Source organism: Aegilops tauschii, chromosome 5 (assembly GCF_002575655.3).
Source record: "Aegilops tauschii subsp. strangulata cultivar AL8/78 chromosome 5, Aet v6.0, whole genome shotgun sequence".
In the NCBI taxonomy this organism is placed as follows: domain Eukaryota; kingdom Viridiplantae; phylum Streptophyta; class Magnoliopsida; order Poales; family Poaceae; genus Aegilops; species Aegilops tauschii.
In genome coordinates, this window is record NC_053039.3 from 396,686,766 (window position 1) to 396,806,536 (window position 119,771).

General features: G+C 46.0%; 4 protein-coding genes and 2 long non-coding RNA genes across 7 annotated transcripts; 4 read left to right on the plus strand and 2 right to left on the minus strand.

Moving 5' to 3' along the window:
- Positions 1–34,314: 34,314 nt before the first annotated feature.
- On the plus strand, positions 34,315–39,580 carry LOC109772269 (uncharacterized). Of its 2 annotated transcripts, none has more exons than XR_005757626.3 (3): positions 34,315–34,523; positions 36,964–39,048; positions 39,144–39,580. It is a non-coding gene; the product is annotated as an uncharacterized lncRNA (long non-coding RNA). The 2 variants fall into 2 exon arrangements; XR_006664331.2 differs by having other exon boundaries at positions 38,766–39,048.
- A 5,557-nt stretch (positions 39,581–45,137) lies between these two features.
- Positions 45,138–45,869, minus strand: LOC141022410 (uncharacterized). Its single transcript, XR_012183708.1, has 3 exons — positions 45,740–45,869; positions 45,437–45,657; positions 45,138–45,364 (listed from the first exon to the last, which is right to left on the minus strand). It is a non-coding gene; the product is annotated as an uncharacterized lncRNA (long non-coding RNA).
- Positions 45,870–81,008: 35,139 nt separating this feature from the next.
- Positions 81,009–83,767, plus strand: LOC109772268 (small ribosomal subunit protein bS16m/bS16c). Its single transcript, XM_020330955.3, has 3 exons — positions 81,009–81,255; positions 81,439–81,484; positions 83,239–83,767. Exons 1-3 carry the CDS (start codon positions 81,123–81,125, stop codon positions 83,477–83,479), a joined length of 420 nt encoding a protein of 139 aa, XP_020186544.1. The 5' UTR covers positions 81,009–81,122; the 3' UTR covers positions 83,480–83,767.
- A 991-nt stretch (positions 83,768–84,758) lies between these two features.
- On the plus strand, positions 84,759–86,368 carry LOC109772267 (pathogenesis-related thaumatin-like protein 3.5). Its single transcript, XM_020330954.4, has 3 exons — positions 84,759–85,441; positions 85,532–85,787; positions 85,890–86,368. The coding sequence occupies exons 1-3, from the start codon at positions 84,940–84,942 to the stop codon at positions 86,191–86,193; spliced, it is 1,062 nt and encodes a 353-aa protein (XP_020186543.1). The 5' UTR covers positions 84,759–84,939; the 3' UTR covers positions 86,194–86,368.
- Positions 86,369–86,808: 440 nt separating this feature from the next.
- LOC109772266 (uncharacterized) lies at positions 86,809–90,347 on the plus strand. Its single transcript, XM_020330952.4, has 3 exons — positions 86,809–87,208; positions 89,265–89,375; positions 89,763–90,347. The coding sequence occupies exons 1-3, from the start codon at positions 87,092–87,094 to the stop codon at positions 90,000–90,002; spliced, it is 468 nt and encodes a 155-aa protein (XP_020186541.1). The 5' UTR covers positions 86,809–87,091; the 3' UTR covers positions 90,003–90,347.
- Positions 90,348–91,865: 1,518 nt separating this feature from the next.
- LOC109772265 (probable sarcosine oxidase) lies at positions 91,866–94,232 on the minus strand. The gene is made up of 2 exons (XM_020330951.4): positions 93,566–94,232; positions 91,866–92,774 (listed from the first exon to the last, which is right to left on the minus strand). The coding sequence occupies exons 1-2, from the start codon at positions 94,110–94,112 to the stop codon at positions 92,080–92,082; spliced, it is 1,242 nt and encodes a 413-aa protein (XP_020186540.1). The 5' UTR covers positions 94,113–94,232; the 3' UTR covers positions 91,866–92,079.
- Between the last annotated feature and the right edge of the window lie 25,539 nt (positions 94,233–119,771).

Sequence of the window (119,771 nt, forward strand, 5' to 3'; positions counted from 1 at the left end):
ACCAGGTCAACGGTCAACGTTGACTGCTGACGTCATGCATCGTCATGCTTATGTTTGCATTGTATTTACTGTTTCTTCCCCCTCTTCTCTCCGGTAGACTACGAGACCGACGCTGCTGCTGCCCAGTTCGACTACAGAGTTGACGACCCCTCCTTCTTGCCAGAGCAACCAGGCAAACCCCCCCTTGATCACCAGATATCGCCTATTCTTCTCTATACTGCTTGCATTAGAGTAGTGTAGCATGTTACTGATTTTCGTTAATCCTATCCTGATGCATAACCTGTCATTGTTGCTACAGTTGTTACCCTTACCTGCTATCCTACTGCTTAGTATAGGATGCTAGTGTTCCATCAGAGGCCCTACACTCTTGTCCGTCTGCCATGCTATACTACTGGGCCGTGATCACTTCGGGAGGTGATCACGGGTATATACTTATATACTCTATACATGACACATGTGGTGACTAAAGTCGGGTCGGCTCGTTGAGTACCCGCAAGTGATTCTGACGAGGGGGCTGAAAGGATAGGTGGCTCCATCCCGGTAGAGGTGGGCCTGGGTTCCTGACGGCCCCCGACTGTTACTTTATGGCGGAGCGACAGGGCAGGTTGAGACCACCTAGGAGAGAGGTGGGCCTGGCCCTGGTCGGCGTTCGCGGATACTTAACACGCTTAACGAGATCTTGGTATTTGATCCGAGTCTGGACATTTGGTCTATACGCACTAACCAACTACGCGGGAACAGTTATGGGCACTCGACGTCGTGGTATCAGCCGAAGCTCTTCTTGACGTCAGCGACGGAGCGGCGCGCGCCGGATTGGACTGGAACGCCTGCTAGGCTAGGTCTGCTTCCGGCCGCATACGCAACATGCAGGTGTGCAATGGGCGATGGGCCCAGACCCCTGCGCGCATAGGATTTAGACCGGCGTGTTGACCTCTCCGTTGAGCCTAGGTGGGGCTGCGACATGTTGATCTTCCGCGGCCGGGCATGACCCAGAAAAGTGTGTCTGGCCAAATGGGATCGAGCGTGTTGGGTTATGTGGTGCACCCCTGCAGGGAAGTTTATCTATTCGAATAGCCGTGTCCCTCGGTAAAAGGACGACCCGGAGTTGTACCTTGACATTATGACAACTAGAACTGGATACTTAATAAAACACACCCTTCCAAGTGCCAGATACAACCCGGTGATCACTCTCTAACAGGGCGACGAGGAGGGGATCGCTGGGTAGGATTATGCTATGCGATGCTACTTGGTGAACTTACCATTTACTCTCTTCTACATGCTGCAAGATGGAGGTGGCCAGAAGCTTAGTCTTCGACAGGACTAGCTATCCCCCCTTATTCTGGCATTCTGCAGTTCAGTCCACCGATATGGTCCTTTACACATATACCCATGCATATGTAGTGTAGCTCCTTGCTTGCGAGTACTTTGGATGAGTACTCACGGTTGCTTTTCTCCCTCTTTTCCCCTTTCTATACCTGGTTGTCGCAACCAGATGCTGGAGTCTAGGAGCTAGAGATCCCGAGGATGATTCTACATGGAGTTCGGCTTCGAGGAGTAGTTAGGAGGTCCCAGGCAGGAGGCCTTGCCTTTTCGATCGTTGCTACTTTTGTGCTAGCCTTCTTAAGGCAAACTTGTTTAACTTATGTCTGTACTCAGATATTTTTGCTTCCGCTGACTCGTCTATGATCGAGCACTTGTATTCGAGCCCTCGAGGCCCCTGGCTTGTATTATGATGCTTGTATGACTTATTTATGTTGTAGAGTTGTGTTGTGATATCTTCCCGTGAGTCCCTGATCTTGATCGTACACATTTGCGTGCATGATTAGTGTACGGTCAACACGGGGGCGTTACAACTTATCCGGCATGAAGCTGATATATCACGGCGACTTCTGACGACCCTCTCTCAGGGGCCCGTCCGCCGATCACTATTACCTCTAATATATTACACTGCGTTTCTATTCCTATGTATGCTGCCGAGCTAGGAGTTGAACCTCAGGCCGATTTCACGACCTGGGTCTCAGGAGCTACCAGGATCAGCAGTTTTATGCTTTCCTTCAGGTGCATCTCGGATTTTAGGCCGATAGACACCTTGAGGGCTACTGGCAATACATCTCGTCAGCGAATAAATTTATACGCATCGGAAATAAAATCCGTAAACAATCAGCCCAAGCCCGAGGTGGTGCACCACCTTGGAGGTAGTCCGGCATAAAGCTCGGATTTGAATGGCTGGCTCCATAGAGGGCATTTCCGGCATTAAGCTCGGCTAAACTCCTTCGACTTTTTTGAACCAAGGTGATCTATGACACCTCGGATATAGTCCGGCGTTGGAGCTCGGATACAGTCCGGCGTTGGAGCTTGGACACAGCCCGGCGTTGGTGCTTGGCTGCAAAGGATACCTCGAATGCAGTCCAGTGTTGGGGCTCGGATGCAAGAGGACACCGTCGCACGGGAACAACTTCAAACCCGAGGCGTGGCATAAAAATAACAAGGCATTGATAAAGGCCAACGACTTAAAGGGCTCCTCGGATACCCGACGTATAAACTCGCCAGATTTAGCTCGGCAGTCCTCAAGACAGATGATGGGAAAATTTGTTGAACCAGTTTTCAAGACCGACGACCGAAGATGAAGAACAGTTCGGAAGAATCGAGGAGCTACTGACGGTGTCCTGGACTAGGGGGTACTCACCACGTCATCTCCCGATCTGTTAGATTGGGCCGAGGACCCCCATGGCCGTATACTCATGGGCCAGTTCGGACAGCTGCCGCATACAAGGGAGATTCCACAAGACTTGGTGATCAAGACAAGGACTCCTCCCCACCGGCGTATTCGGCTAGGACTCTTGTTATCCTAGGCCTCGGGTGCATTATATAAACCGAGGCCAGGCTACTCGATAGATATATACAAAAATCATAATCATAGGCTAGCTTCTAGGGTTTAGCCTCTACGATCTTATGGTAGATCAACTCTTGTAATACTCATATCATCAAGATCAATCAAGCAGGAAGTAGGGTATTACCTCCATCGAGAGGGCCCGAACCTGGGTAAACATAGTGTCCACCGTCTCCTGTTACCATCGATCCTTGACACATAGTTCGGGACCCCCTACCCGAGATCCGCCGGTTTTGACACCGATAGGAGGCACCCCCTAGAGATACAACAATTGATCCCTTGGATCTCTTAGCCGTGTGCGGTGCCCCCCTCCACCATAATCCACCTCGGTCATATCGTAGCGGTGCTTAGGCGAAGCCCTGCGTCGGTAGAACATCATCATCGTCACCACGCCGTCGTGCTGACGGAACTCTCCCTCAAAGCTCGGCTGGATCGGAGTTCGAGGGACGTCATCGAGTTGAACGTGTGCTGAACTCAGAGGTGCCGTGCGTTCGGTACTTGATCAGTCGGATCGTGAAGACGTACGACTACATCAACCGCGTTGTGCTAACGCTTCCGCTTTCAGTCTACAAGGGTACGTGGACACACTCTCCCCTCTCGTTGCTATGCATCACCATGATCTTGCGTGTGCGTAGGAAATTTTTTGAAATTACTACGTTCCCCAACAGTGGCATCCGAGCCTGGTTTTATGCGTTGATGTTATATGCACGATTAGAACACACGTGAGTTGTGGGCGATACAAGTCATACTGCTTACCAGCATGTCACACTTTGGTTCGGCGGTATTGTTGGATGAAGCGGCCCAGACCGACATTACGCGTACGCTTACGCGAGACTGGTTCTACCGACGTGCTTTGCACATAGGTGGCTGGCGGGTGTCAGTTTCTCCAACTTTAGTTGAACCGAGTGTGGCTACGCCCGGTCCTTCAGAAGGTTAAAACAGCACTAACTTGACGAACTATCGTTGTGGTTTTGATGCGTAGGTAAGAAGGGTTCTTGCTCAGCCCGTAGCAGCCACGCAAAACTTGCAACAACAAAGTAGAGGACGTCTAACTTATTTTTGCAGGGCATGTTGTTATGTGATATGGTCAAGGCATGATGCTATATTTTATTGTATGAGATGATCATGTTTTTGTAACCGAGTTATCGGCAACTGGCAGGAGCCATATGGTTGTCGCTTTATTGTATGCAATGCAATCGCCCTGTAATTGCTTTACTTTATCACTAAGCGGTAGCGATAGTCGCAGAAGCAATAGTTGGCGAGACAACAACGATGCTACGATGGAGATCAAGGTGTCGCGCCGGTGACGATGGTGATCATGACGGTGCTTCGGAGATGGAGATCATAAGCACAAGATGATGATGGCCATATCATATCACTTATATTGATTGCATGTGATGTTTATCTTTTATGCATCTTATCTTGCTTTGATTGACGGTAGCATTATAAGATGATCTCTCACTAAATTTCAAGATAAAAGTGTTCTCCCTGAGTATGCACGGTTGCCAAAGTTCGTCGTGCCCAGACACCACGTGATCATTGGGTGTGATAAGCTCTACGTCCATCTACAACGGGTGCAAGCCAGTTTTGCACACGCAGAATACTCAGGTTAAACTTGACGAGCCTAGCATATGCAGATATGGCCTCGGAAAACTAAGACCCAAAGGTCGAGCGTGAATCATATAGTAGATATGATCAACATAGTGATGTTCACCATTGAAAACTACTCCATTTCACGTGATGATCGGTTATGGTTTAGTTGATTTGGATCACGTGATCACTTAGATGATTAGAGGGATGTCTATCTAAGTGAGAGTTCTTAAGTAATATGATTAATTGAACTTAAATTTATCATGAACTTACTACCTGATAGTATTTTTCATGTCTATGTTTGTTGTAGATAGATGGCTCGTGCTGTTGTTCCGTTGAATTTTTAATGCGTTCCTTGAGAAAGCAAAGTTGAAAGATGATTGTAGCAATTACACGGACTGGGTCCGTAACTTGAGGATTATCCTCATTGCTGCACAGAAGAATTACGTCCTGGAAGCACCGCTAGGTGCCAAACCTGCTGCAGGAGCAACACCAGATGTTATGAACGTCTGGCAGAGCAAAGCTGATGACTACTCCATAGTTCAGTGTGCCATGCTTTACGGCTTAGAACCGGGACTTCAACGATGTTTTAAACGTCATGGAGCATATGAGATGTTCCAGGAGTTGAAGTTAATATTTCAAGCAAATGCCCGGATTGAGAGATATGAAGTCTCCAATAAGTTCTACAGCTGCAAGATGGACGAGAATAGTTCTGTCAGTGAGCATATACTCAGAATGTCTGGGTATAACAATCACTTGATTCAACTGGGAGTTAATCTTCCGGATGATAGCGTCATTGACAAAATTCTTCAATCACTGCCACCAAGCTACAAGAGGTTCGTGATGAACTATAACATGCAAGGGATGGATAAGACGATTCCCGAGCTCTTCGCAATGCTAAAGGTTGCGGAGGTAGAAATCAAGAAGGAGCATCAAGTGCTGATGGTCAATAAGACCACCAGTTTCAAGAAAAAGGGTAAAGGGAAGAAGAAGGGGAACTTCAAGAAGAATAGCAAACGAGTTGCTGCTCAAGAGAAGAAACCCAAGTCTGGACCTAAGCCTGAGACTGAGTGCTTCTATTGCAAGCAGACTGTTCACTGGAAGCGGAACTGCCCCAAGTATTTGGCGGATAAGAAGGATGGCAAGGTGAACAAAGGTATATGTGATATACATGTTATTGATGTGTACCTTACCAGAGCTCGCAGTACACCTGGGTATTTGATACTGTTTATGTTGCTAATATTTGCAACTCAAAACAGGGACTACGGATTAAGTGAACACTGGCTAAGGACGAGGTGACGATGCGCGTGGGAAATGGTTCCAAAGTCGATGTGATCGTCGTCGGCACGCTACCTCTACATCTACCTTCGGGATTAGTTTTAGACCTAAATAATTGTTATTTGGTGCCAGCGTTGAGCATGAACATTATATCTGGATCTTGTTTGATGCGAGACGGTTATTCATTTAAATCTGAGAATAATGGTTGTTCTATTTATATGAGTAATATCTTTTATGGTCATGCACCCTTGAAGAGTGGTCTATTTTTGATGAATCTCGATAGTAGTGATACACATATTCATAATGTTGAAGCCAAAAGATGCAGAGTTGATAATGATAGTGCAACTTATTTGTGGCACTGCCGTTTGGGTCATATTTGTGTAAAGCGCATGAAGAAACTCCATACTGATGGACTTTTGGAATCACTTGATTATGAATCACTTGGTACTTGCGAACCATGCCTCATGGGCAAGATGACTAAAACGCCATTCTCCGAAACTATGGAGCGAGCAACTGATTTGTTGGAGATCATACATACTAATGTATGTGGTCGAATGAATGTTGAGCCTCGCGGCGGGTATCGTTATTTTCTCACCTTCACAGATGATTTAAGCAGATATGGGTATATCTACTTAATGAAACATAAGTCTGAAACATTTGAAAAGTTCAAAGAATTTCATAGTGAAGTGGAAAATCATTGTAACAAGAAAAATAAAGTTTCTGCGATCTGATCGTCGAGGAGAATATTTGAGTTACGAGTTTGGTCTACATATGAAACAATGCGGAATAGTTTCGCAACTCACGCCACCCGGAACACCACAGCGTAATGGTGTGTCTGAACGTTGTAATCGTACTTTACTAGATATGGTGCGATCTATGATGTCTCTTACTGATTTACCGCTATCGTTTTGGGGTTATGCTTTAGAGACGGCTGCATTCACGTTAAATAGGGCACCATCAAAATCCATTGAGACGACGCCTTATGAACTGTGGTTTGGCAAGAAACCAAAGTTGTAGTTTCTTAAAGTTTGGGGCTGCGATGCTTATGTGAAAAAGCTTCAACCTGATAAGCTCGAACCCACATCGGAGAAATGTGTCTTCATAGGATACCCAAAGGAAACTATTGGGTACACCTTCTATCACAGATCCGAAGGCAAGACATTCGTTGCTAAGAATGGATCCTTTCTAGAGAAGGAGTTTCTCTCGAAAGAAGTGAGTGGGAGGAAAGTAGAACTTGATGAGGTAACAGTACCTGCTCCCTTATTGGAAAATAGTTCATCACAGAAACTGGTTCCTGTGACGTCTACACCAATTAGTGAGGAAGTTAATGATGATGATCATGAAACTTCACATCAAGTTGTTACTGAACCTCGTAGGTCAACCAGAGTAAGATCCGCACCAGAGTGGTACGGTAATCCTGTTCTGGAGGTTATGTTAGTAGACCATGAAGAACCTACGAACTATGAAGAAGCGATGGTGAGCCCAGATTCCGCAAAATGGCTTGAGGCCATGAAATCTGAGATGGGATCCATGTATGAGAACAAAGTATGGACTTTAGTTAACTTGCCCGATGATCGGCAAGCCATCGAGAATAAATGGATCTTCAAGAAGAAGACTGACGCTGACGGTAATGTTACTGTCTATAAAGCTCGACTTGTTGCAAAAGGTTTTCGACAAGTTCTAGGGATTGACTACGATGAGACCTTCTCACCCGAGCGATGCTTAAGTTTGTCCGAATCATGTTTGCAATAGCCGCATTTTATGATTATGAAATTTGGAAAATGGATGTCAAAACTGCATTCCTGAATGGATTTATGGAAGAAGAGTTGTATATGATGCAACCGGAAGGTTTTGTCGATCCAAAGGGAACTAACAAAGTGTGCAAGCTCCAGCGATCCATTTATGGACTGGTGCAAGCCTCTCGGAGTTGGAATAAACATTTTGATAGTGTGATAAAAGCATATGGTTTTATACAGACTTTTGGAGAAGCCTGTATTTACAAGAAAGTGAGTGGGAGCTCTGTAGCATTTCTGATATTATATGTGGATGACATATTGTTGATTGGAAATGGTATAGAATTTCTGGATAGCATAAAAGGATATTTGAATAGGAGTTTTTCAATGAAGGACCTCGGTGAAGTTGCTTATATATTGGGCATCAAGATCTATAGAGATAGATCGAGACGCTTAATTGGACTTTCACAAAACACATACCTTGACAAAGTTTTGAAGAAGTTCAAAATGGATCAAGCAAAGAAAGGGTTCTTGCCTGTGTTACAAGGTGTGAAGTTGAGTAAGACTCAATGCCCGACCACTGCAGAAGATAGAGAGAAAATGAAAGATGTTCCCTATGCTTCATCCATAGGCTCTATCATGTATGTAATGCTGTGTACGAGACCTGATGTGTGCCTTGCTATTAGTTTAGCAGGGAGGTACCAAAGTAATCCAGGAGTGGATCACTGGACAGCGGTCAAGAACATCCTGAAATACCTGAAAAGGACTAAGGATATGTTTCTCATTTATGGAGGTGACAAAGAGCTCGTCGTAAATGGTTATGTCGATGCAAGCTTTGACACTGATCCGGACGATTCTAAATCACAAACCAGATACGTGTTTTTATTGAACGGTGGAGCTGTCAGTTGGTGCAGTTCTAAACAAAGCGTTGTAGCGGGATCTACATGTGAAGCGGAGTACATAGCTGCTTCGGAAGCAGCAAATGAAGGACTCTGGATGAAGGAGTTCATATCCGATCTAGGTGTCATGCCTAGTGCATCGGGTCCAATGAAAATCTTTTGTGATAATACTAGTGCAATTGCTTTGGCAAAGGAACCCAGATTCACAAGAGAACCAAGCACATCAAGAGACGCTTCAACTCCATCCGGGATCAAGTCCAGGTGGGAGACATAGAGATTTGCAAGATACATACGGATCTGAATGTTGCAGACCCGTTGACTAAGCCTCTTCCACGAGCAAAACATGACCAGCACCAAGGCTCCATGGGTGTTAGAATCATTACTGTGTAATCTAGATTATTGACTCTAGTGCAAGTGGGATACTGAAGGAAGTATGCCCTAGAGGCAATAATAAAGTTATTATTTATTTCCTTATATCATGATAAATGTTTATTATTCATGCTAGAATTGTATTAACCGGAAACATGATACATGTGTGAATACATAGACAAACAGAGTGTCACTAGTATGCCTCTATTTGACTAGCTCGTTAATCAAAGATGGTTATGTTTTCTAGCCATAGACAAAGAGTTGTCATTTGATTAACAGGATCACATCATTAGGAGAATGATGTGATTGACTTCACCCATTCCGTTAGCTTAGCATTTGATCGTTTAGTATGTTGCTATTGCTTTCTTCATGACTTATACATGTTCCTATGACTATGAGATTATGCAACTCCCGTTTACCGGAGGAACACTTTGTGTGCTACCAAACGTCACAACGTAACTGGGTGATTATAAAGGTGCTCTACAGGTGTCTTCGAAGGTACTTGTTGGGTTGGCGTATTTCGAGATTAGGATTTGTCACTCCGATTGTCGGAGAGGTATCTCTGGGCCCACTCGGTAATGCACATCACTTAAACCTTGCAAGCATTGCAACTAATGAGTTAGTTGCGGGATGATGTATTACGGAACAAGTAAAGAGACTTGTCGGTAACGAGATTGAACTAGGTATTGAGATACCGACGATCGAATCTCGGGCAAGTAACATACCGATGACAAAGGGAACAACGTATGTTGTTATGCGGTTTGACCGATAAAGATCTTCGTAGAATATGTGGGAGCCAATACGAGCATCCAGGTTCCGCTATTGGTTATTGACCGGAGACGTGTCTCGGTCATGTCTACATAGTTCTCGAACCCGTAGGGTCCGCACGCTTATAGTTCGATGATGATTATATTATGAGTTTATGTGTTTTGATGTACCGAAGGTAGTTCGGAGTCCCGGATGTGATCACGGACATGACGAGGAGTCTGGAAATGGTCGAGACATGAAGATTGATATATTGGACGACTATATTCGGACACCGGAATGGTTCCGGGGGTTATCGGATATATACCGGAGTACCGGGGGGTTACCGGAACCCCCCCCCCCCGGAGGTTATTGGGCCTCATGGGACCAAGTGGTGGAAGAGGAGAGGTGGCCAAGGGGCAGCCGTGCGCCCCTTCCCCCCAAGTCTGAATTGGACAAGGAGGGGGGGCGGCGCCCCCCCTTTCCTTTCCCCCTCTCTCTCCTTCCCTCTCCTCTCCTACTCCAACATGGAAGGGGGGGAGTCCTACTCCCGGTGGGAGTAGGACTCCTCATGGGGCGCGCCAAGGGTGGCCGGCCCCCTCCCCTCCTCCACTCCTTTATATACGGGGAGGGAGGCACCCCTAGAGATACAACAATTGATCCCTTGGATCTCTTAGTCGTGTGCGGTGCCCCCTCCACCATAATCTACCTCGGTCATATCGTAGCGGTGCTTAGGCGAAGCCCTGCATCGGTAGAACATCATCATCGTCACCACGCCATCGTGCTGACGGAACTCTCCCTCGAAGCTCGGCTGGATCGGAGTTCGAGGGACGTCATCGAGTTGAACGTGTGCTGAACTCGGAGGTGCCGTGCGTTCGGTACTTGATATGTCGGATCGTGAAGACGTACGACTACATCAACCGCATTGTGCTAACGCTTCCTCTTTCGGTCTACGAGGGTACGTGGACACACTCTCCCCTCTCATTGCTATGCATCACCATGATCTTGCGTGTGCCTGGAATTTTTTTGAAATTACTACGTTCCCCAACAGTGGCATCCGAGCCTGGTTTTATGCGTTGATGTTATATGCGCGAGTAGAACACAAGTGAGTTGTGGGCGATACAAGTCATATTGCTTACCAACATGTCACACTTTGGTTCAGCGGTATTGTTGGATGAAGCGGCCCGGACCGACATTACGCGTACGCTTACGCGAGACTGGTTCTACCGACGTGCTTTGCACACAGGTGGCTGGCGGGTGTCAGTTTCTCCAACTTTAATTGAACCGAGTGTGGCTACGCCCGGTCCTTGAGAAGGTTAAAACAACACTAACTTGATGAACTATCATTGTGGTTTTGATGCGTAGGTAAGAACGGTTCTTGCTCAGCCCATAGCAGCCACGTGAAACTTGCAACAACAAAGTAGAGGACGTCTAACTTGTTTTTGCAGGGCATGTTGTGATGTGATATGGTCAAGGCATGATGCTATATTTTATTGTATGAGATGATCATGTTTTTGTAACCGAGTTATCGGCAACTGGCAGGAGCCATATGGTTGTCGCTTTATTGTATGCAATGCAATCGCCCTGTAATTGCTTTACTTTATCACTAAGCGGTAGCGATAGTCGCAGAAGCAATAGTTGGCGAGACGACAACCATGCTACGATGGAGATCAAGGTGTCGCGCCGGTGACGATGGTGATCATGACGGTGCTTCGGAGATGGAGATCACAGGCACAAGATGATGATGGCCATATCATATCACTTATATTGATTGCATGTGATGTTTATCTTTTATGCATCTTATCTTGCTTTGATTGATGGTAGCGTTATAAGATGATCTCTCACTAAATTTCAAGATAAAAGTGTTCTCCCTGAGTATGCACGGTTGCCAAAGTTCGTCGTGCCCAGACACCACGTGATGATCAGGTGTGATAAGCTCTACGTCCATCTACAACGGGTGCAAGCCAGTTTTGCACACGCAGAATACTCAGGTTAAACTTGACGAGCCTAGCATATGCAGATATGGCCTCGGAACACTGAGACCAAAAGGTCGAGCATGAATCATATAGTAGATATGATCAACATAGTGATGTTCACCATTGAAAACTACTCCATTTCACGTGATGATCGGTTATGGTTTAGTTGATTTGGATCACGCGATCACTTAGATGATTAGAGGGATGTCTATCTAAGTGGGAGTTCTTAAGTAATATGATTAATTGAACTTAAATTTATTATGAACTTAGTACCTGATAGTATTTTGCATGTCTATGTTTGTTGTAGATAGATGGCTCGTGCTGTTGTTCCATTGAATTTTTAATGCGTTCCTTGAGAAAGCAAAGTTGAAAGATGATGGTAGCAATTACACGGACTGGGTCCATAACTTGAGGATTATCCTCATTGCTGCATAGAAGAATTACGTCCTGGAAGCACCGCTAGGTGCCAAACCTGCTGCAGGAGCAACACCAGATGTTATGAACGTCTGGCAGAGCAAAGCTGATGACTACTCGATAGTTCGGTGTGCCATGCTTTACGACATAGAACCGGGACTTCAACGACGTTTTGAACATCATGGAGCATATGAGATGTTCCAGGAGTTGAAGTTAAAATTTCAAGCAAATGCCCGGATTGAGAGATATGAAGTCTCCAATAAGTTCTACAGCTGCAAGATGGAGGAGAATAGTTCTGTCAGTGAGCATATACTCAGAATGTCTGGGTATAACAATCACTTGATTCAACTGGGAGTTAATCTTGCGGATGATAGCGTCATTGACAGAATTCTTCAATCACTACCACCAAGCTACAAGAGCTTCGTGATGAACTATAACATGCAAGGGATGGATAAGACGATTCCCGAGCTCTTCGCAATGCTAAAGGCTACAGAGGTAGAAATCAAGAAGGAGCATCAAGTGTTGATGGTCAATAAGACCACCAGTTCCAAGAAAAAGGGCAAAGGGAAGAAGAAGGGGAGCTTCAAGAAGAATAGCAAACAAGTTGCTGCTCAAGAGAAGAAACCCAAGTCTGGACCTAAGCCTGAGACTGAGTGAAGGTAGTTCGGAGTCCCGGATGTGATCACGGACATGACGAGGAGTCTCGAAATGGTCGAGACATGAAGATTGATATATTGGACGACTATATTCGTGACACCGGAATGGTTCCGGGGGTTATCGGATATATTCCGGAGTACCGGGGGGTTACCGGAACCCCCCCGGAGGTTATTGGGCCTCATGGGCCCAAGTGGTGGAAGAGGAGAGGCGGCCAAGGGGCAGCCGCGCGCCCCTTCCCCCCAAGTCTGAATTGGACAAGGAGGGGGGGCAGCGCCCCCCCCCCTTTCCTTTCCCCCCTCTCTCCTTACCTCTCCTCTCCTACTCCAACATGGAAGGGGGGGTCCTACTCCCGGTGGGAGTAGGACTCCTCATGGGGCGCGCCAAGGGTGGCCGCCCCCTCCCCCTCCTCCAGTCCGTTATATACGGGGAGGGAGGCACCCCCTAGAGATACAACAATTGATCCCTTGGATCTCTTAGCCGTGTGCGGTGCCCCCCTCCACCATAATCCACCTCGGTCATATCGTAGCGGTGCTTAGGCGAAGCCCTGCGTCGGTAGAACATCATCATCGTCACCACGCCGTCGTGCTGACGGAACTCTCCCTCAAAGCTCGGCTGGATCGGAGTTCTAGGGATGTCATCAAGTTGAACGTGTGCTGAACTCGGAGGTGTCGTGCGTTCGGTACTTGATTGGTCGGATCGTGAAGACGTACGACTACATCAACCGCGTTGTGCTAACGCTTCCGCTTTCGGTCTATGAGGGTACGTGGACACACTCTCCCCTCTCGTTGCTATGCATCACCATGATCTTGCATGTGCGTAGGAATTTTTTTGAAATTACTACGTTCCCCAACACCCACACCCTGTCCACGAGGGTGGGGGGCGCGCCTACCCCCTGGGCGCGCCCCCTACCTCGTGGGCCCCCTGGTGCTCCACCGACCTCAACTCCAACTCTATATATTCACGTTCGGGGAGAAAAAAATTAGAGAGAAGGATTCATCATGTTTTACGATACGGAGCCGCTGCCAAGCCCTAATCTCTCTCGGGAGGGCTGATCTGGAGTCCTTTCGGGGCTCCGGAGAGGGGAATCCGTCGCCATCGTCATCATCAACCTTCCTCCATCACCAATTTCATGATGCTCACCGGCGTGCGTGAGTAATTCCATCGTAGGCTTGCTGGACGGTGATGGGTTGGATGAGATTTACCATGTAATCGAGTTAGTTTTGTTAGGGTTTGATCCCTAGTATCCACTATGTTTTGAGATTGATGTTGCTATGATTTTGCTATGCTTAATGCTTGTCACTAGGGCCCGAGTGCCATGATTTCAGATCTGAACCTATTATGTTTCCATGAATATATGTGAGTTCTTGATCCTATCTTGCAAGTCTATAGTCACCTATTATGTGTTATGATCTGTTAACCCCGAAGTGACAATAATTGGGACCATTACCAGTGATGACCGTAGTTTGAGGAGTTCATGTATTCAATAAGTGTTAATGCTTTGGTCCGGTACTCTATTAAAAGGAGGCATTAATATCCCTTAGTTTCCAATAGGACCCCGCTGCCACAGGAGGGTAGGACAAAAGATGTCATGCAAGTTCTTTTCCATAAGCATGTATGACTATATTCGGAATACATGCCTACATTACATTGATGAATTGGAGCTAGTTCTGTGTCACCCTATGTTATAACTATTGCATCAGGAATCACATCCGGCATAATTCTCCATCACCGATCCAATGCCTACGAGCTTTTCACATATTGTTCTTTGCTTAGTTACTTTACCGTTGTCACTGTTGCAATCACTACAAAACTATCACGGTTACTTTTGCCACCGTTACCGTTACTTCCATACTACTTTGCTACTAAATACTTTGCTGCAGATATTAAGTTATCCAGGTGTGGTTGAATTGACAACTCAACTGCTAATACTTGAGAATATTCTTTGGCTCCCCTTGTGTCGAATCAATAAATTTGGGTTGAATACTCTACCCTCGAAAACTGTTGTGATCCCCTATACTTGTGGGTTATCAAGACTATTTTCTGGCGCCGTTGCCGGGGAACATAGCTCTATTCTTTGAGTCACTTGGGATTTATATCTGCTGGTCACTATGAGGAACTTGAAAGATGAAAGAACTAAGATTTTTCCCTCAACTACGAGGGGAGGTAGGGAACTGCCATCTAGCTCTGCACTTGATTCACCTTCTGTTTTGAGTAAGCTTGCGACACCTAAACCTGCTTCTGCTATTAATTCTGATATGTCGCATGTTATTGATGATGCCACTTCTGCTTTGCATGATACTTATGATGAAACTACTTCTATGCTTGATACTATTGTGCCAATTGGTGAATTTCTTGATGAACAACTTGCTAGGGCTAGAGAGAATGAAATTATTGAAACTGATAATATTGATGAAAGTGATGATGAAGATTCTCCCCCTAGATATGAATTGCCTGTTGTGCCTGAGGGTTATGTTATGAATGAAGAAATGATAACCCACAAGTATAGGGGATCAATTGTAGCCTCTTTCGATAAGTAAGAGTGTCGAACCCAACGAGGAGCTAAAGGTAGAACAAATATTCCCTCAAGTTCTTCGACCACCGATACAACTCTACGCACGCTTGACGTTCACTTTACCTAGAACAAGTATAAAACTAGAAGTACTATGTAGGTGTTGTTGGACAGGTTTGCAAGAAAGTAAAGAGCGCGTAAATAAAAGCTAGGGGCTATTTAGATAAAGACACAACTAAATTAGTTTTAGTAAAGAGCTTTTTGTTACGAGAAATTTATTTGTCCCTAGGCAATCGATAACTAGACCGGTAATCACCATTGCAATTTTATTTGAGGGAGAGGCATAAGCTAACATACTTTCTCTACTTGGATCGTATGCACTTATGATTGGAACTCTAGCAAGCATCCGCAACTACTAAAGATCATTAAGGTAAAACCCAACCATAGCATTAAAGTATCAAGTCCTCTTTATCCCATAGGCAACAACCCCCTTACTCGGGTTTGTGTTTCAGTCACTCACGCAACCCACTATAAGCGAATCATGAACGTATTGCAACACCCTACAGCGGGGATCCCTCACGCTTGCGCGACACGGAGAGCACCATAGGACGGCACCAATAATAAAACATGCAACTCAAACCAATCTTGATCATCAAATAGCCCATAGGACAAAACAGATCTACTCAAACATCATAGGATAGCCATACATCATTGGGAAATAATATATAGCGTTGAGCACCATGTTTAAGTAGAGATTACAGCGGGTAAGAGAGAGGTTACACCGCTGCATAGAGGGGGAAGATTTGGTGATGATGGCGGTGAAGTTGTTGGTGAAGATTGCGGTGATGATGATGGCCCCCGGTGGCACTCCGGCGCCACCGGAAGTGAGGGGGAGAGAGCCCCCCTCCTTCTTCTTCTTCCTTGACCTTCTCCCTAGATGGGAGAAGGGTTTCCCCTCTGGTGCTTGGCCTCCATGGCGTGGGAGGGGCGAGAGCCCCTCCGAGATTGGATCTGTCTCTCTGTCTCTCTCTGTTTCTGCGTTCTGTTTTGTTGCCCTTTCACCGTTTCTTTTATATCCGGAGATCCGTAACTCCGATTGGGGTGAATCTTTCGCCCAGATCTTTCTCATAAAATTAGCTTTCTTGCGACAAAAGAAGAGCATCAACCTCCTTACGGGGTGCCCACGAGGGTCCAGGGCGCGCCCCCTGCCTCGTGGCCCCCTCGGGCACCGTCTCGCGTTGATTTTACTTCCCAAAAATCATAAATATTCCAAAATAATTCTCCGTCCGTTTTTACCCCGTTTGGACTCCGTTTGATATGTGGTTTCTGCGAAACATAAAACATGCAACAAACAGGAACTGGCACTGGGCACTGGATCAATATGTTAGTCCCAAAAATAATATAAAAAGTTGCCAAAAGTATATGAAAGTTGAATAATATTGGCATGGAACAATCAAAAATTATAGATACGACGGAGACGTATCAGCATCCCCAAGCTTAATTCCTGCTCGTCCTCGAGTAGGTAAATGATAAAAAAGATAATTTTTGATGTGGAATGCTACCTAGCATAATCTTGATCATATGTCTAATCATGGCATGAATATTAAGACACGAGTGATTCAAAGCAATAGTCTATCATTTGACATAAAAGAAATAATACTTCAAGCCTACTAATAAAGCAATCATGTCTTTTCAAAATAACAAGGCCAAAGAAAGTTATCCCTACAAAATCATATAGTCTGGCTATGCTCCATCTTCACCACACAAAATATTCAAATCATGCACAACCCTGATGACAAGCCAAGCAATTGTTTCATACTTTTGATGTTCTCAAACCTTTTCAACTTTCACGCAATACATGAGCGTGAGCCATGGACATAGCACTATAGGTGGAATAGAAGATGATGGTGGGGTTATGTGGAGAAGACAAAAAGGAGAAAGTCTCACATCAACTAGGCGTATCAACGGGCTATGGAGATGCCCATTAATAGATATCAATGTGAGTGAGTAGGGATTGCCATGCAACGGATGCACTAAGAGCTATAAGTGTATGAAAGCTCAAACTGGAAACTAAGTGGGTGTGCATCCAACTTGCTTGCTCATGAAGACCTCAGGCATTTGAGGAAGCCCATCATCGGAATATACAAGCCAAGTTCTATAATGAAATTTCCCACTAGTATATGAAAGTGAAAGCATAGGATACTCTCTCTATGAAGAACATGGTGCTACTCTGAAGCACAAGTGTGGTAAAAGGATAGTAACATTGCCCCTTCTCTCTTTTTCTCTCTCTTTTCTTGTTTTTCTTTCTTTTTCTTTTGGGCCTTCTCTTTTTTTGGCCTTTCTCTTTTTTCGTCCGGAGTCTCATCCCGATTTGTGGGGAATCATAGTCTCCATCATCCTTTCCTCACTGGGGCATTGCTCTAATAATGATGATCATCACACTTTTATTTACTTACAACTCGATATCTAGAACAAAGATATGACTCTATATGAATGCCTCCGGCGGTGTACCGGGATGTGCAATGATCAAGCGTAGCAATGACATCAAAAAATGGACAAGCCATGAAAACATCATGCTAGCTATCTTACGATCATGCAAAGCAATATGACAATGATGCTCAAGTCATGTATATGATGATGATGGAAGTTGCATGGCAATATATCTCGGAATGGCTATGGAAATGCCATGATAGGTAGGTATGGTGGCTGTTTTGAGGAAGATATAATGAGGCTTATGTGTGATAGAGCATATCGTATCACGGGGTTTGGATGCACCGGCGAAGTTTGCACCAACTCTCAAGGTGAGAAAGGGCAATGCACAGTACCGAAGAGGCTAGCAATGATGGAAGGGTGAGAGTGCGTATAATCCATGGACTCAACATTAGTCATAAAGAACTCACATACTTATTGCAAAAATCTATTAGTCATCGAAACAAAGTACTACGCGCATGCTCCTAGGGGGATAGATTGGTAGGAAAAGACCATCGCTCGTCCCCGACCGCCACTCATAAGGAAGACAATCAATAAATAAATCATGCTCCGACTTCGTTACATAACGGTTCACCATACGTGCATGCTACGGGAATCACAAACCTCAACACAAGTATTTCTACTAATCCACAACTAACCACTAGCATGACTCTAATATCACCATCTTTATATCGCAAAACTATTGCAAGGAATCAAACATATCATATTCAGTGATCTACAAGTCCTATGTAGGATTTTATGACTAACCATGTGAATGACCAATTCCTGTCAACTCTCTAAATAGATATAAGTGAAGCAAGAGAGTTTAATTCTTTCTACAAAAGATATGCCCACGCTCTAACAAATATAAGTGAAGCAAAAGAGCATTCTACAAATGGCGGTTGTCTAAGTAAAGAGAAACAGGCAATCCAAACTTCAAATGATATAAGTGAAGCACATGAAGCATTCTATAAAGCCATACTCAAAAGATATAAGTGAAGTGCAAAGAGCATTCTATAAATCAACCAAGGACCATCTCATACCAGCATGGTGCATAAAAGAAAAGAGAAAACTAAATGCAAAAGACGCTCCAAGATTTGCACATATCGCATGAATGAAACGAATCCGAAAACATATTGATATTTGTTGAAGAAAGAGGGGATGCCTTCCGAGGCATCCCCAAGCTTAGACGCTTGAGTCTCCTTGAATATTTACTTGGGGTGCCTCGGGCATCCCCAAGCTTGAGCTCTTGCCTCTCTTCCTTCTTCTCACATCGAAACCTTCTCGATCATCGAACACTTCATCCACACAAAACTTCAACAGAAAACTCGGTAAGATTCGTTAGTATAATAAAGCAAATCACTACTCTAAGTACTGTTGCAAACCAATTCATATTTTGTTTTTGCATTGTGTCTACTGTAATATACTTTTTCATGGCTTAATCCACTGATATAAATTGATAGTTTCATCAAAAACAAGCAAACTATGCATCAAAAACAGAATCTGTCTAAAACAGAACAGTCTGTAATAATCTGAACATTCACCATACTTCTGGTACTTGAACAATTCTGCCAAAATTAGGAAAAATAAACAATTGTATATAAAGACAGTGCAAAAAGAATCAGAACCATTTGACGTTCCAGTAAAAAATTAAAAATCGCGCACTACAGCCAAAGTTTCTGTCCTGCACCGTACAAACCAACAAGTATTGTAAACATCCTAAAGGCAAACCTTGGCACATTATTTTTATAATACAATGGAATTGTACAAGGGGATAATTATTTTTGTTGAAAAGTTTCTGTAATCAAGATTCACAAAGTTGCTGTGAGCATGAACAAAGTTCAAGGAGCTCTCCCACTTCAACAATGCTTGTCTTTCTCACTTCCACTTTCCTTTTTTGAAAAAGTTTTGGGTTCCCCTCTTTATTTTTGTTGTTTTTAAACTATATGAAAGCACTCAACAGAAATAAATGACTCTCTAAAACTTCCGGGTTGTCTCCCTGGTAGCGCTTTCTTTAAAGCCATTAAGCTAGGCATATAGTGCTCAAGTAGTGAATCCACCCGGATCCCAAGGTATATCAAAGCCAATTTTAATTAGCAATGATTTGGCATTTAGTAGTGAGCACAAAGTAACATATATCATGTAATGACGAAGTTTAACTCTCTTCCTATGCATCGGCATGTCATAAAAGAACAATTCATGCACACATAGTAAAGGCCAATGCATAGTATAAACAGTTTCTTGCAATTTTATCGTGTTGGACACATAGAGAGGTGGAGATATAGTTCCTCTCTCATAATAATTGCAAGTAGGAGCAGCAAGCACATGCATATTATATTCATCATAATCATCATGTGCAACGGTAAAAGACAACCCATCAATATAATCCTTAATAAGTGCAAACTTCTCCGATATAGTGTAGTCGAGAGAATTCAAAAAGATAATAGGACTATCATGTGTGGGTGCAATAGCGACAATTTCATTCATAACATAAGGAACTATAGCAAGTTCATCTCCATAAGCATAATTCATATTGGCATCTTGGCCACAAGCATAGCAAGCATCATCAAAAAGGGATATTTCAAGAGAATCAATGGGATCATAATAGTCATCATAGCAATCCTCCTTCGGTAAGCACGAAGGGAAATTAAACAATGTATGAGTTGAAGAGTTACTCTCATTAGAAGGTGGGCACGAGTAGCTAATCCGCTCTTCCTCCTTTTTGTTCTTCGCTCTCCTCCTCATCTTTTTCATCCAATGAGCTCACAGTTTCATCAACTTCTTCTTCCATAGATTCCTGCAAAATATTAGTCTCTTCTTGGACAGCGGAGACTTTCTCAATAAGCGAATTAATATAGGAATTATATTCATAATTATCATAGCAATATTTTAGGATAGCTAAATTTTCAGGCCTATAAACATCATCATCAATAGCTTCATACTTTTCAAACAAAGATTCAATTTCATAAGCACCCTTAAAAGCAACAAATTCTTCTATTTGTTCCACATCATAGTAATCATATATACCATTAGCATAAGAAGCTAAGGTTTTATTATCATTAAATTTGCATGAAAAGGGAAGGTGTGGAGCCTTCACCTAGAGCAACAAGTATAATCATAACTCAAGCATACTTGCCGAGCATACCACTTCAATATATAAATTTGATCCCATAATAGTTTTCCTTTTTGTGTCAAGGATAATCCCTAAAGTATTCACGTTGATCCAACGTTACTCCCATTACCAAATTGAACGAGGTTTTCTCAGGATTATCAAAGTGGTACATAATATTTTTCACATATTGAGCATCGAGGGTTTTAGGAGGTTCCTCATCTCCATGAGCAGCAAGTACACCTAATTTTTTTGGTATTTCGTGTTCCGTATCCATGACCAAAGATAAAGAACAACTAAGAACAGCAAATAAAAAATTACTTAGTGATAAAGCAAACAAGCACACACGATAATATTCACCCCACGCTATGACTCCCCGGCAACGGCGCCAGAAAAAGGTCTTGATAACCCACAAGTATAGGGGGTCAATTGTAGCCTCTTTCGATAAGTAAGAGTGTCGAACCCAACGAGGAGCTAAAGGTAGAACAAATATTCCCTCAAGTTCTATCGACCACCGATACAACTCTACGCACGCTTGACGTTCACTTTACCTAGAACAAGTATAAAACTAGAAGTACTATGTAGGTGTTGTTGGACAGGTTTGCAAGAAAGTAAAGAGCGCGTAAATAAAAGCTAGGGGCTATTTAGATAAAGACACAACTAAATTAGTTTTAGTAAAGAGCTTCTTGTTACGAGAAAGTTATTTGTCCCTAGGCAATCGATAACTAGACCGGTAATCACTATTGTAATTTTATTTGAGGGAGAGGCATAAGCTAACATACTTTCTCTACTTGGATCATATGCACTTATGATTGGAACTCTAGCAAGCATCCGCAACTATTAAAGATCATTAAGGTAAAACCCAACCATAGCATTAAAGTATCAAGTCCTCTTTATCCCATACGCAACAACCCCCTTACTCGGGTTTGTGTTTCAGCACTCACGCAACCCACTATAAGCGAATCATGAACGTATTGCAACACCCTACAGCGGGGATCCCTCACGCTTGCGCGACACAGAGAGCACCATAGGACAGCACCAATAATAAAACATGCAACTCAAACCAATCTTGATCATCAAATAGCCCATAGGACAAAACAGATCTACTCAAACATCATAGGATAGCCATACATCATTGGGAAATAATATATAGCGTTGAGCACCATGTTTAAGTAGAGATTACAGCGGGTAAGAGAGAGGTTACACCACTGCATAGAGGGGGGAAGAGTTGGTGATGATGGCGGTGAAGTTGTTGGTGAAGATTGCGGTGATGATGATGGCCCCCGGTGGCACTCCGGCGCCACCGAAAGCGAGGGGGAGAGAGGCCCCCTCCTCCTTCTTCTTCCTTGACCTTCTCCCTAGATGGGAGAAGGGTTTCCCCTCTGGTCCTTGGCCTCCATGGCGTGGGAGGGGCGAGAGCCCCTCCGAGATTGGATCTGTCTCTCTGTCTCTCTCTGTTTCTGCGTTCTGTTCTGCTGCCCTTTCACCGTTTCTTTTATATCCGGAGATCCGTAATCCGATTGGGGTGAATCTTTCGCCCAGATCTTTCTCATAAAATTAGCTTTCTTGCGGCAAAAGAAGAGCGTCAACCGCCTTACGGGGTGCCCACGAGGGTCCAGGGCGCGCCCCCCTGCCTCGTGTCCCCCTCGGGCACCGTCTCGCGTTGATTTTACTTCCCAAAAATCATAAATATTCCAAAATAATTCTCCATCCGTTTTTATCCCGTTTGGACTCCGTTTGATATGGGGTTTCTGCGAAACATAAAACATGCAACAAACAGGAACTGGCACTGGGCACTGGATCAATATGTTAGTCCCAAAAATAATATAAAAAGTTGCCAAAAGTATATGAAAGTTGAATAATATTGGCATGGAACAATAAAAAATTATAGATACGACGGAGACATATCAAGAAACTGCTAGAGACTTTCTTGCTTGCAATGATAGGAATGATCTTAAGAAATTATTAGCTAAGCTGAAAGAAAAATCTCTGAATGCTAGAATTAAATATGACCCTCCTTTTGCTACTTTACCTATCTTTGTAACTGATAAGGATTATGATTTCTCTGTTGATACTGAGATAATTACTTTGGTTGAATCTGATCCTTTTTATGGCTATGAATCTGAAATTGTTGTGGCACATCTTACTAAATTAAATGATATAGCCACCCTGTTCACTAATGATGAGAAAACTCGCTATTACTATATCCTTAAATTATTCCCGTTCTCATTAAAGGGTGGTGCTAAAATATGGTTTAATTCTCTTGATCCTGGTTGTGTGCGTAGTCCCCAGGATATGATTTATTACTTCTCTACTAAATATTTCCCTGCTCATAAGAAACAAGCTGCTTTAAGGGAAATATATAATTTTGTGCAAATTGAAGAAGAGAGTCTCCCACAAGCTTGGGGGAGGCTTCTCCAATTACTTAATGCTTTGCCTGATCATCCTCTCAAGAAAAATGAAATACTTGATATCTTTAATAATGGACTAACCGATGCTTCCAGAGACCACCTGGATAGTTGTGCTGGTTGTGTTTTCAGGGAAAGAACAGTTGATCAAGCTGAATTGCTATTGAATAATATGTTGACTAATGAAAATAATTGGACACTTCCTGAACCAACTCCTATTCCTGAGCCTATTCCCAAGCCAACTCCGAAGAAAAGGGGTATTCTATTTCTCAGTCCTGAAGATATGCAAGAGGCAAAGAAATCTATGAAAGAAAAAGGTATTAAAACTGAAGATGTTAAGAATTTACCTCCTATTGAAGAAATACATGGTCTTAATTTGCCGCCTGTTGAAGAAATACATGGTCTTGATAACCCGACACAGGTAGTAAAGGTAAATTCTCTCTATAGATTTGATGAAGGTGGTATTCCTCGTTATAAGTCTACTAGCCAATGCTTAGATGAGTTTGATAATTTTATTGTCAAACAAGAAAACTTCAATGCTTATGTTGGTAGACAATTGAAACACAATGCTGATATGCTTGAACACTTGAGTGATTATATGTCTAGAGTTAAAGGTGAACTTAAAATCATTAGTGAACATGCTTCTATGGTTACCACTCAAGTAGAACAAGTGCTTAAAGCTCAAAATGATTTGCTCAATGAATTAAATAATAAGAAAAATGATAATGCTATTAGAGTTATGACTAGAGGGGGTAAAATGACTCAGGAACCTTTGTATCCTGAAGGTCACCCTAAGAGAATTGAGCAGGATTCTCAGAGAACTAATGTTGATGCACCTAGTCCTTCTAAAAAGAAGAATGATAGGACTTTGCATGCTCCTAGTGAACCTGTTGTAGACACACCTGAGAATCCCAATGATATTTCTATCTCTAATGCTGAAACACAATCTGGTGATGAACATGAACCTAGTGATAATGTTAATGATGATGTTCATGTTGATGCTCAACCTAGCAATGATAATGATGTAGAAATTGAACCTGTTGTTGATCTTGATAACCCACAATCAAAGAATCAACGTTATGATAAGAGAGACTTCGTTGCTAGGAAGCACGCTAAAGAAAGAGAACCATGGGTTCAGAAACCCATGCCTTTTCCTCCCAAACCATCCAAGAAAAAGGATGATGAGGATTTTGAGCGCTTTGCTGAAATTATTAGACCTATCTTCTTGCGTATGCGTTTTACTGATATGCTTAAAATGAATCCTTATGCTATGTACATGAAAGATATTGTCACAAATAAGAGAAAGATACCGGAAGCTGAAATTTCCACCATGCTTGCTAATTATACTTTTAAGGGTGGAATACCTAAGAAACTAGGAGATCCAGGAGTACCAACTATACCATGCTCCATTAAAAGAAACTATGTTAGAACTGCTTTATGTGATCTTGGAGCCGGTGTTAGTGTTATGCCTCTCTCTTTATCGTAGACTTGATTTGAATAAGTTGACACCTACTGAAATATCTTTGCAAATAGTCGATAAATCAACTGCTATACCTGTCGGTATTTGTGAGGATGTGCCTGTTGTGGTTGCAAACGTTACTATTTTAACAGACTTTGTTATTCTTGATATTCCCGAGGACGATAGTATGTCTATTATTCTTGGAAGACCCTTTTTGAATACTGCAGGGGCTGTGATTGATTGCAACAAAGGCAATGTCACTTTTCATGTTAATGGAAATGAGCATACGGTACACTTTCCGAGGAAACAACCTCAAGTCCACAGTATCAATTCTATTGGAAGAATTCCATCGATTACTATTGGAGGTTTTGTATTTCCTCTTCCTACTGCCAAAAAGAGATATGATATTCTTACTATTGGGGATGTGCATATCCCCGTTGAGGTAACATAGTGTTATTCGAAATTTCTCCGGTTCCATGTTATTCGGAATGAGTTTGTTAACAAGACTTGATCAACCTTGTTAGTGGATTCCTTTTGATGAGCATGAGAAGGATGAAGTTAGAAAGCACAACCTTCTGTACCCTCCTTTTACTTTCTGTTATTTAGATTAAATAAAGCAAAAATAGTATTTTCTGTTTGTTTTCTGATTTATCCGTGTAATAAAAAAATAACCCAAAAATAAAAGTTCTCCAAATGCCCTGAAAATGAAATATGTTTTTTCTGGAATATTTGAGAAATATCTGGCACCGAGAACACATCAGGGGGAGCAAGCACCTGGCCACGAGGGTCCAGGGCGCGCCCCCTACCTCGTGGGCCCATGGTGGCTCCCCTCCACTTATTCCAGCCACCACACACTCCTTCCTCCCAAAAAAATCACCAACCAGCTCAAGCATGTGTTCTAGCTCATTTTGCTGCGATTTTTGATCTCCTAGCTCAAAGCTCTACTCACAAAACTGCTTTGGGGGATTGTTCTTCGGTATGTGACTCCTCCAATGGTCCAATTAGTTTTTGTTCTAGTGCTTTATTCATTGCAAATTTTTGCTGCCTAGGTGACCCTGTTCTTGAGCTTGCATGTCAAATTTATATGGTACCAAGTAGTTCTAATGCATGATATAGTCTCTAGGCACTTGTGGGAGAGTTGGTATCAATTTTGTTGAGTTTGGTTCACTTTTATTTTAAGTTACTAATTTTTTCAGAAATTTTTCAGAGGAAGAAATATGTTTAGGAAAATGTACCAAGGTGTTTCTTCAAGGAATCAAGGACCCAGGCCTGCAATACGTGAGCCGGACCATGAACCACCAAGAGAAGCTCAAGTGCGGCCTTGTGAATGGCCGTCAGACGATTTCATGGTCCGAGAAGGAATCAAGGAAGAATTTGACGCGTATGTGCGTAATGATGATCTTGAGGGCTTCGTGTCAGATAAGTGCCTTCAATACCACTACCCAACTAATTCCTTTGTGAGAAGGTTTAAATTTACATCCTCGCAATTCTCACAATGTTTTATTTGGTCTATATGATAAATCATATACCATGGACCTAGAAGATTTTACTGCTGCTTGTAAACTCCCGCAATGGGGTAATGTTAGTGAACCTCGCAAATCTGAATATAAAGATTTTCTTGCTAGTATCACTGTGGGGGAATCTAGGGAAATCACACAAGCTACCATAGGGAGCATTCATTTTCCTTCCATACATTATTTTGCTCTCTTCATAGGTAGATGCATTAACGGTAAAGATGAGGCTTGTCACATGTGTGTTCCAGATCTTTGTGTCCTCAAGAGTGCGGTATTAGGTGATAAACAATATAACTTGGGAGCTATTGTTGCACGAAGGTTGCATCTTAACGGTTTAAGTGGAGATTTGTTTGGTGGAATTTATGCAACTCGTGTAGCTAATTATCTCAAGGTACCTATACATGAAAATGATATTAGGTTGCCTCCTACTTATCTAGATTATAATGCTATGGTTCACCATCAGTTTGTTGAGAGGAATGAACAGTCCCTCCAGTACCGACTAATCTTTGACAGACGTTGCACTGTCCATATTGCTCTCCCTGCTCCTACTTTCTTTGACTTTCAGGCAAAAAGGAGATATGTTATAACCAGGGAGGAGGCGAACGAGTATGAGAGGAGGACGGAGGCAGCTCCCCTCCAAGCTGCAGCTCTTGAGGCAATAGCTGCTGCATCTCAGTACGACCCCAGCTACAACTTTGGATATCCGCCAGGCCAGCCGTGACCATAGACCAACTTAGGCCAAAAGCCTAAGCTTGGGGGAGTACGTATTTCTCAAAGACATTACATTCATGTTCACACACTCATTCTAGTTGTCGGTGCTCATACTTTTTCATTATAATATCCATGCTAGTTTATTTTATTTTTCTTGCTTTCTTCTTGTGTGTTTGAAAAACCTTAAGAAAACAAAAAAAAATTAGTTGTAGCTTTTAGCTAGTTTACTTTCCATGCTAGTAGTAGTAATAACTAAAAGAAAACCCAAAAAGATTTCCTGTTCTTCTTTTGTTTGTCGGGAGCTTTCCCGTGTAAATAGTTTTATTTCTTTTCTTTTTTTGGGGGGTCGAGAGGAGAAGACCATAATTAAAATGTTGAAGTGGCTCTTATATGCATTATTGTTGATTTAACAAAGAGCCCATATTATCTTCTCTTCTCCTGTGTGTCAGATGCCTGCAGATTCCAGCTTAGTCCAATGCACGTGCACTATTATTATTATCCACATCGTTCGGTCGTGCAAGTGAAAGACAATAATGACGATATATGATGGACTGATTGAGATGAGAGAAGCTGCTATGAACTCGACCTCTCTTGTTTTTGTAAATATGATTAGTTCATCGTTCCTGATTCAGCCTATTATGAATAAACATGTTTGCAATGACAATTAGAGATTATAGTTGCTTATGCCATGCTTAATTAGTTAGGAGTTTATAATGGTTTACCTTGCGTGCCAACATGCTATTAAAATGGTTGTGATGTGGTATGATAGGGTGGTATCCTCCTTTGAATGATTCAAGTGACTTGACTTGGCACATGTTCACGCATGTAGTTGAAACAAACTCAACATAGCCTCCATGATATTTATGTTCATGGTGGATTATATCCTACTCATGCTTGCACTCAGTGTTTATTACTCCCTCCGTCCCATAATATAAGAGCTTTTTTGACACTACACTAGTGTTAAAAACGCTCTTATATTATGGGACGGAGGAAGTAATTTTAATCCATGTTCATGACTGTTGTTGCTCTCTAGTTGGTCGCTTCCCAGTCTTTTTCTAGCCTTCACTTGTACTAAGCGGGAATACTGCTTGTGCATCCACTTCCATAAACCCCAAAGTTATTCCATATGAGTCCATCATACCTTCCTATATGCGGTATCTGCCTGCCGTTCCAAGTAAATTTGTATGTGCCAAACTCTAAACCTTCAAATAAAATTCTGTTTTGCATACTCGAATAGCTCATGTATCAACTAGGGCTGTCTGTATCTTCCATGCTAGGCAGGTTATTCTCAAGAGGAGTGGACTCCGCTCCTCACTCACGAGAAAATGGCTGGTCACCGGGATGCCCAGTCCCATGCTCTAAGCAACTCAAATCGAAATAATTGCAAAAAAAAACTCCCCCGGGACTCTTGTTAGTTGGAGGCACTTGTTGTTTCGAGCCAGCCATGGATTGATGCTTGTTGGTGGAGGGGGAGTATAAACTTTACCATTCTGTTTGGGAACCGCCTATAATGTGTGTAGCATGGAAGATATCGAGATCTCTCGGTTGTTATGTTGACAATGAAAGTATGCCGCTCAAAATATTATTTATGTCTATTTCAAAAATCGAGCTCTGGCACCTCTACAAATCCCTGCTTCCCTCTGGGAAGGGCCTATCTATTTACTTTTATGTTGAGTCATCACCCTCTTATTAAAAAAGCACCAGCTGGAGAGCACCGCTGTCATTTGCATCCATTACTATTAATTTATATTGGGTATGACTATGACTGGATCTCTTTTACCATGAATTACAATGTTTAGTCAGTCCTTGATCTTTAAAGGTGCTCTACATTTATGTTTTGCGGTCTCAGAAAGGGCTAGCGAGATACCATCTTGTTATATCATATTATGGTTGTTTTGAGAAAGTGTTGTCATCCGAGATTTATTATTATTGCTCGCTAGTCGATTATGCCATTGATATGAGTAAACATGAGACCTAAGTGTTATTGTGAATATGGTTAGTTCATAATCTTTGCTGAAAACTTGAATGCTGGCTTTACATATTTACAACAACAAGAGCAAACAGAGTTTGTAAAAGTTTTTCTTTATCACTTTCAGTTTATCAACTGAATTGCTTGAGGACAAGCAAAGGTTTAAGCTTGGCGGAGTTGATACGTCTCCATCATATCTACTTTTCCAAACACTTTTGCCCTTGTTTTGGACTCTAACTTGCATCATTTGAATGGAACTAACCCGGACTGACGCTGTTTTCAGCAGAATTGCTTTGGTGTTATTTTTGTGCAGAAATAAAAGTTCTCGAAATGACCTGAAAATCAACGGAGATTATTTTTGGAATTAATAAAAAATACTGGCGAAAGAATCAAGGCCAGGGGGCCCACACCCTGTCCACGAGGGTGGGGGCGCGCCCCCCTGCCTCGTGGGCCCCCTGGTGCTCCACCGACCTCAACTCCAACTCTATATATTCACGTTCGGGGAAAAAAAATCAGAGAGAAGGATTCATCGCGTTTTATGATACGGAGCCGCCGCCAAGCCCTAATCTCTCTCGGGAGGGCTGATATGGAGTCCGTTCGGGGCTCCGGAGAGGGGAATCCGTCGCCATCATCATCATCAACCTTCCTCCATCACCAATTTCATGATGCTCACCGCCGTGCATGAGTAATTCCATCGTAGGCTTGCTGGACGGTGATGGGTTGGATGAGATTTACCATGTAATCGAGTTAGTTTTGTTAGGGTTTGATCCCTAGTATCCACTATGTTTTGAGATTGATGTTGCTATGATTTTGCTATGCTTAATGCTTGTCACTAGGGCCTGAGTGCCATGATTTTAGATCTGAACCTATTATGTTTCCATGAATATATGTGAGTTCTTGATCCTATCTTGCAAGTCTATAGTCACCTATTATGTGTTATGATCCGTTAACCCCGAAGTGACAATAATCGGGACCATTACCGGTGATGACCGTAGATTAAGGAGTTCATGTATTCAGTAAGTGTTAATGCTTTGGTCCGGTACTCTATTAAAAGGAGGCCTTAATATCCCTTAGTTTCCAATAGGATCCCGCTGCCACGGGAGGGTAGGACAAAAGATGTCATGCAAGTTCTTTTCCATAAGCACGTATGACTATATTCGGAATACATGCCTACATTACATTGATGAATTGGAGCTAGTTCTGTGTCACCCTATGTTATAACTATTGCATGAGGAATCGCATCCGACATAATTCTCCATCACCGATACAATGCCTACGAGATTTTCACATATTGTTCTTTGCTTATTGACTTTACCGTTGTCACTGTTACAATCACTACAAAACTATCACTGTTACTTTTGCCACCGTTACCGTTACTTTCATACTACTTTGCTGCTAAATACTTTGCTGCAGATATTAAGTTATCCAGGTGTGGTTGAATTGACAACTCAACTGCTAATACTTGATAATATTCTTTGGCTCCCCTTGTGTCGAATCAATAAATTTGGGTTGAATACTCTACCCTCGAAAACTGTTGTGATCCCCTATACTTGTGGGTTATCACTGACCCATTCGGAACTTATACGGCTAAATCCACCTATATTCGGCTTTGCCAGGGCGCCGAGAGGGGCCCCTACGCTGCTTGCATTTGGAGAAGCTGGGGTATCCTTAAGTGTAAAATCTTCGTGTGGTTGGCAGTGCAACACCGGATCTGGACATCGGACAGAAGAGCTAGGCATGGTCTTCAGAATGCTTCGTCCCCTTGTTTCACGTGCCTTCAAGACGAAGACAATGTCGAGCATATTCTCATTCAGTGTGTCTATACCAGGGAAGTGTGGCACTACATGTTCGAGGCGTTGAGCTTGAGGGGCACCACCCCAAGACCGGTAGACACTTTACTTGAGTGGTGGCTGACCACGAGGACTAACTTCAGGAAAGGTCACAAGCGCGGTTTTGAAACGGTGATCATAGAGACCACTTGGGCTCTCTGGAAGCAGCGGAACACTAGAGTCTTTTACCGGATAAGCCAACAGAGGACTGCGTCTGAGTTGGCGCTTGCCATTATTGCGGAGCTCAAACATTGGAGATTGGCGGGCTTGGGTGGAGGAGGATACAGATCATTTTGTGAGAGTGTAGGCATAGGCTAGTTAGTTGGGTGTGCTAGGGTGTGCGTCTTTCCTTGGAAGTTTTGCTTCCATTCTTGTACTTCTTGTGTGACCATTGCTCTCTTCTTCTATAAAGTTAAGGTACGCTATTGGCGTACTCTCAAAAAAAATGTCTGCCTGGTTTCGCCGGCAAGCGGTGCAATTTTTTCTCCTCGTGTAATGGCTGTAGTCGCGAAAGAGAGGATTCCACCGGGAAATGATACTTTAAGCATTGGCCTACGTGATCCCGTTTTCAGAATTTTGCAAAAGTCAAACCTTTTAAGTTTTATTAGGAAAAATACTAAATATTTATGAATATTATAAACAAAGAGAATGGATAATGCAAATTTTGGTACGCAGGATGATCATTTGCTAACTATTAAAATAGTAACAAACAATTTTCTTTAGGATGTTACATGACTTATATTAATGCAGTAACTCGTTTTGTGATATTTTTGCGCAACTCAGAAATTAGTTCGAGGAATGGGTTTATTTTGGCAACATTTACTATCATTTGATGGTTTAAACCACTAGACCAGATTTAAGAGGTGTGGTTTTGACGAGGATATGACATCCGAATGTGCCAACTATGCGAGGAGCCGGCCATATCGGCCCTTAACATGCCGAGTCAGCCACTTGGGCCTAGGTACCAGTCAAGCATTGCACTGACTTGGGAGACAAGGAGGCAAGCGACCAAATAGCGCCTCACATGGTCCGGTTCAACCCAGTGGAGCGAGCTCGTCTGTTGTCTAGTTCGAGCCATGTAACCCTAACTCAGCCAAGTATATAAGGCGGGCTAGGGCCCTTCTGAGAATGATCCGAGTTCCAACACATTCTAGATTCGTTAGCTTAGGGTTTCACCTACCCCTTTTCTGGCTCCTTGGCCGCTACCACGAATAGGAGCCCATAATCCAAGAAACATATCTCTCTGAAAGTATTCTCCATCGTCGGTGGGCACTAGAGCAATACAACAATTGTAGGACAGTAGTAGGGTGCTACCTCTCTAGGGATGGCACAAACCTGGGTAAACCCTCATGTGCTACCATGTCGATCGCCACTCGCATCCCCTCTGAATAAATATGTCGCCTCTTAACAATAGAGCCGATCCCAGAAACCTACATGTTTATTGGCACCTTTGCAAAGTGACTGGTTGCATGAATGCTAAGTTTGGAACTGATAAGTGAAAGGCAAGCAGAGGAAACGATAGTTCAAAAGGCCATGGGGTTATGGTGATGCTTGAAATATGATTGGCAAGAGTTGGCTATTTTCTTATTCCATGTTTTGTGTGTGTGTGTGTATGTGTGCTATAATATATATATATATATATATCATCCTATTCCTCTCCCAGAGTTGTCATATGCAAGCTTCTAAATGTATGTTGATGCGACTGACATATCGGTTTTCAGTTGCATACTGATATCAATCGAGCATATCACAACGTAGTTTTTTTCGTGCCTATGGGCCAATATAGAGCAATATGTTAACCAACAGGGGCAATATTCGAATCAATGTAAACCTTCACGACGACATATCTTGTGCATTTTTATATTTTGGTAGCATGTTACTGTTTACTCACATGGAAAATGATTATGTTTAACTGATGGCCCATCGATTGGGTCTGCCTTGTGCAAAGCGTTGTACACAGCTGCTCCCCGTTGCTTCCTTTTCTCGCACAACTCTTTTTTTTTTGCAGCGACAACACTCTTCCGCATATTTTTCTTCTTTCCCAGGCGGCACCCAAGCTCTACTCCTATGAGTATCTCCTCTCGCGAGGGCCACAGGTGACGCTAGGCATCCATTCCTCCTCCTTTAAGCTTCTTCAAATCTGTCATGCTTAGACATGGTCCAACATGGAGGTCGAGTTGGAGCTCAGACCAGAAGTTTTTCGCCAACAACTTAGGGGTGATGGAGGAAAACTCCTCCTTCACCCCTAAGCTGTTGGTGCAGGTAGCATACTATCCTTTTTGGGCGGCACTAGATACCGGTCGTTTTAGAAAGAATGGTGTACCCTATGAGTCCTACAACTTAAGACATATTTTGACTTGCTATGACACAATTTTGAGTAAGGATTACTACATTAAAATGTAGTATATGTAACAAAAAATAGTTTACTAAGATTCATATTAAAAAAATTAATCACTTACAGTTACAAGTTTGTATCATATATAGCGAGCATGTTTTTATGATGTAATCATTTATCGAAGCATCATCTTTTCCTTCTTGGCTTGGAGATTGAGCCTCAGCGGCGGAGCTTAGTGCGTTGCTGGGGTTGTGGCCCCCCTAAGATTGGCACATGCAGGCTTAAATAATTTGAAGAAAATGATTAGATTATGAAGGTTTGTCTATTTAGCCCCCTCACTAGTCCATATATTCTGTTTGCCCCCCCCCACCCCCCCCCCCCACCCCCAAAGGAACTTGGTCAAGCTCCGCCACTGTTGAGCCTCATCTTAACAAAATAAGCCTTACATTCAACATGAAAGTGACACTAGTTTCTTTTTTGGTGTGGTACGTTTTTTATATTATTATTTTCAAAATTGAAAATTGACATGCAGTATCAAGGACATCCATGGTTTGCTTTTTCAAAATATTTGCAAAATGAGAAAAGTGTATTTTTGTCCCTCAAGTCTACAACAAGTAGACATTTGGCCCGTCATCTTTTCTCGGCTACATTTCGTCCTTCATGTTTTGATACCGGGAATGTTTCATCCAAAACCAGAGATAAATGATAAACTGCTAACGTGGCGTCAGTTTTCTGGTAAACCGCAAGACCATTCCACAAATAATAGATAAACTAAGGACTAAGGTGCCTCTCCCATGTGATTTATGTGAAAAACTGTAATCACTACCGCTGCAGACCTTGCTGCATTCGCACCGTTGCCTCAGGCAGCCGTGCCAATGGAACCACGCCGTGCCTCGGGCACGAGATTGGCCGATGGTTGTTGTGGCATACCAGAGAGTGCCTCCACCACCACACCCGGGATGAGGGCCATGGCTTTGCCATTGCAGGCAGAGCTCCGCGTGTAGTTGCCGCCAAGGTCGGGCCATTGCGCCCAAATCTTTGATAGACCCTCGCCATGTTGCGTGAGCTTGGAGGACTATTGGGGTAGTGAGCTTGTCGTCGCATCCCCCTATGCAACCGACACCCTTCTCGCTGTTTTCGCCATGTTCGTGACATCTCCTCTAAAGAACATTAACGTGGTGCTTGACGTCGTCTCCTAGCTCTGGCTCTCGGAGTGGTGCCACCTGCACGTCATCAACATAGATGGTGTGCCCCATTCCTTTTTCCGGGATCGGCGGCGGGTCAAAGACCGGCCTGGCCCTTTTATTCACGTGAGGTGCCTGGCCCGTGCCCGGCCGAAAATCCATGCCCACGGGCTGGCCCGTGAGGGATGGCCCATATGGCCAGGTCCGCTCCATTCCTTTGTCGCTCGTGCAGGCAGCTTTCGCGCTTTTCCTCTTTCTGCTCCGTCTCACCCGAACTCGGTCTGGTTGGACCAACTCGCGCTCCATCTCGAATAGCCCGTACATCGACACCGCGGCGGCGGAGCCATGGCTCTCGCCGGGCTCGCGGCGGCGGCGAGCGGAGCAGCTCGACGGCGAGCGCGCCCCCGCACCACCCGCAGGAGGGGGAGGCTACACGACGTCGGGATCCGCCGCGCCGCCGAGAGAGACTGCTGAAAGGTGCGTGGTTGTTACTGCTGCTGTCGTTCCTACTTCCTAGCGGTCAGATTGCGCACAGTAGCTTTTAATTTTCTCGGAACGAGGGGCGGGGGGAGGGTTGCGCCTTCGACACGACTGATGATTTGCTGCCCGGCGTGTCACATGAAGATTCGTAGAACAGCGATAGGGAAAAAGTATGTGCAGTGACCCTGTCTGCATTGCAGGATTCAGGGAAATTGACAGTTGTATGCAAAGGTTAATTTGTTAACAAATTGGAGTGTGAGTCTGGTTAAGAAATCCTTTTTGAAACAACATCCCGTGACCGCGATGCTATTTCTAACGCGGTTGTCGTTAGCGAAAGTTCGTATGTGTCAAACCAACCATTTGACATTAGCAGCATTGGCTTCAGGTGAGGTGAATCGTCCATTAACTTGTGAAGCACTTCGCCTTGCTGGACGAAAGCACGCGGAAGCTTTCTACCGGCCTCGATGGCTCGTTCTTCCCGCTGCCAAGATCTGCATCATTCAGTGTATGGATGGGATAACATTCTTTTAAGCCGCCGCTTACCTAAAAGGGTGCCGGGACGTAAGGTTTTAGTTGACTGCTTTGCATTACAGGAATGCTTGCGAAGCTCGCTCAAACTTGAACATATCAACAGCTTGGTAGTATTAAATGACTGACTAATGAATTTCTCAGCGTTTCATTTGGATTTAAGATTATCTCAATCTCGTTTAGCATCGTGTGCATGTGTGTGTTGTCACCAAGCTATTTAAAACTTCTAGAATGCTGGAGGTTATTGTACTGTACCTTCTCGTTTGCCCGATCATGGGAAGTTAGTGATGGTTGTGTACAAGAAAAGAAGTTTAACTAACATAGCGAAGATGCAGTGGTATCAATATGGAACCATTATTTGTTGCTAGTGATGAGACATACTAATGACCGGTGAAAGGTAGCTTCTACCTTCCGCATCTTGTTTATATTTATCCGAAGACTGCTAGCAGGTTGCATACTTAGAAGATATGTTCACATTGCCGTATCCATACTGATCCGCGCTGTGTTTCTGGAGTTACCTGACGAACAACGACACTTACATATATTATAGCTGGAAGCTTCATATATAATACTTTTACTTAATCCAACGTGATGCTGTCACGAAGAAGGACATTTTCATTTGTGGAGGGCAAAAATGGAATATCATGATAGGCAAGTGAACAAGTGATCATAATGTTTCTTATTTTGGTCTTATCTACAACAGATTATCCAGCAGTTGGTGTTGTAAAGGTGTACATCGTATGTACCAACGCATATCACTGCTATATAGCATAATCTCCAATGCTTCCAGCCTCCTACAGCATTTGCAAATTATCCTGCAGATCACAATTTTCTGTTACATCATACAGCAAAGATAATAGAATAATAGTTTTTATTTTTTAACAAGTCTGGGCATGTCGAGCTAAGTCCTGCAAATCGATGGATGTATTCTTTGTGTAAACAAGAAAAAAGTCCTCCCTCAACTGATAAAGAACAAAATTTAAGGTTTTGCATGCTAATTAGTATTACAATCCCTGAACGATCATAGTCTCTATGAACACACATATGCATAACCTCATATTTACTGCCACTGTGTCTGGGAGAGGCTGCTGTATTGACATGTTGAATATTGTTGAAATCTTTAGAGACTTTTCCAGTAATTTGTTTGTTGTGCGTTGGCGCTCATGATTTTTTTTTTTCTTGAAATATCTGTGGTAGATCCTCAATAGTGTGCAGTTTGCTGATTTCGAACAAGGAAAAAACATATCGTACCAAAGCAGCCTCTCCTCTTGAGGGTGATACTTGCCTTGCCCTTGGTACTAGTGGTTGTCGTACCCCTTTTGAGTTTGTTCACGTTGGTGGCCTAATAATTGATTGGCCAACTAAATCACTATTATATCTTCAGCTTCATGGTTACTGTCCACTAACACGTTATGAACGTTTGGTTTTCCGAAGGAGTAGTCTGGTTTGTCTAGAGAGTGAGGCACAGGCTTACAACAGCATTCACATTCATTTCCTAATGAGGTAAGCCTGTCAATGTTCTCTGTTGGTTGGATTCGTTTGCTTTATGCACCATTGATCAATTCGAATGTCAAAGAAGCAAGAACAGTGTTCTTTCCCTGACAAATTAATGCTCATCTTAGTTTAACTGTGTACTACAAGAAAGCAGTAAGGTTAACAAGGGTTGGTGGATTGAAATTTTAACTACAAACTGATAAGGTCCTATGAACCTTGGTGGAGAGCAGAGGTTCTTCATCTAGGTTCTACATGGCAGTATTTAGTTGGTCACGTTTTTTATCATGTACAATTTTTATGTGATTCTAGCACCAAGATATAAAATTGTGTTGTTGGATTATGCTCCAAAATCCCAGTTTCAGATAAGAAATGCTCATCATGTGATAATTCACCTACATTCTTGGATTTTTGTCAGATTCATTCTAGCTAGGCTCAGCAAGATGATGTTGGTTTGACGGGATACAACAGCCTACAAAACTTCTCCTCAAAAAGCAATGTGATTAATGCTTTTTGTGTCATGTGCGCATTTGTTGATTGTTGTATTGCAAATGAAGTCAAGCCTTCCTTTGCGCTGTACTTCTCCCAAGGTTCACATCATTAACCAACTTTGTACTCCTAGTAAAGGTTTGCCTTTTGTTATGCTCGCCGGTTTGCTGCAATAATGCATGGGATTAGTTATGTTTATTGTGAAATGGCTTTATCTGATGGAAATGAAGTCTAATTGTGAAACACTTAATGTTTGAAATTACATGTCAGTCATGTTTTTAACTACATCATTATGAATCCGATTGTGTGAGAAACTCATACAGTGAAAATAGATAGGAAAGTTCTTTTGTTGTCAGTGACTTGCCTGTACCAAAATGTGGATTGATTCATAAGTAGAAAATAATGATACTAAGCTCTGCCCCTGTTGATGTGCTCTTTGAAGTTGAAGAGATCAATCCTACGTCATGGATGCGTGAGAGAGATTGACCCGCAACTACTCTCTGTGACCAATTGATAGAATCACGTCAATGCCAAACGGAGTCTTACTGATAAAGTTATCAAATTATTCAACGTCATCACCCAAACAACGACCAAATTAAAGTAGCCGTTTACATCAAAGTTGTTTGTAAGAAACTTGGGCACGCAATCGCTTGTTGTCGGCATCCTTACCCCACTGCCAAGATTTGTTAGCTAAGCATTCATCTACTCACAGTAGACCTAACAGAGATATATAATTGCATAATTCCTGTTGGCTGCACACTGGGAGGTTTGAAATACAAGTACCTGGATTTCTTGTAGATAAGAGCATTCCACAGGAGTAGCTTTCATGGTCATAGAAAATAGATACTGAACTTCCATCCTACCCGTATGCACTGTGCATGGTTTATGTCCTTTCACTTTCATTTTAATCATTCAAGGAAAACATGAAATCTTTTTTTTTCGACATCTGCAAGGCTGATATTGCTTACTCAATATGGGTATTTGTAGCAGCATAACTGGATAAGTGATGTATACGCCTTGTGTAGCACTCGTAGCAATGATGCAGTCCAGTAATGCTGGGGGGCATAAATCAATTTATTTTTTGTTATTCAATGGTACATCAACCTACGGACATCAATGGATATTTTGTGGCATACATAAACCTATGGACAATAATTGATGTGTTTGTGGAATTATAGGTGGTAGATATCTTTGTTGACTTGGAGATTAGACGGGGAGGAAGAGAAGACTAAAGAAAATACTTAGAATTATGCCTTGGCATATCTCTCATTTAAAGCTGTAGACAGAAACGGAATGTTATGTCTTCAGAACCTAAATGTTTGGATCTTATCTGCTGCTATTAAGTGTCTTTTTCAGCTCATGTGTTATCTAATAAGCATGGAGCCTTTTTATTTCATGCTTATGGATAAACAGATCCTCAGGCATAGTCATGAATCAAATGGATAAACAATAATATTTTTTATTTCACTTAGAATATGCTATCTTTTTCTATGTTCATTTGATCAAAAGCATCATCTTGTACAATTCAACTTTTATCCCAAAAGCATGATGCAACATTTCTTTTGTCAGCGGTGGAGAAAAGTTGGGCATCCGTCAGCATTTTCTTGATTCTCGCGAACATTTGCTCTTATTCACTACATGAGTTATGAGATTGAAAGTTGATTGGCTCACTGTTTTGTTTGAAATGTGTAATTGACTGCATTTTTGGATGACTTGTTATTTTTCCAACAGGGAACAGTTCGACCAGAAAGTTTTGACAGATGCAAATTCCTTGATGCCTTAGACATCAGCATTCTATCTTTCACAGTCTTGACATAGATTCTGCAGTTGTAGCAAAGAAATCTCTGTTTCGCTTGCTGGTTGGTCCACTTTTTAGGTGTTCTTAGGTAGGAAAAACATGCCAGTATGGAATTGTGATATTTGTTAGAGAACAGGTCAACAGCAACAATAACGTCGTCTCTGTCTGTTAAGGAACAATGCCAAGAGGCACACTGCAAACAAGGATACAGTTCAGGTCTGTTGTTCTTTCTTTTCCCCCACTCCATCCCCACTGCATTCATTCTTGGACAAAGCTTAACCCTTCATGTGTTTCTTTCATCTTTTGGGCAGGAAAAACATCTCTGCACCAACCAGGAGACTATCAGTGGGAGCAGTGTCCAGAAAGGCGGCCGCTTATGGCCCCGCGGCATATAGGCTCCAGACGACACACTCTCGTCTCGCTCCCTGGTCGCTGGTCGATTTATCCCGCATAATCGGTGATTTTGGTGCTGGTCTGTGGTGTCACAAATGTCTGGCGCCTTACTGAACACTGCGTGCAGTGAGGGAGAAGTTATGTTCTCAAACGTCCGGTGCAGAGACCTGAGTGTTTCCATCTACAAGCTTGCTTTTCTTCGAGATTCCTTCTGTACTGCACATTTTTGTTAGTGTTCTAGCGTGTGTGTGTGTGTTTGAAAATTCATGTACATTTTACCTGTATTTTTACTGACAAGGTCTGTCACCTGTGGCAAAAATCACATATTTGACCTGAGAGCGAAATCAAATCATAAACTGACCTGCTCTCGAAAAAATTTCACAATGGTGACCCTTTCATGTGGCGCCTGACAGCTAGGCGTCGCACACTACTGTGCAGCGCCTCGGCCTTAGGCGTCGCACCTCCTGCCAGCGTGACAGCCCTGGTCCAGTTGCGGCCCCACAGACAGCAGTGCAGCGTCTAAGGCCTAGGCGCTACACTTGTAATGTGCAGCGCCCGTCTCTTAGGCGCTGCACAGTCTGTGTTCCACTTAGGCTGGCCCCACCCTCTCTCCCCTCCCACCCCCACCCCACCCAAACCCTTAGACTTGCGCCCCTCCTCTCTTCCCCTCTCCCCCCTCTCAAATCCTTCTCAAATCTTGCAAATCCGGAGTATTTGACCGTGGATTTCGAAGCCAACCCCTCCCTTAAGGTAATCTCCTCCGATCCCCTCGTTTTCATCCATAGGAATTGTCACATTTGCTCAAATCTTGCTACTTTGGGGAAACCCTAGTTTTGGCTTGGATTTGCAAATTTGTGTTGAATCATGTTATGTTTCTTTGCTAATTTGGTATGGTTAGGCTTTCATAGTATGCTAGGGTTAGGGTTATGTGTGTTTGATGTTGGTGTTAGGGTTATGCTATGGTTAGGGTTGTGGTAATTGTTATGTGGGGTTATGGTTATTAATTCATACATATGTTATGGCATATGTATTTTGTGCAAATATTTTTGTTAAGTACTTACTTGATATATGTGTGTTTTTGATTATTATAGGGATGGGGAGAACATTTGTTTATGTTCATCATGTGGATAAAGAGGCCTTTTTGAAAGGCAATGTTGAGCCGGACCCGGATGAGCTTGACATGATGTTTGAGAGTAGTCCTAGCTATGCGGAGCTCTTGGACCAAGTGAGGAAGGATTTGAATTGGATGGACCCAAGTGACGTTGTTGAGTTCGAGGGAAGGCATAATGTTGGTTTTGGAATGCACATCCGTTGGAAGACAATGTGTGTGAACTCCGAGCAATGTTGGGTTGCATACAAGGGGACGGTTGCCGAATCTCTAGACAAGGCTCTTGAGTTATTTGCCTCCAAGAAGGTTGAGTCTACTTTGAATTTGGACTTGAACCGGAACCCTTCCCCGTTGGTTGCTAGCACTCCCCCACCCATTAACCAAGATCAAATGAGTGAACCTCATTTCACGCAACAAGATTGGCCAACATTGAGCCCGACTCCAAACAACCAAAATGAAGCTTTCGAAGAGGAGAATGATGAGTACGAGGAGGATGACAACGAAGTTGATCTCCATGACAACAATGTGGGTGATCTCGACCAATATCATGTGCAAGAGACAATGGACCAATCCATCCCTTTTTCCCGTGCATATGCATCGGACTCGGATGACGATGGTCCCGGTGAAGAAGTTGATGAGGAGGGGTTCATGCCGAAGGAGGCCCAAGCATTCAAGAAGGTATTCGGCCGGATCACAAGACACCATTGTTCAAGGATCTTAGTCTCGCGGATGAAGCCGTTGTGGATGGTGGCAAATGCATATCTCTTGGAGCTAGGCCAAGTTCTCACTGTGATTTGGAAGACGGCAAGAACGGGATATATCCCGGTTGCGAGTTTCAATCCTTCTTGGAATTGAAGATGTGGCTCGGTAACTACTCGGTTACACATTATCGTCCACATAAAGTGGCCAACTCGAACGTCAATGTGCGTTACACGGTCAAATGTGAAGTGCCAAGATGTCCATGGATTGTGCGTGCAAGGCCATGGAAAGGAGGTCCCACTTGGCGCATAGTGAGTTGTCTACCAACTCACATGTGCCGGCACAAGAATGCGGATGGCGAGCTTGTGTACCAACAACACAGACAACTCACGTCCGAGTTCATTGCTTACAGGTTATCCAACCAAATATCCACACTTCCAATAATGACCATCAAGAGTGTCATTGACCTTGTGAAAGCCATTTTTCATTACAAGGTAAAGTACGGCAAGGCATGGAAGGCGAAGCAAGCCGCATTCAAGATGTTGTATGGCAATTGGGAGGAAGCATACAACCGACTCCCTAGGTTGTTGTTAGCTATGGCCGCCACAAACCCAGGCATGGTTCACGTGGTTGAGCCTCATGGGCACCAAACATTGATCCATAACGGGAGGACCGTCCGAGTATTTGGCCGTGCATTTTGGGCCTTTGAGCAATGCGTGAGGGCTTTTGAGCATTGTCGGCCCGTCATCGCCATTGATGGCACGTTCTTGACCGGACAATACAAGGGCACTTTATTGGTTGCAATAGCAAGTGATGCCAATAACCGGGTGTTGCCTTTGGCTTTCGCTTTGGTTGAGGTGGAGAACAATGATAACTGGGAGTGGTTCTTGCATCAATTGAGAACAAGGGTATTACCGGCTGAAAGGGAAATTTGTGTCATATCGGATCGCCATCCAGGAATTCTAAACGCGGTGGTGGTTGACATTCCCGGACATACAAAGTTGCACCATCGATGGTGCATGAGGCACTTTTGTGCAAACTTCTATAGGGCATGTGGTATCAAGGAGTTGGCCGATGATCTTCAAGATTGTTGTCTCGCTTTCACCAACAAGCGGTTTGCCACATTGTTCAATGCATTGCTCAGACACAAGAAACTTGACCCCGGTGGTCTTGAATTTCTCAATAGGAACATTGTCGAAAGGAATATGTGGGCACGTGCTTTCGATGAAGATGGCCGGAGGTACGGTCAAATGACAAGCAATATGGCAGAATGCTTCAATAAGGTGCTCAAGGGTGTACGTGCATTACCCGTGACGGCAATAGTTCAATACACATTTGATAAGATGAATGGATACTTTTTAAAGTACTCAATGGAGACGGATAAGCAGATTGCTGGTGAGAACAAGGATAAGCACAAGTACTATTTCCCACCAAAGGTTGAAGAATGGTTGGACTTTCAATCACGAAAGGCAGACTCCCAAGAAGCTGTACTATATGACGACAACAAGTGGAAGTATGAGGTGAAAGAGCCTGGAGGAACCACAAATGATGGCCACCAACATGGAGGCCTCGCTTTCAAGGTCTTGGATTTGCAAATTTGTGTTGAATCATGTTATGTTTCTTTGCTAATTTGGTATGGTTAGGCTTTCATAGTATGCTAGGGTTAGGGTTATGTGTGTTTGATGTTGGTGTTAGGGTTATGCTATGGTTAGGGTTGTGGTTATTGTTAAGTGGGGGTTAGGGTTAACCAAGAATTCTCGGTTTTGTAGGCATGGCTTCATCCGGTTCCATGACGAGGCCACCGTGTGCTAACCAAGAAGACATGCCGAACAAGTGGGAGGACGCATCTTTGGACAAGGTGAAGGAGAAAGATGTCAACATCCCGCCATGTTGGTGTGGAGATGTTTGCAAGGTGAAGGTGTCCACCGACCGAAAGAAATCATGGACGGAAGGGCGGAGATATTTTGTATGCCCGAACTATGCTTATGATCGTGCACTTCCAACTAACGCCTATGACCAACCACCGGTAAGCTCGAGAAGTAAAATGTTACTCTCAAATGTGTGTCAACACTAACAAAAATTTTGTATGCAGTCACCGCCTCCTCTATGCAAGTTTCACGTGGATAGATCTTGGAGTGCCAGAAGATGTCAAAAAGGACCAATACCAAGATTGTCTTAGGCGGCAACGGCGGTTCGAAGAATCGTTTCGAAGAGGCTTGGAGGAAGAGCGTCGTCAGAAGGAGAGGATGGAGCGGAAGAAACAAGAGGAGGAGAGGGCACGCCAAGCGAAACTTGCTTGTGAGGAGGAGAGGGCAAGAAAGCTTGCAAAGGCTCGCGAGGCGCAAGAGGAGGACTCGGCACGTGACAAGAAGGGGAAATGGCCTCGCTCTACTCAGTAGGGACTTCGCTTCGGTGCATTCGTCGTCAGCTATCTTCTAATGAATGTGTTGTGAACTTGTGAGGGCATGTGAGATGTTGGTGAACTATCTTCTAGGGCAAGCTGCCATTTGTCATTTGTAATGAATGTGTCGTGAACCATGTCGTAGTAATGTTTGAATTGTCTTAAGTTATGAACTCATCGGCATAAAATTTATGTTTGTTCAAATTGCTGTGATGCTGCAGTCATTGTAAGTATTATGATGTTCCGGTGAAATGAACGTGCTGTAAACTCCGTTTTTCCAGTAAACAGCCGTGCAGCGCCCAGAAGACAGGCGCTGCACTATACTGTGCAGCGCCCAAGGGATAGGCGTCACACAGTATAGTGCAGCGCCTGGGCGCTGCACTCTGACTTAGTAATTTTCGTGGATGGTCAGTGCTGCAAGCCTTCTGTGGCTCTCTGGATAGCCATGGCCAGTTGCGCAGCACCTATGACACGGGCGCTGCACTGTATGGTGCAGCGCCTAAGTGTTGGGCGCTGCACAGTACAGTGCAGCGCCTGGCTGTTGGGCGCTGCAGTGCTGTTAACTGCAAAACTGCAGAAACAGATGCCATTTTGGCCTCATGCAGCACTCACATAACTTGCTTGAACATCACTAAAATTACTATAAACTGCACATACTGAACAAAGACAACTAATAACTTGAACATCACATCATTTAGGACAATTCAACATTACTACTAGTTCGCAAACACAAATACCACACTACTAAGAGTTCACCAACATATAACATAACCTCACAAGTTCATCGACATAATGAAACGGCTACAAGAGCACTAACAAACACAAGCACTAATGCCTTCCGCGCGTGTTCCTGGTGCCACGCCTGCACACAATCTTCTTCTTCCTGGGTGGACGAGCCTCCTCTTCCTGCACTTCCTCCTCCGCCTCCGCCTCCGCCTCATCATCCAACCTAGCCATCCGCGAGGTCCCTACGACCACCTTTGGGTTGCCTCTGTTGTCAAAGTCGGTGGGCGTGTACCGGCGTATGGGCTGCCTAGGCTTCAACATATATGCGGACCGAACTTGAGAGTCCGCCAAAGTCATGTCATCATCAAGCCCATGGCCCTATCACACAATCAAACAATATGGTGAAGACCGGCGTCGTAATCAAGTGAGGTGAGGGACTAAAGGATTAGTCATACCTCTTGGGTGACCGCACCCTCATCATCCAGATAAGCATATGAGGAACTCACATCGTCCCCCTGATGGTGAGATGAGGGGTCTGATGGTGTACCAGACCTAGAGGCAGATGGTTCATCAAATTCGGGATCACGGCAACCGAGAAGATTCGATAACCGCCTTAACTTCTTGGCCTGACGTTGTAACATGAACAAGTGTGGAAGATATCAAACTCCGCAACATAGACTGGCTCTCATAGTGAATGCGATATGTACCTTGAGGAATGCTCGTAGTGAACCATCATCATTGTCTTTTCCAACCGGTGTTTTCTCCAGAATAGACTGGCTCTCATCAGCTGCTTTCTTGATCTCGGTGCGCTGCGGATGAGAAAGAATGAACACGTTAGCCATTCAAACATGTGTAATACGGCCAACGGGAAAGTAAAGAAGGAACACTTTACCACATAGTTAATCACCGGAACATCAGGGACTCCTTGCCCTACCCTGACATCTCTGTTGTACTTCCCCTTTGATAGATCCTCAAAGTTTACGGGTTCTTCAAGAATATCCTCATTATATGCCGACGGGCATATCTCAACTCGAGTATTTCCAAGAAGCCATCGTATGTAGTTATCAAAAGCAAGTGGGTTATGCTCACGAAGCTGGGCGCGTGCACTGCTACGAGCTTGCTCCACGCAAAGCTGGAAGCGGGTAACATACGAAGCATGATGCTTGTCCCAGTCCTTTATCTTCCGCTGCCTTCTCCTGTCCAACCTGCATGGTACAATACCAAACATTAGCAAAATCAAGAAGGACTGACGATGCTTAGTCAATACGCTCTCTTACCTATGAAGTGCTTTGTCCGTATCCACCCATTCCGGTGGGTGAGGCTGGAACAGACCAAACTGACGAAACACGCGATGTGGCAAATGAAACTCAACAGCCCAGTTGCATATCAGTGGGCACCGCATAAGCCAGAGATCCCTATCCCGCAAGCACATCGGGTTGATGGAAAACTCCGGGGTGTACCCAAGTCTGTCATCGGCGCCATATGGCTGCCATTCCACCTATGAAATAGGGCAACAATGCAAAATTGGTGACTTTTTTTCAGGCGAGCATGAGAAATGACTGAAGTAATGACCTTGTTACCTGCTCAGGCGTAATCGTGTCCAACTCGGCAATGTACTTTTGGTACATGAGATTGACATCGTTCGTCGTCTCGGAAACCACATCCCACTTGTAAGCCCAAGTGGGGCGCCGTAATTCGTCATCTTCATCTTCATACCAAGGATTAAACCTGACGCTCTTCGGGCGTCCAACAGGCAGACGCTCCCAGCTTCATACAGAAAGTAGAAGCATATTACCACCAATGACCGCACTATCTGTGATCCTGCAACACGCATCATCCAGCTGCATATGAAAGAAACAATGTTAAGTTGACAGCAAGCTTGCATTGGTAATGAAGAAATGAGTTGATAACAAAACAAACCAACTACCTGTCGGTACAAGTACGCAAGAGTCACTGAACCCCAGCTCCATTTGCTATCGAAGACGGTCAACGCCTTCAGCCACATCCATGGAGCATTCTTGCCTGTGGAGTCAGGAAACAAAGTCCTCGAGACAACGTACCACATATAGACACGAGCATGTGTCTGGATCACATCATCAGTGGCATCCGCAGGACACGTCGCAAAGTTATTTTGAATCCACGTGAAAGCAGATCCGGCTGCTTTCCTTTCCCTCTTCTTCTTCTTCTCTTCTCCCTCCTCTACATCAGCCTCAGCCTCGGTAGGAGCCATACCGATAAGAGCAATCATCTGCTCGCGCCACCCATCAGAATCGGTGCTCATACAGAGAGGCCTCCCGTCGATAGCAAGACCTGAAGGAAATATGCCCTAGAGGCAATAATAAAGTATTATATATTTCCTTATATCATGATAAATGTTTATTATTCATGCTAGAATTGTATTTAACCGGAAACATAATACAGTGTGAATACATAGACAAACAGAATGTCACTAGTATGCCTCTACTTGACTAGCTCGTTAATCAAACATGGTTATGTTTCCTAGCCATAGACATGAGTTGTCATTTGATTAATGAGATCACCTCATTAGAGAATGACGTGATTGACTTGACCCATTCCGTTAGCTTAGCACCCGATCGTTTAGTATGTTGCTACTGCTTTCTTCATGACTTATACATGTTCCTATGACTATGAGATTATGCAACTCCCGTTTACCGGAGGAACACTTTGTGTGCTACCAAACGTCACAACTAAATGGGTGATTATAAAGGTGCTCTACAGGTGTCTCCAAAGGTACTTGTTGGGTTGGCGTATTTCAAGATTAGGATTTGTCACTCCAATTGTCGGAGAGGTATCTCTGGGCCCACTCGGTAATGCATATCACTATAAGCCTTGCAAGCATTGTGACTAATGAGTTAGTTGCGGGATGATGTGTTACGGAACGAGTAAAGAGACTTGCCGGTAACGAGATTGAACTAGGTATCGAGATACCGACGATCAAATCTCGGGCAAGTAACATACCGGTGACAAAGGGAACAACGTATGTTGTTATGCGGTCTGACCGATAAAGATCTTCGTAGAATATGTGGGAGCCAATATGGGCATCCAGGTCCCGCTATTGGTTATTGACCGGAGACGTGTCTCGGTCATGTCTACATAGTTCTCGAACCCGAAGGGTCGGCACGCTTAACGTTACGATGACAGTTTTATTGAGTTTTGATGTACCGAAGGAGTTCAGAGTCCCGGATGAGATCGGGGATATGACGAGGAGTCTCGAAATGGTCGAGACGTAAAAATCGATATATTGGACGACTATATTCGGACTTCGGAAAGGTTCCGAGTGATTCGGGTATTTTTTCGGAGTACCGGAGAGTTACGGGAATTCGTATTGGGCCTTAATGGGCCATACGGGAAAGGAGGGAAAGACCTCAAAGGGTGGCCGCACCCCTCCCCATGGGCTAGTCCGAATTGGACTAGGGAGGGGGGGCGCCCCCTTCCTTCTTTCTCCTTCCCCCTTCCCTTCTCCTACTCCCACAGGGAAAGGAGGAGTCCTACTCCCGGTGGGAGTAGGACTCCCCCCTTTGGCGCGCCTCTCCCCTTGGCCGGCTGCCTTCCCCTTGCTCCTTTATATACGGGGGCAGGGGGGCACCCCAGAGACACAACAATTGATCTATTGATCTCTTAGCCGTGTGCGGTGCCCCCCTCCACCATATTACACCTCGATAATATCGTTGCGGAGCTTAGGCGAAGCCCTGCGTCGGTAGAACATCATAATCGTCACCACGCCGTCGTGCTAACGAAACTCTCCCTCAACACTCGGCTGGATCGGAGTTCGAGGGACGTCATCGAGCTGAACGTGTGTAGAACTCGGAGGTGCCGTACGTTCGGTACTTGATCGGTCGGATCGTGAAGACGTACGACTACATCAACCGCGTTGTGATAACGCTTCCGCTGTCGGTCTACGAGGGTACGTGGACAACACTCTCCCCTCTCGTTGCCATGCATCACCATGATCTTGCGTGTGCGTAGGAATTTTTTTGAAATTACTACGTTCCCCAACAGTGGCATCCGAGCCTGGTTTTATGCGTTGATGATATGCACGAGTATAACACAAGTGAGTTGTGGGCGATATAAGTCATACTGCTTACCAGCATGTCATACTTTGGTTCAGCGGTATTGTGAGATGAAGCGGCCCGGACCGACATTACGCGTACGCTTACGCGAGACTGGTTTCACCGTTCGGAGCAGTCGTTGCTTAAAGGTGACTGGCGGGTGTCTGTCTCTCTCACTTTAGTTGAACCGAGTGTGGCTACGCCCGGTCCTTGCGAAGGTTAAAACAGCACCAACTTGACAAACTATCGTTGTGGTTTTGATGCGTAGGTAAGAACGGTTCTTGCTAAGCCCGTAGCAGCCACGTAAAACATGCAACAACAAAGTAGAGGACGTCTAACTTGTTTTTGCAGGGCATGTTGTGATGTGATATGGTCAAGACATGATGTGATATAATGTGTTGTATGAGATGATCATGTTTTGTAACCGAGTTATCGGCAACTGGCAGGAGCCATATAGTTGTCGCTTTATTGTATGAGATGCAATCGCCATGTAATAGTTTTACTTTATCACTAAGCGGTAGCGATAGTCGTAAAAGCAATAAGTTGGCGAGACGACAACGATACTACGATGGAGATCAAGGTGTCGTGCCGGTGACGATGGTGATCATGACGGTGCTTCGGAGATGGAGATCACGAGCACGGTGCTTCGGGGATGGAGATCACAAGCACAAGATAATTATGGCCATATCATATCACTTATATTGATTGCATGTGATGTTAATCCTTTATGCATCTTATCTTGCTTTGATTGACGGTAGCATTATAAGATGATCCCTCACTAAAATTTCAAGATAAAAGTGTTCTCCCTGAGTATGCACCGTTGCGAAAGTTCTTCGTGCTGAGACACCACGTGATGATCGGGTGTGATAAGCTCTACGTTCAAATACAACGGGTGCAAAACAGTTGCACACGCGGAATACTCAGGTTAAACTTGACGAGCCTAGCATAGTACAGATATGGCCTCGGAACACAAAGACCGATAGGTCGAGCGTGAATCATATAGTAGATATGATCAACATAGTGATGTTCACCATTGAAACTACTCCATCTCACGTAATGATCGGACATGGTTTAGTTGATTTGGATCACGTAATCACTTAGATGATTAGAGGGATATCTATCTAAGTGGGAGTTCTTAAGTAATATGATTAATTGAACTTAAATTTATCATGAACTTAGTCCTGATAGTATTTTTGCAAATTATGTTTTAGATCAATAGCTCGCGTTGTTGCTTCCCTGTATTTATTTTTGATATGTTCCTAGAGAAAATTATGTTGAAAGATGTTAGTAGCAAAGATGCGGATTGGATCCGTGATCTGAGGATTATCCTCATTGCTGCACAGAAGAATTATGTCCTTGATGCACCGCTAGGTGACAGACCTATTGCAGGAGCAGATGCAGACGTTATGAACGTTTGGCTAGCTCAATATGATGACTACTTGATAGTTTAGTGCACCATGCTTAACGGCTTAGAATCGGGACTTCAAAGACGTTTTGAACGTCATGGACCATATGAGATGTTCCAGGAGTTGAAGTTAATATTTCAAGCAAATACCCGAGTTAAGAGATATGAAGTCTCCAACAAGTTCTATAGCTAAAAGATGGAGGAGAATCGCTCAACTAGTGAGCATGTGCTCAGATTTCTGGGTACTACAATCGCTTGAATCAAGTGGGAGTTTATCTTCCAGATAAAATAGTGATTGACAGAATTCTCTAGTCACCATCACCAAGTTAGTAGAACTTCGTGATGAACTATAGAATGCAAGGGATGATGAAAGTAATTCCCGAGCTCTTCGTGATGCTGAAATCGACGAAGGTAGAAATCAAGAAAAACATCAAGTGTTGATGGTTGACGAGACCACTAGTTTCAAGAAAAGGGCAAAGGGAAGAAGGGGAACTTCAAGAAGAACGGCAAGCAAGTTGCTGCTCAAGTGAAGAAGCCTAAGTCTGGTCCTAAGCCTGAGACTAAGTGCTTCTACTGCAAAGGGACTGGTCACTGGAAGCGGAACTACCCCAACTATTTGGTGGATAAGAAGGATGGCAAAGTGAACAAAGGTATATTAGATATACAGATTATTGATGTGTACTTTACTAGTGTTTATAGTGTTGGGAATCGTAGCATAATTTAAAATTTTTTTACGCTCACCAAGATGCATCTATGGAGTCTACTAGCAACGAGGGGAAAGGAGTGCATCTACATACCCTTGTAGATCGCGAGCGGAAGCGTTCCAATGAACGTGGATGACGGAGTCGTACTCGCCGTGATCCAAATCACCGATGACCGAGTGCCGAACGGACGGCACCTCCGCGTTCAACACACGTACGGTGCAGTGACGTCTCCTCCTTCTTGATCCAGCAAGGGGGAAGGAGAGGTTGATGGAGATCCAGCAGCACGACGGCGTGGTGGTGGATGTAGCGGGTCTCGGCAGGGCTTTGCCAAGCTTCTGCGAGAGAGAGAGAGAGAGAGGTGTTGCAGGGGAGGAGGGAGGCGCCCAAGGCTGTGTGTTGCTGCCCTCCCTCCCCCCTTTATATAGGCCCCCTGGGGGGGCGCCGGCCCAGGGAGATGGGATCTCCAAGGGGGGGCGGCGGCCAAAGGGGGCGAAGGGGTGCCTTGCCCCCCAAGGCAAGGGGGAAGCTCCCCCCCTAGGGTTCCCAACCCTAGGCGCATGGGGGGAGGCCCAAGGGGGGCGCCCCAGCCCACTAAGGGCTGGTTCCCTTCCACTTTCAGCCCACGGGGCCCTCCGGGATAGGTGGCCCCACCCGGTGGACCCCCGGGACCCTTCCGGTGGTCCCGGTACAATACCGGTAACCCCCGAAACTTTCCCGGTGGCCGAAACTTGACTTCCTATATATAATTCTTCACCTCCGGACCATTCCGGAACCTCTCGTGACGTCCGGGATCTCATCCGGGACTCCGAACAACTTTCGGGTTTCCGCATACATATATCTCTACAACCCTAGCGTCACCGAACCTTAAGTGTGTAGACCCTACGGGTTCGGGAGACATGCAGACATGACCGAGACGCCTCTCCGGTCAATAACCAACAGCGGGATCTGGATACCCATGTTGGCTCCCACATGTTCCACGATGATCTCATCGGATGAACCACGGTGTCGAGGATTCAATCAATCCGTATGCAATTCCCTTTGTCAATCGGTATGTTACTTGCCCGAGATTCGATCGTCGGTATCCCAATACCTTGTTCAATCTCGTTACCGGCAAGTCTCTTTACTCGTACCGCAATGCATGATCCCGTGACTAACGCCTTAGTCACATTGAGCTCATTATGATGATGCATTACCGAGTGGGCCCAGAGATACCTCTCCGTCACACGGAGTGACAAATCCCAGTCTCGATCCGTGCCAACCCAACAGACACTTTCGGAGATACCCGTAGTGCACCTTTTATAGTCACCCAGTTACGTTGTGACATTTGGCACACCCAAAGCACTCCTACGGTATCCGGGAGTTGCACGATCTCATGGTCTAAGGAAAAGATACTTGACATTGGAAAAGCTCTAGCAAACGAAACTACACGATCTTTTATGCTATGCTTAGGATTGGGTCTTGTCCATCACATCATTCTCCTAATGATGTGATCCCGTTATCAATGATATCCAATGTCCATAGTGAGGAAACCATGACTATCAGTTGATCAACGAGCTAGTCAACTAGAGGCTTACTAGGGACACGTTGTGGTCTATGTATTCACACATGTATCACGATTTCCGGACAATACAATTATAGCATGAATAATAGACAATTACCATGAACAAAGAAATATAATAATAACCATTTATTATTGCCTCTAGGGCATATTTCCAACATATAGCAACCCCTCGGTAATTGATACTGGTTCAGTTGCTAATAGTAGTAACTCGAAACAGGAGTTGCAGAATAAACAGAGACTAGTAAAAGTGAACAAAGGTATATTTGATATACAGATTATTGATGTGTACTTTACTAGCGTTTATAGCAACCCCTCGGTAATTGATACTGGTTCAGTTGCTAAAGAGTAGTAACTCGAAAACGGGAGTTGCAGAATAAACAGAGACTAGTAAAAAGGCGAGGTGACGATGTGTGTTGGAAGTAGTTCCAAGATTGATATGATCATCATCGCACACTCCCTGTACTTTCGGGATTAGTGTTGAAACTAAATAAGTGTTATTTGGTGTTTGCGTTGAGCATGAATATGATTTGATCATGTTTATTGCAATACGGTTATTCATTTAAGTTAGAGAACAATTGTTGTTCTGTTTACATGAATAAAACCTTCTATGGTCATACACGCCAACGAAAATGGTTTCTTGGATCTCGATCGTAGTGATACACATATTCATAATATTGAAGCCAAAAGATGCAAAATTAATAATGATAGTGCAACTTATTTGTGGCACTGCCGTTTAGGTCATATTGGTGTAAAACGCATGAAGAAACTCCATACTGATGGGATTTTGGAATCACTTGATTATGAATCACTTGATGCTTGCGAACCGTGCCTCATGGGCAAGATGACTGAAACGCCCTTCTCCGGAACTATGGAGAGAGCAACAGATTTGTTGGAAATCATACATACAGATGTATATGGTCCGATGAATATTGAGGCTCGTAGCAGGTATCATTATTTTCTGACCTTCACAGATGATTTGAGCAGATATGGGTATATCTGCTTAATGAAACAGAAGTCTGAAACATTTGAAAAGTTCATATAATTTCAGAGTGAAGCGGAAAATCATCGTAACAAGAAAATAAAGTTTCTACGATCTAATCATGGAGAAGAGTATTTGAGTTACGAGTTTGGCCTTCAGTTAAGACAATGTGGAATAGTTTCACAAATTCATGCCACCTGGAACACCACAGCATAATGGTGTGTCCGAACGTCATAACCGTACTTTATTGGATATAGTGCAATCTATGATGTCTCTTACCAATTTACCACTATCGTTTTAGGGTTATGCATTAGAGACAGCTACATTCACGTTAAATAAGGCACCATCAAAATCCGTTGAGACGACGCCTCATGAACTGTGGTTTGGCAAGAAACCAAAGTTGTCGTTTCTTAAAGTTTGGGGTTGCGATGCTTATGTGAAAAAGTTTCATCCTGATAAGCTTAAACCCAAATCGGAGAAATGTGTCTTCATAGGATACCCAAAGGAGACAGTTGGGTACACCTTCTATCACAGATCCGAAGGCAAGACATTCGTTGCTTAGTATGGATCCTTTCTAGAGAAGGAGTTTCTCTCGAAAGAAGTGAGTGGGAGGAAAGTAGAACTTGATGAGGTAACTTTACCTGCTCCCTTATTGGAAAGTAGTTCATCACAAAAATATGTTCCTGTGACTCCTGCACCAATTAGTGAGGAAGTTAATGATGATGATCATGGAACTTCAGATCAAGTTATTACTGAACCTCGTAGGTCAACCAGAGTAAGATCCGCACCAGAGTGGTACGGTAATCCTGTTCTGGAGGTTATGATACTAGACCATGACGAACCTACGAACTATGAAGAAGCGATGGTGAGCCCAGATTCCGCGAAATGGCCTGAGGCCATGAAATCTGAGATAAGATCCATGTATGAGAACAAAGTATGGACTTTGGTTGACTTGCCCAATGGTCGGCAAGCCATAGAAAATAAATGGATCTTCAAGAGGAAGACGGACACTGATAGTAGTGTTACTATCTACAAAGCTAGAATTGTCGCAAAAAGGTTTTCGACAAATTCAAGGTGTTGACTACGATGAGAGTTTCTCACTCGTATCTATGCTTAAGTCTGTCTGAATCATGTTAGCAATTGCCACATTTATGAAATATGGCAAATGGATAAACAAAACTACATTCCTTAATGGATTTATTAAAGAAGAGTTGTATATGATGCAACCAGGAGGTTTTGTCAATCCTAAAAGTACTAACAAAATATGCAAGCTCCAGCAATCCATCTATGGACTGGTGCAAGCATCTCGGAGTTGGAATATACGCTTTGATAAGTTGATCAAAGGATATAGTTTTATACAGACTTGCGGTGAAGCCTGTATTTACAAGAAAGTGAGTGGGAGCACTACAGCATTTCTGATAAGTATATGTGAATGACATATTGTTGATCGAAAATAATGTAGAATTATTCTGCAAAGCATAAAGGAGTGTTTGAAAGGAGTTTTTCAAAGAAAGACCTCGGTGAAGCTGCTTACATATTGAGCATCAAGATCTATAGAGATAGATCAAGACGCTTGATAATTTTTTCAATGTGTACATACCTTAACAAGATTTTGAAGTAGTTCAAAATAGAACAGTCAAAGAAAGAGTTCTTGCCTGTGTTACAAGGTGTGAAATTGAGTAAGACTCAAAGCCCGACCACGGCAGTGTTGGGGAACGTAGTAATTTCAAAAAAATTCCTACGCACACGCAAGATCATGGTGATGCATAGCAACGAGGGGGGAGAGTGTTGTCTACATACCCTCGTAGACCGACAGCGGAAGCGTTATCACAACGCGGTTGATGTAGTCGTACGTCTTCACGATCCGACCGATCAAGTACCGAACGTACGGCACCTCCGAGTTCTACACACGTTCAGCTTGATGACGTCCCTCGAACTCCGATCCAGCCGAGTGTTGAGGGAGAGTTTCGTCAGCACGACGGCGTGGTGACGATGATGATGTTCCACCGACGCAGGGGTTCGCCTAAGCTCCGCAACGGTATTATCGAGGTGTAATATGGTGGAGGGAGGCACCGCACACGGCTAAGAGATCTCAAGGATCAATTGTTGTGTCTCTGGGGTGCCCCCTGCCCCCGTATATAAAGGAGCAAGGGGGAGGCAGCCGGCCAAGAGGAGAGGCGTGCCATAGGTGGGAGTCCTACTCCCACCGGGAGTAGGACTCCTCCTTTCCTTGTGGGAGTAGGAGAAGGGAAGGGGGAAGGAGAAAGAAGGAAGGGTGCGCCCCCCTTCCCTAGTCCAATTCGGACCAGACCATGGGGAGGGGTGCAGCCACCTTTTGAGGCCTTTCTCTCCTTTCCCGTATGGCCCATTAAGGCCCAATACGAATTCCCGTAACTCTCCGGTACTCCGAAAAATACCCGAATCACTCGGAACCTTTCCGAAGTCCGAATATAGTCGTCCAATATATCGATTTTTACGTCTCGACCATTTCGAGACTCCTCGTCATATCCCCGATCTCATCCGGGACTCCGAACTCTTTCGGTACATCAAAACTCAATAAAACTGTCATCGTAACGTTAAGCGTGCGGACCCTACGGGTTCGAGAACTATGTAGACATGACCGAGACACGTCTCCGGTCAATAACCAATAGTGGGACCTGGATGCCCATATTGGCTCCCACATATTCTACGAAGATCTTTATCGGTCAGACCGCATAACAACATACGTTGTTCCCTTTGTCACCGGTATGTTACTTGCCCGAGATTTGATCGTCGGTATCTCGATACCTAGTTCAATCTCGTTACCGGCAAGTCTCTTTACTCGTTCCGTAACACATCATCCCGCAACTAACTCATTAGTCACAATGCTTGCAAGGCTTATAGTGATGTGCACTACCGAGTGGGCCTAGAGATACCTCTCCGACAATTGGAGTGACAAATCCTAATCTCGAAATACGCCAACCCAACAAGTACCTTTGGAGACACCTGTAGAGCACCTTTATAATCACCCATTTACGTTGTGACGTTTGGTAGCACACAAAGTGTTCCTCCGGTAAACGGGAGTTGCATAATCTCATAGTCATAGGAACATGTAGAAGTCATGAAGAAAGCAATAGCAACATACTAAACGATCGAGTGCTAAGCTAACGGAATGGGTCAAGTCAATCACGTCATTCTCCTAATGAGGTGATCTCGTTAATAAAATGACAACTTATGTCTATGGCTAGGAAACATAACCATCTTTGATTAACGAGCTAGTCAAGTAGAGGCATACTAGTGACACTCTGTTTGTCTATATATTCACACATGTATTATGTTTCCGGTTAATACAATTCTAACATGAATAATAAACATTTATCATGATACAAGGAAATAAATAATACTTTATTATTGCCTCTAGGGCATATTTCCTTCAGTCTCCCACTTGCACTAGAGTCAATAATCTAGTTCACATCACCATGTGATTTAATACCAATAGTTCACATCACCATGTGATTAACACACATAGTTCACATCGTCATGTGACCAACACCCAAAGGGTTTACTAGAGTCAATAATCTAGTTCACATCGCTATGTGATTAACACCCAAAGAGTACTAAGGTGTGATCATGTTTTGCTTGTGAGATAATTTCAGTCAACGGGTCTATCACATTCAGATCCGTAAGTATTTTGCAAATTTCTATGTCTTCAATGCTCTGCACGGAGCTACTCTAGCTAATTGCTCCCACTTTCAATATGTATCTAGACCGAGACTTAGAGTCATCTAGATTAGTGTCAAAACTTGCATCGACGTAACCCTTTATGACGAACCTTTTGCCACTTCCATAATCGAGAAACATATCCTTATTCCACTAAGGATAATTTTGACCGCTGTCCAGTGATCTACTCCTAGATCACTATTGTACTCCCTTGCCAAAATCAGTGTAGGGGTATACAATAGATCTGGTACACAGCATGTCATACTTTATAGAACCTATGGCCGAGGCATAGGGAATGACTTTCATTCTTTTTCTATCTTCTGTCGTGGTCAGGCTTTGAGTCTTACTCAATTTCACACCTTGTAACACAGGCAAGAAACTTTTTCTTTGACTGTTCCATTTTGAACCACTTCAAAATCTTGTTAAGGTATGTACTCATTGAAAAAACTTATCTATCTCTATAGATCTTGATGCTCAATATGTAAGCAGCTTCACCGAGGTCTTTCTTTTAAAAAAACTCCTTTCAAACACTCCTTTATGCTTTGCAGAATAATGCTACATTATTTCCGATCAACAATATGTCATTCACATATACTTATCAGAAATGTTGTAGTGCTCCCACTCACTTTCTTGTAAATACAGGCTTCACCGCAAGTCTGTATAAAACTATATCCTTTGATCAACTTATCAAAGCGTATATTCCAACTCCGAGATGCTTGCACCAGTCCATAGATGGATTGCTGGAGCTTGCATATTTTGTTAGTACCTTTAGGATTGACAAAACCTTCTGGTTGCATCATATACAACTCTTCTTTAATAAATTCATTAAGGAATGCAGTTTTGTTTATCCATTTGCCAGATTTCATAAAATGCGGCAATTGCTAACATGATTCGGACAGACTTAAGCATAGATACGAGTGAGAAACTCTCATCGTAGTCAACACCTTGAACTTGCCGAAAACCTTTTTGCGACAGTTCTAGCTTTGTAGATAGTAACCCCACTATCAGCGTCCGTCTTCCTCTTGAAGATCCATTTAATCTCAATGGCTCGCCGATCATCGGGCAAGTCAATCAAAGTCCACACTTTGTTCTCATACATGGATCTCATCTCAGATTTCATGGCCTCAAGCCATTTTGCGGAATCTGGGCTCACCATCGCTTCTTCATAGTTCGTAGGTTCGTCATGGTCTAGTAACATAACCTCCAGAACAGGATTACCGTACCACTCTGGTGCGGATCTTACTCTGGTTGACCTACGAGGTTTAGTAATAACTTGATCTGAAGTTTCATGATCATCATCATTAACTTCCTCACTAATTGGTATAGGCGTCACAGAAACTGGTTTCTGCGATGAACTACTTTCCAATAAGGGAGCAGGTACAATTACCTCATCAAGTTCTACTTTCCTCCCACTCACTTCTTTCGAGAGAAACTCCTTCTCTAGAAAGGATCCATACTAAGCAACGAATGTCTTGCCTTCGGATCTGTGATAGAAGGTGTACCCAACTGTCTCCTTTGGGTATCCTATGAAGACACATTTCTCCGATTTGGGTTTGAGCTTATCAGGATGAAACTTTTTCACATAAGCATCGCAACCCCAAACTTTAAGAAACGACAACTTTGGTTTCTTGCCAAACCACAGTTCATAAGGCGTCGTCTCAACGGATTTTGATGGTGCCCTATTTAACGTGAATGTAGCTGTCTCTAATGCATAACCCCAAAAACGATAGTGATAGATCGGTAAGAGACATCATATATCGCACTATATCTAATAAAGTACGGTTACGATGTTCGGACACACCATTACACTGTGGTGTTCCAGGTGGCGTGAGTAGTGAAACTATTTCACATTGTTTTAACTGAAGGCCAAACTCGTAACTCAAATATTTTACCTCTGCGATCATATCGTAGAAACTTTTATTTTCTTGTTACGATGATTCTCCACTTTCACTCTGAAATTCTTTGAACTTTTCAAATGTTTCAGACTTGTGTTTCATCAAGTAGATATACCCATATCTGCTCAAATCATCTGTGAAGGTCAGAAAATAATGATACCTGCTACGAGCCTCAATATTCATTGGACCACATACATCTGTATGGATGATTTCCAACAAATCTGTTGCTCTCTCCATAGTTCCGGAGAACGGCGTTTCAGTCATCTTGCCCATGAGGCACGGTTCGCAAGCATCAAGTGATTCATAATCAAGTGATTCCAAAATCCCATCAGTATGGAGTTTCTTCATGCGTTTTACACCAATATGACCTAAACGGCAGTGCCACAAATAAGTTGCACTATCATTATTAACTTTGCATCTTTTGGCTTCAATATTATGAATATGTGTATCACTACGATCGAGATCCAACAAACCATTTTCGTTGCTGTGTATGACCATAGAAGGTTTTTATTCATGTAAACAGAACAACAATTGTTCTCTAACTTCAATGAATAACCGTATTGCAATAAACATGATCAAATCATATTCATGCTCAACGCAAACACCAAATAACACTTATTTAGTTTCAACACTAATCCCGAAAGTACAGGGAGTGTGCGATGATGATCATATCAAGCTTGGAACTACTTCCAACACACATCGTCACCTCGCCTTTTTACTAGTCTCTGTTTATTCTGCAACTCCCGTTTCGAGTTACTACTCTTAGAAACTGAACCATTATCAAATACCGAGGGGTTGCTATAAACACTAGTAAAGTACACATCAATAACATGTATATCCAATATACCTTTGTTCACTTTGCCATCCTTCTTATCCACCAAATAGTTGGGGTAGTTCCGCTTCCAGTGACCAGTCCCTTTGCAGTAGAAGCACTTAGTCTCAGGCTTAGGACCAGACTTAGGCTTCTTCACTTGAGCAGCAACTTGCTTGCCGTTCTTCTTGAAGTTCCCCTTCTTCCCTTTGCCCTTTTCTTGAAACTAGTGGTCTCGTCAACCATCAACACTTGATGTTTTTCTTGATTTCTACCTTCGTCGATTTCAGCATCACGAAGAGCTCGGGAATTACTTTCGTCATCCCTTGCATACTGTAGTTCATCACGAAGTTCTACTAACTTGGTGATGGTGACTAGAGAATTCTGTCAATCACTATTTTATCTGGAAGATTAACTCCCACTTGATTCAAGCGATTGTAGTACCCAGACAATCTGAGCACATGCTCACTAGTTGAGCGATTCTCCTCCATCTTTTAGCTATAGAACTTGTTGGAGACTTCATATCTCTCAATTCGGGCATTTGCTTGAAATATTAACTTCAACTCCTGGAACATCTCATATGCTCCATCACGTTCAAAACGTCGTTGAAGACCCGGTTCTAAGCCGTAAAGCATGGTGCACTAAACTATCAAGTAGTCATCATATTGAGCTAGCCAAACATTCATAACGTCTGCATCTGCTCCTGCAATAGGTCTGTCACCTAGCGGTGCATCAAGGACATATTTTTTCTGCGCAGCAATGAGGATAATCCTCAGATCACGGATCCAATCCGCATCTTTGCTACTAACATCTTTCAACATAATTTTTCTCTAGGAACATATCAAAAATAAACACAGGGAAGCAACAACGCGAGCTATTGATCTACAATATAATTTGCAAAATACTATCAGGACTAAGTTCATGATAAATTTAAGTTCAATTAATCATATTACTTAAGAACTCCCACTTAGATAGACATCCCTCTAATCCTCTAAGTGATCACGTGATCCATATCAACTAAACCATGTCCGATCATCACGTGAGATGGAGTAGTTTCAATGGTGAACATCACTATGTTGATCATATCTACTATATGATTCACGCTCGACCTTTCGGTCTCAGTGTTCCGAGGCCATATTTGTTATATGCTAGGCTCTTCAAGTTTAACCCGAGTATTTTGCGTGTGCAAAACTAGCTTGCACCCGTTGTATGTGAACGTAGAGCTTATCACACCCGATCATCACGTGGTGTCTCAGCACGAAGAACTTTCGCAACGGTGCATACTCAGGGAGAACACTTATACCTTGATAATTTAGTGAGAGATCATCTTATAATGCTACCGTCAATCAAAGCAAGATAAGATGTATAAAAGATAAACATCACATGCAATCATAATATGTGACATGATATGGCCATCATCATCTTGTGCCTTTGATCTCCATCTCCAAAGCATCGTCATGATCTCCATCGTCACCGGCATGACACCATGATCTCCATCATCTTGATCTATATCAATGTGTCGTCACATGGTCGTCTCGCCAACTATTGCTCTTGCAACTATTGCTATCGCATAGCGATAAAGTAAAGCAATTATTTGGCGCTTGCATCTTATGCAATAAAGCGACAACCATATGGCTCCTGCCAGTTGCCGATAACTCGGTTACAAAACATGATCATCTCATACAATAAAATTTAGCATCATGTCTTGACCATATCACATCACAACATGCCCTGCAAAAACAAGTTAGACGTCCTCTACTTTGTTGTTGCAAGTTTTACGTGGCTGCTACTGGGCTTAGCAAGAACCGTTCTTACCTACGCATCAAAACCACAACGATAGTTTGTCAAGTTGGTGATGTTTTAACCTTCGCAAGGACCGGGCGTAGCCACACTCGGTTCAACTAAAGTGAGAGAGACATACACCCGCCAGTCACCTTTAAGCAACGAGTGCTCGCAACGGTGAAACCAATCTCGCGTAAGCGTACGCGTAATGTCGGTCCGGGCCGCTTCATCTCACAATACCGCTGAACCAAAGTATGACATGCTGGTAAGCAGTATGACTTATATCGCCCACAACTCACTTGTGTTCTACTCGTGCATAGCATCAACGCATAAAACCAGGCTCTGATACCACTGTTGGGGAACGTAGTAATTTCAAAAAAATTCCTACGCACACGCAAGATCATGGTGATGCATAGCAACGAGGGGGGAGAGTGTTGTCTACGTACCCTCGTAGACCGACAGCGGAAGCGTTATCACAACGCGGTTGATGTAGTCGTACGTCTTCACGATCCGACCGATCAAGTACCGAACGTACGGCACCTCCGAGTTCTACACACGTTCAGCTCGATGACGTCCCTCAAACTCCGATCCAGCCGAGTGTTGAGGGAGAGTTTCGTCAGCACGACAGCGTGGTGACGATGATGATGTTCCACCGACGCAGGGCTTCGCTTAAGCTCCGCAACGGTATTATCGAGGTGTAATATGGTGGAGGGGGGCACCGCACACGGCTAAGAGATCTCAAGGATCAATTGTTGTGTCTCTGGGGTGCCCCCCTGCCCCCGTATATAAAGGAGCAAGGGGGAGGCAGCCGGCCAAGAGGAGAGGCGCGCCATAGGGGGGAGTCCTACTTCCACCGGGAGTAGGACTCCTCCTTTCCTTGTGGGAGTAGGAGAAGGGAAGGGGGAAGGAGAAATAAGGAAGGGTGCGCCCCCCTTCCCTAGTCCAATTAGGACCAGACCATGGGGAGGGGTGCGGCCACCTTTTGAGGCCTTTCTCTCCTTTCCCGTATGGCCCATTAAGGCCCAATACGAATTCCCGTAACTCTCCGGTACTCCGAAAAATACCCGAATCACTCGGAACCTTTCCGAAGTCCGAATATAGTCGTCCAATATATCGATTTTTACGTCTCGACCATTTCGAGACTCCTCGTCATATCCCCGATCTCATCCGGGACTCCGAACTCCTTCGGTACATCAAAACTCAATAAAACTGTCATCGTAACGTTAAGCGTGCGGACCCTACGGGTTCGAGAACTATGTAGACATGACCGAGACACGTCTCCGGTCAATAACCAATAGCGGGACCTGGATGCCCATATTGGCTCCCACATATTCTACGAAGATCTTTATCGGTCAGACCGCATAACAACATACGTTGTTCCCTTTGTCACCGGTATGTTACTTGCCCGAGATTTGATCGTCGGTATCTCGATACCTAGTTCAATCTCGTTACCGGCAAGTCTCTTTACTCGTTCCGTAACACATCATCCCGCAACTAACTCATTAGTCACAATGCTTGCAAGGCTTATAGTGATGTGCACTACCGTGTGGGCCTAGAGATACCTCTCCGACAATTGGAGTGACAAATCCTAATCTCGAAATACGCCAACCCAACAAGTACCTTTGGAGACACCTGTAGAGCACCTTTATAATCACCCATTTACGTTGTGACGTTTGGTAGCACACAAAGTGTTCCTCCGGTAAACGGGAGTTGCATAATCTCATAGTCATAGGAACATGTAGAAGTCATGAAGAAAGCAATAGCAACATACTAAACGATCGAGTGCTAAGCTAACGGAATGGGTCAAGTCAATCACGTCATTCTCCTAATGAGGTGATCTCGTTAATCAAATGACAACTTATGTCTATGGCTAGGAAACATAACCATCTTTGATTAACGAGCTAGTCAAGTAGAGGCATACTAGTGACACTCTGTTTGTCTATATATTCACACATGTATTATGTTTCCGGTTAATACAATTCTAGCATGAATAATAAACATTTATCATGATACAAGGAAATAAATAATACTTTATTATTGCCTCTAGGGCATATTTCCTTCAGGCAGAAGATAGAAAGAAAATGAAAGTCATTCCCTATGCCTTGGCCATAGGTTCTATAAAATATGCCATGCTGTGTACCAGATCTATTGTATACCCTACACTGATTTTGGCAAGGGAGTGCAATAGTGATCTAGGAGTAGATCACTGGACAGCGGTCAAAATTATCCTTAGTGGAATAAGGAAATGTTTCTCGATTATGGAAGTGACAAAAGGTTCGTCGTAAAGGGTTACGTCGATGCAAGTTTTGACACTAAATCTAGATGACTCTAAAGTCTCGGTCTAGATACATATTGAAAGTGGGAGCAATTAGCTAGAGTAGCTCCGTACAGAGCATTGTAGACATAGAAATTAGGAAAATCCTTACGGATCTGAATGTGACAGACCCGTTGACTAAAATCTCACAATCAAAACATGATCGCACCTTAGTACTCTTTGGGTGTTAATCACATAGCGATGTGAACTAGATTATTGACTCTAGTAAACCCTTTAAGTGTTGGTCACATAGAGATGTGAACTATGGGTGTTAATCACATGGTGATGTGAATTATTGATGTTAAATCACATGGCGATGTGAACTAGATTATTGACTCTAGTGCAAGTGGGAGACTGAAGGAAATATGCCCTAGAGGCAATAATAAAGTATTATATATTTCCTTATATCATGATAAATGTTTATTATTCATGCTAGAATTGTATTTAACCGAAAACATAATACATGTGTGAATACATAGACAAACAGAGTGTCACTAGTATGCCTCTACTTGACTAGCTCGTTAATCAAAGATGGTTATGTTTCCTAGCCATAGACATGAGTTGTCATTTGATTAACGAGATCACCTCATTAGAGAATGACGTGATTGACTTGACCCATTCCGTTAGCTTAGCACCCGATCGTTTAGTATGTTGCTATTGCTTTCTTCATGACTTATACATGTTCCTATGACTATGAGATTATGCAACTCCCGTTTACCGGAGGAACACTTTGTGTGCTACCAAACGTCACAATGTAAATGGGTGATTATAAAGGTGCTCTACAGGTGTCTCCAAAGGTACTTGTTGGGTTGGCGTATTTCAAGATTAGGATCTGTCACTCCAATTGTCGGAGAGGTATCTCTGGGCCCACTCGGTAATGCATATCACTATAAGCCTTGCAAGCATTGTGACTAATGAGTTAGTTGCGGGATGATGTGTTACGGAACGAGTAAAGAGACTTGCCGGTAACGAGATTGAACTAGGTATCGAGATACCGACGATCAAATCTCGGGCAAGTAACATACCGGTGACAAAGAGAACAACGTATGTTGTTATGCGGTCTGACCGATAAAGATCTTCGTAGAATATGTGGGAGCCAATATGGGCATCCAGGTCCCGCTATTGGTTATTGACCGGAGACGTGTCTCGGTCATGTCTACATAGTTCTCGAACCCGAAGGGTCCGCACGCTTAACGTTACGATGACAGTTTTATTGAGTTTTGATGTACTGAAGGAGTTCGGAGTCCCGAATGAGATCGGGGATATGACGAGGAGTCTCGAAATGGTCGAGACGTAAAAATCGATATATTGGACGACTATATTCGGACTTCGGAAAGGTTCCGAGTGATTCGGGTATTTTTTCGGAGTACCGGAGAGTTACGGGAATTCGTATTGGGCCTTAATGGGCCATACGGGAAAGGAGGGAAAGACCTCAAAGGGTGGCCGCACCCCTCTCCATGGGCTAGTCCGAATTGGACTAGGGAGGGGGGGCGCCCCCTTCCTTCTTTCTCCTTCCCCCTTCCCTTCTCCTACTCCCACAGGGAAAGGAGGAGTCCTACTCCCGGTGGGAGTAGGACTCCCCCCTTTGGCGCGCCTCTCCCCTTGGCCGGCTGCCTTCCCCTTGCTCCTTTATATACGGGGGCAGGGGGGCACCCCAGAGACACAACAATTGATCTATTGATCTCTTAGCCGTGTGCGGTGCCCCCCTCCACCATATTACACCTCGTGTCGGATGGTTGGTGCGACATATGCCAAAGGATGGCCTATCATTGTGGGTGCCAATAAAACGTCGCCGGTGCCTGGAAACGGGATGAGGCGAAGACATGCACGCCGGCGAATCTTACCCAGGTTCGGGGCTCTCCGAGGAGATAACACCCCTAGTCCTGCTCTGCGCGGTCTCCGCATGATCACTAGCTCGATAAAGAGTAGCTACAATCGCTCCTAGAGCTGTTGGGATCAAGGAAGAAGAAGAACAAGGCTAGCTCTTGCTTCTCTCTATCTATGGTGTGTGTGCGTGTGCTATGCTTGGAAGCCAAACATGCAGAGGTGCCAACTATGCTTGGGTGCGAACTATGCTCAGTGGCCAACCCTTTGCATGGGTGCTCCGGGGGGTTTATATAGGCCTACCCCCCGGGGGTACAATGGTAATCCGACTGGGAACTGGCCCCAGCCGTCAGTGTCTACGCCTGCCGGCTTCTCCGCCGGCTGCTGGGTCCCGCCGGCTGGTGGGTCCCACCGGCTGCCGGCTACTCGGTCGACAGGCCGGCCCCACCGCCTAGGGTCTTGTCGGCGGCTGCTTACTGTAGCCGCGCCTCTGATGATGAGGGCTTTGTCGAGGTAAGCGTGGCTACAGTGATCCGCGTCGGGGGCTATCACTGTTGCCTCACCTCGTCTTGTCTCCTTAATGGGGCTCCTGCTTCGAGGAAGGGAGTCGCCGGCTTCTGGAGGCCGGCTATGCTCCTGGCCGACTAGGAAAAGCCGGGCCGCCTTCACGCCTCTCTCTGGCTAAAGGGGCCCGCGGTCCTTGGGCCGTACAGGAGGGGGTCGTGGATGACGTCGTAGCTGGCATGGCTACAGTGCCCGGCCGCACGGGAGACATCCCTCCCGTACGGCCTCCTGTAGCCATGCCTGCCTCGGGCTTCGGGGGTCGTGGGCCGCACTGTGGCCATGCCCCGTCAGGTCGTCGTTATGTAGGGGCGGTTGTGGTCTCGGCCGGCTTCTAGGAGTCGGCGTTTCTCTTGGCCGGCTTCTTGGAGTCGGTGAGGCTGGGTCGCCTTCCGGGAGTCGGCTTTAGTGGTAGCCGGCCCGGGAAGGCGGCCCAAATGCTTGGAGTGCTTGAAGGCCCAAAGGCTTGATAAATTTTCTAAAGAGCCAGGGGTAGCCGGTTTGGCTACCCATGGCCACTTACTCCGACAGTAGTCCCCGAAGCTGATCGGGCTTCGAGGTGGAGTAGGGTTCGAGAAGCTCGAACAGCTTCCCATCGCGACAAGCCGGCAGCTGGGAGCCGGCCTTAGTCAGGCACGTCGCCTGAGCCGAAATCTTCTGGAGTCGGAGGGCGGGAACCCGCTGGCATGTGCGCCGGGCCGCGGGCCGGCCGCGCGCCGATGGCGCGCCACGTAGCCGGAAAGCCTGCCAGCCCACGCGCGAGACGGGACGTTGCCGCAGAGAGGGGGCCCGCCACATCCACACCCCGGCCCAGGCGCGGATCTTTTGTATCCCGGAACCGCCCGCACGTTCCGTGCGGCAGTTTCGGCTCGCACTTATGCGTAATAAACGCGAGACGTGGGGGGAGTGGGCGCAGTTAATCCCACGTCTCCCCCCACGTCCGGCCTCTTCGGCCGCGTGAGGCTATAAGTAGGGGGAGGTGGAGGGCGGCAGGCCTTCGCACGCTCCTCCTACTTCCGCCGTCTTCTTGCCTTGCTCGTTCTCGCAACAGCGCCTCGCCGCCGCGCTCTTCCTCCGCACGCTCCTCCGCCGCCGTGCTAGCTTCCGCCATGCCTCCCCACGTAGAGCAGCGTGGCGGGGATTGGGATGGCTCCATCGTCCACAACGACCACATCGACTTCCTCCGCGACACACGGCGTCTGCCCAGTGCGGACAAAGTGGAGGTCCGCCTCGCGCCGGAGAAAGAAATCAGGCCAGCGCCGCGGGATGGCGAGCGGGTGGTCTTCCGCTCGCACTTCCTGCGCGGCTTCGGCTTGCCAGTGAGCGCCTTCTTCCGCACCTGGCTGGACTTCTATCAGCTCCAGCCGCACCACCTCACCCCCAACGCGGTGGTGCTGCTGTCGGCCTTCGTCACCCTGTGCGAGGGCTATTTCGGCGTCCTCCCCACCCTTGAGCTCTGGGGGGAGTTCTTCCAGTCGAAGCTGGGTACGCGCAGCTAGGGCGTGCCGGCCCACACTGGCGCCTTCATCGCGTCGCGGAGATCGGGCGCCGACAACCCCTTCCCCGTCATCACGCTGATCCAATCGGTGAAGAAGTGGCAGAAATCATACTTCTACGTGCGGAACATCGCTCCACGGGGCGACTACGTCAACCTGCCGGCTTACGTAGCCGGCCCGCCGGCCGGGAGGCTGCCCCAGGGGTCCTTCCGGGCGGTGACGCTGTCGCAGGGAGGAAACGCCGCCATCGCCCGCCTGCGGGTGATGGTCCAGACGGAGGGCCTGACGGGGCCCGACCTCCTGGCCGCGTTCGTCACACGCCGGGTCCTCCCGCTCCAGAGCCGGCCTCATCTGATCTGTCAGATGAGCGGCCAGCTCGATCCGAGCCGGATGTGTACCAAGGAGATGCCGCAGGCCGACGCTGCCGACATGGTGAACTACCTCGCCAACTGCCAGCTTCCCGACGACTGGCAATTCGGCAAGGAGCCATACAGCCGCGCCAATCCTCCGCCCGCGGTACACTCCCCTTCTCTTTTTCTCTTTGTCGCCGAGTTCCTCCGGGCCGACTATAACTCAGTCGGCTCGCTCTTTCGACAGAATCCTCTGCTTCGGCCGGCCAGCGGGGCGAACGTGGAGCGCCGCTTCGTCCCCGACCGGACCGAGCACGACCAGGAGGACCCCGATCTGGGGGCGGTCCATATGGAGGAAGCCGCCGAGCCGGCTGGTGGCCAAGCCGGCGGCGAAGCAGGCGGCGCCGGGTTCTCCGCGACCTTCGACGATTGGCCGGACGAGGACGAAGCCGAAGTCGTCCCGCCCCGCCAGCCAGCCTCCGGACGCGGCGCGGGCTCCTCCGGCGCGCAGCCTGCTCGGGGTAGAGGCCAGAACGTCGCGCCACCCAGGGCATCTTCGGTAGCCGGACGAAGAAGCCGAGGGGTGGGGCGGCAGCCACTAGGCGGGAAGAAGCGGCCGCGAAGGCGGCTCGCTTCCGCAAAGTGGTGAAGCAGCCGCAGGCTGTGTCAGCGTAAGCTTTCTTTCTTTCTGTGTATTCTCCTTCTTTCTTTTCTTGGGTGGTCTTCTGAACCTTTGTCTTCTTTTCTTTGATCAGAGCTCCACTGTCACTCGAGCGGGCGGCCGCCGGCTCCGTTGTCGAGTCGCCAGGGGGCTCTGGGAGCACCACCCGCCGCGTAGATCCCCGCGCCGCCCTCCTGGAGGCGACGGAAAGGAACGCGCGAGAGGTGCGGGAGGAGCAGGAAGCGCGGGAGGCGGAGGCACAGAAGGCAGCCGCCGCCCAGGCAGCTCGGGACAAGGAGGCGGCAAAGGCGCTCGCCGAGGCTGCAGCCAAGGCCCAGGCAGGCCGCGGCCGAAGCGGCGGCAGGGGAGGCCTTGATGGTCACCCCCCTGCGCGCCATGGCGCCCGGGGACGCGGATCCCTCGCCAGGGGGAGCCAGCGGTTCCCAGCCGGGTCTGGGCGGGAGCGGCGACGACGTCATCTTCGTGAGGGAGGCGCCGGGGCCGACTCCTCCGACTAGGGTGGCCCAAGGCGGCCAGACTGAGCCTGCGCCCGCACAGTCGGCGGAAGGCGAGCCGGCCGCGGGAGCTGCGGTGGCGGTCCGGGTTCCGCCAAGCCGGCGCGCAAGGAAGGCCGCGTCGGAGCCGCAGAAAGCGGCGTCGGAGCCACGGCCGGCCGTGGGCTCCAGCTCGTCGGCCCGAGACGCGGAGGCGGCCAACGCTACCTCCGGGTGGACGCCAGGCGGAGGGACAGCCGTAGTGAACATCGCCGCGCAAGACGTCCGGACCCGGCTCCAGGGCCAAGCCGCGGCGCTGCGGCAGTTCACCGACGAATTCCTCGCCACGCGGGCTGCCATCCGGGTTAGTATTCTCATCTTCTTCTTGATTTCTCTCGTGGGGGCGCGTCAGCGCACCCACTGGGTGTAGTCCCCGAGATTCGGGCCGACTGCTGAGCAGTCGGCTCGGATCTTCCTTGATGATTTCTCATCGTTGCTTTCGTTCTCACGTCGATCTTCTGTCCATCTTGCAGGACTATCACAACCTCCGAGCGGCCGCCTTCAACTCCCAGGCTCGGGAGCTGACGCAGAAGACCGCCGATCTCACTGAAAGCCGAGGTATGTAACTTGATCTTTATCTCATGTGGGGGCGCGTCAGCGCACCCACTGGGTGTAGTCCCCGAGATTCGGGCCGACTGCTGAGCAGTCGGCTCGGATCTTCCTTGATGATTTCTCATCGTTCTTCTTGTTCTTCTATCTCTGCAGCGGCCAACGCCAGTCTGAGGGCACAGCTGGGGGAGTCCCAGACTGCTCTTCGTGTCAGGGACGCGGAGCTCGCCGCCTTGGTGCAGGAGCGCGACTGCCTGGTCAAGAAGCTGGCCGACCAGGAGGAAAGCCACAAGGCGGCGCTGAAGGCCGCGCAGGACCGCGAAGCCGCCCTCCAGGCCGAGTTCGAGACGGAGGCGGCCGCCTGGGACGAAGCCAGGCAGACTCTGGTCTCCGGCTATGGCCAGATTGAGGATCTGGTTGACGGTAAGTCGTCTACCCCTTCGTCCTTTCTTGCCATCTGTCATTTTGACTTGTTTTTCTGACTTGGGGTTCTTCTTTTCTTTTCTGCGCAGAGTACTTCCCCGGCTATTCCACTGCCGCCAACCAGGCCATCGAAGCTCGTCGCCAGGCGAAGAGGCAAGCCGGCTTCGAGATTTCGCCGACTGCCGGCCGCTCGCTGGCGGAGCAGCTCCTGGCGATCCAGGCTCGTATCCAGCCGGCTCACAGGCTGCTCCGCCGGCTTCAGCGTGCCGGGTCGCAGGTCCTGGCCGCCCTCTGGCCCGGTCAAGTGATCCCGCGCACTCCCAGTCGGACCGCCGACTGGCTGGAGGTGGCCGTCGGGCGCTTCGAGGCTTGGAAGGCGTCAGCGGCTCGTTCCGGCGCCGGGCGGGCGCTGGAGTTCGTCAAGGCCTGGTACCCAGGCCTGAATCTGGACCAGCTGGCCACCTGGCGGCAGCAAGCCGACGCGGAGCTGGAGCCGGCGCGGCCAGCCATCATTCGACGGGCTTCGGCAATCGCCGACTACACCGACACCAACGTCTTCGCCCCCGAGGTGGACGACAATGGAGTCGCCCAGCCGGAAGATTGGTTCGGGCTGGACCCGGCGTACGGCGAGGACTCGGCGGAGGAGATCGACTTCAGCGACGAGGGCGAAGAGGAGGAGGAGGAGGAGGGTGAAGACGTCGAGCCGGCTGGCGGAGCAGCCGGCCAGCCTGACCGCGCCTCCAGCACTACGCTGCGTGCGAGTGCGTCTCCTGTCGCGGGAGGCGGTCAAGCCGGGACCAGCTAGGCGGCCACTCCTTCAGCCGGCGAGCTGCCTTCACCGACCAACTCGGCCTTCGCGCCTTTGTCTTCTTTCTTTTGTTTCCTGTCTTGTTACTTTTGAACAATGTTTTTGGTTAAGTCTGCGCAGTTCCACCCACTGGGTGTATTGAAACTCATTTCTGTTGCCAGCCTTTAGGCGGCTTTATGTATATAAGTTATGCAATCGGCTTTTCCTTGTACTTGTGCTTTTTGTCCTTCTGCTTTTTTCCTTTGCCGCCCTCCCTTGGTTGCCGTCTCCCTAGTCAAACAGTTGTTCTACAAACTGCAGCCGGGGAGTGCCTGGCCGATTGGGGAGGGGGAAGTACTTTTAGCTCGGTCGGACTTAAGCTAAGTTTTTAGGAAGCCGGCCAGCCGGCTGTTGTGACAGTCGGCAGGCGTATATGGAGGCCGTCTTTTTGCTATATAGGTTAGTTGTTCCTTAGCCGTTTTCGTGTGGGCGTCCTTTCTGTCTTCTCTCTTGCTAGTCGGACAATCAGTTCTTTGAGCTGCGACTTTCAACAAGAGAGGACTGGGGAGCCGGCGCACTACTTTGCTGACTTCGGGAAGAATTTATAATATAGCTTAAGGCGGCCAGTCCCCGGGCCGACTAGTCGGACCCGGTGCCGGACAAGAATTCAAAATGTAATAAGACATTCATGGATATGACACTCATCATCCATAGATAAATAAAAGGCAGTCCCCGAGTACTGTTCGGGGGGCCTGTTGGTTTGTAACTTAATACAAAAGGGGTAGCGTGATACATACTGCTTTTCAGCTGTAAAATCGTCTTAGGAGGTTTGCGTTCCATGGTCGCTCCGACTCCTTGCCGGAGTCGTCTCTCTTGCGTGCTCTTGGCTTTTGCGCGTCGATCAAGTAGTAGGAGTCGTTGCCGAGTGCCTTGCTGACGACGAAGGGGCCTTCCCAAGGGGCCGATAGCTTGTGCTGGCCGGCTGTTCGCTGGATCAGCCGGAGCACAAGGTCGCCCTCTTGGAAGGATCTTGGCTTGACCTTGCGGTTGTAGTAGCGGCGCAGGCCTTGCTGGTAGATGGCGGACCGGCTGAGGGCTAACAGCCGGCCTTCTTCCAGTAGGTCGACGCCGTCTTCTCTTGCTTCTTTGGCTTCCTCCTCCGTGTACATGGTGATCCGAGGCGAGTCGAACTCGATGTCTGTTGGGATGACAGCCTCGGCACCGTACACGAGGAAGAATGGAGTGAAGCCGGTTGACTTGTTGGGTGTAGTGCGCAGACTCCAGAGGACAGCCGGCAGCTCTTCGAGCCAGCAGCCGGCCGATCGCTCCAGTGGTACAACCAGTCGGGGTTTGATGCCGGAGAGGATAAGTCCATTTGCTCGCTCGACCTGGCCGTTTGACTGCGGGTGGGCAACGGACGCTAAGTCCAGTCGGATGCCCTGTGTCACGCAGTAACGTGCCAGTGTGCCTTTGGCGAAGTTCGTGCCGTTGTCGGTGATGATGTTGTGCGGCACGCCGTACCGAGTAGTGATGTCGGTGATGAATGTCACGGCAGTCGGCCCGTTCAGCTTCTTAATCGGCTTTGCTTCGATCCACTTTGTGAACTTGTCCACAGCAACGAGTAGATGTGTCAAGCCACCGCGGGCCGTCTTGAAAGGGCCCACCATGTCCAGTCCCCAGACGGCGAAAGGCCAGGTGAGGGGAATGGTCTTGAGGGCAGAAGCCGGCAGGTGTTGTTTGGAACTGAAGACTTGACATCCTCTGCAGGTCTTGACTATTTCTTTAGCATCCTCCAAGGCAGTCGGCCAGAAGAACCCATGGCGGAAAGCCTTGGCCACGAGGGATCTTGAGGCGGCGTGGTGGCCGCATTCGCCTTGGTGGATGTCTTTGAGGATTGCCACTCCTTTTTCTGGCTCGACGCAACGCTGGAAGACTCCAGTGACGCTGCGCTTCACAAGCTCCCTGTTGATTATTGTGTATGCTGCGGCTCGTCGTTGCACTAGTCTTGCTGCGATCTCATCAGTCGGCAGCTCTCTGCTGACTAGGAACTTGAGGATGGGCAGGGCCCATGAGGGAGCTGTGACTTCTTCTGCTGTTAATGTAGCCACCATGACTCGGGTGGGTGGGTTGGGTGTTGCGTTGGGGTCGACCACCGCTTCTTGCGTCGTTGCAGTCCCCGGGCCGACTGCTGCAGTCCCCGGGCCGGGCTCTGAGGTCCCTGGGCCGGGTGCGACTACGTCAGTTCCCGGGGCAGTCGTCGAAGTCCCCGTGCCGCCTGCGGGATTTCTTGAGCCGGATCCGGCTGTTTCTGGCGCAGGCGGTACGAAGATGGAGTCCGACTCTGGAGACGGCTTGATGGACGGCTTGAGGAGGCGTTGGAGGGAGACGCCAGTCGGTATGGCTTGTCGGGTGGAGCCGATCCGTGCTAGGGCATCTGCTTGGTCGTTGTCGGCCCTTGGCACATGAGGGAACTCGCACCCTTCGAAGTATCCGCTCATCTGCTGGACGAGGAAGCGGTAGCTCGCCATGTTCGCGTCCTTGGCGTCCCAATCGCCAGATGATTGCTGGACCACTAAGTCGGAGTCGCCGTAGCACAGGATCCGGCGTATGCCGAGCTCTTTGGCTAGCCGGAGCCCATGTACGAGCGCCTCGTACTCGGCCACGTTGTTGGAGGCGGCGAAGTGGATCTGCAGCATGTACTTGAGCTTGTCGCCTTTGGGAGAGGTGAGGACGATGCCGGCTCCCAAGCCGGTGCGCATCTTGGACCCGTCAAAGTGCATCCGCCAATGAGTAGAGTCGGGAGCCGGCGGTAAGTACTGGGTTTCGGCCCAGTCGACGAGGAAGTCGGCCAATGCTTGCGACTTGATGGCGGTGCGGGGTTGATAGAAAATCGTGTAAGGCGCCAAGGCAATGGCCCATTTGGCCACCCGGCCGGATGCATCCCGGATGCCTATGATCTCGGCGAGCGGGGCAGTGCACACGACCGTGATGGGGTGCTCTTGGAAGTAGGGCTTCAATTTCTTGGCAGCGAAGTACACCCCATAGCACATCTTCTGGTAGTGCGGGTAGTTTTGCTTTGAGCTGGATAGTACTTCGCTGAGATAGTAGACCGGCCTCTGGACCAGCTGGGCTCGGCCTTCCTCCGGGCGCTGGACCACAACAACAGTGCTGACGACTCGGCTTGTCGCGGCGATGTAGAGGAGCATGGGCTCCTTCTCAGTCGGCGCGGCCAGGACAGGCGGAGTGGTCAACATTTTCTTCAACTCATGGAAGGCTTGGTCGGCTTGATCATTCCACTCAAAGTGAGTGGACTTCTTCATGAGTCGGTACAGGGGGAGAGCCTTCTCTCCTAGTCGGCTGATAAAACGGTTCAGGGAGGCTAAGCAGCCAGTGAACTTCTGCACATCTCGCAGCTTGGTGGGTATCTCCATCCTCTCGATGGCTTTGATCTTGACAGGGTTGCACTCAATGCCGCGTTCGGAGACCAGGAAGCCTAGCAGCTGGCCGGCTGGCACTCCGAACACGCATTTCTCGGGGTTGAGCTTGATCTGGAATCGGCGCAAGTTGGCAAATGTTTCCTTCAGGTCTTCCAGCAAGGTACCGCGCTTCTCTGTCTTCACCACAATGTCGTCTACGTAGACGTGGGCATTTCTGCCGAGTTGTTTCAAGAGACATTTCTGCATGCAACGCTGAAAAGTGGCACCGGCGTTTCTCAAGCCGAATGTCATTGTCAGGTAGCAGAAAGCTCCAAAGGGTGTGATGAAGGCAGTCTTCAGGCGGTCAGCTGGGTCCAACTTGATCTGATGATACCCTGAGTATGCATCCAAAAAACACAACAGCTCACATCCGGCTGTAGAGTCTATCACTTGGTCAATCCGTGGCAAAGCAAACGGATCCTTTGGGCAGGCCTTGTTCAAGCTTGTGTAGTCTATACACATGCGCCACTTGTTATTCTTCTTCAAAACCAGAACTGGATTGGCAAGCCATTCTGGAAAGAACACTTCCATGATGAAGCCGGCTGCGAGGAGCCGGGCTATCTCTTCTCCCACGATTCTTCGCTTCTCTTCTGATAGTCGGCGGAGGGGTTGCTTGACCGGCTTCGCATCAGCTCGGACATGTAATTTGTGCTCGGCGAAATCCTTCGGGACACCCGGCATGTCCTTTGGGGACCATGCAAAGATGTCTCGATTCTCACGGAGGAAGTCGGCGAGCTCGCCTTCCTATTTACTGTCCAAGTTCGCCCCAATCACGGCGAACCTCTCCGGGTGCTCCGGGTCTAGAGGTATCTTCTTCGTCTCTTTTGCAGGCTGGAAGGAGCCCTGCGCGTCACAGTCCTTGGGGTTGGGGGACAAGGCCGGCTGCTTGCCGGCCATGGCCACAACCCGTTCCAGCATCTTCTTCTCTTCCGCCACCACGAGGGACTCGGCCAGCCGGCTGCTGGCCATGGCACACTCGATGGACTTCTTGTAGTCGCCGGCTACCGTGATGATCCCCTTCGAGCTCGGCATCTTCATCTTCAGATAGGCATAGTGGGGCACAGCCATGAACTTGGCCAAAGCAGGCCGGCCAAGCAGTGCATGATAGGGGCTTTCCAAATCCACCACCTCGAACCATATTGCTTCCCGGCGAAAATGATCTTTGTCTCCGAAGAGAACATCCATCTTGATCTTGCCGACTGGAGAGCAAGATAGGCCGGGTACGATGCCATGGAAGACTGTGCGGCTCGGCATGAGCTGCTTCGCTTTGATGTTCAGCTTGTCCATGGTGTCGCGGTACAGTATGTTGATACTGCTTCCGCCGTCTATCAGGACGCGGGAAAATCTGGCAGCTCGCCTCTCCGTCGCAAGGGTGACGTCCAAGACCATAGCATAGGAGCCAGGCGAAGGCATCACCTCTGGGTGGTCGGCCTGGCTCCAGCTGATGGGCTTTTCCGACCAATGCATGAACTCGGCGGTGCTAGAGGCGACTGCGTTTACTTCTTGGTGTTGCCGGCGTCGGCTGCGCTTGTCGTCGACTTGACTCGTGAAGACGACGTAGGCGTCGTGCGCTTCGGGGAACTCGTCTTGGATGGCGCCGACTGCCGGCCGGGCCGCCGGCTACTGGGGAGCTGGAGGCGGCGGGCCGGGAGGCGGAGGCGGCACTATCCCTTCGCCCTTGGTGATGCGGGTGAGCCAGTGGCATTTCCGTGTTGTATGGTTGGACGGCTTCGCGCCGCTGTGGAACTTGCAGGGGGCATCGAGTGCTTGTTCGTAGGAGAAGGACGGCTGCCAGGGCGGCCGGCCTCCCTTCTTCTTGGGAGCAGGCCGCTCTTCGGGCTGCTCGTCTTCAACTGTGGCCACCTGCCGACTGGAGGAAGTCGGCATGGGGCCCTTGCACTTGTGGTCGTTCTGGTAGGGGCGCCGGTTTGGGTCGCCAGCCGGCGTCTTGGGAGCCGGAGCGACTACCTTCCCCGAAGCGTCCACTCGGAGCTCGGTCTTCATGGAGGAGTCGGCAGTAGCGTATTTGTCGGCGATGACGAGTAGCTCGTCGAGGGTGGCGGGCTCGTCGCAGAGGAGTCGGTGCTTGAGGAGGGTGCCCTCTCGGCACCCGGCAGTGAAGTACTCGATGGCCTGGAACTCATGCACTCCCTCGCAGGAGTTGCGGAGCTCGGCCCATCGCGTGAGGTAGTCGCGGGTCGACTCGTTGGGCCCTTGGACGCAGAGGGAGAGCTGGCGAGGCTTGGGAGGCCGCTTGTAGGTGCTGGTGAAGTTGCGGACGAAAACCTCGGTGAAGTCCAGCCAGCTGTTGATGCTGTAGGGCTTGAGGCTGTTGAGCCATGTGCGCGCCGTGCCCTGCAGCATCAGGGGGACATACTTCACGGCAACGCGCCGGTTGCCGTTGGCGATGCTGACGGCTGTGGAGTAGTCGATGAGCCAATCTTCCGGCTTCACCGAGCCGTTGTACTTGGGCGTGTCTCTGGGGAGCGAGAACCCTTTGGGAAAGGGCTCGTCGCGGATGCGGGGGCCAAAGCATGGCGGGCCGACATCGTCTTCTTCTTCTAACGCCAGGGACCGAGCAAGGCGGTCGATCCTGTGGCGGGCGTCACTCTCGCCGACTCCTTCTCGGCGGCCGAGTCAGTCGCCAAGAGTCGGATGTGTGATGGGCGGCGGAGTGAGGCGTCTTTCTCTTCGAAGCGGGGGAGGAGGCAGGTTTCCCTGATGTTCAACCGCCCGAGGGCGGCCTTCCGCGTCGCGCTCGATAGTGATGCGGGTCCGGCTGCGGCTGGCAGCCGGCTCCTTGTCTTTCTTCTGGCGCGTGCCGCTCGCAGTCGGCGAGCGGGACGTCGCGGCGTGCTCCCGGCGCGGGGGATGGCTATTAGCTCGGGCGCCGGCTTCGTGCCGTTCTGTAGCCGCGTCGATCAGCTGCTGGATCCGTCTTGTCATGTAAGGGAGCTCATCGGCTCCCAGCCCATTGAGCTCCTCTGCTGCCGCCTGAGCGGCTCGCAGATTCTCGAGCGGGGTGGCGTAGACGGGGCGATCTGCGCCCAGCATGCTGGCAACGGCTGCGCCGCGCTTCTGGACGAAGCCGGCTCGGCTCGGGCCGCTCGGAGGCGGCGTCCCGAAGGCGGCACGGTCGACTTCGCGCTGGTGGGCCTCGGTGAGGCGTCTCATCGAGGCTATCTTCTTGCTCTCCGTGATGAGGGCAAGACGGCGTGCCTCCAGGGTCTCGGCGTCGGCGTCGGCCGGGAGGGGGATGGAGAGGTCGTGCATCGCTGCTTGCTGAGCGTCGCGGGCGCTCCCGCCCGAGTTGGAGACGTGGCTGATGACCAGCACTTCGGTGACAGCGCTGCTGCCGCTGTCAGCTCGAGGGAGTGGGTCGTCGAAGACCACCACGTCGGAGGGGTAGGCGTCGAGCGACGCGGTGTCGGAGTCGATAAGCATCGGGTCGGTGGAGCCGACAGACTCCATGTCCGCAGCAGGCTCGCTGGAGACGTGAAGTTGGTCGAGGAGGCTGACGAGGCGGCTCTCGGGGTAGTCGGTGCCTGCGTCGGACGCAGGCTCGTCGGAGATGCGAGTCTCGCCGAGCAGATCGGCGAGGCGGCTCGCTGCGCAGGCGTTGTCGACGCCTTGCAGCGCGTCGGGGCAAGCGCCATCGGGCGCAGCAGGCTGGCTGCGCTCGCGGGGAAGGAAGAAGGTTCCCGTCCAGAACAGGTCTCCGGACGACGGTGCACCTGGCCCCACGGTGGGCGCCAAATGTCGGGTGGTTGGTGCGACATATGCCAAAGGATGGCTTATCATTGTGGGAGCCAATAAAACGTCGCCGGTGCCTGGAAACGGGATGAGGCGAAGACATGCACGCCGGCGAATCTTACCCAGGTTCGGGGCTCTCCGAGGAGATAACACCCCTAGTCCTGCTCTGCGGGGTCTCCGCATGATCACTAGCTCGATAAAGAGTAGCTACAATCGCTCCTAGAGCTGTTGGGATCAAGGGAGAAGAAGAACAAGGCTAGCTCTTGCTTCTCTCTATCTATGGTGTGTGTGCGTGTGCTATGCTTGGAAGCCAAACATGCAGAGGTGCCAACTATGCTTGGGTGCGAACTATGCTCAGTGGCCAACCCTTTGCATGGGTGCTCCGGGGGGTTTATATAGGCCTACCCCCCGGGGGTACAATGGTAATCCGACTGGGAACTGGCCCCAGCCGTCAGTGTCTACGCCTGCCGGCTTCTCCGCCGGCTGCTGGGTCCCGCCGGCTGGTGGGTCCCGCCGGCTGCCGGCTACTCGGTCGACAGGCCGGCCCCACCGCCTAGGGTCTTGTCGGCGGCTGCTTACTGTAGCCGCGCCTCTGATGATGAGGGCTTTGTCGAGGTAAGCGTGGCTACAGTGATCCGCGTCGGGGGCTATCACTGTTGCCTCACCTCGTCTTGTCTCCTTAATGGGGCTCCTGCTTCGAGGAAGGGAGTCGCCGGCTTCTGGAGGCCGGCTATGCTCCTGGCCGACTAGGAAAAGCCGGGCCGCCTTCACGCCTCTCTCTGGCTAAAGGGGCCCGCGGTCCTTGGGCCGTACAGGAGGGGGTCGTGGATGACGTCGTAGCTGGCATGGCTACAGTGCCCGGCCGCACGGGAGACATCCCTCCCGTACGGCCTCCTGTAGCCATGCCTGCCTCGGGCTTCGGGGGTCGTGGGCCGCACTGTGGCCATGCCCCGTCAGGTCGTCGTTATGTAGGGGCGGTTGTGGTCTCGGCCGGCTTCTAGGAGTCGGCGTTTCTCTTGGCCGGCTTCTTGGAGTCGGTGAGGCTGGGTCACCTTCCGGGAGTCGGCTTTAGTGGTAGCCGGCCCGGGAAGGCGGCCCAAATGCTTGGAGTGCTTGAAGGCCCAAAGGCCTGATAAATTTTCTGAAGAGCCAGGGGTAGCCGGTTTGGCTACCCGTGGCCACTTACTCCGACACCTCGATAATATCATTGCGGAGCTTAGGCGAAGCCCTGCGCCGGTAGAACATCATCATCGTCACCACGCCATCGTGCTAACGAAACTCTCCCTCAACACTCGGCTGGATCGGAGTTCGAGGGACGTCATCGAGCTGAACATGTGTAGAACTCGGAGGTGCCGTACGTTCGGTACTTGATCGGTCGGATCGTGAAGACGTACGACTACATCAACCGCGTTGTGATAACGCTTCCGCTGTCGGTCTACGAGGGTACGTGGACAACACTCTCCCCTCTCGTTGCTATGCATCACCATGATCTTGCGTGTGCGTAGGAATTTTTTTGAAATTACTACGTTCCCCAACAAGACCGGTGATCAACGAGACATCCTCGAGCGTCACGGTCATCTCCCCAGTCCGAAGATGGAAACTGTGCGTCTCCGGCCTCCACCGATCATCAAGAGCGGACACCAGTGGAGCGTTCAGATTAGGCGTGGACCAGCTGACCAACTGAATCCACGGGAGTAGTCCAGCCCGCTTGATGTACGGTGTGTACTGCTCATCGTAAGGCATGGCAGGACCAGAGACCCCGTGATACCGAATCTTCAGAGGTTCAAGCTTCTACAAAAAACAAGTAATGACAAATCTTAGGGCATGTAAATTTCAACTTAAGGCAAATTTGCAAAATATTTAGATTACTCGTTACTACCATCTCCTTCTCGCGCATCATGTAGGCCCAGTGTTTCATGTCGTAGACATCGTCGAGAAGCCAAACCATCCTTACAAATTTCAAACAATAAACATATATGAGTTCATCTCAAATATCGGTAAACACTCAACATTTCATATGTGTTCATCTAAACATCTCATATGTATTCATCTACAAGAATCTCAACATCTCCTTCTCACACAATGAATAAATGATTGTAAATTCTCATATATATCTAGTTGTCATATGTGTTCAAGTAAATCAACATCTCATATTTCAAATAAACTCAATATTTAATATATATCTAAAAAAACTCAACATCTCACATATAGCTACAAAACTCAACATCTCATAATTATCTACAAAACTAGGCATCTCATATATATCTTAAAAAAATATACAATCTAGGTTTCACTAACAAGAATCATATAGTGTGTGTGGGGGGGGGATCAAAGGTTCCACCTAATCTTGGGCAAACAAAGATCCAAACCAAGCAAATCAAAGGTTCCACCTAATCTTGGGCAAATCCCTAAAATTGCAACGAATTTACGGAGGAAAAGAAAGGGAACTGAGGACTTTACCTAGTAGGAGGGATTGGAGATCGAATCCGGGCCTCAAAAGTTCAAATCTGAGAGGGGTGTGGGGGGGGGGGATCCGAAGGGGGCGCCGCCGCCGCTCTCTGTACAGAGAGCAACTTCCTCAGAGGGGGAAGAACTGCCTGGGAGGGGCTGGCCCGATGCGGCTTAAGTCAACGTGCAGCGCCCAAGCGATAGGCGCTGCACTTTACACAGTGTAGTGCCCAAGGCTTAGGCGCTGCACTGCTGTCTGTGGGGCCGCAACTGGACCAGGGCTGCCACGCTGGCTGGATGTGCGACGCCTAAGGGAAGGGCGCTACAGCGTTGGGTGCGGCGCCTCGCTGTCGGGCGCCACACTAAAGAGTCAGCAGAGTGAAATTTTTTCGAGAGCAGGTCAGTTTGTGATTTGATTTCGCCCTCAGGTCAAATATGTGATTTCTGCCGTCACCTGTTACCTCTGTGAGATATAAATTGTTTCTCTGCACAAGTGTGAATAATAAATGGATTTTATATTTTTCAAGAAATAAAACGATAAATGGAGCTTAAATTTACCCTTTAGCGTAGTGAAGCTTAAATTTACCTTTTTTTAACACTGAAGCTTAAATTTACTTTTTGGAAATGCCTCGTTGAGGGCTTAATTAGATGTAATTCTGGTATATCGGTTGGCCCAAGTTTAGCCCGCTAAGGAAATGCCTCGTTGCGGGCCCAACGATCGCGCAACAGATGGATAGGCCCAGCCCAGAAGGAGAAAGGACACGCACTAATCCCCAACCCAAAACCCTTCTCCCCCACACGACCCCTCACCCGGAGAACCGCAGGCCGGCGGCGAGGAAGAGGAAGAAGAAAGCGTCGACCATGGTGGTCCGGATCCGGCTCGCGCGGTTCGGCTGCCGCAACCGGCCCTTCTACCGGGTGATGGCCGCCGACAGCCGCTCCCCGCGCGACGGCAAGCACCTCGAGGTCCTCGGCTACTACAACCCGCTCCCCGGTGAGGCAGCACACCTTTCGATCTGTACATGTATCCCCGGCGACCCACCTCGAATTTCCACCTGGGTCAGCCCCGCTTGGCTGGGCTTGTCGGGATCCGGATTTGTCATGCGATTTTGCGCGTGGTGCTAACTGAAGAATAGCTGATGAGGAAATGTGTCTCTTTCTCTGTTGCTGTCTGCAGGGAAGGATGGTGGCAAGAGGATGGGGCTCAAGTTCGACCGGGTCAAGTGAGTCTTGCCTGCTCCTGATTTTCATTTCAGAGTGTTGTTCAGTTGTATTCCTGCTGCACCTATTCTAGAAGTAACATAGGCTAGTAACAGTGTTTGTTCATCCCAGTATAGCCTTTAATCTTTGATGGCCGGTTGGGCATTTTAGAGGATAAACCTGATTAAATAAGTTATGCCTTTTCTTTGAAACCTACATAAATCGAGTCTTGTTGTTCCCATGCCTTTTGGCGGTAGATTGTATCATTGGGGATGTTGAGTAGGTAAAGCAGATGAAAGACAAGCTAGACTATCTGGTGCTGCACTATCCTAGTTGATTATAGTACCAATTGACAAGCATCATTCACTTCTACGCTTGCTGCATCCCTCCACCGGAGAAGAAAATTATTGATTTGGTGAATAAGGATTCAGGTTTCTCCAGCACATCTTATAAGATGTGCAGATGTGCTTGATTGCATTGCATCCATAGCAGACCTGATGGGTATTTTTGCTACAAATATGCCATGCTGTTTTTAACACCTGCCCTGCAACACCACATGAATCCTACAACTATTAGTGACACTCAAATTTGGAGTGGGGGCACTTCTTCTACAAAATATGAAATTCTGAAGTAATTTTCAGTGAAATACAAGCAAACTTTACAACCCCCACTGGCCTCTATGTAGATCTGCCCCTGTAATTGGGGGTGTTGAGTAGGTAAAGCAGAGGAAAGACAAGAAAAACTATGTGGTGCTGGACTATGGTAGTTGATTGGATGCTAATTGGCAAGCATCATTCAGTTATACACTCGCTGCCTCCATCCATTTGAGAAGAAAATTACTGATTTGCTGAATAGGGGTTCAGGTTTTTCAGTTACATCATCCCAGTATAGCCTTAATCTTTGATGTCCGGTTGGGCATTTTAGAGGATAAACCTGATTAGATAAGTTATGCCTTTTCTTTGAAACCTAAATAAATCGAGTCTTGTCGGTCCCATGCCTTTGTGGCGATAGATTGTATCATTGGGGATGTTGAGTAGGTAAAGCAGAAGAAAGACAAGCTAAACTATCTGGTGTTGCACTATCCTACTGTAGTTGGTTATAGACTTATAGTGCCAATTGGCAAGTACTCCCTCTGTCCCAAAATAAGTGTCTCAACTTTGTACTAACTTTAATGTAAAGTTGTACTAAGCTTGAGACAATTATTTTGGGACGGAGGGAGTATCATTTACTTCTATGCTTGCTGCCTCCCTCCACCAGATAAGAAGATTATCATTTTAGTGAATAAGGATTCAGGTTTTTCAAGCACATCATATATTTATAGTGTTTGTTCATCCCAGTAGCCTTATTCTTTGATGGACGATTGGACATTTTAGAGGGTAAAGCTAAATAGATTATGCCTAATCTGTGAAACCTAAACAATTTGGGCCTGGCTGTTCTAGTGCTCTGTGGCGGTACATTGTATCATTGGGTATGTTGAGTAGGTAAAGCAGAGGAAAGACAAGCAAAACTATGTGGTGCTTGACTATGCTAGTTGATTGGATGCTAATTGGCAAGCATCATTCAGTTATACATTCCTGCGTCCATCCATTGGAGAAGAAAATTATAGATTTGCTGAATAGGGGTTCAGGTTTTTCAAGTACATCATTGATTGGATCCATAGCAGACTTAATGAGAGTATTTGCTACAAACAGGCCATGTTGTTTTTTGTGCCTGCCGTACAAGACGACATGATATCATACAGCTATAGTGACACCATATAACTATACTTCTGTTGTAGGTACTGGCTATCTGTTGGGGCACAGCCATCAGATCCCGTGCAGCGTATCCTCTTCCGTGCCGGTGTTCTGCCGCCGCCTCCGTTGCTAGCCATGGGCCGGAAGGGTGGACATCGTGACAGGAACCCCATTCATCCGATGACTGGCCGTCCCTTGGATCTTGAGGGTGTCACGATTGTCGATGATCCCAATGCTGCTGAAGGTGATGCTGAAGCACCTACAGAACCTTCGTTGGAGGCGTGATAGATTTTCTGTTCTGGCATATGGAGTGGTGCTGCAAGGCAAAAGAATTTGTTTGTTGTGCTTCTGTTAAGATCATGAGCACGTAGTGTATGATCTTCAACAATTTCGTCATGTAACTCTGCTTTGTTAGCCTTTGCTGCACCATGGGTTAGCCAGCCGTCTCCAGTCTACTACGCCGTGTCCTAATATGGTTCCTTTTGAATGGATTATGCAATTTCTGCATTCCTTTTGGATGCTCAAGTTGACAAATAATAATTCAAGTAAAGTGCTGGACTGGGTGCCCCATAATCATGTGCGCAACATATGCTTGATAGCCATGTATGATTATTCCTGCTGTGTGATCCAATCGATGCTTTATCTGATGTGGTTGCAAAGGTGACATATATTGCTTGATTGTGTAGCTTAAAAAGGTGCATCTTGTCTTGTGGCATCCTCGTGGATACCTGTGACGTTTGTTTGTGTTGATGTTTTCTTGTGTGATTCCTTCCTTGTATTGGTCAGTTGTCTCACTGCCATGACATGCATGTTGCCTCCTGAAAGCATCTTCAAAACAATTACTCCCTCCGTCTCATGATGTAAGATGTTTTTTGATACTAATGTAGTGTCAAAAAACGTCTTTACCTTATGGGACGGAGGGAGTATGTCATAAGCTTCCCAAAATTCTGAGCTTATTTAGCTGAAGGGTATGTTGTGTTGTCATTATGTGGAACATTGTACTGTTTCTTTCTCGTTGCTCATTTGTAAAGGGCTTGTACTTTGATTCCGATAATCGAAATTAAAGAGGGAAATCTCCAGAACTGAATAAAACATACTAGTAGATGGAGTATATAATTTCAACAAACAGCTACCTCCGTAGGTATACTCAAAATACCTGTTTGGTATTCATGTATTCAGTAAAAGAAAGAGCCAATTTACGCCACTGAAATGGCAGCCAAATAAAAAATCGCAGAATTTTCATGCTCTATCCTGAATGACACCTGTGATTGCTAATGATAATATCTTCGTTTCTGCATTGGACTGTGAGAGATGTGTCCTGTCCTGCCTTCCCACCAACTGAAACCTGCGCTCTGCCCAATTTGGCGCCATAGTTTGCATGAACAAGTTCAGACTGTACACCTCAAGGATATCCAGCCAAGTAAGCCTTGAGACTCACAGAAGAGAGAAGAGAATGTTTGACCAGGAATCAAGGTATGTTTCTCCTTTGGGTCTATCTAACTGCAAGTAAATTTCTTCTTCCCTAGGCCACCCCCATCATGCCAAACCAACCTCACCAAGAAAAGCAAAGCTTTCTCTCCATGGTTGATGCCTTGATGGCAGCACTTGCCCTCACTCTCTTCCCCTTCTTTAAATCTTGTAAGCATCCTCGCAATGTCTTCTTCCTTTGTTCCGATCGAGACCCCATTTTATCTTCCCCCATCGACGACGTCGGCTGCCGGGGTTTTCCGTAGCCAAGTCTCACCATGGGAGAGCCGAGGCATCACTGCAAGCTATGGCTCCTCCTGCTGGCATTGGCCCCGTGGCTGCACGCATCGACGGGCGCGGCGACGACGTTCACCATAGCGAACTACTGCGCCTACACGATATGGCCGGGCACGCTGGCCGGCTCCGGCACGCCGCAGCTGTCCACGACGGGGTTCGAGCTCGGGCCGGGGCAGACGGTGCGGCTCGCGGCGCCGCCGGCGTGGTCCGGGCGGATGTGGGCGCGGACCGGGTGCGTGTTCGACGCGGCCGGCGCCGGGGTGTGCCAGACGGGCGACTGCGGCGGGCGCATGGAGTGCCGCGGCGCCGGCGCCACGCCCCCGGCCACGCTCTTCGAGGTCACGCTGGGGAAGGGCGGCGGCGAGGACTTCTACGACGTGAGCCTCGTCGACGGGTACAACCTCCCCGTCGTCGCCATCCCCCGCGCGCTGCGCGGGCCCGGCGCGTGCAACGCCACCGGCTGCTTGGCCGACCTCAACCGCTGTAAGTACTCCAGTGAACATCTCATGCCAGCCTTGCCGTTGCGCGCCATTGCCGGCTCTGATGATCATGGCGTATGGATGGATGGAGCAGCGTGCCCGACGGAGCTGCAGGTGGTCTACGGCGCCGGCGCGATCGCGTGCCGGAGCGCGTGCGAGGCGTTCGGGCAGGACAGGTACTGCTGCAGCGGCGCCTACGGCACGCCGGCCGCGTGCCGGCCGACGTCGTACTCGTCCGTCTTCAAGATGGCGTGCCCGCGCGCCTACAGCTACGCCTACGACGACAGCACCAGCACCTTCACCTGCAGCGCCGACGACTACACCGTCGCCTTCTGCCTCCCCACCTCCGGGTCAGCTCATCAAAACCGTGGCAAACATACATACACGGCACGCGTGTGGCCTGCGACCTGCGTAGCTAACAGCTTTGTGATCGGATCGGCTTTCCGGTGCAGGATAAAGGAGTCGGACGCCGTGTTCCTGGGCGCGCAGATCATCGGCGGCCGCGGCACAGGTGCTGCCGAAGCCAACGATATCGCGCCGCCGGCGTACGGCAACGGTGGCGCGGGCGCTTACCCACCGCCGACCTCCGACAGCTACAGCGGTGGTGGACCCGGAGGCGCTTACCTGCCGCCGGTTTACAACTACGGGCCTGGCGGCGATCGCATACCGCCGGCGATGAGGATCTCGTCGGCGAGCACGACGACGTACATCCGGCCGTGGCTTCCGCTGCTGCTGCTGCTCCTCTGCTTTACCTGACCGTAGTTCCGTTGCCCGCTGCGCACGACGAGCTCGCGACAGTTTAAGCTGACTCCGAGTTTAACGCAGCCTGGCAGCAAAGAAGAGATGGGTCGATCGAGAAGGGCCTTTCATTCATGCGTTGGATGTTTGCACGATCCAAAACTTATTTTCATCCCTCGTGGATATGTTTGCAGAGCTCCAACTTATCGTACCGTTTACTAGTTGATTAGTTACAGCAGATGTTAGGCGACTAATTGTAAAGATCGGGTCCGTTTTACAAGTTACAGTAGATGACACTAACCTCCCGTGGATTAGCTCTCGACAGGACGTGCGTTCGGTATACGCACACTCATTTCTCAAAACCTGTGATGAATCCTGTGGAAAGAACGATACATTCAGTTCAGGATCACTGAACTTATCCTTCTGACGCGATCGGAAACTGCACAAATACACTCACAAAATTACTCCCTCTGTAAACTAATATAAAAGCATTATATAAACTGCACAAATACAGTCACAAAATACGGTCATCAGTTCGCTCACTTTCATCAATCTAGAAAATTGCGGCATTTGCCTGTGATCAATGCCCACATGGTCAACACAGCTATGGGGCCCAGTTGCCAGTGTCGCGCCTGCCTGGCTAGGCAATTCCGCGAGCATCTCCAGGCCACTCCCAGGCAGACCGGCGAGGTCACGATCCAACCAGCCGCAAATCTCCCCAGACACTCGACCACCGCGCCCCGCCCGCCGGCCGCCGCCGCCGCCGCCTCGATCCCACGCCCCACCGGCTCGGGACGCCCCCGCCACTCACGCGTCGCCGCAATCGCCGTCCCCGCTCTTCCTCGTCGGGACACCGCGTTCCCCGTCCGCAGTCTCTGACCGCCTCTGCCGCGCGGATCGCTGGTCCACGGGCGGGATGGACAAGCTGGTGCAGTTCGGGAAGAAGGCATGGTTCGTGGTGCGGGTCATGTCCGGCTACGAGGAGAGGAGGATCCGGTCCTACAGGCTGCAGCTGCAGCAGCGCCTCCAGCAGGTGAGAAAAACGCTGGGTCCGCCATTTCTTGGATGATATCCGTTCTATCAGTTTTAGGGAAACACCATTCACCGGCCTTCCAAGTCTCCATTGAATCCTCTAGGCTTCTAGCTGTTCTCCTTTGGAGGATCTCCTGGAATTAAGATAGGGTTGGCCTCCAGGCGTGTAGTTTGCACTCTTAATTGCAGTAGGGCTGACAGACACTTGGTGTTGAATTGGAGTTGTGTTCTTCTCCTCAAGTTGTTTGACATGGCTGATTGCTGTAAATGAGAAGTTACTCTCCAATGCATATCCATTGTCCGGCTTGTTCAGTTGGTCATGTCTGCGGAAAAATGTCACTGTTTCGGCTAACCATATCCTTTAGTTAGTGTAATGCATCTTATCACAATTGTTTGTTCCCTGGACACTGAATTATCTTGCTAGTTGTTTTGGGCTGTGATGGTTAGGAACTTCACTAGAAGAACATCACATATCTGATCAACTTTGCAACTGTTGTGGTCGTGGGTGCACGGGGCTGCAGGAGATACGCATATCCATGAAGGCATTGCGTGTGTTATGTTAGGCTGTTAGAGATAGGAAGTTTAGGAAAATGAGTTAATCCAGTATTAAGTATCTTTGTTGGATACATTTGGGTCTACTAGTAAGGGTCTGGTTAAATTAGGAAGATTCCATTTGAACTAGGAAGATAGAGGTATGGTTTGTCTTGAGTTTGAATAGAGATCAGACTTGGGGATCAAGTTAGTCGTCCTATATAAAGGACTAGTGTGTAGCAGATTGAATCAGGTAACAAGAGAATAGTTTGCCAATCTGTTATCGTCCCAAAGCTATGTTCTGCTCCGCAATCCCCTGTGCCATGCCATCCGGCCATTCTCAGGGTGGTGGTTACCTAGTCTGTTCCAGCAATGCTTTTTATTTCTTAGTTGATTTCCCTGTCCTAACTGTTGCAAAACATTTGATATTTTTAACTCTATGTTGATAATTTTTATCATTAAACAAAGATAGGAAGGCATTTGTCCTTATGACCTGTCTTACTGTGAGTTGCTGCCACAATTCTTGTGTCATTCTTGTTGTTTGTGTATGCCGGGTGCACTGCACCCGTTTTTTTTTCCTTTGCACCCTTAACCAGTGGTGGTGTTAGACTTATGAACTTCACAACTTGTCAGTTACTTAAATTCCTTTTAACAATTATGTGGTGCTATCGTGCTATCATGTAAAGAACACATTATATGTTCCAAATTATGTTTATAGTCAACTAATTTGCACTGATACGGATACACTTATCAGTATCGGGGTGATAAGGAAAAAAATGGATACGTAAATAAGTCATTTCTGAACAGCGCCAATACGGGGATGCGTTTGCCTATTTTTGAAAACAATATAAAAAATATGCTATCAATAAGCCTCAAGCCATTTAGCATATATTTGGTCAGTGCAGTCCATTATCTTATATCTTTTTCTCCATTATTCCAACAAAAGCAAGAACCAACAGCCAACGGGTTCACCAAACATAAAAGTTCAGTTGGAGACGAAGGGAGGAGGAGGAGGGAATCAGCAGCCTTCCATTAGATATAATTCTACAGGATAGTGGGGGGAAGGGGAGCGGGAGCAGCGGGGAAAGGCACCCACCACCGGCGCTAGTAGAGCCTGAGAGGTATCGGGGATGTATCTATCGGATACGGTATCCGATACGGGTACACGGTTGCTTGAAGTATCGGTGTTTTCTTGATAGTCAAAATTTACTTACAGTCATGCAAACTAATGTTGTAGCTTTGTAGGGCATATTTCGGTGTCGCTTAGGGCTAAAGTTATTTATTCTAATTTTAGCACAGAAATCTTGAAGTCCTCAATCGTCTGTATACTGTCTCTTGTATTGAACTATTGCTTACTAGAATATCTTAAACTAATATCAGGAAACTACTACACTAGCTTGCAGATAAGATCGTCCTTTCCAGGTAGCACGTAGGTTGGTTATTCATGGTAACATCACCAATCATCCGTAAGGACCAATATTGTATTCAATTGCAATATCAGTTAAACTCCAGTACTGTTTATTCAGGCTCAGGCTAAGAAGAAGGAGATTGAGAAACAACCAGAGCAAGTTATTCTGTCAGAGGTTCGTCAAGTGGTTCAGCAGATGCAAGCTCTCAATCAGCACCTCGAAGAAGCTGTAAGTCATTGTACTGCAAATTTATAGTTAAAATTGCCCAACACTTGCCCAGGAAATGTGTATTGCATTCTGAGAAATTATTTACTCCCTCCGTTCCATAATTATTGTCGTGGTTTTAGTTCAGAGGGAGTAGTTTATGTGCAATCTCACAACTGAAAAAGAGGCAGCGATCATGTTGTCGGCCTTTGGAGAACGAATGAACAATACAGTGGCTTGTTTCTGTTTGATTGATGTGAAACATGCTTGTTCAGAAACTCCCAAAGTAGACTTATTTTTTGGTTTAGATTTCAGATGTAGGATCGCTGTCGGTAAACTGAAATGCCACTTGTTTTATACGAACAACTGGTGTAATGACTTGTAATCCGTTCTTTTCATCTTACTCTTCAGGAAACTGCCATAGATGAGTATTTCAAACCGATCGACAAGAATGCTCAGATCTTAACAGACATGCAAATGGAGAAAGAAGAGAGGCAAATGAAGGAGATGCTCCAAGTAATGCGAGGCCAAATACAAATGCAAAGAGAAATCGAGACGATGAAAGCCGAGGCCAGTGCCGTGGAGCCTGTCGACACCCAAGCGAGTGCAACAACGGCTGAGATTCCTCCGAAACAAGAAAACACTAAATAGATACTGTCCGCTGTTACGTTTTCCATAAGCTAGTTATTATGTGCGCATGGATGGACTCTTTACATGGGCTCTTGCTGGGCTAGGTAATAAGTAGGGATCTACGGCAACACAACTGCCAATTTTGTACCTCGGGTGGTATTCTTTTTCGCTGGGCAGAGTTTCTCGTCTTCCTGACCCGTGTTGTTTCCTGTTCGAGACGGTAAATCATGGAAGCTTTGTGCAATTTGATGTGGGCTGTGAGTTGTGGAAACTGCACCGTGTGCGTAACCAAAATTTGAGTCCTGTCCTAAGTAGGAAGCACAATTTTAAGTACTTGGGAAGCTTTATGTTTGTGTGTTTCGCGGAGGTGCTGGTGTCATCCCATTATGTTCTCCCCTTCATTTGTTGTCTTTGCTCTAGGTTTTTGTTTGTGCAGGCGGTGAATCTGGGATTCTCAATGCAAACATACAACAATGAGGACGTGACTTCCATTTTTCTCAAACTGAAGTGGGAAGAGACCAAACCAATGATCCAAATTGCAAAGGCTCGGCGGAAATAATAAAGATTCAGGTAATTTACAGCCTCATCATCATCTGGAAAAATATGAACTTATTATCCATGTACCTTGAGAAGAGAAGAAGAAAAGGAATCTGATCTTGAAAATGCATGTGTTTAACTCTAGAAGCAGTGATATGGACGGGCTTGGGATTAAATACGTTCCAGACTTCCAGGTCAAGTGAACGGTGGCCATATGCCTGTTCTAGTCCAGGTCAAGTGAATGAACGGTGTCCATATGTCTAGTGCGGCGTGGACGTGGAAAACGACATGACCATCAGCATCCGTGACTAGGAGTAGGTGTCCTGGCATGCACTTGCGGGTGGTGCACACGCAGAGACAGGTCACTCGCCCCAGATCGATCGATACCGACAAATTTGACCTATAGACGAAATCAAATCACAGAATGAACTGTCCGTGAAACTATTTCACGCGGCTGACCCGTGGCGCCTAGCTCTCAGGCGCTGCACTAGTGCAACGCCTGGGAGCTAGGCGCTGCACTAGTGCAACGCCTAGGAGCTAGGCGCTACACTGTATAGTGTGGCGCCTAGCTCTCAGGCGCTGCACACTGACTTAGTAATTTTCTGATCACACGGGTGCGACGCTGGCCGTGTAGCGCCTATCTGTGAGGCGTTGCACAGTGTAGTATGGCGCCTTCGTGTCGGGCGTCACACAAAAAGGTCAACCGCATGAAATAGTTTCACGGATAGTTCATTCTGTGATTTGATTTCGTCTATAGGTCAAATTTGTCAAATTTGCCGTCGATACCTCTCAATCTCACGAGATATTTCTGTACTACCTCCTATCCTGATGACAAGGACAATGAAGCGATCCACGTACGGAGCACGGTCGATGGAGATATGGATGGGGGGCAGATCGACCAGCTGTGACCCCCTAGCTAGCTAGCTACGCCTCATAGGACGAGCAGCAGCGCGTGCGTGATCAATAATTCACGCTAACTTGCATGTGGGCTAATTGGCATGACGCATCGTGCACATCAATCATTAGAGACAAGGATGTGCTAACCGCTGACTCGGGCATGAGTCATGAGCTGATCTTGCTAGCTAGCTCCATCGACCGTGGCACGTCGATCTGCACTGCACACATGCGTACGGGCCCGTGCATTGCATGGATATGATATGGTCGGTCAGACCGTAGACGTGACGTCAGAGCGAACAAACTGGCTTTGGAGCTTCGTGAAGATGCATATTCTCAAGGTATCTCCGGCACACGCACAGTACATCGAGATGGCCATTATTTCTCGCGTGCCAAAATGGAAGATAAAAATCTGCATCACAACTAAGGCTTAATCACAACGCACGTACGATATAGGACAAATATGTGTCACTTCACTGTTCCAAAGCTCACAAAATGATTACCACTTCGCTGTTCCATAGTTGCACACGGTGCACACATTATTTGGCAAACATATATATAGTACCACCAATTGGAAATTGCGACAATTAACACGTCTGACATAACCATAATTATGCACAACCACAGTTGATGCTCGCGCTCCAAACATCCATCCATCCATGCCTGCTCAGTAACTCCTGGCGTTCCCCGTCGGGTTCCCGTCGAACCGCCCGATGCCGAAGTGCCGGAGCTCCACGCCGGCCTCCGCCGCGGTCCCCGACTCGCCGTCCAGCGCCATCTCGGCCAGGATCCTCCCCACCGCCGGGCCCATCTTGAAGCCGTGGCCGGAGAACCCGGCGCCGACCACCACGTCCCTCCCGAACTCCTGGCCGCCCAGGAAGTCGATCACGAAGTCCTCGTCGGGCGTCATGGAGTACATGCACGCCTGCCGGACCACCGGCCCGCCCGCGGTCTCCACGCGGCCCGGCATCACCTCGTCGATCCACCGCGCCACGGGCTCCACCAGCCCGTCCTCCCCCGGGCCGATGGCCCAGTCCCGGCCGTCCGGGTCGCATGGCGGCCCGCCGTGCATGGCGATCTTGATCAGCCCCGGGTACTCCATCGACGGCGTGCTGTATATGTAGGGGAGGCCGTAGCTGGCGAACGTCGGGAAGCCGGCCTCCGTGGTCAGCTCGCGCTCGTGCCCGGGCTTCACCTTCCAGTAGCAGATGAGGGTGTGCAGCGGCTGCACGGGCAGGTCGGCGCCGGTGACCGACTTGACCAGCTTGCTCGTCCACGCGCCCACCGTGATGATGCACTTGCCGCCGTGGAACTCCTCACCGTTCGCTGTCTTCACCACGATCGTCGTCGTCGTTCCTTCTCCTGCTTGAAAGATTTACTACCAGTTATTAATATGGGTTGCACTTCGTGTGTACTGGATGCGATTTTTAGGCACACTATTATGCTCTAAGATTTTGTGTATTTCACTACTTAATATGCATGTATGGTGGAAGTATGAGGGTAAGAATCTTTTTGGCGCATCATCAATGATTGGAATCACTTTTTACTTATTTAGAAAACTATTTTCGCGATAAGAATCTTTTTGAAGCACTTTGACGGCACCAGCTCTGCTCGCGGTCTTAAACAATTAGTTGATTCTTTAGAGAAACCTGTCGCAATATTTTTAGCCACTACTCCGTTGGCTTGTAGTATGTGCGCCAACCAAAGTGTAATGAAGCAAACTACATGTGATGTGACGTGACAAGTGGAGATACTACTTTCGTTTAAGAAATGACAAATGGGATTATAAAGCAAGAGATTCTTGTTCATTATTTTGGACACGGAAAGGTACGACGATTCCCAACTAAAACTGCAATCATTGTACACTACTCAAAGTGCATCCTTCTAAGGAAGTGGAAATTATTGATATGGCGCGACAGTTCATATGTGCGGACAAATTTGCTCTGTGGAGATGGCCAGATCAGGACATGATCTGTATAAAGATGCCAGACCAGGGATGGTCCATGAAAATGCTGACGCGGCCGCTCCGCACGGCACCGGCTCACATGCAGTAGCCGATGGATCAAATGGTTCCAAGAAAATTGGTTGGAGGTGAGACGAAGAAGACGTGCGAGCGTGCGACACGGCCGGCCGCGCTCTGGCGGTTTACACACCTTTCCTGGCGACGTCGACGACCTCCGTCCTGTCCCTCACGACGGCGCCCATCTTGGCGGCCAGCGCCTGGAACATGGCCACCGCCTTGGTCGCCTTCATCACCCCGCCCAGCTCGCTGCTCGCCGCCGCCCACCCGTCCGGCACCCTGAACGCCTCCGCCCACGCCGGCCGTGGCGCGTCCGCCGCAGCCGGGGCGAGCACAGTGGCGCCGCCGTTGGCGACGGAGGCGAGGAACGCCGGGTCGTCCCGCGGGCCCAGGTCGAGGTGCGGGGTGGGCGTGAGCACGGCGTACCCGGAGTCCCGCTGGGCGTCGTCCCAGAGGCGGCGCGAGAGGCGGACCATGGGCGGGTAGTGCGGCTGCGGGTAGGTGGCGCGAATGGTGCGGGACTCGCCGTGCGACGACCCGCGCTGGTGCAGCAGGTCGAACTGCTCGAGCAGGAGCACGCGCGCGCCCCGGGACGCCGCCGCGTGCGCCGCGCAGCTGCCCATGATGCCCGCGCCCACCACGATCACGTCGAACGAGCGCTCGGCCGGCTGCGCAGCCATGGTTGCTGTTCCCGTGTCTGTGGTACGCGCGTGCTCTGGAAGTGAAGGGTGTGCGAAGCAGGAACCGGGAGGGAGGCGGGCTTGTGTGTATTTAAAGACCGGTTTTGCTGTCAGGCGCAACCGATGACCGTCCGTCCAGTTTGGCCGCTACTTGTGCAGTTGTGCTGGCTTGATATTAAAGGGGTAGCTTCTTTTTTACTTATTTTGTTAATCGTCATGTAAAGAGACACGCCAATGTTCCCGTCCATCTATGTGCAAAGCACGCATGCACACTAGAGGTGACAAGAGTGTTGGATAGACTCCCCTTCTGGCTTTTTGGTCACTAGCCTTATGGCTGATAGTGCTGGAGCCCCTTTGATTGAATGATAAAGGCTCTCAATTCCTTGCAAAGAAAGAAAAGAAAGTTGTGCTGGCTTGAATTGGACTGACGTTTTCTTTTTTCTTTTGAGCCCGACTGACCCTTCTTTCACATTAGCTACATTTCAGTCAGCTGACTTTTCATTTTGTGGTCGGTCGATTTTCTGTTCATTGGATGTGCCTTGAGATCTGTGTTGTTTTCATGTTTTTGTGTTTAATTCTGTTGTGGGGTTTGGGCTGTGTGGAATCGATTGACCCCTATTTTGGGTCAGTCGAATTGCTTCTTGGGCTCGTTTTGTTCTTCCAGGTTGCGTTTTCCTTTTTTCCTTTTCTTTATTGTTTTTTGTTTTGTGGGTTTTTACATACAAATACTATATAATATGTGCCAAAATTTCATGATTATATGATTATTTTTGCATATTATGATAAATTGCAATTCCGGCACAAAGTCGTGCGCAAGTTTTTTTTAAACTTCTCTCTTCTTAAAGGAAATACCAACGCCACTAACTCATTCCTTTTCAGAAAAAATTATTATTTTGATATTATTTGTCTTTACTTCATTTTCACTCTACTTTAAGGTTAATACCAATGCCACTATTCATTTTTTCTTAGATTTTGTTTTTGCAAAAGTCCACTTTTATATGCTTATTCTTGCATATTTTAAAAAAGCGCAATTTTTATGTATATTTCGCGCAAATTTTGTCAGTGTTTGTTTTAGATTCTTTTTCCCATTTTCTTTGTTCTTAAATGGTAATACGCAATGCCATATATTCATTCTTTCTTTTGTGGGTATTTTTGCTTTATCTTTTTATCCCAATTTTCTGTTTCTATGTGTTTTTCCTTTTCCTTTTTCTTGCTATTTATTGGTTATTTTTTGTTTTTGTTAGTTTTAGCTTTTGTTATTTCTTTTTCTTTGTTGACTTTTCTTTTTTCTTTATGCATTTTTTTATGTTGAGTGTGTGTAAATATATGCACACAAGACTACATGTATACATTATATTAGAGTATGGAAATTTCACTACTATATGTTTCTTCTTACATATTGTAAAAAGTGCAATTTTTGTACTAATCTTGACAAAATTTGAGTTTTTTTTTCACTTTCTCCTTTATTTAAGGATAATACCATGACACTAATTCATTCCTTCCTTGAAACTTATTTTTTATGTAAATTCTACTAGTATATGTTAGTTATTGCATAGCTATAAAAAGTGCAATTTATGTGTAAATTATGTGCAAACTTTATCATGATTTATATTTTCATTCCTTTCTTCTCAAAGGGTGGTATCAATGCCACTACTTCATTCTTTTATAGAAAATGTTATATTTTTGTGTGTTTAAATAGGTATACACGCAAGTACTATACAACATGTGTGTAAATTATAGTGAAGTGCGAAATTGCAATATTATATGTTCGTTGTTTGCATATTACTAAAAGTGCAATTTCAGTGCAAACTTGTGTGCAATCTTTTTTCTCCTTTTCTTTTTTCTTAAAGGGGTTCATTATTTCCTAGAAAACTTTATTATTTTGATTCAGTTTTACTTTTTATTTCTTTCTTCTTAAAGGGTTTCATTCCTCCATAGAAAAATTCATTATTTTGATTTTGATTTTGTTTTTATTTTATTTCATTTTCTTTCTTGAGAGGCAATACCGATATCGTTCCACTATTATATGATTTTGTTTTTGTTTTTAGTGTCTGAGCCAGGCTGTAAAAAACTAAGCGCCTATCAAATAATTGCCCTCGTTACATGGATAAACATTCACTCAATTTTAATGCAATGTGTGTGTGGTTCATACTGTTGTCTAAAAATTGCATTACTATAAGCTTGTTTTTGCATATTATGAAACAATTCAATTTCTATGTCAATCGTGTATTGGGGTGCAGCTCATGGTAAAAGGAAAGATTGGAGAAGTTGGGATAAGTTATTGCAACCAAAGAATAAGGGTGGTGCTGGATTCCAGGACTTCCGGTTGTTTAACCAAGCTTTACTAGCCCGACAAGCTTGGAGATTAATTTCCAACCCGGATAGTTTGTGTGCCCATGTGCTCAAAGCAAGATATTATCCTAATGGAAGACTAGAAGATACAATTTTTGCGGGTAATGCGTCGTCCTCATGGCAAGCTATAAGCTATGATCTGGAATTACTAAAAAAGGGGCTGGTATGGAGAGTTGGTAACGGAAAAGGTATTCGGATCTGGAGAGATAGTTGGATTCCGAGGCCTCACTCATATAAACCCTTCTCCCCACAAGGTAGATGCAGGATCGGATTTTTCTCAGGCATATTGAACGAGAATGGCTCTTGGAATTATGCGTTGCTGATGAAGTTTTTTTGCCATGGCCGATGTATCCGAGATTATGAAAATCAAGGCTTCACCAAGTTCAGAGGATGTGTTAGCTTGGGCGCCTGGAAAGTTTGGTCAGTTTTCTGTCAAAAGTGCTTACGATTTGGCCTTCGAAGAGGCTCACAGAGAAAGTGTTGTATCCTCAAATAGTATGCTATCTGGGGCGCGCCCTTGTTGGAGCTATATTTGGTCTTGCGAAATTCCACCCACGGTTCGCAACTTTGGGTGGAGCGTGGCGACTAACTCTCTACCTACTTGGCAGAGGAAGAACAGAATTGGGATTGAAACTACTGGAGTTTGCCCAATATGTGCAAGAGAAGTCGAGGATACTTTCCATCCTTTCATGGTATGCCCCGTGGGTCGGCAACTTTACAAAAAGATGGCAACGGTGTGGAGTTTACCAGATTTGCATTCTGTGGTGAACTCTGGGAAAGAATGGCTCCTTCAGGCTTTGGAACCGTTGGATCACCTTGCAAGATGCAAGCTACTAATGACCCTGTGGAGATTCTGGTATGTCCGTAATGAAATTATACACAATAAACCAACCCCTCCACTTGATGTCTCTGCTTGATTTCTTCAGAGTTATTTGGATTCAATTATTGGTCTCAAACTGAATTCGGAGGCTGACCCACGCAAAGGAAAAACTATTATCACATATAACTCAGATGCCGATACCTGTTGTGTCCCGGTCGCTGTACCCTGCTGGCAACCTCCTACCCATGGAAATGTTAAGCTGAATACAGATGGATCATTTGTGTCAATTGGAGATGCTGGTGCGGGTATGATCCTGAGGAATGAGACAGGAGCTATTATCTTTTTGGCATGCAGGAAATTACATTCTTGTCAAGATGCGTTGGAAGCAGAACTCTATGCGTGCAAGGAGGGCCTCTCGATTGCTGTGCAGAGGTGCAATTCACCTATTACCATTGAGATGGATTCACTCAATGTGGTGAACATGATCCGTAGTAAGATGGACGATCGCTCTATCTAAGCTCACCTGGTGCAAGGGATAAAACAGTTAGCTGGTACTGTTAGTGCTTGTATTACTCACGTCCCCTGCTCTTGTAATAAAGCTAGTGATAGGCTGGCCTCTTACGCCAGGACTAGCAATAGAACGGTGACTTGGTTGGGGTCAGGACCGCTTGAGGTCCCGGACATTGTTAGTGAGGATTGTAAAGACATTATATTTGAGTAATACAAGTTGTTTTTCCCCGAAAAAAAATATGTCAATCGTGTGCAATTTTCTATCATTGTTTGTTTTATATGTTTATACATTTTCTTTCTTCTTTCATGTAATACCAATGTCCTTAATTCATTATTTCTTAGAAAAAAAATCTGGTTTATTTTTAGTTTTGTATTAGCTTTGGATGTAGTTTTTGTTTAGCGATTATGATCAACTTGGTGTAATCTCAGCTGGAAGTATGGATTAGCAATCTTTCTGTATGTATGTATAACATCTCGTACCATACACCAATCAGTGTTGGATCTAATCATGTCTTGTCATAGCACAACTTGCTAATGGTACAGTACCGTGGGATTAAAGTATTCAGCGACACAACGTTACTGTTAGTTGGTGAAAGGAGCAACATGCACCGGGCGATCCAGTACCACCCAAGAAAAACTTGGCTAGTACACAAATCAACTGAACCAAGCAGTGGTCAGTCGACTGACCCAAATAAGTTTTCAGTCGAATGTCTGCTAGCCAGTCCCCCTTCTTTTGCTTGCAACCGATTTCGTCTATTTTTTAACCTTGCAACTGATTTCGTCTATTTTTTTAACCTTGCAACCGATTTCCTCTTTTTTTAATCTTGCAGCCGATTTCGTTTTTTGTTGGGCTACGGTTTGGACACAGGTTATAGCATCAAGGATTCCCCAAATGCCCCATATAGTCTAGGCGGACGGTTCGATCAGTGACTGGTCATAATTATGACCCGACCGAACTTCTCAAACTGGCCCTATATGTCTGGACTGACCGACACCCGCATATCTGATGACCCACAAGTATAGGGGATCAATTGTAGATCTTTACGATAAGTAAAAGTGTCGAACCCAACAAGGAGCAGAAGGAAATGACAAGGAGTTTTCAATAAGATAATTTCGGCAAGTGCTGAAATTGTAAGTAGCGGAGTAGTTTGATAGCAAGATAATTTGTAACGAGCAAGTGACGATAGTAATAACAAAAGTGCAGAAAGGTAGCCCAATCCTTTTGAGGCAAAGGACAGGCCAAAACGGTCTCTTATGATAAACAAAGCGTTCTTGAGGGTACACGGAAATTTCATCTAGTCACTTTCATCATGTTGGTTTAATTCGTGTTCGCTACTTTGATAATTTGATATGTGGGTGGACCGGTGCTTAGGTGCTGTTCTTACTTGAACAAACCTCCTACTTATGATTAACCCTCCTGCAAGCATCCACAACTACGAGAAAAGTATTAAGAATAAATTCTAATCATAGCATTAGACTTTTGGATCCAATCGGTCCCTTATGGAATAACGCATAAATTGGGGTTTAAGCTTTTGTCACTCTCGGAGCCCATCATCTAAATGATACTCCACAATGCATTCCCTTAGGCCCAAATATGATGAAGTGTCATGTAGTCAACGTTCACATGACACCACTAACGGAATCACAACATACATACTATCAAAATATCAAACACATATCAAACTCACATGATTACATGCAACACGATTTCTCCCGTGACCTCAAGAACAAAAGTAACTACTCACAAATAATAATCATGCTCATGATCAAAGGAGTATTAAATAGCATAATGGTTCTGAACATACAATCTTCCACCAAATAAAGCATATAGTAATAAACAACAAGATGTAATCAACACTACTAGTCACCCACAAGCACCAATCTATAGTTTCGGTAACAAGGAACACAAGAGATGAACTAGGATTTGAGATGAGATGGTGATGTTGAAGATGTTGATGGAGATTGCCCTCCCCAAGATGGGAGAGTTATTGGTGATGATGATGACGATGATTTCTCCCTCCGGGAGGGAAGTTCCCCCGGCGGAATTGCTCCGCCGGAGGGAAAAAGTGCTCCTGCCCAAGTTCCGCCTCGAGATAGCGGCGCTCTGTCCCAAAAGTCCTCCTTATTTTTTCTAGGTCAAAATGACTTATATATGAGAAGATGGGCATCGGAGGTGGGCCTGCGTGAGCACAACCCACCAGGGCGCGCCTGGGCTCCCTGGCGCGCCCAGGTGGGTTGTGCCCACCTGGTGGGCCCCCTCTGGTAGTTATTTGCTCCAATATTCCTTAAATATTCCATAAAAGATCTCCGTGAAGTTTCAACTTGTTTGGAGTTGTGCATAATAGGTAGCATGACGTAGCTTTTCCAGGTCCAGATTTCTAGCTGCCGAAATTCTCCCTCTTTGAGTGTACCTTGAAAATTATGAGAGAAAATGCACTAGAATTACTCGAAAAAGCATTATTGTGGATAAAAACATCATAAATAATAGTAAGAAAACATGATGCAAAATGGACGTATCAACTCCCCCAAGCTTAGACCTCGCTTGTCCTCAAGCGAAAACCAAAATCGATAAACATGTCCACATGCTTTGAGAGAGAGGTGTCGATAAAAACAAAATACGGACATAGAAGCATCATGTGAATTATTATAACAACAGCAAATTTAAACATAAGACTTTTGTCATAGAACTTTTATCATATACTTCTCATGAATAAGTAACTGTTCATCACACAATCGAAGTATAAAGCAAAAACTCTATTAGAAACCAACAAACTATGTTCTCAGTCAACTTTGCAACTACAATTCATCATCATTTCACGAAGGGTCACGTATCGGAGCCTTTAGGCAAGTCCACATACTCAACCATCATATAGTCTTCTCTGATTGCTAACACTCACCGCGTACACATGAGCAAAACGTTTCAACCGGACACATAGAAAGATAGGGGCTTATAGTTTCGCCTCCCAACATATTCACCTCAAGGGTGGCGTCAACAATAATAACTCATGCTATCTATATTCAACTGGACATATGTGCCTAGATCTTTCCTCACCACATGATGCTTGCCAAAGGAGAAAAATAAAAAGGAATAGAAGGAAAACTTTGAATCTTTGCATAAAAGTAAATACATAAAAGTAAAAGATAGGCACTTCGCAGAGGGAAGCAGGGGTTGCCATGCGCTTATTTGTTTGTATGCTCAACCCCTTAGTGCAAAAGAACGTCGCGTTGCATTGCCCCTTGTGATAGCGACCTTTATTATGGAGTCTTTCCCTTTTATTCTTCACCATCACAAGTTCATGCAACGCTCAATTTTCTCTTACACTAAATGATCTCACACATTTAGAAGCAATTTTATTGCCTTTTTGCACCGATGACAACTTACTTGAGGGATCTTGCTCAATCCCTAGGTAGGTATGGTGGACACTTGAAAGTAAGATTTGGGTTTAAGGGTTTTTGGATGCACAAGTAGCATCTCTACTTAGTGCGGAGTTTTTGGCTAGCAAAGATAGGGGGCAAGCACCACATGTTGAAGGATCTATAACAATATGACTTCTACGTGAATATGAACAAACATAAACCATTAAGTTGTCTTCCTTGTCCAACGTCAACAATTTTGGCATATAATATTTTGATGAGGGCTCACAATCACAAAATATTTCTAGGATAGTATATTTATATGTGAATCTTCTCTTCCCTTTTTAATTCTTTCATGAGTTGCATCATTGACTAATGCTATGTTTGTCAATCTCTAATAAAATTTTCTACTTATACTTTTCTTTATGTGGTGCTATCACCTACCAAAGGATTAGTACATGATCTTATTGATTTATTTCCTTTCTTTTATTTATTTCCTTTCTCTTTTTTCCTTTGTTATTTCTTTTCTTTATTTGCAACATGAAAGTAAAGAAAGCAAAAACTCAAACTAAACTTTATTATATAGCTTGCACACGATTACAAGGATAGATCACTAAGCAAACTTTCAAGGAAGAAAGGATAGACTAAACTTTTATTCATCTAAAGCAAAAGATCAAACTAAAATAAGTAAAGGCAAAAAGATAGTGGGATGATACGATACCGGGGCACCTCCCCCAAGCTTGGCGGAAGCCATTAATTCTCCTTTGGTGATGAAGAAGATGGTGGTGGTGATGAAGAAGAGATCTTGTCCTCGGATTTCAATGGCAGTGGTCCACCATCATAAGAGGAGGAGTGAGTCTCACGGGTCCTGCAACTAGCAGCCAAACTCATACCTTTAAAACCTCGCCTCATATTCAAAGACTTGGTTTTGGAGATCATAGATCTGGCTTTGGAGAAAGTTGATTTGCTCATTGAGGATGAAGACGATGTCCTTCAAGGGCTTGCCATCCACCTTGAGATCACGGGAGAGGTCCATGCTCATGAGGTGATTGGCATTGAGTCCACGCTCCACCATCCCCTTGCAGCAGAAGACATCTTGTTCCATGGCTTCAAGCCTGGCCTCCACGGTTCCCGTCCCCTTGGTACATGGCACATCGCGGAGGTGAAGCACCCCCTCATGCATCTGGATGACCTGAGGGTGCTGCACCACCTCCCGCAGATATGGGTTGATGACATTCTTGAAGAACTTGTCCTTGGAGGAGCTTGAGGTGGTCATGGTAGATGGGATCTGACAGAAAATAGCAAGAAAAGAGAACAGAGGATTTCTCCGCGATACGGTGGGTAATAGGTTCGGGAAGTATATATAGATCTTTTATCTTGGAGGACAAGCATACGGAAGAAAAACGGAGTCCGGAAGGTATCCCAGGTGGGCACAACCCACCTGGGCGCGCCTGGCGCGCCCTGGTGTCTTGTGCCCACCAGGGTACGCCTCCTGGAAGTTTCTTTATTTCCTAAATTTTTAAATATTCCAAAACTGATAAAAAATATTTTCGCAGATTTTTCAGAGTCCGTTTACTTACCGTATCACGTACCTCCTTATTTTCACGATTTTGGAGTGTTCCGGAAGAACTCTTTTATGTGTTCTTCCGGTGTCAAAGTTTGGATAATATTACTTTCAACATTAATGGGTGTACCTGAGATATACTGCTTTATTCATTGCCCATTGACAACCTCTGGGTTAGTACCTTCAGAATTATTTATTTTGATGGCTCCAGACTGGTAAACCTCCTCGATAACATAGGGGCCTTCCCATTTTGAGAGGAGTTTTCCTGCAAAGAATCTAAAACGAGAGTTGTACAAAAGAACATATTCTCCATCTTTAAACTCACGCTTTTGTATTCTTTTGTCATGCCATCTTTTAACTTTCTCTTTGAATAATTTTGCATTTTCATAAGCTTGGGTTCTCCATTCATCTAATGAGCTAATATCAGATAACCTCTTTTCACCAGCAAGCTTGAAATCATAGTTGAGCTCTTTGATGGCCCAAAATGCTTTATGTTCTAACTCAAGAGGCAAATGACAAGCTTTTCCATAAACCATTTTATAAGGACACATACCCATAGGATTTTTATATGCTGTTCTATAAGCCCAAAGTGCATCATCTAATTTCTTAGACCAATTCTTCCTGGACCTATTGACGGTCTTTTGCAAAATTAATTTTATTTCTCTATTGCTAAGTTCAACTTGACCACTAGACTGAGGATGATAGGGTGATGCAATTCTATGGTTAACATCATACTTGGCAAGCATTTTACAGAAAGCACCATGAATAAAGTGTGAACCACCATCAGTCATTAAATATCTAGGGACTCCAAACCTTGGGAAAATAACTTCCTTAAGCATTTTAATAGAGGTGTTGTGATCAGCACTACTGGTTGGAATAGCTTCTACCCATTTAGTAACATAATCAACAACAACCAAAATATGTGTATACCCAATAGAGGAAGGAAAAGGTCCCATGTAATCAAATCCCCAAACATCAAATGGTTCAACAGCAAGTGAATAATTCATAGGCATTTCTTGACGCTTACCGATATTACCTATTCTTTGACATTTATCACAAGATAAGACGAACTTACGGGCATCCTTGAAGAGAGTAGGCCAATAAAATCCAGACTGCAATACCTTGTGAGCAGTTCTATCTCCAGCATGATGCCCTCCATAAGCTCCAGAGTGACATTTCCGTAGGATTTGTCCATGTTCATGCTCAGGTACACAACGTCCAATAATACCATCCACTCCTTTATAAAGATGTGGGTCATCCCAAAAGTAATGTCTTACATCATACAAGAATTTTTTTTCTTTTGTTGGTAAGTAAAGCTAGGTGGTAAATATTTAGCAACAATGTAATTAGCATAGTCAGCATACCAAGGAGTACTATGAGAAACATTTATTGCAGCTAACTGCTCATCAGGAAAACTATCATCAATAGGTAGTGGGTCATCAGGCACATTTTCAAGCCTAGATAAATTATCAGCTACGGGGTTCTCAGCTCCTTTTCTATCAATGATATGTAAATCAAATTATTGTAACAAGAGAACCCAACGAATAAGTCTAGGTTTAGCATCTTTCTTTTCCAAAATATATTTAGCAGCATGGTTTGTGTGAACAGTTACTTTGGAATCAACAATATAAGGTCTAAATTTATCACAAGCAAACACCATTGCTAAGAATTCTTTTTCAGTAGTAGCATAATTTCTTTGAGCACTTTCTAGAGTTTTACTAGCATAATAACATTCAATTTCTTATCAACTTTTTGTCCTAGAATAACACCAATAGCATAATCACCAGCATCACACATAATTTCAAAAGGCAGGTTCCAATCAGGTGGTTGAACAATAGGTGTAGAAATTAGGGCTTTCTTGAGTGTTTCAAAGGCTTCTAAACAATCATTATCAAAAACAAAAGGAATATACTTTTGCAAAAGACTAGTGAGAGGCCTAGAAATTTTAGAAAAGTCTTTGATAAATCTCCTATAGAAACCAGCATGACCTAGGAAACTATGAATACCTTTTATATCTTTAGGACATGGCATTTTCTCAGTGGCATCAACCTTAGCTTGGTCCACTTCAATACCTCTTTCAAAAATTTTATGACCCAAGACAATGCCTTCATTAACCATAAAGTGGCACTTCTCCCAATTCAAGACAAGATTTGTTTGTACACATATCTGCAAAACTCGATCAAGATTGCTTAAACAATCATCAAAAGACTTCCCATAAACAGAGAAATCATCCATGAAAACCTCAACAATCTTTTCACAAAACTCAGAGAATATAGCAGTCATACATCTTTGAAAGGTAGCAGGTGCATTACATAAACCAAAAGGCATACGTCTATAAGCATAGGTACAAAAGGACAAGTAAAGGTGGTATTTTCTTGATCAGGTTGAGAAACAGGTAATTGTGAAAAGCCAGAATATCTATCAAGGAAGCAAAAGTGTGTGTGCTTAGAGAATATAGCAGTCATACATCTTTGAAAGGTAGCAGGTGCATTACATAAACCAAAAGGCATACGTCTATAAGCATAGGTACAAAAGGACAAGTAAAAGTGGTATTTTCTTGATCAGGTTGAGAAACAAGTAATTGTGAAAATCCAGAATATCTATCAAGGAAGAAAAAGTGTGTGTGCTTAGATAATCTTTCAAGCATTTGATCAATAAAAGGCAAAGGGTAAAGATCTTTTCTAGCTGCTTTGTTTAATTTTCTAAAATCAATTACCATCCTATAGCATGTAACAATTCTTTGTGGAATAAGTTCATTCTTATCATTAGGAACAACAGTTATACCTCCTTTCTTAGGGACACAATGAACAAGACTTACCCATCTACTATCAGCTATAGGATAGATTGGACCTGCTTCCAGAAGTTTTAATATTTCCGTTCTTACCACTTCTTTCATCTTCTGATTTAATCGACGTTAGTGATCAACAACAGGTTTAGCATCAAGTTCCATATTAATTTTGCGCTGACATAGAGTGGGACTAATGCCCTTTAAATAATCAAGAGTATATCCAATAGCAGCTCGGTGCTTCCTTAGAACTTTCAATAATCTTTCTTCTTCATGTTCTGAAAGGTTAGCACTAATAATAACAGGATATATCTTCTTTTCATCAAGATAAGCATATTTCAAAGTGTCTGGCAATTTTTTTAATTCAAACATAGGATCACCTTTAGGTGAAGGAGGACCTCCTAGAGTTTCAATAGGCAAATTGTGTTTAAGCAGAGGACATTGCTCAAAGAAAATCTTATCTATTTCATTCCCTTCATGCATATGTAAATCATTTTCATGGTCTAGCAAATATTGTTCTAAAGGATCAGTAGGTGGTACAGCAATAGAAGCAAGACCAATTAATTCATCCTTACTAGGCAATTCTTTTTCATGAAGATTTCTACTAAACTTGGAAAAATTAAACTCATGAGACTCATCACCAAAACTAACACCGACAATTTGTTTCTCACAGTCTATTCTAGCATTAATGGTGTTCAAGAAAGGTCTACCAAAGATAATGGGACAGAAGTCATCTTGTGGGGAACCAAGAACAAGAAAATCAGTAGGGTATTTTATTTTCCCACACAAGACTTCAACATCTCTAACAATCCCAATTGGTAATATAGTGTCTCTATTAGCAAGTTTAATAGTAACATATATCTCTTTACCTTCATCGAGTTCCCAATCTTCAGAGTTGCGTTTAATTCTTTCCAAAAGATCCCATCAGAATTCAATAGTCTTCTTCATAAAAGAACCAGCACAAGAAGTATCAAGCATGGTTTGATCATTATGAGAAAGCCGAGCATAAAAATTCTGGATAATAATTTCTCTTGAGAGCTCATGATTGGGGCATGAATATAACATTGACTTAAGCCTCCCCCAAGCTAGAGCGATACTTTCTCCTTCACGAGGCCAAAAATTATATATATAATTCTGATCACGATGAACTAGATGCATAGGATTAATTTTTTGGTGGAACTCCAATTTCAAACGATTCCAATTCCATGATCCAATATCATCGCATAGCCTATACCATGCCAATGCTTTTCCCTTCAAAGATAAAGGGAAAACCTTTTTCATAACTTCATCTCCGGGTAAACCTGCGAGCTTAAACAATCCACAAATTTGTTCCACATATATCAAGTGCATATCAGGATGTTCGGTTCCATCTCCTGCATAGGGATTAGCTAGCAGTTGTTCTATCATACCCGAAGGAATTTCATATTCAATATTTTCAATAGGTGCAGTAGGTTGAGGGGTAGCTAATTGTGGTTCCGGACAAGGTGAAGATACCCCGAACAAACCCCTCAAAGGAATGTTTTCCATAGTAACAAGTGACAATAAATTTCAGTACACTATATAAATGTTTCCTTACCAAATTCCACTTACCAAAGGCGCTTCACTCCCCGGCAACGGCGCCAGAAAATAGCCTTGATGACCCACAAGTATAGGGGATCAATTGTAGCTCTTTTCGATAAGTAAGAGTGTCGAACCGAACGAGCAGCAGAAGGAAATAACAAGGAGTTTTCAGTAAGGTAATGTCTGCAAGTGCTGAAATTGTAAGTAGCGGAGTAGTTTGATAGCAAGATAATTTGTAACGAGCAAGTGACGATAGTAGTAACAAAAGTGCAGCAAGGTAGCCCAATCCTTTTGAGGAAAAGTACAGGCCAAAATGGTCTCTTATGATAAACAAAGCATTCTTGAGGGTACACGGGAATTTCATCTAGTTACTTTCATCATGTTGGTTTAATTCGTGTTCGCTACTTTGATAATTTGATATGTGGGTGGACCGGTGCTTAGGTGCTGTTCTTACTTGAACAAACCTCCTGCTTATGATTAACCCTCCCACAAGCATCCACAACTACGAGAAAAGTATTAAGAATAAATTCTAACCATACGGTTTTTTACCCCTTTCCACGACGGCATTTGGAACTGTTGCCAAGTGAGTGTGTGCGATAGGGTGTCCTTCCCACACGACCCAGAAATCGTCGGGGATAGGCCCTCTTGGGACCCAGGCTGGGGTCGTGTGCGATCGGGCGAGGCATCGAAACCCAATCATTTCCGTAGGTATGTACATCCCACATGGTAATCCGAGAAAATCATTTCCGTAGGTATGTACATCCCACACGGTAATCCGAGAAAATCATTTCCGTAGGTATGTACATCCCACACGGTGAATCCCAGAAAAACATTTCTGTTCATATGTATATCACACACAGTTAATCCAAGGAATACGTTTCCGTTCTTATGTACATCCCACACAGTCAATCCAGGGAAAACGTTTCCGTTCGGACGTAAATCCCACACAGTTTTATGTGTAGGCTCTTGTGTGAAAGGTGTAACTATCACACACGGTCTTCCTTGGTTAACTGTTTGCTTTTATCAAATATATCACACACGATTTGATGAAGAAAACTGTGTGGCATTGGGCTATCCATCGCAAGCGCTTTTACTCTAGAACCGTTTGCAAAGGTCCATGACACATTTAGCAGGTTTATTAGTTTACAATTAGTAATTCCAGTATTACACAAATTCACATTTCATATCGAACAGCTGTTTGCCAATTTCATATCAGGCACATAAATATATTATAACATCACAGTACGGTAGCTACATGAAAACAACACAGTACAACATATAGCTAGTTCAACTTCATAAGAACAATATATTCATTTCCCTAATCGAGATCATCCAGGGTCGTCTTATCCACCTCTGCTTTCAGTTCAGTAAGAACCCGTTTTGCATGGGACAACTGGGAAAGTGCCTCCTCCTTCGCCAACACCATCTGAGCAAAGTCTGATTTAAAAAATCTGAGCTCATTCTCCACCTTCAACTTTTTATCCCGCACCTTGAAATATGCTTCAGCGTTGACAAGACTTTCTGTAAGCCTACGTGTGTTCACTTCCTCATACATGCTCCAGAGCTTCGTCAGACACATCTTCAAAGACTCTGGCCACTCTTGATCAACCCACTCCAAGTAAGAACACTTCCTTTCATCCTATAACATTTAAAACTAGATCAGTAACAATTGTAGGGGAAATGGGTTTATAGCAACATAGAAAATCACCAATGTTTATTTTGAAAAACTGAAGAAACATGTTAATTATGACATATCTTCTCAGAAAGATCAATGTGCAAATGAAATAATTGGTACTGAGACAACAACCAAATTCTGGAACATCAGAAGCTATAATTAACTAGAGCGACGCTACAAGTTCTTACTCATGTACAATAAATAACAAATTGAACATTTTATGAGGAAGGTAAATATAACTACAACAGCATAGCGACAGTGTTTGGATGATAGCAAATTGATACTAACAGGTGTGTACATGCACAAATTTAGTAACATAGAACTAATAGCACTAAGGCCGTCCACTATGTATGCCAAAATTGGTGTAAAGACAACTGTTGATACATCTCGCACCGGTGCCCTGAACTGGCGAGCCGATGCAGCGGAAAAAAATCAGGGACCTAGACTCCGGAGCACGTAGTTGCTCCGATGCCCAGTTCCTTCGTGCCATAAAGATTTAGTATTTTACTGCTTGGCTGCTCAGATGTGTGGACCAAAGTTGGCTGCACAAACTACGGAAGCGGTGCCAAATAATTTTCTAATGGCCCCGCTGAAGAGATGGCAACAATTTAAGATACTAGGTACAAACTATGACACTGTCTTAAGATGCGTTTGGTTGAAGGTGTGGTATGAATGGGTTGGGACCGTGACAGTGTCTGAATCACATCTAACAAATGATTTGTAACAAAGGAAGAGGGTCTAACCTTCTCTGCACATGCCAGAAACTTCCTCCTAGTGTTCACAGAATCAAACGCAAGTAGCTTCACGCATGGAGATTGATGGTGACAACGAGCAGATAGATCTTCAGCCACCCCACTCCATTCGTTACCACTGATGGTCTTAGGGAGCTACAAGAGGAAGAAATGACTCAAATCAACCTACGGGTAAAAATCCTTCATTCCAAGTCATAGCCCGAGAGAGAGAAGAGAGGCATACCCGGGTGGTGAAGGAGTAGTCGCCGGAGGAGGAACCGCTGGAGATATCTTTGAAGAAGACCATGGCGACCCCGGCGGTAGGATGCGAGACGGCGAGAGCGTGGAAGCGGCTATAGCTTAGCAAGGAAGGAAGGAAGGAAGGAGGAAACAGGGGAAATGTGACTTGTGGTCAGGGAGGAAAGGGGGTGGGGAAGGGGGCGGGGGTAGATATTTTGGCGGTAGGCCAAAATTTTGGAAATGTGGAGGGAAACTTTGCGCGTAGTGCCGCCGGACCATTCACTTTGAACGATTGTGTGCATCGCAAATGATTCTTTTGCTTTACGCGCATGGGATGAGTTTGATAATTCAAATTTTGGTCTCAAGGCATGGGCACATTCACTCTGAATGCGCGCGGTGCCCCGGACCATTCACTTTGAACGATTGTGTGCATCGCAAACGATTCTTCTGCTTTACGCGCATGGGATGAGTTTGATAATTCAAATTTTGGTGGAAATTTCCCCGGGTACGTCATTGCATAATTTAACATCGCTTGCTAATTAGGGCACACAAAAGAGCGTACAGCAGACAGACCACACTTACTAAATCGAGCAATTTTAGTAATTACATAGAGCCAGTTGACCTAAACATTACTCTAACAAAAGACCAGCATTAAAAACAAAGCCTAAGTATGCATAATTAAAAATCCGCCGCCGCGCCGGCCTATGCATCACCGGTGTGAGATGAGACGTCGATGACTTGTCCTGGCGACATGCCGCCATTGGTGGACTCCGCGTCCCCCCTGCTGAAGTCGACCGCATCCTCGTCCTCGTCCTCATCCTCGGCGCCGCCCTCAAGGTTGTAGTACTCGTAGTAGTGGTTGCGCCAGAGCTCGCGTTGGTACTCCACCGCCTTCCTCGATGGACAGACTCTTCTCTACCTCGACCTCGTCCACGCGCAACTCCTCATCCCGGCGCTCCTCGATCTCCGCCGCCTCCTGCATCTCCAGCTCCCGCTCGACGACCTCATGAGGAAGCAGGTGCTCCATGGCCATCGCCGCCTTTTCAAACGTGGGTTGCATGCTGGAGTCCGAGGTGGCCTGGAATATCTTGGCGTGGATGGCCTCGACCCAGGCCAGGGCGACATCAGCGACACAGATGGCAGCTCGAGCACTCTCGGCGTTTGCAGCCACCATCGCAGCAGCAGCTGCAGCCGTCTCGGCTACTGCAGCTGCCCTATCGGCTGCCGCAGATGCCCTCTAGGCGGAAGTGGCCGCGCTCAATGCGGATTGATACGTCCATTTTGCATCATGCTTTTATATCGATATTTATTGCATTATGGGCTGTTATTACACATTATGTCACAATACTTATGCCTATTCTCTCTTATTTTACAAGGTTTACATAAGGAGGAAGAATGCCGGCAGCTGGAATTCTGGGCTGGAAAAGGAGCAAATATTAGAGACATATTCTGCACAACTCCAAAAGTCCTGAAACTCCACGGAATTTGTTTTTGGAAATAATAAAAAATACTGAGCGAAAGAAATACCAGAGGGGGCCCACACCCTGGCCACGAGGGTGGGGGCGCGCCCTACCCCCCTGGGTGCGCCCCTGCCTCGTGGGCCCCCTGTTGGCCCTCTGGTGCCCATCTTCTGCTATATGAAGTCTTTCGTCCGAAGAAAAATCAGAAGCAAGCTTTCGGGACGAGACTCCGCCGCCACGAGGCGGAACCAATCTAGGGCTGTGGCGGAGCTGTTTTGCCTGGGACACTTCCCTCCGGGAGGGGGAAATCACCGCCATCGTCATCACCAACGCCCCTCTCATTGGGAGGCGGCCAATCTCCATCAACATCTTCACTAGCACCATCTCCTCTCAAACCCTAGTTCATCTCTTGTATCCAATTCTTGTCTCTAAGTCTGGGATTGGTACCTATAGGTTGCTAGTAGTGTTGATTACTCCTTGTAGTTGATGCTAGTTGGTTTATTTGGTGGAAGATCATATGTTCAGATCCTTTATGCATATTAATACTCCTCTGATTATGAACATGAATATGCTTTGTGAGTAGTTACGTTTGTTCCTGAGGACATGGGAGAAGTCTTGCTATTAGTAGTCATGTGAATTTGGTATTCGTTCGATATTATGATGAATGTATGTTGTCTGTCCTCTAGTGGTGTTGTGTGAACGTCGGCTACATGACACTTCACCATTGTTTGGGCCTAGAGGAAGCCATTGGGAAGTAATAAGTAGATGATGGGTTGCTAGAGTGACAGAAGCTTAAACCCTAGTTTATGCGTTGCTTCGTAAGGGGCTGATTTGGATCCATATGTTTCATGCTATGGTTAGGTTTACCTTAATACTTCTTTTGTAGTTGCGGATGCTTGCAATAGGAGTTAATCATAAGTGGGATGCTTGTCCAAGTAAGGGCAGCACCCAAGCACCGGTCCACCCACATATCAAATTATCAAAGTACCGAACGCGAATCATATGAACGTGATGAAAACTAGCTTGATGATAATTCCCATGTGTCCTCGGGAGCGTTTTCCTTTATATAAGAGTTTGTCCAGGCTTGTCCTTTGATACAAAAAGGATTGGGCCACCTTGCTGCACTATATTTACTTTTGTTACTTGTTGCTCGTTACGAATTATCTTATCACAAAACTATCTGTTACCTATAATTTCAGTGCTTGCAGAGAATACCTTGCTGGAAACCGCTTATCATTTCCTTCTGCTCCTTGTTGGGTTTGACACTCTTACTTATCAAAAGGACTACTATAGATCCCCTATACTTGTGGGTCATCAAGACTCTTTTCTGGCGCCGTTGCCGGGGAGTGAAGCGCCTTTGGTAGGTGGAATTTGGTAAGGAAAAATTTATATAGTGTGCTGAAATTTATTGTCACCTGTTACTATGGAAAGTAATCCTCTGAGGGGCTTGTTCGGGGTATCTTCACCCCGACGAGTAGAGCAAAGAGTTGCTCCTCAACCTACTGAACCTACTGAAAATGAAAATGTCTACTTTGAAATTCCTTCGAGTATGATAGAAAAACTGCTAGCTAATCCTTTTGCAGGAGATGGAACATTACATCCTGATGAGCACCTAATATATGTGGATGAAGTTTGTGGATTATTTAAGCTTGCAGGTATGCCCGATGATGTTATCAAGAAGAAGGTCTTCCCTTTATGTTTGAAGGGAGATGCATTGACATGGTATAGGCTATGTGATGATATGGGATCATGGAACTACAAACGATTGAAATTGGAATTTCATCAGAAGTTTTATCCTATGCATCTTGTTCATCGTGATCGCAATTATATATATAATTTTTGGCCTCGCGAAGGAGAAAGCATCGCTCAAGCTTGGGGGAGGCTTAAGTCAATGTTATATTCGTGCCCCAATCATGAGCTCTCAAGAGAAATGATTATTCAAAGTTTTTATGCTCGGCTTTCTGATAACAATCGCACCATGCTCGATACTTCTTGTGTTGGCTCTTTTATGATGAAGACTATTGAATTCAAATGGGATTTATTGGAAATAATTAAACGCAACTCTGAAGATTGGGATCTCGACGAAGGTAAGGAGTCAGGTATGACACCTAAGTTTGATTGTGTTAAATCTTTTATGGATACCGACGTTTTCCGTAAATTTTGCACTAAATATGGACTTGACTCAGAGATAGTAGCTTCTTTCTATGAATCTTTTGCTACTCATGTTGATCTCCTAAGGAGAAGTGGTTTAAATATCATCCTCCCATAGAAGTAAAAGTAGCTGCACCTATTAAAGTTGAAGAAAAGACTATCACTTATAATGATCCTATTGTTCCTACTGCTTATGTTGAGAAACCACCTTTCCCTGTTAGAATAAAGGATCATGCTAAAGCTTCAACTGTGGTTCATAAAAGCAATATTAGAACTTATACTCCTCCCGAGCAAGTTAAAGTTGAACCTAATATTGCTATTGTTAAAGATCTCTTGGCTGATAATATAGATGGGCATGTTATTTATTTCTGTGATGAGACTGCTAGAATTGCTAAACCTTGTGCTAAAGATAAACATAGACCGGTGGTAGGCATGCCTGTTATTTCTGTTAAAATAGGAGATCATTGTTATCATGGCTTATGTGACATGGGTGCTAGTGCTAGTGCAATACCTATTGACTTATATAAAGAAATTATGCATGATATTGCACCTACTGAGTTAGAAGAAATTGATGTTACAATTAAGCTTGCCAATAGAGATACTATATCACCAATTGGAATTGTTAGAGATGTTGAAGTCTTGTGTGGGAAAACTAAATATCCTGCTGATTTTCTTGTTCTTGGTTCTCCACAAGATAGCTTTTGTCCCATTATATTTGGTAGACCCTTCTTAAATACTGTTAATGCTAAGATAGATTGCGAAAAGGATGTTGTTACTATTGGTTTGGGTGATATGTCTCATGAGTTTAATTTTTCTAAATTTCGTAGACAACACCGTGAAGAGGAATTGCCTAGTAAAGATGAAATTATTGGTCTTGCTTCTATTGCCGTACCTCCTAGTGATCCTTTAGAACAATATTTGCTAGACCATGAAAATGATATGTTTAGGAATGAAAGAAGGGAAATAGATGAAGTGTTCTTTAAACAAGGACCTATTCTGAAACATAACTTGCCTATTGAAATCCTAGGGGATCCTCCTCCACCTAAGGGTGATCCCGTGTTTGAGCTTAAACCATTGCCTGATACTCTTAAATATGCTTATCTTGATGAAAAGAAGATATATCCTGTTATTATTAGTGCTAACCTTTCAGAGAAGGAGGAAGAAAAATTATTGAAAACTCTGAAGAAGCACCGTGCTACTATTGGATATACTCTTGATGATCTTAAGGGCATTAGTCCCACTCTATGTCAACACAAAATAAATTTGGAGAAAGATGCCAAACCAGTTATTGATCACCAACGACGGCTGAATCCTAAGATGAAAGAAGTGGTAAGAAAATAAATACTAAAGCTCCTTGAGGCAGGTATAATTTATCCCGTTGATGATAGTCAGTGGGTAAGTCCTGTCCATTGTGTTCCTAAGAAGGGAGGTATTACTGTCGTTCCTAATGATAAAGATGAATTGATTCCGCAAAGAATTATTACAGGTTATAGGATGGTAATTGATTTCCGCAAATTAAATAAAGCTACTAAAAAAGATCATTACCCCTTACCTTTTATTGATCAAATGCTAGAAAGATTATCCAAACATACACATTTTTGCTTTCTAGATGGTTATTCTGGTTTCTCTCAAATACCTGTATCAGCTGATGATCAAGCTAAGACCACTTTTACTTGCCCTTTCGGTACTTTTGCTTATAGACGTATGCCTTTTGGTTTATGTAATGCACCTGCTACCTTTCAAAGATGCATGATGGCTATATTCTCTGACTTTTGTGAAAAGATTTGTGAGGTTTTCATGGACAATTTCTCCGTTTATGGATCCTCTTTTGATGATTGCTTGAGCAACCTTGATCGAGTTTTGCAGAGACGTGAAGAAACTAATCTTGTCTTGAATTGGGAGAAGTGGCACTTTATGGTTAATGAAGGTACTGTCTTGGGGCATAAAATTTCTGAAAGAGGTATTGAAGTTGATAAAGCCAAGGTTGATGCTATTGAAAAGATGCCATGTCCCAAGGACATCAAAGGTATAAGAAGTTTCCTTGGTCATGCTAGGTTTTATAGGAGGTTCATTAAGGACTTCTCAAAAATTTCTCGGCCTCTAACTAATTTATTACAAAAAGATATACCATTTGTCTTCAATGATGACTGTGTAGAAGCATTTGAAATACTTAAGAAAGCATTGATCTCTGCACCTATTGTTTAGCCACCTGATTAGAATTTACCCTTTAAAATTATGTGTGATGCTAGTGATTATGCTGTAGGTGCTGTTCTAGGGCAAAGAGTTGATAAGAAATTAAATGTTATTCAATATGCTAGTAAAACTCTAGACAATGCCCAGAGAAATTATGCTACTACTGAAAAAGAATTCTTAGCAGTTGTATTTGCTTGTGATAAGTTCAGACCTTATATTGTTGATTCTAAAGTAACTATTCACACTGATCATGCTGCTATTAAATATCTTATGGAAAAGAAAGATGCTAAACCTAGACTTATTAGATGGGTCCTCTTGCTACAAGAATTTGATTTGCATATTATTGATAGAAAGGGAGCTGAGAACCCCGTTGCAGACAACTTGTCTAGGTTAGAAAATGTTCTTGATGACCCACTACCTATTGATGATAGCTTTCCTGATGAACAATTAAATGTCATAAATGCTTCTCGAACTGCTCCATGGTATGCTGATTATGCTAATTACATTGTTGCTAAATTTATACCACCTAGTTTCACATACCAGCAAAAGAAAAAGTTTTTCTATGATTTGAGACATTACTTCTGGAATGACCCACATCTTTATAAAGGAGTAGATGGTGTTATTAGACGTTGTGTACCTAAGCATGAACAGGAACAGATCCTACGCAAGTGTCACTCTGAGGCTTATGGAGGACACCACACTGGAGATAGAATTGCACATAAGGTATTGCAATCCGGTTTTTATTGGCCTACTCTCTTCAAGGATGCCCGTAAGTTTGTCTTATCCTGTGATGAATGTCAAAGAATTGGTAATATTAGTAGACGTCAAGAAATGCCTATGAATTATTCACTTGTTATTGAACCATTTGATGTTTGGGGCTTTGATTATATGGGACCATTTCCTGCCTCTAATGGATACACACATATTTTAGTTGCTGTTGATTACGTTACTAAGTGGGTAGAAGCTATTCCAACTAGTAGTGCTGATCATAACACTTCTATTAAGATGCTTAAAGAAGTTATTTTTCCGAGGTTTGGAGTCCCTAGATATTTAATGACTGATGGTGGTTCACATTTTATTCATGGTGCCTTTCGTAAAATGCTTGCTAAGTATGATGTTAATCATATAATTGCATCTCCTTATCACCCACAGTCTAGTGCTCAAGATGATGTGGTAAAGAAATTGGCATGTTTGATGAACGTTTGGACACACGCCCCTCACAAACCGGAGCAACTCGCTAGAAGGTTCGTGGTTCCGAGTGGGAACAATGCATGTTTGATGACGAACGGGAGATAGCTTCCTCTTACGGCCTTCAAATTTTTTCCTACGTTTAATGTGCAACTGTCATGTGAAAATTTGGTAAATTTTAGGGGTCATTTGACCTTCTAAAGACATTTAAGTGATTTTCTAACCATTTAATGACCGTAATTCAAATTTGAAGTATGTCTACATGCAACACCTAACCAAAACAGTTTGAAAAATCATATTTTTGTGTACTTGTGTGCGAGTTAATTCCATGTGCAGTAAATTCGAAGGAATTTTCAAACATATTGGTGTCAAGGCTTGGGCACATGCATGGAGTGCATGCCATGGCATTTTAATTCCAAAAAATTAAAAAATGATCAGAAAAACATGAAACCTTGCTTGATTTAATGTCATGCCACCAAGATAATGTGGTAAAAAATTGGCCTGTTTGACAAAAGTTTGGACACACACCCCTCACAAACCGGAGAAACTCACTAGAAGGTTCGTGGTTCCGAGAGGGAACAATGCATTTTTGCTGACGGACGGGAGATAGCTTCCTCTTACGGCCTTCAAATTTTTTCCTACGTTTAACGTGCACTAATACATGTGTCATGTGAAAATTTGGAAATTTTCAGGGGTCATTTGACCTTTTAAAGACTTTTAAGTGATTTTCTAACCATTTAATGACTGTAATTCAAATTTGAACTACATCTACATGCAACGCCTAACCAAAACGGTTTGAAAAATCATATTTTTGTGTACTTGTGTTTGAGTTAAAAAATCATCAGACGATGTAAATATCTAGTGTTCAAAAGAGAAAATGTAAAGATCTGGCAAGACAACCAGCCCCCACACGATTGGCACTCAATCTCGCGGCTCGAGGTTTATTAGGTGATTGGAGGGGATCATTAATCAGACACAGTTCTGTATTGGAAACAGTCAACTATTATGTTCACACACGGATTTGCTGCGGGAATTGTGTGTAATTCAAACTACAGTACTCGTAAATTCCGGCGATCGGCGTGTGTACTGTCCCCGTCGATCTAGATTCCGGCCGCCAATAAATACTACCTTGCTCACGTCGTCCCGCCTGCATTCTCATCTACATCCTCCCCTCGGTCGCCCTCTATCTCTCTCTCTGTCTCTCTCTCTCTGTCTCTCTCTCTCTCTCTCTCTCTCTCTCTCTCTCTCTCAAATCTCTGCCATGGCGCCGCCGGTCTGCCCACGCGCTGACGAGGAGTCGCCGCCCCCCGAGGACGCTCACTCGATTAGCAGCGACGAGGACCCCTACGCGCCGCCTGATGAGGTTGCGCCGGACCCCCCAACTTTGGATTGGTTTTGGGGCCAGTACAATCTTTGTCTCTGGAAGTCGCTGCCGCCGGCTGAGAAAGCCAGGCAAGTGGCGTTCAAGAAGGAGATGGCGGAGGAGGAAGCTAGGTACCAGGCGGCCTGTGAAGCCCGTGATGCCGCCTGGAAAAAGGAGGTGGCGGAGCTTTGGGGGCGGGCGCGTCGTCGTGCCGAGGAGGTGTACGAAGACGGGTACTTCGCGAGGAAGGTCATAGGCGCTGGGCGCCTCATCGCTGCGTGGAGGTGGGTTGATAAGCTCCAGCGTGCCACCGACGAGGAACTCCGGTGGGCGCCCAACAAAATGGCAAGATCAGCCGCGTGCGTCTGCCAGCAAGAGGCAGATCGGTACGTCAAACGCTGCAAGGCGGAGGATTCGGAGTACTGCCTCCGCACTGGGAAGACGCCGTGCACCAGGGAGCTGCTGGCGAGAGGCTGCCGGAATACTAGCCCTAGGAGGGATTATTAGTTTTAGTATTGTTCGTTTTCAATTTTATGCATTATACCTAGTAGTTAAGTATCATCACCTATATGTGATGATATTATATATATATATATATATTCTGTGATGATCTAATGAACAATTAATATATATATATTATGAATTCCATTTTCTATCTGTCTTTGTATACTAAATTGAATCTAGCTGTTATCATCCACATATACAGAATGGATAGCGTATATACACACATCGATACAGAACATATAAGAACGGAAAACAGAGTACACACATTGAAACAGAGCAATAAATAGAGCAATACTATGATTGCTGTGAATACATAGCTATCCACGTCGAAACGACTTTCCAAAATAAAACACGTCCATGAGACCATGACCAGCAACCCTTGCCTAGGGTAGCTCTTGGCTCTGCCTGAACTCGTGCAGGCGTTCGTCCAAGCGATCGACACACTCGCGGTACATCTGGAGTGCGATCTCGAGCTCCAAGTTGGCTATTTCATCGGAGATCACCAGCTCGAGGATGCGACGGCCATGTTCCTCTACTGCGCCTAGGTGGACCTGGGCCAAGGAGGCGGTCGAGCCTACGGACCAGAGCGTTGGCATCCAGCGGGCCGCTGACAAGGCGAACGGCGGCACCCACGCGAACGGCGCGGCGGGCGTCCGGTGCAAGTACGGCGCGGCCGGCCTCGGGTGCAAGTACGGTGCTGAGGGCCTCTGCCCACTCCTGGCGAGGAATGGGGGTACTGATGGGACGTGTACCCAGCTGCGACGCCGTGTCGACAGCAGGCAAGCGCTGATGGATCCGCTGTTGCTGTGCGGCACGCCGTGCCTCTCACTCTGCGGCGCTCCAACGGTCTCGCCGTGCGGCGAGCCGCAGCCTATCGGCGCGGACGCGCCTAGCTTGCTCTGCGGCGCGCCATCGATCATGTTGTTTGGCGAGCTGCAGCCTGTCGGCGCTGACATGCCTATCTTGATCCGCGGCGCTCAAGCGCCATGCGCCAAAGGTCTGCTCAACCCTGGCGATGACGCGCATCACAGCGTCGTCCATCGCGTTGCCGGGGAGCACCTCGGCCTCGACGGGCTGTGGCGCCTGCTCATTTTCCTCGTCGATGAGGTTGATGGCAGAGGCGGCACTTTGGTGGGTTGACATGCTTGGAAAAGGTCGATGTGCTACAGGCTGCGCTTGTCGCCTCCGTGCATCGCGCCCCCCTATGCG

Excerpts from the sequence above, each read along its gene's own strand:
- LOC109772265 (XM_020330951.4), bottom strand. The coding sequence starts at position 94,112 with ATGGCTGCGCAGCCGGCCGAGCGCTCGTTCGACGTGATCGTGGTGGGC. Across the intron at positions 92,775-93,565 it reads CGTCGACGTCGCCAGGAAAG|GAGAAGGAACGACGACGACG; the intron begins GTGTGTAAACCG and ends TCTTTCAAGCAG.
- LOC109772267 (XM_020330954.4), top strand. The coding sequence starts at position 84,940 with ATGGGAGAGCCGAGGCATCACTGCAAGCTATGGCTCCTCCTGCTGGCA. Across the intron at positions 85,442-85,531 it reads CTTGGCCGACCTCAACCGCT|CGTGCCCGACGGAGCTGCAG; the intron begins GTAAGTACTCCA and ends TGGATGGAGCAG. Across the intron at positions 85,788-85,889 it reads TTCTGCCTCCCCACCTCCGG|GATAAAGGAGTCGGACGCCG; the intron begins GTCAGCTCATCA and ends TTTCCGGTGCAG.
- LOC109772266 (XM_020330952.4), top strand. The coding sequence starts at position 87,092 with ATGGACAAGCTGGTGCAGTTCGGGAAGAAGGCATGGTTCGTGGTGCGG. Across the intron at positions 87,209-89,264 it reads TGCAGCAGCGCCTCCAGCAG|GCTCAGGCTAAGAAGAAGGA; the intron begins GTGAGAAAAACG and ends CTGTTTATTCAG. Across the intron at positions 89,376-89,762 it reads ATCAGCACCTCGAAGAAGCT|GAAACTGCCATAGATGAGTA; the intron begins GTAAGTCATTGT and ends CTTACTCTTCAG.
- LOC109772268 (XM_020330955.3), top strand. The coding sequence starts at position 81,123 with ATGGTGGTCCGGATCCGGCTCGCGCGGTTCGGCTGCCGCAACCGGCCC. Across the intron at positions 81,256-81,438 it reads CTACTACAACCCGCTCCCCG|GGAAGGATGGTGGCAAGAGG; the intron begins GTGAGGCAGCAC and ends TGCTGTCTGCAG. Across the intron at positions 81,485-83,238 it reads CTCAAGTTCGACCGGGTCAA|GTACTGGCTATCTGTTGGGG; the intron begins GTGAGTCTTGCC and ends CTTCTGTTGTAG.